A 118,933-nucleotide genomic window follows, 5' to 3' on the forward strand; every position below is an offset into this window, starting at 1 on the left:
ATATTATAGTAAATATAATTAATGAAGTAGTTAAAAAAATGAGAAAATAAATGTAAGATAAAATAAAAAAAATTGAAAACAAATAAGTTTTGTTTTGTACTTCTGTAGTAAATGATGTCAATTTATTTAGTAAAGATAATAAATGAAATGGTTAGAATTTATTAAAATATAATGAAAATCTATTTAAAAAAATCACTTAAAAATAGGTAAATATTATTTTGTACTGCTATCTATGTTTCTAAACAATTCTGATTTATACTGCTATATATATTTCCAAACAATTTTCATTTGTACTTAAATTTTGATAATATAGATGTGCATAAATATGAGAAAAACAATTAGTCTTTTGCACTAAGAAGTTACCAAGTTTTCCAATAAATTTATCATTCCTTTTCTTTTAAATAGCTAATAATATATGGAAAAATAAGATACAATTATGATATTGTTTAAATTGGAATATTCAAATCGAATATTAATTAAAGAATATGAAAGATACTAAAGGAATATTGAGATTGTGTTAGTAGGTATGATATCACTTTGATTGATTTCATACCTAAAAAATGGGAATTGCATTTCGAGTATCCTTGATTGTAGGTATAAGAAAATCGGTTGAACATAGCATTCAAAATGTTTTAGCTATATTTTGTTAAGATTATTAATATAATATTTGTGATTAATGGCAAACCATGTTTTAGTATGTAATTTATTCTGGAAATATTAAACAGAAAACATGTTTCATATTCCACATTTGTAATCTATACAAACTGACATGACATTTGATTGTATGAATACATATAAAAATTATATATATGATCAACAGTTCCATGTTAGTATTTATGTTAGTATATCTATTGTTGTTAGTACCTAAACTGTATAATATTTTTTTTTCAAATTCAACGTAATTTTTACTCGAGTACAATGATTTAATTCAATTTGTGATGAATTAGATGTCTAGTTTTCTGATAAGTTATAGTTTAGGTTTACATATGTTGTTTCTTTGGTAAAATAAATCAGTTGACCAGACAATCAGTTGGTTAAAGTTGTCAAAGATGGTTTAATCGTAATATATGGTTAAATAATTAAATACAATTGAAATGGTTTATTTTAAGTATTAATCATGGTTTAGGTCAGTGACATTAGAATGTAAATATTGAAGAAAAATCAGGGTTAAAATTTATTTGTACTACTGTTTTAATATATTAGATTTAATAGATTAGATGTTCCTGTCATTCTTTGTCCACAAATAATAAATTGATAAATGGATAAATAGATATGAGTCAATGTAAGTGGGTGGGCTAACCCAGTTTACACCTTTAACCGATCCGAATCTCCACACCATCTTTCCTACGTGATCCCAACAGTCCATGTGTATCTATAATACATTTTTCCTGTGCGACCCAAGAGTACACGTGCTCCAGATATTAGCTCAGCCACGTCCTTTATTCCTTCAGTATTTTAAAATTACTAGAGATTTTTTCCGCGCTTCGCGCGGATTGTGTCGTATAAGTTTATTTTATTTATAATATTATTTGTCGGTTTTTTTCTTTTACATTAACTTCTTGTTTTTCCAATGTTAGTTTTTTTTAATTTAAATTTATATGTTTATAATTTTTCATTTTTCTTGTTGTAGATGGAGAATTATATTTTTTATTGATGGTTTTTTGTATGTGATATAAACATTTTGAAATTTTAAAATAATGTTATATATAGTACGATTAACACATTAAAGAAGAGAAACATATTCATGCACATTTTACACAGGTTTTATATGCATAATTTTAAACATTATATATGTATATATTATAAGTTTGAAACATGTAAATGCCTTCTAAAGCTAAATACTTGTTCTGAGTTTACATAACTTATCGAAAGTTTTAGAGAAAATGACACAAAGAACATCAAACAAAGTTTTCCTCCCCAAACTAGCACTCAGAATCAGAAATCACAAAAATAGGTTTCACTAAAGGGGTAATTTACCCTTATGCCCTCTTCTTTAAGTAATTAAAAAGAAAAATTTGAAATCAATTGTCGCCGTCCTCGTTTCATCGCTTCTTCTTCTCCTCATCGCTGTCTTTCGTCGTCGTCGTCTCTCCCTCGTCGTCATCGTCGTCGTCTCTCCGTCGTCGTCATCGCCTCTCCGTTGATCCGTCGTCGTCTTCGCCTCTTCGTTGATCCGTCGTCGTCGTCATCGTCGTCGTCTCTCCGTCGTCGTCATCGCCTCTCCGTTGATCCGTCGTCGTCTTCACCTCTCCGTTGATCCGTCGTCGTCTCTCCGTTTATTTGTCGTCGTCGTCGTTTCTCAATTGATCTGTCGTTTCTACGTCTATTCATCTCATTCTCTCTCTCGTGTGTCTGATTTGATTAAGGTTTGAATCATTTCATTTTGTTTTACATTATCTAGTTTTTGTTATATATTATTCATTTGTTGATGAATTGAAGTTGATTTTGTAGAACAATGGAAGTTTTGTGCATCTGTGGACAATGGATCTCAAAAGAATATCTCCAGTGGGAGTTTCTTGTTGATTTGAAGAGGAATGCATCAATCATTTCCATAGAAGAAGATCTACTGTATGAAGATTTGATGAAGATTGTCTCTGAAGATTTTAGTGTTAAAGAGGAAGAAATCAGTTTGAGTTATGGTATTTCATTGGATATGAAATGTATTATTGAAAGTTTCCCCCCACTCTCGATAGGTAATACTCGTCAGCTCAGAACTTTCATTTCCAAGACTAGAGCATTTGATGGAACCTGTCGTTTGTGTGTTAAGGTTTGTATGATTTTTTTTTTCCTTAGACTTTTCAGGATATGCTTCCTAATCAAGTATTATGCCTTACAGAACTACTCGATTTTTGCAGGTTAGTACTGATCCAGCTAGCTGTAACACTCAAGCTTCTGATACATTTGCTTCTCTTGTTCCATTGAATGCCAATCCAATGATTCTTTCTACTGTGCAGAGAGAAAAACAGGTACATTGTCCCTAATTCCCTTTTTCTGTTTGTGTTTGCATGATATGCTTCATAATCAAGTATTATGCCTTACAGAACTACTTGATTTTTGCAGAGTCTTCTATATGAAGGTGTTTCTACAGTTCCTCTGAATGCTCTTCCGGATTTTAGTCCTGTCCATATTGGACTTTTGCGGGTTAGTACTGATCCAGCTAGCTGTAACACTCAAGCTTCTGATACATTTGCTTCTTCTGTTCCATTGAATGCCAATCCAATGATTCTTTCTACTGTGCAGAGAGAAAAACAGGTACATTGTCCCTAATTCCCTTTTTCTGTTTGTGTTTGCATGATATGCTTCATAATCAAGTATTATGCCTTACAGAACTACTCGACTTTTGCAGAGTCTTCTATATGAAGGTGTTTCTACAGTTCCTCTGAATGCTCTTCCGAATTTTAGCCCTGTCCATATTGGACTTTCACCAACCACGAGAGGAGCTGGCGATATTAAGGTGAATAGCTATTTTAAGACAAAGAGAGAGTTGATGTTGAGGATGAAGAAATGGGCTTTAGAGTGGAAGTTTGAGTACAAGACTGTCTCTTCTAACAAGTCAAGAGTGCTTTTGAGTTGTGTTGATGAAAATTGCACGTGGAGGATGCGTGCTATCAAGCTACCTCTTTCAGATTTTTTCGTTGTTAAAAAGTATGTTCATGAGCATACATGCGATACAACACACAGGAAAGCCAACCACGGACAAGCATCTGCAAAGTTGTTGGGTTCTTTGATTTGCAGCAATTATGGAGAAAAAAAGGAAGGTGTCAAACCGAAACAGATCATTGAACAGGTCAGGATGCTGCATGGTGTTCACATCAATTACAAACAAGCTTGGAGAGTGAGAGAAGAAGCTCAGATTTTGGTTAGAGGGACTCCTGAAGACAGCTATTACAATTTGTCTAGGTGGTTGTATAAAATCACAGAAACAAACCCTGGTTCCTTGACTTATCAACATGTGGATGCTGCAGGAAAGTTCAAGTATGCATTTGTGGCTTTTGGTACTTCGATAAGGGGATTCTCATTGATGAGGAGAGTTATTGCAGTAGATGGTACATTTCTGAAGGGAAAATTCAATGGGACTTTATTGGCAGCTTGTGCTCAAGATGAGAATTATCATCTATATCCTCTCGCCTTTGCAGTGGTTGACGCAGAAAATGGCGCCTCTTGGAAATGGTTCTTTAGAGGTTTGAGCCAGAAGATCCCGGACGCTTCGGATCTTGTTTTTGTATCAGACAGGGCTAACTCCATTTCTTCAGCGTTGGAGGATGTATATCCCTTATCTCACCATGGAATTTGCAGGATCCATCTGCTCCGCAACATCACTCCTACATATGCGAAGACTGGGTTGCTACCTCTGGTGGAAAGCGCTGCTGATGCCTATACGTGTCACGAGTTCTGGTTAATCTTCAAGGACATAAAGGATAAATGTCCTGAATTGGCTAAGTATCTGGAAGATTCTGATTTTAGGAAGTGGGCACGAAGCTATGCGCCTGCGAACAAGTATAATATCATGACTACCAACATTGCAGAGTCTCTCAATTCTATGTTGAGGATGCCTCATGAGTTGCCCATTATCTCTCTCCTTGAAACTATCAGATTGACGATGACCACTTGGTTTTTTGAGCGACGCGAAGCGGCTGCGAAACATAAGCACCTGGTTACTCCAAAAGTTGTGCAGAAATTGGTATCTAGGTTAGGGCCGCAATGTTGTTGAATGTGTATCAAGTTGATCGAAGCGAGTTTGAGGTGAAGAATGAAACAATGAAGTTTGTTGTTGACTTGGAGAAGCGGCATTGCACATGTAATGTTTTCGACATTGACAAGATCCCCTGCATCCATGCCATCGCTGCTGCTAAGCATATCAAGAGAGATGAAAACCTTTTTGTTGATGCTTCTCACTTGACAGAAACGTGGGCTAAAGCTTATGCTGAAAGCATACATCCTGGTGGAGAGTTGTCAACGTCCACCTATCCAGAGAATATTGATGAACTGTCTTGCTCACCTCCAGCTACCAAAAAGAAAAGTGGACGCCCTCCTACAAAGAGAAAGAGATCCGTTGGCGAGTTTGGGTTCCTGGATCTAAATCTCAGTCCCACAAGTGCAGCAGATGTGGCACAGGAGGGCACAACAAGAGCACATGCGAGAGGCCTATAGGATGAAGTTCTACATTTTTATTGATTATTATTTGGATGTTGGCTATTTGATGGTTACATGATATGCACCAGACCATATACATTTTTTCTTTTGGAACCCTATCCCGAATAAGTATGATTTCTTCCAAATTTTGTAATATACAACATTATCTTTTGATCTCATTTCAATTCTTAGTTTAAACTTCTTTGCTAGAAAAAAACACAGTAATATTCAACTATTCTGGAATCCCATCCAGAAATCCCGAGTTCCTTTCCAAGGTTTATAATACAACATTTTCTGTTAAGAATATTTATGTGGAAAAGTGTAACAGATGATTCTCCTCGGTCTAGCGGCTAAAACACTTAACTGTCGAAATTGTAATGCTTGACTCGACCCGTGTTCGATGCCCATACTAATCAGAGTTTTTAAAAAAAATTTAAGTTGAATAAAAATAAAAGAAATATATTACTTTACTTACAACATGTAATGACTGAAATCAACTTGGCCTAGTGGCTACTACACCTTAATTCCCTCTTTCCTCCTGGTCATCTCCAGGTTCGAATCCTAGTAGATGTGTATATATATATATTTTTTCCTCCAAAATTTGCAAATCACATTATCAAATTTTCCAAATATGTAGATATTAATCCTTAGTTTTGATTTCATTTCATTTTTTTCTAGTTTAAGAAAGAAGCACACTAATATTCATGTATATTATTCATGCATACTCTGGAATCCCATCCTGAACTATCAAAGATCTTTCCAATGTATTATACTATAAATTATATGGCTAAATTCAATTATGTGGAAGCAACTAAACAGATGATTCTCCTCAGCCTAGCGGCTAAACCACCAAACCTATGATACCGAAACATTTGTTCGACCCGGGTTCGACTCTCCTACGAGTAATGGTTGATTTTTTTTTTTTTGTTCAAGCATATATCTCAGGAATCGAAGAGTCTCTTCCAAACGACATCGAGTTGCTTGAAGATATTATCAAAGCTGATGGAAAATTTGATTTTTGTAATATACAACCTAGGTTTTAATGCATTACTCTCCAAAACTCCAAATCACAATTTGAAATTTCCTTATTTTTTGTACTATACAATCTTATCTTTTGATCTCATTTCAATTTTAGTTCAAATTTCTTTGCTAGAAAGAAACACAGTAATATTCAACTATTCTGGAATCCCATCCTGAAACTCAGAGTTTCTTTCCAAAGTTTATAATATAACGTTTGCGGTAAATTCATCTATGTGGACACTTATATCAGATGATTCACCTCAGCCTAGCGGCTACACCACCTATCTTTCCAAATCTGAAACACTTGTCCCGACTTAGTTTCGATACCCCTTGGAATCAGATTTTTTTAAAAACTTATAGTTGAATATAGATAAAAGAAATATATTCTGTTACTTACTTCACCTAACGATTGAAACACACTTGGTCTAGTGGTATACCTTATTCCGCCTTTCCTCCCAGACATTTCAGGACATTTCAGGTTCGAATCCTGGGAGATGTGTATATTTTTATTTTTTTTTCTCCAAATTTTGCTAATCACAATTTGTACGGTTAAATATGTTTATGTGGAAAAATCTACCAGATGATTCTACTCGGCCTAGCGGCTAAACCACCTATCTTTCGAAACTTATACACTTGTCTCGACCTGGGTTCGAATCCCCTTGGAATCAGATTTTTTTTTAACGGTTCCTTTCTAAAACAGACATCATTTATCTCAGTAACCGTTCAATAATCGAAAGGTTGCTTTCTAAACCATTTTATAGTAATCGAAGGGTTACTTTTCGTTCTATATATACAAGGGAAGATATCAGATCTCTCTTTTACTGACTTTCATTTCTTCTGTGTTTTTTCTTTTCTCATTCATCAAGTTTCAATGGAAGGGTCAAAGAAGATGATGAAGCGTCCCATAAAGGAGGTTTACGGATCTGATGCTTCCGATGGTTTCAACAAAGGAAAGGCGGAAACTGTGGAACGTTACAGGGCTCTTCTTCGTTTGTCCAATGAACACAGGCTATCTGAAATTGAATGGCATCAGGCAGCCAAAGCAAATTCCATTGCTTCCCAGATCGAGTTGCTTGAAGAGATTATTAAGGCTAAAGAAAAATTTGACTTCACTGCTGAGTTGGAAAAACTCAAAGAAGAACTCATGGAAGCGGATGGAATGCTTGCTGATGTGAAGGTCAAAGTTCCTGATTGGTGTAAGCTTGAGGAAAAGTGGCTGTTGGATGAGTAATCTCATGTTATGATCTTCTCTTTTTTTATGTTTTAAAGCTTATGTTTTAAGAAACCACATTATAATTTGTTTTAAGAAACCACATTATGATTTATTTTAAGAAACCACATTATGAGTAATCTCATGTTATCATCTTCTTTTGTGTTGTGTTTCAGTCAAAACAAAACAAAAACACTGATTAAAATGTAGAGGATTAGTGGTCTTATATCTGGCTAATCTCGGTTTCATATTCGTTTCTGGAAAGCCATCCTGAATTTGACATAAAATGCGGTTAAATTCATTTATGTGGACACATATATCAGATGATTCACCTAAGCCTAGCACACTTTTATTCATCTTTCGAGAGTTCACGAGTTCAATCCAAATCGGATCACATTCTTTTTCATTTTTTTTGTAAACATTAAAGGAATTTGTTTTTTGAAAGCTATCCTGAATACCTAAAATGATATCCAGATTATATAAATCTATCGTCGGTGATTAAATAAATTCACATTTACACTGTTATCGAATGTCCACCATAGCCTAGTGGCAAGCCCTTCTACTCTTAGTGTACCCTTATCACACAATAAGCCGTGTTCGATCCCCGTTGTGTATACTCACATTTTTTCTGTTTTTAATTAAATATTCAAAAGTTAACGAGTTCAATTAACATCGGATCACATTCTTTTTCATTTTTTTTGTAAACTTTAAAGGAATTTGCTAGGCTATGGTGCATTTTGCTTTCTCACTCTTTTTCTGGAAACCCATCCTAAAAGTACCATAAGCATTTGACAATTCATCAAGACATCCTAAAAAATTTTCAATAACAATCTAAATGAAAAAAACGTTAGGGATAATTCATTACAAACTTAAACTTAAACGTTAGGGATAATTAACGTCAAAGTAGAAAAACAGAGTAAAAAACAGAACAAATATGACATTTTCACTTCCTTTGACCTTCCTGGAAATCTTTATCCATAAACTGGTCGAAGATCTCACAACATAGCTTGCTTCGTAAGTCCATCGCAGTTTCATCATTTATATTAGCCATGCTCTTCAATCCCAGTGACCTGCATTCCAGCATCTTCACAACAAAAATACCACAGTTGTATGGAAATTTTGTCTTTGGAAGCCCTTCTACAAACTTAACTTGAAATGGACTGATATCTTCGAAATTAACCTCTTCACCAAGAAGTTCCATCTTTATGGCACTAATCAACACTGTCATAAATACCCAAAATTATACAATAAATTAATCACCAACAGACAACAAAATGAATATGTAAAAATGCATCACAAGCACAAGCAGCAAGAGACAAACTTTTATTTTCTAAATTAGCTAAAATTCTTTTTTCAGGATACGCATACTTTCACAATCCTATCCATAATCAATGTAACAATATAAATAAAACTGATTTTTCTACACTGAATGATAAAATTAATAAATCACAAAGAGTTTTTACCTGCCAGTTCTTGGATTTGATTAAGAGCACGTTTGATATTTGCTTTTGGAAGACCACAATGGAAGAGTGTGATTGTGTTATCAATCAATTGTATCTCCACACCAATATAGTGATAGCTCAACTTATCTTCAATGACACCATATATAACATCAACATCTTCCAGCCATACCTTCTTTGGATGTATTAAACCTTTCACAAGTTCGCCTACACAGCCCTCCAATAACGTTTGTTTGTTCTTATGTGGCTTCCTGACAGATTCATAAGCGTACCCAACCACTTCTAAGAATCTGACTGGTACAAAGCATACTGCTGGAAGATTGTTGTTGCGGAACCAAGCACCTTGCTCAACCCTCTTACAATTTAGCATTTCAAATGCAACATTTATGTGCTGCCAATGTAACAATATAGTTAGAAACTTCATATAGAACTGCTATAACATGGACATCTAACATAGCTCAACTCAACCTCTTCCTAAACATATGACACAATCAAATATCCACAAAACATTATTACCACTCAATAAGAATCGAAACAGAGTTTGTAAATACAAAACTCAATCATATCCTTTTCCTAATCACATTGCATCATCCAGAACCACATTAATTATTAACATTAAATAAATAGAAGACAGAAGAGAGTGTTGATTACCTCTTTGTTGAGATTCTTTTCTGCATCGTCCATTTTTTGAAAGAACTCTTTTTCAATTTCTCTTCCATTGATATAAAACGGTCTGTAGTTGATAAAATTAACTAGTATCAATCGAAACTTTTACAAAATAAATTAGGAATATTTATCCAAGGACAAAAAGTTGCTTACACACGATATATGCCCCGTATGTAGAAACCCGTTAAAAAAAAAAAAAAAAAAAAAGAGAGAATGGTCGAGTGTCTTTGTGGTGGTCGAATCGTGGGCGGTAAAGATCGATCGGGAATTTCGAAGAACGAGGTGGTCGAAGAAGTGATCATGGGTGAACTATGAGTCGAATAAGTTGCTCGACCATAGTTAGAAGATGTTTTAGATTGATCAGACGGACGTTTTGGAAGCATAACAATTTTGGAAGCACGGCGGTTTAGAAGCTCGACGTTTTTGAAGACCGACGTTTCTACATCACGAAGTTTTCTCGGAAAATCTTCATATCAGTAAAATATTATTCTGGAGACATCATAAGTTGGAAGCAGGACGGGAATTAAGCACGACGGGAAGCAAGCACGACGGGATCGAAGCACGATGGGAAAACCCGAAGTTGGGCGAAAACCCTAATTTCGGTATTATGGAATTCTTCGAGGAAGCCGGAGGCTCGGGAAATATTTTTACAGGATATCAGAATTCATCTGGAGTCTATTAAAAATATTTAGAGCATCAGAACGGGAGCGAAAAAATATTCGGGATTGATCACGGGTCAGAAATTTGCCGGAAGGGTAAAAAATCGCGTAAACCGACCGAGAAGCCCGAGGTGGCTCGTTGCATGGATCCAGAACGTGGTGTCAAGCATCTAACAATCTGAGTGTCTCCAGAAGCTCGAGGTTTCGCCGTGCATGGAAGCTGTACATGCAGCCTGACATGTAGAAGCACGAGGTGGATCGACCAAGCACGAGGTGTCTCCGCGCATGCAACCGAAGCATGCTGATCGACATGTGTGTACTGGTGTGGCTTCTTGCATGCACTCCAGGCATGCATCCTGACATGTGGGAGGAGTGGTGGCGTCCTGCATGTGTCCTGGACATGCAGCCTGACATGTGGAGCACGAGGTGCCACCACGCATGCGTCCGGAGCCATGCGAAGCGACACACGGGCTGCCACCAACCTGAAGCTGATTGGCTGGTGTCTCCTATAAATACCCCACGACCCCAGCTCATTTCTTCACATCCAGACCTGTCCAAACCAAGTTAAAAACGTGAGAGAGAAGTAGAAAAAGAAAGGAAGTGATTCCGAGCTATTTCGAGAATTTTAGAGAGTTTTCGAGGTCAGTTCTCTACTGATTTCGAGTCAGCGCCTAGGGACGGTTCTGTCCAACTGAATTCGTCCAGGCCACTCAGTTCCTTTTATGATCAAGTGGAGATGCTGTCCGGAGTTAGTTCAGTTCTACGGGTTCAGATCAGTCGAAGTTCTGCTCGATACTCCGCCGGGAAGTCCGAAGAACTGTCCAGAAGCTAAAGGAGGTTCTGTCCGAGTCCAGATCAGTCTGTCGAGGCTTGTCAGTTTCTTCATGGTGAAGCCGAGGTTCTGTCCAAGTCAAGATCAGTTCAGTCCAGTCCAGTCAAGTCGTCCCTTGGGTTTTGGCTAAGTCCTCTCCGATCAACCAGCTACTACTCGCCTAGAACACTGTGAGTTGGTTTTGTGTGAATTCCATTTGGAATTTAGGGTAGATCGAGTAGCATATAGATTGGAATGATCAGTCTATTGAATGGTAGAGTCCTTAGGGTTATTTATTTATGGAACTGGACTCAGTTTAGCAAGGGCTAAGCTGAGATGAATGGAATTAAGACTGAGTTGATAACCTGACTAGGACTAGGGCTAGGATGCATCATGTTTTCTATTCTTGCGTGTTGATATGATTGAGTGCAGGTTCCCGTTATCTTTAAAGATAGTGTCGTAGCAGGAGGCCGAACTATCTGGGTAACGGTTTGATTGAGTAGATTGATTGAGTAGATTTAATTAAATGCTTGCTCGTTTAATTAATCTTGTTGATTGAGGTTAGTCATCTCTTGGTAAGGGAGTGACTAACTGGTTGAGTTGTTTAGTTTTGGGTTGGAGTCTTGTCCCTTAGGTCTTTCCTAGGGATAATTGTGTCGAGTGTGTGTTATGCCGACAGCAGGTGCGAAACCCGCCCATGCTAGGCATGTTTTGGGGTGGACTAGTGTTTCCTCGCCCTCGTATTCAGCGGGTTCAAGGAAGCCCCTTATTCGCTGGATCGGGAAGACTCAGATAGACGGGGTCATGGCCTATGGCTGAGTGATTACACGACGGTGTAATGTGGCAGTGACCCGAAGGACTGTGGGCTGTCGCGCGGTGACCCGAAGGACTGTGGGCCGCGGTCGGTTGAAAGTTCCTTCTTTTGGCCTTTGTGGTAGGGAGATAGGATATTGCCGATAGAGAGGAGGAACACGAAGTCACCAGGGCCCAGGTTAGAGTGTTGTGTTAGTGTGTCGTAGAGGGTTATGGAACCCTCGAGTTAATGTAGCACCGATATACGGGGTTACGAGTAAGATCGAGTCATTGGTAGTTACTATCTTGTTATTATTGGTGTTGTTGTGGTTGTTGATTGCTTTGTTTGCAGGTTCTGACATTAAGTCCTAAGTCTGGTTTAGGTACCGGATTAGGCTTGGTGTGTATTTTGTTAGTGTAGGCCTGACGTTGGCCTGTATGTGTTTGAGGGATGGCTTGTGAAGGGTGGTGGATATTAAAGCTATGCGGTATCATTGGTTGGCCGATCATGTTCTTGTTTGATTGTTGGTCGACCGGCTCATGATACTTGTATAGTCTAAGTGTCTAACACTACATGAGTACTGAACTCAAGCGTATATATGGTTAACTAGGGATTGGTTGTTGACTTGTTTAAATGCAGGTTCCCGTTACTTGAAGTTAGATTATGGCAGGAGGCCAAGTCTAACTTAGTAACGGTTTGCTTAGCCTTAGCTTATATTGCATGCTAGGGCTAGATTGATTGTTATTTTGGGTTGTCTGGGTTAGAGTCTAGGTTGCGGGTAGAGGCCGCCAGCTCACTGAGTAATACTAGATTACTCATCCAACTCCGTTGTCCTTTTTCCAGGTCGCTTTAGGTAAGGATGATTGGATAGCATGGTGCTGGACGTTAGGACCGCCGGTGTAGATTTTCATGCCTTTTGTAAACGGTATTGTGAATTGTGTTATGTTGACTCGATTTGGCATTAGGCCGGGCCCAGTCTTGAATTATTCAATGTATGAATATTTCTTAAATCAATAAAAGTAATTGTTTTATATGCGCTTCATGAGTACTCTGATATTTGACTAGTCCGGTCTAACACAACGTTAGGTCGTGGTACGGGTTGAAAAGCTTTAGGCCTCGATCTAACGGAAAACGCTAACTCTAGGTACGGGTTGCCAAGCCTTGTGCCTTGACGCAGCGGGACGTTTTAGTGGAAGAACTGGTCGAGGTCGTGGAGTAAATTTTGTGACTCTGGCCGGATCGTCCCTAACCCGTCACGTAGCGCTTCCGGACCATGGTGTTGGGTTGGACGGTCAGTCATGTTCTTGTTTGATTGTTGGCTGGCCGGTTGGCCTTTCATCTCCAACCCTTGGTGTGGGTCGTCCATCGGTCATGTTCTTGTTTGATTGTTGGCCGGTGGGTTGACCTATGCCTAGGACGGTTCGGGGGTGTTACACCGTAGATCCATCCAGTGTGCAAGCCTTGAAAACCGAGGAAATTCAGGTGTCACAAATGGATCAATTGGAAGGATTATCTCAGGTGTTACAGGCATAGGAGGGTTTCTAGGTCGTATTGGCCTCTTCTCTTCTCGCTGTAGAAAAGGAAGCAAATCTACTGGCTGAGCATTTGCTTTCTTCTTCTTCTTACAAGCGACAGCCTTCGCCTTCCCCTTTTTGAATGACAAAAATTCAGATACATTTATATCTTAATTCCTAGTATGATGTATAAATATTTTATACCTTTTTTATCACCATCTCCTTCACTTGGATTCACACTCTGCGTCTGCTCTTCTTCTATCTGAAAAACAATACCGAGATATTAAACAAATGACATTATTTTTCAATTCAAGTTATCCAAGGCATTTGTTTTACCTTTTCTGTCATCTTCCAAACACCATCTACCCATTTTCTTGGTTTTCGCATCTCAGAATGGTTGAAGTGAATTTGTTCAGTAGAATTGTTCAAAGAGACAAAACACGTGCCATCAAACAAAATGACTTTAACTTTTCCAGCGCACCAGGCACCATTGTCGAACACCTCTACGCACTACAAGAAAAAAGGGTTTTGATAGCAGTAGAGTATAGCGTTTTTTTACCTTTCTGATATGGTTGACATACCTCTTAACTTTAGATAGCGTTTGTATATTTTGAAACGCTACGATAGAGTGGTATATTTAAAAACGCTATGATAGCATATTTTTAATAGCACATAATTAAAAACGCTATGTTTACCTTTTTAAATCCCTAAACGAGTTTTTAAACCCTATATTCTATATACAAATCTTAAATTCTAATACACTAATAGTCTTTATAATGTTTTATAACTTAAACTCCAAATCTTAAATATAAAATTATAAACTTAAACATTTTCAAATTAAAACCAAACCCTATATACACTAAATCCAAACTCTATATTATACATAATCTTTAAATCTAAAATCGTAAACTTCATATCTAATAGTTTAAAATATACAATCCTAAAAATATACACGTTAAAACCAATATACATTTATTATATTCACAGAATTTCAACTCAAACCTTAAACTCTTAAACCCTAAACAAACCCAATACACTTAAAACCTTAAAACCTTAAAATTCAAATTCTATTTGTTTTAACATAAACACAAAACTAACAAATCAGTTTTTTTCTTTAATTATATAACCACAAAATTCAAATCCGCAAGTTTATATTTGAAATGTTAAATATGTTATCTATTTTTTTAAGTTCAGACAGTTTATAAAACAACTATAGATAAAATAAAGGTTGTGTTGTTTTTCTTGGGCCATTGATTAGTTATGATCTAAAGGCCAAAACTCATTATCTTGGTGCTCCTTTCTTATTGGTTGATTCTTTGAAATCTCGGATCACTATTTTTGGCCATTGGATTACATAAATCAGTGGCTAAGAATGAATGAATTCTTTCTCATCTATCTTACTCTGTACGCATTTCTCTCTATCTCACTTCATCTAAAACAAAATACATCTTTCTTTTCTCTCTTTGCGTTCATCCATGGCGTAAGGTCCACCATCTCTCCCATTCGCCACCGTCTTCTCTCACCACCACCAGTCACCTGCAAATCACGTGACTTCACCGAACCGGGGCGTCCAAGACCAGCCAAGCTCTGTCAAGAGAATCCTCAGAGATTTCGCCACCACCGGATAGTCCCGCGGGCTCAAATCATCGGAAATCGAAAGGACGTCGGTTCCCGAAACCCTAACCTCTGTATCTCGCTTTGCAGAGTCGCCGCTCAAAGTCCGAGGAAGAACACGCCTTCCACAGCTCCGGTCCATGAGAAGAATCAACGCCGTCGGAGACAAAGCCTAGAACCCCATCGTCCTCGAACGGAGGCAACTACTATCGACCGACGAGACACCAAGACGCTGGATCTTTCGTAGGGAACCATCGCTCAAGGCCCACCCGACGCACGGAGACTGTTAGTTTTCACCGAATCTTGTCTGCTCCGTCAGGTTGACCGGATTCCGAGAAGGAGGGGGGGCATCTACGTAGTGGTGGTCATTGGGTTTGCGGCTACGAGGTAATGGAGAAGAGATAAGAGGTTGTGGTCATGGGGCTGGTGGCGAGGAGGCGACGGAGAAGCTGGTGAGGAGGCAGGCCCAAGAAGATTAGGTCTTGTATTAGGTCTAATTAAGATTAGGTTTAATTTTTACAAAATTTTGTTTAGTGTAAACCGATTATTATTTTATATCAAATGTAATTTTTATTGTTTAATAAAAACAAATTTTTATTTTTTATTTTGAGATAATTAACGGAAAATAAATAAATTTAAAATTAATGATTTTAAAATAAATAACTATCTAAATAAATTAATTTTATTTTGAACAATAACAAAAAGAAAACGCTATTTAAAATTTTTTAATTGCACATAAAAAAACGTTATAGTTTATCACAATAACATAGTAATGCCAAAAAGCGCTATCTAAAGTGACTGACCTATTATGACAGGCGATGATACAACGCTTGTAAAACCGCTATAAAATTTTTAGATAGCGTTTTTCGGCCGCTAACAAAAGCCATTTTTCTTGTAGTGACGTCATCCATTAGCTCATAACTTTTCTTCGCTCCAGGTATCTCAGGTGGTGGTTGAGGACGTATTCTGTCAATTGATACACGTGTCTCAACACTCCTTTTCCTCTTCTTTTCGTCCAGAGACGGTGCGGAGTACTCAACTTTCACCATCTCAACCCCATCAACCAAATATATTGCCAACACATTTTCTGGATACCATTTATGACAAGTATTGTCATCTTGTGATGAAATCTCCACATTTGCTCCGATCTCAAAGGTATTTTGAACTCTGCTTTCTACATCCTGTGATGGTTTAGATTCAAGGATATCCAGTCATTTTGATAGGTGCTTTATATTTATTAAAGGTTTTAAAATAAAAGTAATACCTTATTTTGCTCGTGAGTCTCCTGAATGTTTGGTGAAATGTTCTCATTCATAAGCTCGTGAGTCTCCTGAATTCAGGAATGGTTTCATGAACACGTACAAGGGCTTCCAAAAATTACTTGAAAAGTCCATTTTTTAAAGAATGTACCTGTTGCGTCTGAATTGGAGTAAGGACTGGAGTCTCAATATTCTGTTGAGCTATTGGAGAACCAGGTGTCTCTTTCGTGTTCTCATTCATAGGCTCTCGTGTATCCTGAAGTCAGGAATGTGATTATGAACACGTACAAGAACTTCCAAAAATTAATTGAAGTACAACCAAATTCATAATTTTATAAATACCAACAGTTTTCAAAATTATACTTGCCTCATTGTTAAGTTGTTCATCTGCTTGATCTGTATTGGCTTCACCTTGTCTGGAAGCCGTCTCATGAAATGGAGTTGTGTCAGTCTGTGCAAGTAGAACAAAAATTAGGAAGGCAATCCTAAATATGTATAACATCTTCCAAAATTACTTGATAACTCAAAAAAAAAACTGAATCAAGAACTAGATAAACATTAATTTTAATTTCCGAAAAAAAAGTTACCTCATTGTTTGGAGTTTCATATGAAGTAACTCTTTGTAGTTTCTCTAGTTTTGTCACACGTTCTTTAATCTGTTTCCTGTCTTTTTCAATCAAACACAAACGATCGTTCATGATCCTTAAATTATCTCTCACCATCTCGCTGATTCTGTTGATCTTTGATTCCAAAGACTCCTCCTGATACGAAGAAGAAGCTTGACTCATCCCTCCATTCCCAAACAGTAAAGATGCTCTTCTTATTTGTTCATTAGCACCGTATAGGTCTACTGACATGTTTCGCCAATCTCTAATTTTAAACTTATAACCTCTCTTGGATAAATCGGCCATGTCATCCAGATCTTTATTAGCTTCGTCTTCCATGCAAACATCAGCTTCTGGATCATTAGTAATAGGAGGTAGGATGCATATGACCTTAAGCTGAAACCAAAAAAATAATTAGCTTTTAAATGGAGAATCATAAGGCAAAACAGAAACAAGAAAAAAATAATGTAAAAACTAACATGATCTTTGATTTCAATTAGGAGAACATCTATCAGCTGTGGAGAAGTTATTTGAAGGTACTTCTCACACAAAAAAATTGGGGTAGACGGTTGAACGCTCAGAATAGGAACCACTTGACTAAATGCATACTGTAGCAAAGGTACTGACTCAAGTATCCATATAAGAAATGCCATAGGGAATCCTTGCAAATCATAATTGTTTTTGTCGGGCTTTTGTCAACAGCTCTCTGAAGTGATTTTAACAGCAAATTATAAGTTGTTCTCCCCCATGGGTATGTCATCAAGACATCCATATCCTGCGCTATTTTCACATAATCCAAAGTAAAAGTTGTGCCACCGTCGAGAAGGCTCTTCTGTAGTAGTATGCTCTCAATCAGGAGGAGCATTGCAAGGCAGAATCTCTCATCAAAAGCATCTTCTCTTGTGTTTCTGAGCTGCTTCTCCACATCCTTTACTGTACGAGTACGCCCTTTTAGGAAGTCCCACTTAAATCTCTCGGTTTCCTCTCGTGGTTCTCTTGCTTCACCACTACATTTCAAACCAGTCACCATGTGGAATTCTCTTATAGAGAACCTCATTGTCTGAGCACCAAAATGGAACCAGGATTCGTGTCTCTTCACTGTCTTGATGCTTTTGGTGAGAACTGCGTGCACTATCTTAGCTGATAATTTCAAAGACCTCTCTCCAAGCTTGATCACCGGTCCCAAAAACGTCCCTCTTATTCTGTTGAACTCATCATTTCCTAGAATTTCCTTAACAGTTTTGATATAAGCAACCATCGAGTGTTGGTTTATCGATATCGTCTTCTCTGGCTCTGATCCAATCGGATATCTCAGCTCAGGCAGTGCTAGTCTTAATGGTAATGGATCTCCCATCTTGTTTCAGGAAGGGTTTCCTGAAACAATACAAATCCTTCCTGAAGTCTATTCACATGCTTTCACATGATCTAGAATTCTACCAATCATATTAGGTTAAAACGAGCAAGTCAATACACAAGCAAAAACCAGGAGACCAATCTCTCAGAAAGAAAACACACATAAGGTTGAATCTGCAGGAAGAGTTTCCTGAAACAATACAAATCCTTCCTAAAGTCTATACACATGCTTTCACATGAACTAGAATTCTACCAATCATATTAGGTTTAAACGAGCAAGTCAATACACAAGCAAAAACCAGGAGACCAATCTCTCAGAAAGAAAACACACATAAGGTTGAATCTGCAACATACCTTAAAGAGATAGAGCTCTAGAAATGGTTTTTCTCGGAGAATAGAGAGAGCTCGCGTAAAAGATCGAGAGAGAGAGAGTTCTGGAGATGGGTTTTCGTCGGAGATCGAGAGATATGGAGAAAACACACATAAGGTTGAATCTGCAGGAATGGTTTCCTGAAACAATACAAATCCTTCCTGAAGTCTATACACATGCTTTCACATGAACTAGAATTCTACCAATCATATTAGGTTAAAACGAGCAAGTCTATACACAAGCAAAAACCAGGAGACCAATCTCTCAGAAAGAAAACACACATAAGGTTGAATCTGCAACATACCTTAAAGAGATAGAGCTCTAGAAATGGTTTTTCTCGGAGAATAGAGGGAGCTCGCGTAAAAGATCGAGAGAGAGAGAGAGTTCTGGAGATGGGTTTTCGTCGGAGATCGAGAGATATGGAGATGAGAGAGAGATTCGAGAGGCGGAGACGAGTGAGATTCGAGAAGTTAGAAACGGCGAGAGTGTTGAGACGGCAAGAGTTTTGTCTTTTTCCAATAGAAATGTATTGGTTTTGGAAACCTATCCTATATTAATTGGTTTAAGTATGCTTATGTAATATTCTTTAACAGATGATTCACTTCAGACCAGCGGTTAAACCGAGGCATTTCATAACACAAAAGTCTCTCTATCCCCGGGTTCGATAAGTGGTGGATTCAAAATCAATTTTAATTTTTTTTTGTGTTATAGTTTAGAGTTAAATACAATTAAATGTAATCCATTAACAGATGATTCTTCTTTGCCTAGTGGCTAAAATCCCACACTATCCAAATACGCAAACTCTCTCCCTCTGGGTTCGATCCTTTTTTTTTTGTCTGTAAACATCACAATTTTAAGCTTACAATTTTTTCTGGAAACCCATCCAGAAACATTATTTAACCTTCCAAGATATATGACCCAAAAAAAATACTTGATATCCTTCCAATCTTTCTTATGTAACCAGACGCCAACAACATAACAAAATAAACAGTCATAACTAAAACCGAGTCTTAATTAAAACAAAAAATGTTTTGATGCATCATTCTCATTTCCCAAAGCTCTCATCCACAAATTGGTTGAAGATCTCACAAGACAAGGTTCTCCTTAGCTTCAATGCATTGTCATCATTAATCTTTGTCATGTCTCCTATCTTCAATGACTGGCACTCCAGAATCTTGACAAGAAATATCCCACAGTTGAAAGGATGTTTTGTCTTGGGTAAACCTTGTGCCTGCTCAACCTCAAATGGAATCATCTTCACTTTATCTACCTCATCACCAGAAGATTCCACCAGCAGATCAGAAATCAACACTGTCATATTTAAAAATCAATATCAAGATAGAATCAGTTGAATATTTCAAACCAAGAAACAGTTGAATACATCAAATACAAATTGTTTATATATACCTGCCAACTTTTTCACTTGAGGAATATCAATGCTGTTGCTTTCCTTTTGAAAACAATCATATACTGTGATTCTTTTCTTCTTCAAATGAATTTCCATCCCAATCCAGACATTGCTTTTTTTTCCAAGAGTAATCCCATACACAACATCAACATCTTCTCCCCATGTCTTCTCTGGATATACCTTCCCTCTTACAATATCTTTAAATAAATCGTTGAAAATCTTTTTACCTTTGACCTTTTCTTTCTTGTAAGCCAAATCATGAGAGAGAGAGCAATGCAAGAACTCCATAGGTAGGAAGCACGCCTTTGGAATCTTGTAGTTGTGGAACCAAGCAGCATTCTCATTTCTTCTGCAATTTAGCATTGCAAAGGCTCCATCAATGTGCTGCAAAAAAAAATGCAAACATTATCTATTTTGTTACTATCTAATTCCTGAAACTAAACAAATCCTTCCTGAATTTTTTTTTTAAAAAAAGCTCAAGGCAAGAACATATGTAAAGAAATTACCTCTTTCTTAAGGTCCTTTTTTGCATTTTCCATGCTTTGAAAGAAAGATTTCCTTATCTTATTATCATTGATTGATAGGGACCTGTAGTCGATTGAAGATTCAAAGGAATTACTAAACCTTTTATACATAAATATAAGAATATATAGACAAGGACAGAAACATGCTTACGTTTCATGCATGCCGGGCTTTAATGTCATCCAATTTTGAAGCCTTGAAAGCTTATGTTCCGCAGGAGTTGAAAACGGATCAACTGCAGGTATAATCTCATGTATTACAGTTAAAGCCGGATTTCTTTCAGACTTGAATGGAGTTTTTGTGTCTCTAGATCGTTTAGGCACCCTCTCGCTCCTTCTTAGGAAAACATTATCCATTCCTGAATTTTGTGATGAGGCAGCAGCTTTCCTTTTCTTATCAGGCTTCACCTTTAATCAAACAATAGACACCAAGCAAAATATTATCAAATTTGTTGCAATCGGAATTTCTGGAAACCATTCCTGAAACTAAAATGTATGTATATCAAACAATTCACGTGAAGTATAATTCAAGTTATGATTTACCTTATCTGCCATCTTCCAGACTCCATCTTTCCATTCTCTATGAATTCGCAAATCTGAATGTTTGAATAGAATAGTTTCCATAGAAGTATAGAGACACACCGAGTATGTGTTATCACCAAGTACCATGCTAATTTGTCCGCTGCTCCAGCCATTGTTGTAAAAGACTTCTACCTTATCCATCATCTCAAAGGATTTTGGTCACTAGTTGGTGTTGCAGGACGTATTTTGTCAGCCGTGATAGTATCCTGAAGTTTCTGAAGTCTATGTTGGTCTGCGAAGAGTGTCGTGTACTCAACTGTCAGCTCCTCTAGTCCTTCACACAGTTTAAGATCAACAACCTTTCCTGGATACCATATTTCGTCATCAGTAGACAAAATCTCAACCTCTGCGCCTATTTGAAAGTGAGCTAGAAGCCTGCTTACTTCAACCTATGAAAAATGAAGATTCAGTAACATCAGCGGTTTCAAATTGTTAGAATAATAATTAAAGATCAAATATACTCGATGCATACCTCGTTTGTGTCTGAAAAATCTATAGCACTTGTCTGAAGATGCTCTGTTTTCTGAGTAATAGGCGGTATCTTCGAAACATGCTCAGTAGTAGGTTCAGTAGTAGGCTCTGTGGAAACTAGCTCAGTAGTAGGTTCTGTAGTATCCTTGAGATTTTCTTCTGCTTGATTATGCTCTGATGGTGTCTCATCGGATTGCTCTCCCTCACTTGTCTGAAGGTGTTGTGTTTGCTGAGTAAGAGGCTGTGTAAGAGGCTGTGTAAGAGGTTGTGTCTTCGAAACATCTGTGGAAACTAGCTCAGTTATATGTTTTGTAGTATCCTTGAGATTTTCTTCTGCTTGATTCTTTCTGCTTGATTGTGTCTCCTCTCCCTCACTTGGAGAAAAATATTGGGTCGCAGTTTCTGTCTCACTCTATAAGACAAAAGTAAATGGTAAGAGTTAGTTGAATAGAAAAATATTACATAAACATTTTAAATATTTCTTCTTACCAAAGCATTCTTATTTTCTTCAATAACTAGTGCAATTAGTGAAGACAATGGAGAGGAAGGTGTGTGATGCACAGCATGTGTATCCTCCTGTAATAACAATAAAATAAAAGAGGTAGTTATGAAGAAGTTTCTACAATTTAAAATTCAAGTTGTACTTATGAAAGACATTTCTATGCTTACCTTTTTATTGTTTGCTGAAATGATCTCAGTCAATGGTTGTGTAGCCTCATACGTTCCCTCTGTTACCGTCTGCAAAAAAAACAAAAAAAGTCAGGAAGGGGATCAAAAACACGTACAAAAGCTTCCAAACATTACTTGAAATCTCCAAGATTTTTTGAGCATTTACCTGCTGTTTCTGAATTGGAGTAAAAACTTGAGCCTCAATACTCTTTGGAGATATTGGAGAAGAAGGTGTCTCATTCATTTCCAGTGTTTCTTTTTGCAAAACTTGAGTCTGAGCAGCAGGTGACTCAATCACAATCTGCAAAAAATATCAGGAAAGGCCATCATGAATACATTCAATTATAATTTCTAGAGTAAATATTACCTCATCATTTGTTTTTCCTTCTTCTTGATTAGTTTTGGGTGGCGTCTCATCAGTAGAGGTTTGTGTTTCCCTCTGCCAAAAATTAGAAAGGTCTATATATGTAAATCACCCAAAACTAATTGTAAACTCCAACTGTCATTGAGCATATACCTCTTTTGTCAGATTAGGAGTGAAAATTTGACTATCAAGGGCAGGCGTGTCATCCGATGGCTCTCTCTCAATCTGTAAAAATTATCACGAAGGCAATCAAGAGTACGTTCTAAAGCTTCCAAACATTAACTTAAAAATCCAAGATTTTTTTTTGACCATGTACCTGCTGAGTCTGACTTGGAGTATAAACGGGAGTTTCAATACTATTTGGAGCTATTGGAGAAGAAGGTGTCTCATTCATTTCCACTGTTTCTTTCTGCGAAACTTGACTCTGAGCAGCAGGTGACTCCCTTGTTAATTTCTCTCTCACAATCTGCAAAAAAATATCAGGAAAGACCATCATGAATACATTCAACTATAATTTTTAGAATAAATATTACCTCATCATCTGGTTTTCCATCTTGATTAGGATTGGATGGCCTCTCAGCAGGTGACTCACTTGTTTCTTTCTGTCAAAAATCAGAAAAGCCTTTATATGTAAAAAAAATTACCCAAAACTAATTTGTAAACTCCAATTGTGAAAACAATATCATTGAGCATATACCTCTTTTGTCAGATTAGGAGAGAATACTTGAGTATCAAGGGCAGGAGTGTCATCATCTGATTCATTCATTGTCTCCTGCAAAAATCAAGAATGCATTCAAGAATATGTACAAAAGTTTCCAAATATTACTTCAAAACTCAACAATATTTATTGGTTACATACCTCATGTGTCAAATTAGGCTGTTGAGACATTGGAGATAAAGGCGTCTCACTCGATGGTTGCGTGTAATCCTGCAAAAATCAGGAAGGCATTCAGGATTTTGTACAAGAATTTCCAAATATTTTCTTAAAAATTTTTGAGCATATACCTCATTTTGTTGAGACTTTGGAGATGCAGCTGATTCAATCATTGTCTCCTGCAAAAATCAGGAATGCATTCAAGAAGTACAAAAGCTTCCAAATATTACTTCAAAACTCAACAATATTTATTTGTTACATACCTCATGTGTCAAATTAGGCTGTTGAGACATTGGAGATAAAGGCGTCTCACTCGATGGTTGCGTGTGAGACATTGGAGATAAAGGTGTCCCACTGGATCGCTGTTTGTCAAATATTAGGAAGGCATTCAAGAATATGTACAAGATCTTCCAAAAAATACTTGAAAATGCAAATGTAAAAGAATATGTTTTGAGAATTTACCTGTTGTGTCACGTTAGTGGGAAAAACATTGTTGTTTCCTTCCAACTCTGACACACGGGCTCTAAGATGCATGTTTTCTTCTTCCAGTAATGACATTCGATCCTTCATTCTCTTCAGATTCTCCTCCATTACCTAAATGATCCTGTTCACTTTTTCATTTACTGAATCCTTATCAATCGGAGTAGAAGCTTGGCCAGTCTCCTTATTTGCCATCATTTGAATAAGAGCATCCAATGTTTCAAATGTGTCTACACACCTATTTTCCCAGTCATCGGCTGTAAGCTTGTACCCTTTCTTTGTTACATCTTTCAGTGTTTCCAGCTCGTCACTATATTTGTCTTTAATGGAGATATCATCTTCTGGATCATGAGGAATAGAAGGTAGTATGCAATGGACCTTCAGCTGAGAGTATTTTAAAAAAGACTAATGAGAAACATATTAAAAAGAAGAAGCCAAATAAACTGAGAAACATATACTTGGAAAAGCTTACCTTTGTATCAGCTTCAACCTGTAAAACCCTATCAAGTGATGGATTCTCTACCTCAGTGTATTTTTCACACAAGTAAGTCGGCCCAGGAACCTCAACTGTTGGTACACACTACTGAACTTATTCCTTAGCAAAGGAATCGACTCTAGTATCCAAAGAAGGAATACTAGAGGATAACCTTGCAACTCAAATTTGGATTTATTCTCCAAATGATTCGCGACAGCGTTTTGAATTGACTTCAGGAGCACAATGTAAGCCTCTTTCCCCCATGGATATGTCATATCCTGTGCATTTTTCGCATATTCCAAAGGAAAACTCCCTCCTTTGCTCTTCCGCAATAATATGCTCTCTACCAGGATGAGCATTGCGAGGCATACTCTCTCCTCAGAAGCATCTTCTCTTGTGTTTCTGAGCTGTTCCACCACGTCACTTAACTTATGACTACGCCCCTTTAGCAATTCCCAATTAAATCTATCGGTTTCCCTTCGTGATCCTTCTAATGCACCACTACATTTCAAGCCTGTCATCATATGAAATTCTCTTATAGAGAACCTCATTGGCTGCGCACCGAAATGGAACCAGGCTTCATTCTCCTTGACAGAAACGATGCTTCTAGTGAGAATGGCGTAGACCATCTTTGCTGATAACTTCAATCCTCTCTCACTGAGCTTCATTATAGGTCCCAGAAATGATCCTCGGACTCTTATCATCTCATCTGGTTTTAGGATGCTGTCAACAATGGAGATATACTCTGAGCCAGAATATTGGTTGATTGCTGACTTTTGCTTTGGCTGTGAACCAATAGGATACTTCAGCTCTGGCAGTGCTAGTTTTAGAGGTACTGAATCTCCCATCTTGTTTCTATCCTGCGTAAACAAGGAAAAAAAATTTTCAAACTTTTCTGGAAGGCTTTCCTGAAATAACACAACAAATGCTTCCTGAAATTATTACAAACACTAGACAGTTTCACAAGCAACAAAAGACTCATAAGCAAATTCAAGATCCTATCAAAAACAAATGCTTCCTGAAATTATTATAAACACTAGACAGTTTCACAAGCAACAAAAGACTCATAAGCAAATTCAAGACCCTATCAAAAATATCAACATTCCTAATCAAAACAAGACTCCAAGCAAAAAAGTTTCAAAATGTGTTACCATACGAGTTTCAATATTCAACATTCAATAGATGCAGCAACAAATGCTTTCTGGAAATCTTCTAAAAACATTCAATAGATGCAGCAAGAGACAACAAACTTTTATTTTATAAATTTGTACAAACACACAGAAGGTTGAATCTGCAACATACCTCAAAGAGATGAATTATGCTCCAACAACTTTGTGTTCCCACAATTCAAAAGTCTTTCATTTGCTTCGCTGGTTAATAAGAAAGAGTAACAAACAAATCAAAATCAAAACGCAAACTTCACAAATTTTAATACCAAAACCCTAATTTTAAAAAGTTACATAGTGATTTGTGTCCGATTTTGAGAGTAGAGAGTGTGACGCTGATGATTAGATAGCCGGAGAAGATGATTAGCGAGCCGGAGAAGATGATTAGTGAGCCGAATAAGATGACTAGCGAGCCGGAGAAGATGAATAGCGAGCCGGAGAAGATGATTCCCGAGCCGGAGACGATGATTCGCGAGCCGGAGACGATGATTCGCGAGCCGGAGAAGATGATTCCCGAGCCGGAGACGATGATTCCCGAGCCGGAGACGATGATTCGCGAGCCGGAGATGACAGTGCCGGTGAGGGTTTGAAGATTCCCGAGCCGGAGACGACACGGTTCGAAGAGTCGCGAGTGAAGGAAATGAATTTTGTTTGTTTTTTTTTATTCTTATAACACAAGGGTAGTAGTGACATTTTGCCATTTAATGAATGTCATTTTTGTGACTCTCATTTCCTGGTGTCATTTTTGTGACATAAACTTGAAAGGTGTTCTTTTGGACAATTGCCCAAAGTTTTATCTCTTTTTAAATTCAAATCACAGAAAAAATATATCAAAAAGTCAGTATAGATGAGTTTTTTGGGCTTTTAAATCAACACTGAAAAATTACATGAATCAGATAACAATAGTTTTATAAACAACTGGATAAAATTTGACCGAGCCAAAGATTTTCACACAATATGTTCTTTCTTCTTCAAATTGCGAAGAGCCTAAAGGCACAAGAAAAAATATCATAATTTTTGTTTTCACTTATATAACATTTTTTCTCCTTTACACACGGCGTTTATTACACTGCTATAAGCAATGGAGAACTCTATTCATATAAGATTCACATCTATGCATTTTGACAAAGAAGAATTTTAACCATCTTTAGTTTCGGAATGGACCAACTTCAGTCATATACACTATATTTTCTCTATGATTCAAATCTTACAATTTTAATATATGTGCAGATTTCCATGTGAAAAAGCACGCACGCCATCTATCATTCAACCTATTACTTTTTCCAAAGTAAACACTATAATCCTCGTTTGGTTAGCTCCACAAACTAATCTCTTTGGATCAGTTTACTAAAAAATATGGATACTAATGTCAGAAAAGAATATAAACACTATCAACAACAAATATTGGCACAAGACTATTTGGTTCAAGGAACATATTCCACGTAATCCGTTTATATCATGGCTGGCTTTGCGGAGAAGACTGCCAACCAAGGATCGCTTGAGGCGTTGGGGGTTAAATGTCTCAGGAACGTGCGTCCTTTGTAATCTGGAAATAGAGACTCACCATCATCTCTTCTTTGAGTGCTCTTTCTCTCGCTTGATATGGGAGCCTTTTGCTGCTGAAGTTTGGATTTCTCCTCCGGCTGATCTACACTCTGTTGCAGCCTGGATCAATCAACCTCGCGTCAACGCAGATGCGCATGCTACTCCAGTCATCAAGCTCTACTTTCAGTCAGCCATCCACCTGTTGTGGAAAGAGTGTAATGCTCGTGTGTTCACAGCTGTCTCTTCACCTTCATCAATCATCCTTGCCTCTCTCGACCGTATGATGCGTGACCATCTCCTCTCTTACCCGGCAAGTTCTTCTTTCTCCTCTTCTCTACTTCTTTTTATCTTTCTCGTATAAGACCTCCTTAAGGCTTTTTTTTACTTTGAGTTGTTGTTGGTTGTTTTTGTTTCGTTGCTATAATAAGTTGTATAAAAACAACAGTGTAACCTTTCAGAAAATGATAATCTTAACATCTTACCAAAAAAAAAACAACAAATATTGACTTATTTATGTAAATATATATTTTATTTTAAATCATTATAGTGGACGAAGAAAGCACCATAATTTGTACAACAAATTTTCTTAGATTCACTTCATCATACTCACCATTTTAATTACATAATTTTACATGAGCTTCTTCACCCTCCCCGGTTATTTTCTCTTTGTTTATAACTACAATATAAAGTTATAAACTATATATATTATAAATTAATAATTTATTTACCCTTGAAATCTAACGATTAAAAATAGAACATAATTCAATATAGATATATGATTCTATTAATAAATTAGCAGTTACAAATTTGAAATTTCTAGAAAAATCAAAAGTCGTGTGTTAGTTAATTATTTTCTAAATGACATCTATTTCTAATTCTTTTTGGATGAGAATATTTTGGCTGAGGTGGATAGTCCCAAAAGCCTTGAATTTAGTCCATTTTATATAGTAGGATTATTCTCATATTGTACCAACACTTTACGAGCCAACTGCTGATTATTCTCTCTGGCCTTTTAGAGCATCAAACGGTGCCTCTTAAAGTTGGCCCTTCCAAAAAAAAATAATTTTAAATCATGCGGATCCCACCATTATTTAAAACATGTCTCTTCTACGTTTCAAGAGGTGAGTTTGTGAGGGTTTTGCCACTTTTCGCGGACTCCACTGACACGTGGCGATCCGCGATTGGTCTATTTATAATTTTTTTTTTTTAAATTGGACAGAAAAAAAAAAAATTAGAACCCACGCTCCCTCCCCTTGCGTTAATGCTGTGCTCTTAGACTTGGTGGCCTCTGCGCTTATAGTGGTATAAACTGGTGGATGGTACTCCTCATATGTACAATGTTATTTTCTGTCAAATTTCGTATAATCTCTCTATCTATTATCATTACGTTATAATCAAATTGTTATTTTCATTACGTAAATTTAAATTAATAATAATAAATTGATTTTTGCCATTTGATATTATAAAAACTCTTTTATAGTACTGTTTAAGAGATTAAAATAGTTGGAGTGAAGTTGTTCAAAAAAAAAAAGGTTTGGAGTGAAGAAGTCTTCAGCAGCACAATTAATAAGAGCTTCAAAAAATTCATTTATATTATATCCCATCTCTACACTTTTAACAGAACAACACCACTTTCACTAGATATCTTTATTCAAGTAAACAATACAAAAGTTTAACAGAGATGCGGTGATTAGCACAACAACAAAAATAATTACGAAAAAATACTACAAGCAAGTGGCTAAATATGAAGAGAATTGGTGTTAAACATATAGCTTATAAGAACAAAAGATTGCGTACCTATTATTATAAACGTATAGTTTCAGTATTATCAGTCTTCTTCTTCTTCTTCACTTCCTTCATCATCACTCTCCTCTTCTGCATCCTCCATCTCAACATCACCTTCATCTCCAAGAATCCACTGTTCAAGCTCATCTTCCTCTGCTTCCATGTGTTGTTGTATATCAGCAGAGTCCCAGTCGTCTTCCCCATCAATTCCAAGCTCTTCTCCGCGGCAAGAGACCTTCAAATGCGGTCGTCTCCTCGCCAAAGCATCTACAATATCTCTGTTCACACTCCCAGTGATCCCTAACCATTTGAGCCTCGGGAAGAACGGTTTCTTCAGCCATTTGAACGAGAGCTGAGTTATGCCGCCACAGTCGTAAAGATCCAACAAACCCAAGCTGCTCCCAGGACACTCGTCTTCGTACACCCGTGTAGACGCAAGAGCCATGACCGAGGGATCGCCTATGAGTCTGCATTCTCTCAGCTGGAGCTTCGTGATCGGAGCTCCGGATTTCGCTAGAGCGAAAACGGCAGCATCTGTCAGGTTAGGAAGATTGGACACGTCGAGCTCGCGGAGCGCTAGTTTCGAGGGTCCATCAAACAGAGTAGTCATGAATTTGTCAGTTAAGTTTCTGCAGCCTCTGACGGATAGCGACACTAGAGAATCCCAAACTCCTTCTCTAAGGTAAGAAAGCCCCGTGTCACTCACATCAGTGCCATCAAGAAGCAAAACCTTCAGTTTCCGTAGATGCGAGATGGCTTGCAAGGCTTCATCCCTTATGTTTCTGCACCCTCTCAAATCAAGATTCTCCAGCTTCAGATTCCACACCAGCTTCTGAACCGCGTGATCCGTCAGAAGATGGCACCTCCTCAGGCTAACGTGGCTGAGCGAGAGAGCGGTCGCTAAGACGTCGTGGAAAACAAGATCGGTCAGTTTAGGTCCGTGGTATACGCTGAACTTGGAGAGGCTAGCGCAAGAGTGGAGGATGGTCTTGAAACCAGCGTCCGTCACCCGACAGAACCCGCCGAGACAAATGCTCTCCATCCCCAAGCATTTGCCAGCAAGAAACAGCATCCCTTGGTCGCTAACTCGACGGAAGTAAGCAGAGTGAAACTCCTGGCTGCGGATCAGAGAGAGGCGCTTCAGCTTGCCGTTCCGGTTGATCTCCTGGAGCCCGAAGTCCGTGAGGTCTGACAGTTGCCTCGGATCCTCGAGAGGCGCGTCTCTCAGGTCCAGATCAATCAACGACGTGAGAGAATTAGATATTGCCTTAACCACAGCATCGGTGATACAATCAACAGAGAGGCGCAGCTGCTGGACGTTTCGGAGCGCGCGGACGCTGTCTTGCCCAGTTGATGTGAGTAGCTGAGTCATCATCCTTGAGGAGATGTGTCCAAGCTCAAGATGGGTGAGTTTATCAGAGGCCAATCCGAAAATGCGGCCGTCATCAGGACGCAAGTATAATGAGAGGTCAAACATGAGTGCTAAGACCTGCCAAGACAACATATATGGTATGGCCCCATGATTCCATTACACAACGCTAGAGATATAATTAACTTCAAGAAACATTCTTTATAAGTGGTTGTGACGGATGTGAGAAGAAACAGATTAACAGAAAGGATAAACAATAAAGAAAGACACGTGGTTCACCAATAGGCTACTTCCACGGAGCAAAGAGAGAGAAAGACATTATTACAAACCTCTAAATGAGAGCAACCGTTCAGCAAATCTTCTAGAGCACCACGAGTAACGGTTCGACCAACTTTCTCTGCTACAGAGCCCAAACAGAGGAGCCTAGCAAGCAAGGATGACCAATTCGTCAGAAGAATGGGAAGATTTTTGATAAAGAAGATGCATCAATAAACAACACACACACACAGACCTTAGATCCTTGCATTTCCTTCCGATCTCAGAGATGAGATCTCCACTGAAATCGCGGCAGTTGTGAAGAGAGATCTCCCTAAGGGAAGGACGTGCCAGCACGTCAATGGCTGAGTTCCCAAGGCGTCCACAGTCAAGCTTAAGGCTAGAGAGTTGCTGATTCGGAAACAACAACGGTCTAACCGTTTCCATTGACAGTGAAACATTCTATAAAAATAAAATTCTAAAAGTCAATTTAACATAATCTTTACTCATACGATGAAAAGCAATCATAAAGGAGGGAGAGGGGGACTCACGAAGAGGTGGAAGTTGGGAGTGAAAGTGAGGACACGAGAGACGCAGCTTTTGAGCGTTTTGCAAGTGGAGGCCAACGAGCAGAGAGAGGCCACGTCGAGCTTCGTCATGATTGTCTCCAGGAGAGCCGCTGGTAACATATCGAGGCTTCTCTCTTCATCGAAACCGTCAACATCGAGGACGGCGGTGGTAGCCATCAACGGCGTCTCTCTTCTCTTCTTGGCGGAAACAGTGGAGATCTCTCTCTCTCTCTCTCTCTGGAGTTTTTGTGTTCGATCTGATCCCAAAACCGGATCCACTTAACAAGGAAATCAAACATATTGATTCCACCCGGAACGGCAGCGTTTTATGAGAAGAGAACGAACCTTCCTAAAACTCTTCCAATCCATGTGGGCATGGCGGTCTAATTCCACCCGTAAAAGGCCGGGTCGGGTCCGATCGGATCGTTTACTTTTTAGTTGTCTATAAACTGCTTTAACTTTGCATCTTGTAGCTGTGGAAACTCTTTGGTACTATTCTTATACTATTCCCTGAACACACATTGGATTTCTCGTCAGTTTGCTTTATCTTTTTATCTTACGACCATTTTCATGTTAGGCTTTGCTAAATGATGCTCAAATGTCTGCTTATTGCTAATATTTATGAAAACAGTTACCGTCTCAGCGTGATGAAAATCATCCGCGAGAAATATTATTCCTATGATTTTAGGGTTTAAGAAATATTATTCCTTTGTATTGGTTTACCCATGGATTTTCAATTATATAAAATTATTAGGGGTGGCCCGTAGGCCGGGCGGAAAGTTTACATTAAAATTATTTTATATTAAAATATATTTAATTTTATAAAACATTTGAAAAATACTTTAAACTGAATATAATAAATATATTTTTCTAATTAAATATTATATATTATTTTGTTAACATTTGAACTTTTTAATTTATAATCATAACGTGTTTGGATTTTTATTTGTTATCAACTATATTTTCATAATTCATTTCAGTTATCATCACTGGAGCTCCCACTTTTAGATATTGTATAAACTACATATTTTTTAGTGGAGAGTTAATTAGTTTGTTTATTGATATTTAGCCTAATTTCTTATTTGTCCGGTCAAGAAAGAGTGCCAAAGTATCGTTGCTACCGAGCTGGATCAGTATCAAAAGGGTGTGTCATATATGCAAAGAGAGGTGGTGGTCAAGCTTGGATGCCACCGTGAATCCTCAGTGAATATGGAGAATCTGCAACGCTTGTTAAGGTTTCAACAGTCAGATGAGCCGGTTTTAGTTACAGTTTGTGAGCTAGTGGAAAGTGATAAATCTAATCATTTGTAAACCGCAGGAGTTAGGTAAACTAACGGTGTTTATTTATTCAAATATTCTCTTAGTGTTACAATACAAACGAATCTTTGTTTTGTCCTTTACGTCTCATGAGGAAATGCCTATGCTAGTGTACATCATGGTGAAGTATGCAGCGATTGCATGTGGAGACGCTGAAGTATTTATAAAGATTGCGCAGTGACTTACAAAGAGAAGATATGGGATCATGTTGCTGGAGTTGTGATTGTAGAAGAAGCTGGTGGTGTAGAGAGTGATACAGGCGTGAGAAAGTTATATTTCACAAAAGGAGCTTATTTGGAAAGTGGAACGTCTTGACGGAGAAATCATAGCATATCTTTAAAATACAATATTTATCAAAAATCTTAAAGTACATTAATTTTATTCCGAAAGAATGATTGTGGAAATCGTAGGAAATGGTTAAATTGCCATGGAAATTGTGATTAATAATTAAAAAAATTAGTTTGCTTTCTGGTTGCTTATTTCTCAGCATATGATTCATGTGAATTGTCTTCTTTAAGTGGGAGATTCATAATAATGTTTAAACATCTTGTAGTTATTTACAACCAGATCATATAGTCTCTTAGTATAAAATTCTAAACTAATACTGACCAAGAGTTAATTAAAGAAAATCAGTTTATCTCATGTTTGTTAAAAATCACATAAGCAAGCACTTTCTTGATTCAGTTTTACTATGCTTCTTTTGGAAAAAACAAAAAACAAAAAAAACAAAGCCTCTTCAATCGTTGGTAAGTATAGTTGCGAATTTTAATTTCCAAGTGAAGATATGAATTTTTCAATACGAAGATGAGGTGAACTTTTTAACCATATTTTCTTGATGGGTACGAAAATGTTTTAAACAGCCAAATTCAAAACACCGACACAAAAGACATGAACTGGAACATATTGATGCTACAAATTTTTGGAATTAAATAAAAAAAAGAATTAGAGTAACTGTGAAAATATAAAACAATATCATGGACTCCCAGGCTCTAAAGTTCAACCATGGTGTGCCTTCTTTGCAGAGTGTCCAACCTGGGGAGTGAACTCAGTACATATGGATTCAGCTCCGACAGTGGTATTGACTCAATCTTCTTAACACCTCCATGTTGACGAACCGTAGTCAGTCCGGCATCAGCCTGAGTAAAGTAAAGCGTAAGGTGAGTGAAAAGTTTCAAATTGACAAAACTACTCTATCTCTTAATTAGCCAAACAACATATATGAGAGTAGTTGGACAGACCTTTAAAGCGGATGGTAGTATTAATACCCTCAGTTTTATGTGCATCTTCATTGTATGTCGTTTGAATTTTGTCTAGTCAGTAATCGGTACATCAAGCCTCTACAATCAAACAAAATACCAACAAACTAAGCATATTTTAGAAGGCTAAGCCATTCATCTATTAGTGAAAATTTGATTTAAATATTGATTGCAGAGTATAAACCCAATAGTACCTTCAAGGGAGCAAAATGGTCTAGCTCCAGAAGCAGAGCCAGCAGTTGCACTATCTTGCGACATAGCAGCACTCCTCGTCCAACGAACAAAGCTGCAAGAAAATTTGCAAAAATAAAGCTTTCATATTTACATGCAAAAGAGAAACTTAATTCTCTCTACTGAACTCTTATCAAACGGATAATAACATCAAATACACCTAGAAACTCTAACGTATTCCCAAAAAAAAACAATCAGGGAACACGATTTCATTTCTCTCTCGACTCATTCAACCACAAGAGTAAGAACATAATCTGAAAGCATATCAAACCCCAATTATTGAAAATCCCTTCTATGCAAACCATTACCTCCTGTGACGTCCGTACAGATTGTGAGTGGCTAGAACCTGGAAGTGTCGCAGAAAAAACATGAGAGGCAATGGTAGATATGTATTTGAATTTTGACAGTCAAAAGCTTTGGTTGCTCCTTGTTACATCACACAGACTTAGGTCAGAGAGCCTGCCTTCCTTCAGGATGTTTCTGAAAGTATGAGCCGATGAAAATTGATTGAGGCATGGATGAAAACAGACTGCAACCCACTTGAACATAACGCGTAATCAGTTTAGTTCGTAAGGATGCATGTTATTAAAGCGAAATCAAGACCAAGAGTTGTTACCTTCTCATCGACCAGTACCACATCAACGGCCGCAACTCTCCACCTTTCTTAAAGTTTCGAGCTTCCCAGAAACAAAGAAGCCTCGTGATAACACTCTAACTGCAGCGGCCAGCCTTTAGCTCAGAGAAGTGGGGCCGTCGAGTTGCCATTGTCGTGGATAAGATAAAACAATTAAGGGTTTTCTGATTTAGAAGGTAAAGATTGTCCAAGAGCGATGATGAAAATGTTGTTAATAAGCAATGAATCAGACGTAGTGGGGATTGATGATTGAATGCCATAACTACAACCGTTTTGCAAAAGGAACTTTGTGGGGGGGGAGGTGAAGGGAAACGCAGAATCGAGAAGGGGAAGGGAATCAAATCAAATATAAGACACGTATGAATACCAGACTAATAGCCCTGAAAACTACAAATAAGAGCCCAAATAGCATCCAGTCTGCGTGAAAACGAAGTACATTTGTTGATAGACACAAAATTTGTCACATCAAGTGTACTTACCTAATTTCTAACTTTTTAATGGTTTTTTAGCTAATTGACTCAAATTATTATCTTTCACCATTTTTAATAAATTTAATACTCATCATTTGCTTGACAATAAGTTTTTTCAGCCAGAAACACAAAAACGAGTTCTTCTGTCAAAACCACAAAAACAAGTTTTCATGCCAAAAACTGGAAAACGAGTTTTCTCGCCAAAAATAAGTTTCTGCCAAAACCGGTAAAAACTATTTTCCCGCCAAAGTCGTCTGGAAGACTTCCTGGAAGTCGTCTAGCGCATTATATTTTAGACGACTACCAGGTAAGTCGTCCAAGACATCTTCCAGATCTGAAAAACCTGCATATCCAAATCCAGATCTGAAAAACCTGCATATCCAAAAACGTTTAAATGGCTTAAAAACAGATAAAATAAGTGGAAGATTAGATAAATCTACTTTTATAGAACACACAAAAATACATATCTAAAATTGATAGATCTACCTTTAAATGAGTGGAAGATGAGAACCATGTGATGAAAAACCTGCAAAAACAAGATAAATTAGTGAGAAAGACATGAGACAAAAACTCTAAATTGATATAAAGCTTAGTGTTTAGAGAGAGGTTGAAGAGTTTTAGAATGATGAACATTACATTTTTGTTGCAGCCATTTCAGAGAAGAAGAGAGAATGTGTAAATTTTTCTTTATATAGGGAGACAAAAAATCCAATTAGGTTAAATATTTTTGATTCAGACGACTTCCTAGACGACTTACTTGTAAGTCACCCAGGAGACTTTAATATTTTTAGCGGGAAACTAAAATATTTTTATCGGGAAACTAAAATAAAAGACTTCTCAGACGACTTACAAGTAAGTCGTCTGGTTTAAATTATTTAAGCGGAAAAATAATTTTTAAAAAAAATTTAGGCGGAAATATTTGGACGACTTACATGTAAGTCGTCTGGTTTAAATTATTCACCAGACGACTTACAAGTTAGTCGTCTAGACCCTAGACATAACCCCTAAACTTAATTAACTAATTAAACACTTCATAAAATCAAATTAAACTTCAAAAATATTTACTATACACAAAAATAAACACTTATGGTAAAAATTTAATTTTTCAAAAAAACATTCAAGCTTTCCAAAATCTAATCTTAAGAATACATACAATACTACAACATATGTTGTCAAACCATAAAACCAAAGAATATCATGATTACCTACTTTCACTCATCTATACTGAAAACTATTCAATTTTATTATATTTTAATTTACCTTACTTAAAAATGTTTATAATTACATGATTTTAATTTTTTATTTGTCAAAATATTTTTTTAAAAATTTATAAATTATTTTTAAGATCAACTACACTAAGTCGTCTTGACTACTTCCAACATCTCAGACGACTCAGACGATTTACTGAAGCTATATTCGTAGAAATGACTTATGTTTTTTTGTTTGGTCACAAGGAGCTGGCTGTAATTTCACAAGGCTTTTAGATTAGTTTTACATTTGATTCAAGTTTGAATATACTTTTGCAATCAAAGTCAAGTTTTGAGTTATATTTTGTAAATCCCCTTAAATATTTTTATTATTTTAAATATTTTCGAACACGTTTGAATTAAAAACCCAGATCTAATCAAAAACATTTTTGGTTCTTTAAACAACATATGAACTGATTGAGTTCACAACATATCTGATCCATAATTAGAAAACACGTGACTGATATAAAAAAATTCTAGGACCAAAATATCTAATACCCAAAGTATTCGATCCAAACCCAATCCGAGATCAGAATGTCCCCCAATCCAGTTTATCAGTCACTTATGTTAAAAAAAATCCTCCTTACAGTTTACACTTTACACAAGTTTGTTTTTACTTTTGATGTACTATATGATAGGGACTTCTTAGGACCTTCATATTTGTCTGTTCTTTGTCGGCATTTCTAAGATTTTTCTGCAGTTTCCGAGAAACCTTTATATGCTAACATACATTCCTCAAGCCGCACTACTCGCTGCTCACGACTATTTATTGTGGTTTGTTCTTATATTAAGGTTGGATAAATATTTTTTATTTCTGAAGTCAACCTTCATCTTCATTTACTAAAGAAATTTACGTACATTTACTGAAACATGCATAGTAAATAAACTAAATCCAATTTTGTAGCAAGGTGTTTGACAGTTGAGACTTTGATGAAGAACTTTTCAAGTTATCTATTCTTCCATTTTTCTTTCTGCTTTTCTTTTGTTTTAGATACTTAGCAAAATTTCTTGACCATATAGCTATAAGTTCTCCAGAAGATGAAATATTTAAAGCAATCCCAAATTCATCGCATTTCTTTTTCCTTTTGTCTTCATATGACTTGTTCAAAACTTGAAATATTCTGGATAACCAAACCGGAATAGAATAACCAACAAACAAATAGGTCTATGGAAAACTCCAATACTTATGTCTTGTAATCCCTTATATACTAAATCGCAAGTCGCGTAGCCAATCAGAAATTGCCACGAGAAAATTTTTAACAAAAATAAAAACAAAAAAATGCAAGCTATAGGAATTTTGTTTTCTCATATCCTATTTTTATGCAATTTCAAGTCTCCACGTTTTAGTTAACTTCTTTTTCATAGTTTTCATCCTTTTGCCAAAAAAAAAAAAAAATCCGTCCCCACGTTTTAGTTAACTTCTTCGTTGTCAAACCGTTTCTCCTCTGTATAATATGCAATTGTACTGTTTTATCTATCACCAGAAATCAACTTCATCATATTTGTCTCAAAACTAAGGATCTCGGGAATTGGCCAGTGTACAATAGTTGGTGGTGCGAAGAGTTCATATAATAATTGTTTAGCAAATGAATAAGCGATAAAGTTATGTCTCAGCTCCAGTAAAAAAAAAGGTTTGTCTCAGCATTCAATTATCTTTCTTCGAAGTTCTGTCTCAGCTTTCAGTAAAAAAAAAAGGTTATGTCTCAACATTTAATTATCTACCTTCGAGCAGTTTTAAATTTCTTTTTGTTTTTTCGTAGAAAATTCTGTTTTTTTTTACTAAACTTGAAAAAGAAAGCCTATAGAACATATCATGTTCAAGTAAAGTCGTTTGTAGAGGAAATTTATTACCAAAATCTTTATTTGGCGAGTTTCTTCCTTAAACCTTTGGTTCGACTGAAACATAAATCTCATATTAAAACCGAAGAAGACTGAAATAAGATTTCAGACTTACAAATAGATAAAATATTATGTGTTGTTGGAACATGTCATACTATATAAACATAAAAATGCTTCCAAAAATATATCCATATATCTATTTCAAAATAATATCAGAAATGTTGTTTTCCATTTTTAACAATTTTTTCTGAATGTAACCACTCTGTAATCCATATTTATAAAATATATATAATTGAAATAATAATTTATTTGTGAAAGTTGTAGAATTAGAATTTTGTTATCAAATAATTTTAAATACATTTACCTTGACCCGGAGTAATATTAATTATTTATTTTCATTATAATTAATTTCTAAAATGAATTTCACAATCCCTAATTTTTAATACTGCAACAACTTAAATCCCTATTTTTTCTTATCCCTAATTTCATGGCTCTATTTCAAAATGTTACATCTTTTATATAATTTTCAATTAACTATTTTTATTCTATCCCTGCCTTTCTTTTCTCTTATTGTTAGAAGTTTCATCTCTTCATCATTTTTTGGGTTTGAGTAAAGAAACAAAAAATTGATGTAGCTTTATGATTACTTTTATTTAAGTTGTATGATTATATTTGTATGATTCAGCTTGAAGTTGTTTTAATGGATCCTGCAAAGGAAGGAATAGGGACAAGAGGCTGCACAAATAGATACCATACCCTGGAAAGAATAAAGTAAATACTTTTATCTAAGTTAACCATGGAAAGTTGCAATACTATTGAGTTTTTTTTGGGTGAATATTTGGTTTATCATGGATATATGGCAAAAGAAAAGCTAGCAAATCCTGCTATTAAAGAACGTGAGATGGCATATCAGCGGTTCTGTGTGGACGAGATTAAAGTGATATTCTAATAAATATAAGTACTTAGCTTATTATCATTATAAATTTTTATAATTTCCTAGATACATTTTACACAGTTTATGACTTTATGCAAATATAAATTAACATCATCTCTTGAAACCTAGGAATAGTGGAAGAAAATTTAAGTGGTGTTGGTACATTTTATCCCAAAAATGTAATTTTAGTAGGTGTTAAACTTAATATCATATAAAATTAAGGATTTTTCCTCGTACGTAGTACGGGGCCAGAACACTAGTTAATACTTTAAAACGTAATATCATTTTATATTACCTTAAAATAATACTCCCTCCGTTTTTTTATATAATTCGTTTTAGAAGAATTTTTATGTTCCAAATTATATGACGTTTTCGGTTTTCTATGTAAAATTTATTAACACTTAATGTTATATGACCAATGATAATATACTTTCTATTTTATTATTGGTTGATTTGTGGTTAGGTAAATAATTAATGATGTTTTTGTTTAGAAAATATAAAAAATTAATGATTTCTTAATCTATGTGCACAATTCTAAAACGACTTATATTAAAAAACGAAGGGAGTATGTAATTCACAAAGTTATATTATCAAAGAAAAAAAGGGTTTAATTATCTTTAATGCGCTTATGTCATACTCTCTCTGTATTACTTTAAGTGATGTTTAAGGTTTTTGCACAAATATTAAAAAAATACAAAATCTTATGTAATTTATCTTGATCATATATAATAACATTAAATACAACTAATTCAACCAATAAAAAAAATTTAGTATTTTGTAATTGACAAGTTTCAAATGACATTAAATTTTATCTAGAATTATGAAAACATCTTTTATTATGAAAAAAAATAAAAATTGTTAAATGTCACTTAGTATTGGTTTATGTTAATTAGCACTTAGAAGAAGAAGAAAAATAGAGTTCAAGGTTCTGTCCCACAGAGGAAAAAGACTTCCCGTCTTTTAGAGGAGACTTCGAAAGTCAAGCCTCAGATTAAACTAAATGGTGGAAGTCCCACGATCAAAATACACTGATTCTTTTGGGGCACCAAAGCTTCTGGTCCAAAACCTCAAGACCCTTTCTACGATAAAAGCGCGTGGGCTCCATTCACTTTGATCAAGACCTCTCTCTTTCTCAGTCAACATCACAAACGTCTAAAAGTATGGACATTAAGAAGAAACTACTAACACATTAGAAAATTGCACACATGACTTTCAAAATTTAATATGTTAAATCCTGCCTCCACATCTTCCTCTTGACTTGGTCTGCTCCAATAAAACATAGCCCCATGGCCCTCATCAGACAAAGAATCTCTCTCATCACATAAGGTCTTAGTGTTATATATAAATAAGCATTGCACCATTAGTGATATCATCACCAACAACCTTTTCACTTACAAAGCTTTTAAAGCAACAAAAACTTCGGTAAGCGTCTTTAGAGACAGTGAGAGCTATGTCAAAAGAGATTGAGCTTCCAGGTTTCAGATTCCACCCGACCGAGGAGGAGCTTACTGATTACTACCTCAAGAACATGGTTTGCGGGAAATTCTCCAAAGTCGAAGTCATTGGTTTCCTCAACATCTATCGCCATGATCCATGGGACTTACCACGTATGTACCAGTATACTTTTTTTTTTTTTTTTTTTTTTTTGTACCAGTATACTTACTTTCTTCATTCATATAAAAATCTTATTTATTAATAAAAATCTGAATTGTGATCACAGGTTTATCGAAAATCGGTGAGAGGGAATGGTATTTCTTTGTTCCAAGGGAAAGGAAGCATGGGAACGGAGGGAGACCAAGCAGGACAACTGAGAAAGGATATTGGAAAGCAACTGGTTCCGACCGTAAGATCATAAGCTTGTCTGAGCCAAAACGTGTGATTGGGCTCAAGAAGACCCTTGTGTTCTACAGAGGTAGAGCACCAGGTGGAAGCAAGACTGATTGGGTCATGAACGAGTACCGTATGCCTGACAATTGCACCTTACCAAAGGTACCTTAAAAAAAAACGAAAGCTCTGTTATCAAGAAACAACTCTTTTTCTCATCTTGTGTTCTTGTTTGGTCGCAGGACGTTGTGCTGTGTAAGATATACAGAAAAGCCACTTCCCTTAAAGTGTTGGAGCAAAGAGCAGAGATGGAATCTAAGATGACTCAGACATGCCCAAACTCTCCTCTCTCGTCTTCCGAGACCATTTCTTACGTTGGAAAAGAAGAAAACTTGATGAAGACTTCGTTCCCTTTTCCTCAAGCATCAGCCATGCAAGAAGCAAACAACAACTTCATGCTTCAAGGACATGAAGAGAAGCAAAGAGAAACAGAGATGAAGGAGTCTTCTTCATCGCTGAAGCTACCATGTGGAGTCTTGCCATTACCAGAGCTGCAATTACCTAAACAAGGATTAGAATGGGGACAAGACCAGTTCTTGAGTATAAGCCCATGGCTCCAGAATCTTACCCCAATTGTTAACCTACTAAATTTTTAGGATATGTAAAAAAAAAAAAAAAATCTCCCAACAGAACTAACTATTCTTCAGTGATACCTACCCTCCTTCACCTGAGCAAAAAAAAAAAAAAAAAGACCTTGTAAGATGCTTGGCTTCAGCTTAAGAATTATCAATAAAATTTGTATTTACTCAGCAGATCTATGTATCTTTTGTAAGTTTGTAACATAAGAAAATCTGATGTAATAAATATTCAAACTTTGAATCATGGACTTCTCATGGATGAGATAATTTCTTTCGAACATACCAAGATATTCCATGAAGTTTCCGAGAAGAAAACTAAGGGTAAAACTCATTGAGTCTTTACATATGTCGAATCAATCGTTGTTGCTCTTGTCCTGATCTGCAACAGATCTTGCTTTGTGGGCTTTCACACTGACAAGTGTGGGTCAGCCCATTGAACGCAAGGAGAAACTAAAAAAAATTGAAGGCCGTGATAGTAAGTATATTATCAAAATTTAAAAAAAAATTTCAGGGATGTAGATTCGAAGTCACTATTTTTGAACTATGCACACTTTGACTACCATTACGCTGTAGACAACTAATTGTCAAACTACAGCCGTTAAAACATATATATTATTTTGGGCCGGAAGCTGGAGCTTCCAATACTTGCTATCAGGGCCGGTACTGTGTGGGATCTTGGAAGTGATAAGCCCATCATTGACCATAGACCCATTAGTTTCATCTCCTCAGTGCGTGTGACTCATAAATTACTATTCCCTGACTCCGAGAGACAGGGGAACGTAAACTTGACCGTTAAATGCGTTCTCTCTTTTTTTTTAAGTGTATTGTCTTTGTTTTTGGCCACTAGAATTGAGGATGATTAAGGTTTGATGATATCTCCCTTTTAGAGAATGAGATTCCTCAAGTTATGGTAATCCATCTCCCTCTTGTTGGAAAAAGTGCCAATTTCGACCCCCAACAATTTCAGTCAGTGCCAAATACCACCTCAACTCAATTATAATTTAAAAAACTATCCGAACTTCTTAAAACTTGCATAAATCTACATTGACTCTAATAGAAGTTAGTCAACCGTTAACAAGAAAAAACGACGTCGTTTTGATATACGAGGAAAAATGTCAATTTCGACCCCAACACTCTCAGTCGTGCCAAATAGAACCCGAACAAATGTTCAGTGCCAAAAAACGACCTCAACTCAATTATAATTTAAGAAAAATTACCCAAACTTTTTTAAATGTGCATAAATCTACATTGACTCTAAGTCTCTAACAGAAGTTAGTCAACCGTTAACAAGATAAGACGGCGTCGTTTTGATATATATATATTTTTAAAAAATATGTTCATTTCGGGACTCAAACCCGTGCCGGGATATCCTTTTATACTAAAGTAATTATTTGAAATATTATTACAAATTGAAATTCCCCATTATGTAAACTATTATTCTTCTTCATCTTATCAAATTTAAAACTTTTGTGTTTGCTTATATATATTTTAGTTATTTTTTAATATGTCTAATATTTTGTACAAGATATCTTAGTGAAAGAAAGGTAAAATTAAAACTTTTGAACATTTTTGAACAAAATATCAAAATATATAATATTAACTTTGAAAAATAAAAAAAAATCCACTTAAGTTTAAAAATTAAAAATAATTTATATAAGAAAATTTTATAAATAAATTCAAAGTTTTAAGTATATTTAAGATCGTATAATAATAAATATTTTATTATTTATATTTTAGTAAGATATAAGTTTATTACAGATATGATAAATAAAAAACATGTTAATGTATTTATATAAATCAGAAAAAATTGTCACCAAAATTTTAAATTGGATAAAATGAAGAATAGTAGTAGTTTATATAATTTCAAATTTGTAATAATATTTCAAAACTTACTTTTATCTAGTTGTTAGTGTGCCCCATTAAAAGGGTATCACAAGACGGTTTGAGTTCTAGAATGAACATATTTTTTAAAAGATATATATCAAAACGACGTCATCTTATCTTGTTAACGGTTGACTAACTTTTGTTATAGTCAATGTAGATTTATGCACGTTTTAAGAAGTTCATGTAGTTTTTCTTAAATTATAATTAAGTTGATGACGGTTTTGGCACTGACCATTTGTTCAGGTCCTATTTGGCACGACTGAGAGTATTGGGGTCGACTTAAATTATATATCAAAACGACATCGTTTTATCTTGTTAACGATTGACTAACTTTTGTTAGAGTCAATGTACATTGAATCACGTTTTAAGAAGTTTGAGTAGTTTTTTTGAATTATAATTGAGTTGATGTTGTATTTAGCACTGATCAATTGTTCGGTCGTATTTGACACGACATAAATTGTTGGGGTCGAAATCAGCACTTCCCCCCCCCCCCCCCCCCTCTTGTTAGAATGTTAAATGGTGGGTGAACAAGAAACATAATATGGAATTCCTACCTTTTCTGGATTTTTTTTATGGTTATTGGAGATAGCTTATTTCCCTCAACAAGGTCTATTAAATAAAGAACTCTGCTGATTTTAAAAATTAAAAAATCACTAAGAAAATAGAAGCCGGTCAAAAACTCTTAGAGAAAAAGGAAAACGGCACATCGCCTATCATCTAGGGAGGAAGAGATTCATGCATTCGCATATCTGTCTAGACACATCGCCTATCGTCTAGGCAACCTTCCATCAAGGCCAAAAAGACCTAGTTATCTCTCATAAACGCTATGGCAACTTATCTCTCTTGTAATGAACTATAATTACCTTGACCCCATATGCAGCTTTTATCCGGGTTTATGCAGCTAAAATCAGCATGTACTATCTCTATATTTTATTAATATTTATAAATATTTGAATAATATTTGTTAAAATTATATCTAAAATCATATTTAAATTCTAGAGAACATATTTCGTATACACCAAATAGTACGATAAAAAGATATGAAAGTCAAATATATAAAATTTAGCATTTATATACGGTAGAATCAACCATTTTCATATTTTATAGAATAAAATATCAAAGTCCCAATATTATTAATTATAGAATTTTCACTGTTAAGTGCAATAAATTTCGAAATGTAAATGATTATGTTCGACTTTCTCTTTAGAAATCATTCTATGGAAATAAATCTTTTATGTTTTTATATTTTTTCTTGAAATGTAATTAAACAAAACTAATTCAAAATATGGTCACTGCAAGAAGGAAAAATGTTTCAACATTTGTATATCCTCATCTCAGAGTTTACACAGGACAAAAGTATAGATCAGCAAAATCAAGAATCTTGCTTACGGTGATGTCTTTTTGCTTCAAGAAGAGTTGCTTCTTTCAAAGTATCAGCAGAATCAGTGATCATATTTAATTTGGATAGTGCCACAGACTGCAAGTAGAAGGCGGTTGGCCAATCAGGGAATACTTCTTGCGCAATCATCCCATCGTGAAGTGCTCGATCTGGTTGATTGCAGAATAAATAGCATAGACTACGCCTCGCATAAACACTTGGATACGCCGTTCTCCTAGAATCAATGAACTTCGGACAGAAAACATACAGTTATAGAAACAGTACATTTAATAAATGCAAGGTAAGATGCAATAGGGTTGAACATACTAATTACCTGAGAATAACAGTTAATGGCGGTTTCAAAGTCTTGCTCTAGGAAGGCTTGATCACCATGTTTTCGAACCTCTTGAATATCTTTTGCCTCTTCCATCCATTCTTCGAAAGAGAACTTAGCACATAAACAAACCCATACAATAGAATAGTAAGCCCTTTCATGCCAAATTGGCAGCAGAATCATTCATTACTTGGTGTGTTTGGTTAGGTTACCTCAACCACCTCCTTGTCATCTTCATATTCTGCTATCACCAAGATTTTATGAATAGCTGTGAGGTCCATTCTCAAACAGGCCTTTCCTAGTGGCGAAAGTTTATTCGAAGATAACTCTCTATGATGTGCCATTTCAAGCATTGCGTAAGATGGAGCCTGCAAGCAAGAATATCGGTTTTAACATAAATGCAAAAAAGAATATCGAGGATGAAACTACTGTCACAATAATAGATTACATCTGTTTTAGTTTGCAAGGTTTCAAGTGTTCTAACAATGTGTTTTGTGTTGCGACTCTCTCTATCCTCGTATTGCAGACATTTAAAGGCGAGTTTGAAAACTATGGTAGCTTCGTCTGCAGAGAACTTTCCCTTCAAGTTTGGATCAATCAACTCAGCAACATTTTTCCCATGTATCATATCATGAGCCTAGAAGCACAAAATTGACAATGAAAGATAGTCCAAGGATTACACTCACAAAGTAAAGACAAAATGTTTTATCTCCACATATCAGCCTACTTGTAAGTAAGAAAAACTTGAACACAATAACTTACATGGCTTGGAGGAATTGGCTTTCCACTTAGCAAATCCACAAGGATGGTACCAAATCTAAACATCACACTTTCAGGGTTCACACTTCCTACAACCACAATATATTATCACATTCTAATAATAATAAATAATGATAACAATAATATGAATAGATGATTGAAAATCGATTACCGGTTGTTTTTCGATCATTGTTGGTCTCCTTCATTAACCCAAAACAGGAAAGACATGCATCCCCATTCTTCAATATCCATGAAGCAAAAATATTAAAAAGGTGGTCCAGCATCTCTAGACCACAAGCAGGCATAGCTAGGAAAATGTTTTTGAGAAGAATCTATTATGTATACCTCATCAAACAGAATTGAGTAAGCACTTAAATTATTGTAGGATGCAAAGCCTGCACTACTACAACAATCCAATGCTTCAGCTATAGAATATGCTACTTTCAATCGCACTTCCCATTCCATGGTATGATTTTTCCCTGTGAATAACAATGGAACAAAGTTCAAAACGTGAGATGCTAACAAGTTCTGATTCAATCGATTGTACAAACATAATACAATGATACATGTTAGGTTTGGATCTTTCTAGTCACAACATTTGTTTGTCTTCAAAACCATCTAAATGACAATAATGTTAACTAAACCACCAATATATAATGTATACGAGTAAAAGAACATACGACGGAACAAATGCTTAGCAAGAGTATCATTTGGCATGAACTCGGCAACGAGAAGCCTTTCATTTTCTTCGCAGCAATATCCAATCAAATTAACGAGTCTCTTGTGCTTTATCCCCCCAACTCTATGTGCCTTCTCCTGAAAGACAAACAATAATCAAGCCCATCGAAGAAGCAATCATTAACCGTCTCTAAATCGATAAAAAAAAAAATTTCAAACAAATAAAGGATACCACAAATGTCTTAGGATCAGTCCAAGCCATATTATTAAATTTTTTAACAGCGATCAAGCCATGATTCTGCAAACGGCCCTTGTAGACAATATTGGACGATTCTCCTCCGCTCTCTGAAACAACATTTTTCAAACTAAAATTTTCGGTGGCCACGTTGAGATCGGAGAAGGAGAACTTTGTCAATGGTGGATCTCCTTCTCCGTGGTTTTGGTGGGCTCGCTGTTGAGGAACTTCCCCGGACGACAATGAGTGGCAACACCCCATGATTTTTCAGCGGGCAAAAGAAAAGCTTCAAAAGTATTTCTTTTGCTTATTGATTCATAGCAAAAAACTGATTTCTTATTTGTTTAGTTGTGATCCTTTGACTCTGAGGCTTGGTGTCTCTTTGATACCAATACAATTGTCTGATTTTATAGCATTAATAACATTGACCATCATATTCGTGCCAAAATAAATGACTTTCTATCTTTATTGTCTCCCTCAAGACCTTTATTTATTTCTTTTCTAGGGCTCAGTATACAGATAGCACTTTATAGAGAGGAAAATCAGCAAAATTGTAAGATATCATTTTTTTTTTTGTAAATACGCGATAAATTTATGGTAAATGTTTTAGAAAAAAATAGATTACATAAAATAAAATATTGTAATCTCACATGAACTTTTTTAAGTGCACGAAAACCTCGCCCATTTTTGGGTAAGAAACTTGAATTTCTTTTGTATAAATTAAAATAAAAACTTCTACAATGTGGCTATATCATACCCTTTATTTTCTTACCATTTTCTTTTCTAATTGTCATTAATGTATTTATGGGTCAACTCTGACCTACTTTGGCCGGAAATAATCAGATAGTTTCCATGTCTGAACTTTTTATTGTGGTGACAAGTAATATTAATTTATTATACATAGCCAAAATTTGCCTAGTCCAAATTCTTGTTTTGTTAAAAATACAATCGGTTTACTTTTTTGGGATTGATAAATTTAATTTTTCATAATAATTTGACTCCAAAGTATTCAACGTTTTACATTTAAGATTTAACATCGAGTAATTATGATAATTAAATCACACTGCTATTTTTTAACGCATGAAACCTTTTCATTAAAAATTTTCATGCATGGAACAATACGTTGTTCATGCATACATCCAGAAAATAAAGCAGATCCAACCCAGTATGACTAATGTAAGAGATCACGTGTCCCAGATATTCACAAGTAATGGAGAAACCGTTAAGTTAGGATACTAATTCAACGAACGTACAATTGAGCTCTCACACCAAATCTGCTCAATTCAGGCAGATTGTAGAACAAGAGGAAGAAGGAATTTACAAAGCAGTGCTGTAAATTGCATATCCCTCCTAAGTTGAAAACTTTATGGTGGAAGAATGCGCATACTGGCTTATCAATTGCAGATGCGCTGGTTAAGAGAGGATGAACGGTATGGAAAAATGTCAATTATGTGGAGAAGTATCTGAAACATTTAATAGCATCATGTTTCATTGTCAAGTATCCAATTTACTTTGGAAATTGACACCATTGAAGACTCCACCAAGGCAACAACTTCAATCACAAACTTTGTGTCACAATCTTTTTGTATTGCTAGTAAGCTATTATGCTGTAAAGCCGATAAAGAGTATATTCTTAAGACCAAAATACTCTTAAACAACTTCGATCACAAACTTTAATTGAGAGTCAATAGAGACCATGTTGATTTGTAAGTCACTGGTAAGCGTTTTCCACCCGCTTGTTGTAAAGCTTCTTGAAACCTTAGGGTGAAGGATTCTAGTGTTTGGCAGTGTCGTTCTTCGAAGCGCCATGATAGCAAATATTGAGTTTTAATTGAGAAATTAAATTTTGATGAAATCTTACACCATCTGATGTAGTAATTAACCGTAGTAACCGATAATGGGTTGTGGATTAGATTTTTTAGTCTAAAAATTCTCAAACAAATCAACTGGTGTTGAGCTTGTTGAGAAAGATATATATAGCCTAAAGCAAGAGTAAAAGAGCATTATACCCCCCCCCCCCCCCCCCACCCCCCCCCCCCCAAAAAAAAAAAAAGAGTTAAAGAGCAAATGATTATTTGATTTAATAATAAATAAAAGAGCCCTCGCAAGCTATGGGATAGTTCTTATGTTATGTATATCTAAAATAATCATAATGTAAAAGGAAACCTCACTATCTTGTGTTTATCACGTAAAGGGAAAATACAAACTACTAAAAAGAAATAAGAAAACCAAAGCCAAACTAAAATTGGAACATTGACCACGCTGCATCAGGTTTGTAGAAGAAGCTTTGTTTTTTCATAAGATTAGAGAGGTTGAGAGTTTTAGGGAGACGAGATAAGCTTTATGAACTCATGTTTTTATTTCTTTAATCTAATTATGATTCATCCTTGAATTGTGTTTATGCTTTTATATGTATGAGTAGATTCATTGTTAGGTTGTAGGGTTTCAATGGAATTGAAAAGAATAAATTTAAGACTGTTTAATTAGAGAATTTTTTTATTAGGGTTCATCACATGCATTTCTTTTAATTTTTGGCCTTGATTGATCATGTTGTTCATGATCTTTGATTAATTAAATGCCACGAGGGTGATTTGATTTCTTGACTGGATTTAGTTTTGTAAATTGTTGATTGAATAACACAAGATTTCAAATGCTTTTAAATTTTACGTAACTCTCATGTTCATAACACATGATTTGAAATGGTACTTAGAAATCATTACTTGAATAACGGAAAATTTTAATAAAAATCCAAAATCTCCTAAAAGTTCAAGTCCAACACACCCCCTAAATAATTTCTCCCCCAGTTAAAGAGTAAAAATAATCAAAAAAAAAAAAGAATTTGACATCGACCAAGAATAATCAAATTTTCTATGCATTTTAAGCTCAAAGAATATTGTCTCCCTAAAGTGTTTCTTTGTGTAAACAATATTAATAAAGTTTATTTTGATTCCAACGATGTTCTAATGAAGTTTAGTTTTGGTTAAACTTTGAACCGGGTACGGTTGACTGGAAGGAATCAAGCCGAAAAAAACTAGTCTTTTTGTTGCACGATTCGGTTCGGTTAAGTGATTATCCTCGATATTAATCCTATGCTGCATCAAAGCCTCTTTGGAATCTCTTAAAGATGAACACATCACAACGAAAATCTATAGGGTAACGTAAATGTAGCCATTCCAAGCTCCCAAACCAGCTCTTACAGAGAGGTATTCGTTGCAACAACTCAAATAAAAATCTGAAAGATAAAACGACGAAGACCCAAAATATATTAAAAAAGGTTTTGGGGGGGGAGATGATGGATGAAGAGAAAGAAGATGACCACCAATACCGTATCGATGCGGCTTTTCTATCCACAAGTTTCAGGTATCCTATCATAAAGTATAAAATTATAAGTATTCCAAAAATATCATCATTACTGAAACATAATATTCAAAGATGATGAATCATCAGTACACGAACCTGCTGCTGCTACTGGCCAATACTTCCCAAGAGCCGTTCTACAGCAGCGTTAACGTTTCCATTGGTTGCAAGCAAAGCCCTTATGTTCTCTGCTCTGTCATAGAATCCCATTTCTTGTAGCTGCTGCAATTGAGTCGCAAAACGTTCCTCAGGAGGAACTGGAATCAAAAAAGAAACTTGTTTCAGTGGAACCATCTCGTAAAATGCACAAGAATAAGAAGAGGGTATAAAAATCTAACCACTGGGTTGGTTTGTGCCACTAAGGCCACCAGCACCAAGACTGCCAAACAGATTCATCAATAAATCCATCCCTCCGTTATTTCCTGCTCCTATAAACATTGCGATCGTAATGATTTACTCAATAAGTTACATGTGAATTATATATATATATAAGGAAGCAAAGAGTACAAAAAGGCGACTATAAGAAAAGCAACTAAAACCTTTAATGTAATTCAGATACATATAATAATTTTACGAGTGTTGAAAAAAATAATAATAATTTTACGAGTACCTGCGGCGGCAGCACCAGTTTGCCCTGGTTCCCTACAGAGAAGATGGATTAGATTAGGAACATGAATAGGGATTGATGGAAATGAATAGAAAAGGAGAGATATCAACACCCTGCTAGCTTAACAATTAAAATGCTTCACAGCCCTTAATAAAAGTTATCTACGATCCGATACAAGAGTTGCTGCGTTACTCATCATGATTGAATCCATATATTGCTTAAGATGAAGATCATTCACCACCAATATAATTATTCGTTTAGCTAGTTATACCATTGTCTAAACACAACATAGCACAAAAATACAAGTAAGATATATAAAGGATATCCACACTTACTGGCTGGTCGTATTTCTATTCTGGGAGGAAAGTAATTGCTGTAGAGACATCATTTGCTAAAGAACAAAAAGATACAATCCATGGCATTAGGTTAAAGAAACTTCGCATTTGGTTATAGCTTAGAGATACAGAGAGATGTTTCTTTGGAGAGAGACCACATGTTCAAAATTCACATGCATAACGAAAACATTGGAGGCCCAACTGACCTGCATCATCTCCGGGGAGCTAAATTGACGGAGGAGATCTGGGTTCTGCATCATTTCCCTCAATTGAGGATGCGAATCAAGCATACTTCGGAGCTGTGGGTTGAGATTGATAAGCTGGAACCAAGGGGAAGGAAACATTGAAGACATGTTCACAATACCAACATCGTCTTAAGCATAGGTTAGCCTAGGTGTTACCTGGTTCACGTATTGTGGATTGGAAAGCATGCTTTGCATCATCTGGGACATGGCTGGATTTTGCAACATCTGGTTCAACTGAGAAGCATCTGGAATGGCACCAAGAGGTGAATCCGCTCCATGCATACCAAGGCCCCCAAGTCCACCAAGTCCTCCTAAACCACCTAGACCACCAAGTCCAGGGCTTCTCGCATCCCCACCAGAATTTGGCCTTCCTGGGGCATTTGTCTGGCCTGTACAGTATCCCACAATATGTTCAAAGTGTTTAGATACAGCCCAAGAAACTTACTCATAACAACAAATAGTGAGAACTATACGAACTAACTCAGCTGTTTATTATACACAATATTGCTCATGAACCACTGTGGTAAACATAAACGTCCATTTCTTATAACCAAGTCACTCTTACTGTTATCAAAAGACGAGTAATCACACGGGGCAATGAGAATGCAGTTTCTTACCAGCCGTAGCACCCCAAGGATTAGGAAGTGGGTTTGCATTCGGAATACCATTTCCTGTCCCCGTTTCAGCATTAGTAGAACCATCGCTACCTTGTGTAGTAGTAGTAGTAGTAGTAACCCCCTGGTTCCCAAGGAGAGCAGCAAAAGGATTAGAAGCCGCATTGCTCCCAGCGTTCCCGGACATAGTAGTAGCATTCATGAGCGGCTCCTGAACATTCTCATACATACGCCTCAGATGGTTAAACCCCTCAGGCATAGACTCAATATTACTCATTGCCCTATCGGTATTCCGCATCATCTCACGCATCAGCTCCGGGTTCCTCGCAGCTTCCAAAGTCTGCCTGAGGATGCTCGGGTCGTTAAGCACGTGGCCAAGCTCAGGGTTGCGGTCAACAAGGTCACGCATCTGAGGGTTGCTCATGATAATACTCCTCATGAACTCGGGGTTGTTCATAAGATTCTGGATGGCTGGGGAGTTCATCATGTCTCTAACCATGTTAGGGTTTTGAGCTAGCTGCTGCTGAGCCTGCTCAAGATCCGGTGGTGCTCCGAATAAGCTCCCACCGCCCAAAGGGTTGAATCCAAGCCCAGGGAACAAAGATTCTCCAAGATTCGACGTATTATCTTGAGTAACAGTAGCAGAAGGAGGCGGTGGTGGTGGTGCTGAAGATGGCGCAAAGCCACGGACCATATGAACCGTGTGATCACCCTGCAAACCTATACACATACGATTTCAAATCAATTTAATCCACAGAGCAATCCAAATCTACAAAACGACGACGAATCAGGAAGAAGAAGATGAAAGAGAGGCCCCACCGTAGCTGAGAAGAGTCTGATCGTCCTTGAGGATGCGACCTTTGTAAATCAACCGCTGCTGATTCGCTGGGACGTCGCTGTTCTGCGCCACCAGCTCTTTGAAGGCTTCCACCGTCGAATCGAGGCTCGTGCTCACGCTGAATTTGGATCCGTTCGAGCATCTGACGTTGACGGCCACCAGAGCTCCTCCTTCTCCTTCGCCAACATCACCAGCAGTCAGCGGCTTATTCGAATCTCCTTCTCCACCCATTCTTAGCTTTTGGATCCTCCGCGAAATCGATCGAGAGGCCTAAACCCTAGGATTAAAAAAAAAGGGATTCAACGAAGACGAGGAGATGAGAAAGTTGTTAAAGTTGGCTTATGGTAGATTTCTTGAGGAAAGGGATATGTTTTTTTTCTTTTCTAAAGGTCGAATAACAAATGAGAGAGACGAGAGAATTGTAGACAATGACTTATTGTCGCTCTGAACGGTTCATGGTACTTCGATTCCGATTTCGGTTCCAGTTTTGGTTTAGTTTTATAAAAATTTTATGTTAATGATATATATTTAAATTTATAACATTTATGAATTTTAATTTATATAATCAGATATCGGATTTACTAAAGCATAAAAAATAACTTTAGTATTCTTGTTTTTAATAGAATGATTTCCTATTTTATTTAACTACTAAAATTATAAAAAAAAAATTGTGATACTTTTAAAATATAAGCTAAAATAATATTATTAATAAATAATATTTTTATAAAAATATTTTTACAGAAATAATTATATTTCAATTTGACAAAACTGTAAAAGTCAAAACAATTTTGATTTAAAGCAAAATAACAAATTATTTAAATTAAAGTTTAATTGTTATATCATGTCGATAAATCATTTATATATATCATCAGTTGCATTATATATTTATACATAACTATACTATAAAATCAAATATTACAATATTTTTAGTTAATCAGTATTTCTAGTTTATTTGGTTTAATCAATTTATATATGAACTCTACTTATATACTATATTTCCAAAAATTAATATACAGTTTAAGTTTGATTTTGATTGGTTCGGTTTTATTAAATTGAACATTTTTAAATTCTAATGAGAACCGAAAGACTTGGGCTTCAGAACTGGTGTGTCGGATATGTTCAATTGGTCGGGTCGAGTCGGATGGTTCTTGAGTAATTTTGCAATGAAGGTTTGTTGTGATCCTCAACCATAGATTTAAGGGCCATGATACATTTTTAATCAGTTACAATCTAATAATGTCTTTTCATACCTTTGGTAGTGTACAACGGTACGTTTTGTTTTTGTCTTTTGGTTTTGAGCAATTATACAAATACACAACAAACACAACACATTTACTACTTACAACATATGCTTTGTCTTGTCTTTTGGTTACATGTAGTATTACACGCGCAAATGGTTTTTGTAATCATCTTTTAACCCAATACAAAACCAGAGAGAGAGGAAAAAAAAGAATCTCGCGAGTTCAAAACAACACTAGTGAGCTCGAGCCACGGTTTGCCTCGGTTGAAAAGAAGTCAGATGTTCTCTGCGGTAATGGCTTTGTTGGTGACCTACACTTGGGGAATCTCTAGCGGTCCTTCGTTCCAACGGTTTCTCATTGGCAGCTACTACGAGTTCGAGCGATTCCACCACTTCTTTCATCGATGGACGGTTCTTTTGTTCCGGTTCAAGGCATTTCAGAGCCAGTTGAGCCACTCGGAAAGCAGATTTGAAAGGGTACTTTCCTTCTAGACGAGGGTCCATTATTCTCCTCAGCTTTCTTCTTTCAGACAGATGAGGCTTGATCCAGTCAGTTAGATTCTGTTGTCCCGTAGGACGGAGAGGATCAACCGCACGTAAACCAGTCAAGATCTCAGCTAAAACGACACCAAACCCGTAGTTATCGCTCTTTACATACAAATGACCTGGTCCATAACCAACCAACATGTTCAAAGTTTGTCCACCAAAACCAAAAAAAAAAATATATCAATTAGAAACTGGTACCTGTAGCAACATACTCTGGAGCTGCATAACCTTGTGTACCCATTACTCGTGTTGTGATGTGAGATTGACTCGCCGAAGGACCTAACTTGGCCAATCCAAAATCTGACAGCTTGGCGTTATATGACTGCAACATGATCAAACACGTTGAACTCACTCCACACTTTTATTATCAAAATCCATATTTCTTTACTTACAGCATCAAGTAGAATGTTTGAAGCTTTGAAGTCTCTATAGATTACTTGCTTCTCTGAAGCGTGTAGAAACGCTAAGCCTTTAGCTGCTCCTATTGCGATCTTAAGCCTTATCTCCCATGAGAGCGGCTGAACAACAGAACCCTCTGGAAGAAACAGAAGCAGATGATAAAGCAATTACAGATCATGTTAAAATATGAGTAAGAAAAAAAAAAAGATGGGTTATTACTTCTGAAGAGATGATTCTCTAAGCTTCCTTTCTGCATATACTCATACACTAGAAGCAAGTCGTCGCCTTCCAAGCAATACCCCAACAGCTTCACGAGGTTCGGATGAGAAATCCTCCCAAGAAAATTCACCTCACACTACACAGAAACAAAGACACAATCTATTGTATGAGTGACCGCTGGGACGAAACTAATATTACATGTTATGTCGTGGTTACCTCCTCGTATTTAAAAAAAATAAAAAAATCTATCAAGTAAACAAACAAAACTACTTATTGCATATCATTGTTACAATTGAACTCTACTCACTTGCCATTCCTCAAATCCTTGGAAGCTTTCAGAGTTGAGTTTCTTGACGGCAATCACGGTACCAGTGCTGCTGTGACTCCCGGGGCCTTTCTCTTCAAGCCAGCCTTTGAAGACTTTCCCAAACCCTCCCTCTCCGAGAACATTCTCAGACTTGAAGTTCCTCGTTGAAGCTCTAAGCTCTGCGAGGCTGAATATCCTCAAGTTCGGATTGGGAAGTATCTGACCTTCAGGGTAAGCATCTTCTCCACTTGCAGCAGAGAACCCACTAAAGTTAGATATGGTACTTCTTGATGTTCCCGTAGTCGTTGACTTAAACGGACCTGTTGCAATTATTTAGAACCATTCCAAAACAGAGTCAAGCCCAAATTCAACAACAACAAGAGAACGCAATTTTGGTAATAAAAGGAGGCAAAAATCTGTAAAACCCATATGAGAAAACAAGAAAAGAAGAGTTTAAATCAAATTAACAAAATGTTCCATCGTTTGACAAAAGGTTCCATACAAGGGATGTAAGACAGGAGTAACTCCAAAGATAGGCAGAGAAAGTGAGAGGACGAACCTGAACTGATATTACCAGTAGAGGCAGGTGTTGTTGTTGTTGTTGTTGTTGTTGTTGAAGGAGATCTAGATGGAGAAGAAGACCAGCAAAGCCCCATACCGACAAACAAAATTAAAAGCCAAACACACTTTTCAACCTATTTTTCAAGTTTATGTATATACAATCATACACTTTACAGAAAGTCAATGAGAAGGAAAAAAATGGCGTGTGAATGTAAAACAGAGTGCTTTACAAGAAAAGACAGAGCAAGCAAGGATAGGAATTGGGCAAGACCGTTTGAAATTGGGTGTGAATGACTTGACAAAAAAAAGAATTAAAAGATAACTTTTCTTTTTTCTCTTCTAACTTCTCTGACTAAATTATTTAACGGCAAATCTCCAAAATAACACATTTCTAAGTTTATGTAACAAAATAGTCCTCGGAAACTAAATTGACCAAAATAGCATTTTGTTTTTTGAAAAATTTAATTTTTTTTTATTTTTCAAAATTTAAAATCTTATCCCAAAACTCCACTCCCCAACTCTAAACCCTAAACCCTAAATCCTAAACCCTAAACCTTAAATCCTAAACCCCATCCCTTAACTCTAAACCCTAAACCCTAAATCCCACCTTTAAACTTTAAACCCTAAACCTTAAATCCTAAACTCTAAACTCTAAACCCTAACCCTCAACCCTAAATTCTAAATTCTAAACCCCACCCCTTAACTCTAAACCTTAATGTTTAAATTAATTTACTATTGGAATATAAGTGTATATTTATCTCTTTTGATAAAACATTAAAAGTTATTTTGGTCATTTTTATTTTTAGAAGCTATATTTACTAGGAAAACTTTTTTAGTGCTAGTCATTTTCTCATTATTTATTGTACGGAGCAGAAGAGAAGCACAAACAAATGGTTACGGTGCTACCATGCCATTGAGAGAGAGGGAAGAGAAGACTGAGTCTTAAGAATTGTTGTGGTGCAAGTTTTTGAGGAAGAAAGCGGTGAGAGAATGTTTAGTTTAAGGTCAAGTCAACTCAAAAGACAAAATAAATGTCTCCATGGCCACTTTTAGGTAGAAATCAATCAATTCCCCCACCAAATTACCCTAACGCGTTTCCTTCATTTCAAACTTTATTTACTTTTCACCAATGTCACCATCTGTTTGAATTAGAGCATCTTCGACCCACGTTTATATTTGCCTCTATATTCTATAATAAAAAAAAATCTACTCCAATCCACTTCTATTTCTTCCTCTATAATAGAGATTGCTATTTTTTTTTCTATATTTAAGGGAAAAAATAGCATTCCTCTATAATAGAGATGTACTTTTTTATTTACAAAATAGTCTTTTAACTTTTGTGATTATAACAAAAATACATGTTTATGAAGAAATACATTTTTTACATATAAATGTACAAATTTTTGTTTACATACTAATTTTTAATTTTTATAATTATAAATAAAATAAATAAAAAGATATCTAATTATTTTATATTTACATACTAATTATTTTATTTTAAAGTCAGATTTTTTATTTAATGAATGATATCTAAAATTTTATATTGATAATTAAAACTATTAATTAAAATTTAATTATTAAAATTTTAACATAATTTTACATATTGATAACATATTAAAATTAAACTTAAATATTGAAACAACTTAATACTTAAATATTAATCAATACAACATGTTGAAACAACTTAATACTCCGGTAAATTACTTCCGGATCCACAAAAATTGTTAAAATATTGTCCAAACGACGTGGGTGGAGGAGGAGTTTGCTGATTTTGTTGCTAGTGACTGCGCTTTTGTAAAATATGTGTTTTCTTGACTTGGAAATGTTCACGGACATTTGGATCTTCTATGGAATTTACGTCACAAAATAATTTTTTTTTCCTTCATCTGTTTTAAAGCAAAATTTTATCTTTCAATCTCCAACTGATGTTTGTCTTTGTTCACTTTACTTTTTTAGGTTCTCTAAGAATTGTTTATTTCCTTCTTCTAGTGTATTGGAAGAGAAGCTCCACCACCAGAAGTCCAAATACTAGATGATGAAGATAATCGGTTCCAAGAGTTTCTAAGTTGATTCAGAAAAATCAAAGATAAAGAAGCTCATTTCTCACTTCAGAATGCATTAATTGACCATTTATGAAAAAAATATAGTAATAAGATGTTTAGATAATGTCTATTTTGTTTTATTATTATTTTCTAAGGTCATTTGTAATAAAATGTTTAATTTAAATAATATTACAATTTTATGGAAAAAAAATTAAAAGTTATAATAAATGGGTTAATTTGCAACATTTATAAGTTAAATGTGTTATTTATAAAATAAAAAAAAATCTTTTAAGAATATTCCTTTATAGAGAAAAAAATAGAGAAATACATTGGAGAGAAACCCACCTCTATTATAGAGGAAAAAATAGAGGAATACATTGGAGATGGTCTAGTTACAAGCTCGACCATTTTGCTAAGTTAGAACTCAAAATAGGAAAATGATTGTAAACATCATAAAATATATACTAGGCTACTACTATATATATTAGTTCAAAAATCATATAGATTACTGCTATATATTTGGTTTTGGAGTTTTATTGTTATATTCTTTCATGTATTTGAAGATTGAAAATGATGGTTCAAGCTTGAATTTGTAATTTCTATAATTTTAAATAGTTTTTATGTTTTTCATATTTTTATATTTCTTAATTTGTTTTTTTCTTAACTTGTTTTTTTCTTAAAATCTTATAAGAATATCACGTATTTATAGAATTGTGATCAAGAATTAATAATCATGTTCATAAAACTTAGGTGATGATTGTTTGTTTGGTTTCTAGATTTTAGATTTTGGTTTTTGGTTTTTAGTTTTTGGTTTTTGGATTTTAGATTTTGGTTTTTGGTTTTTGATTTTGCAGTAGATTTTAGTTTTTGAAAAACATGAATGGTAATTTTAGATTTTGGTTTTTAGTTTCTGGATTTTGCTTATAAAATAATAAAATAAAAATATTATCAATAGTAAAATATTTACTATGGAAATAAAAAAATATAATATCATTACCAAAATATAAATAAGCTTATTTGAAAAAACAGCAAATAACACAAAATTTAATTCTATGTTTAAACATAAGTTATATATACTTTATTTTATAATTAAAATAATAATTTTAAATCATATTTTTATTTTTTAACTATCTTTTTAAAACATAAGTAAAATGATAGATAAAAAACAACGTAGTCCAAAAGCTAAGAAAATAGAGATTTTGGTTTTTGTGTATAATTAGGTAGTTATTTGAAAAACTAGTTTCCCTAACTTTTAGGGAATCACTTTTAACAAAATCTTGATTGGCAATTAAAGTGGTTTTTCAAAAACAAAAGCCAAAAACCATTTTAGAAACTACAAACAATCAACCTCTTAATTTGATCTTTTATAATATGTGCAATATAGTCATGTTGAATATTCAGAATTAATACTATTACAATGTGTGAAGACAACAATGTTGAAAACGGCTATGTATAATAATAAATACATAAGAAAGTTAATAAAGAGACATGATTTTTCAAAATATTTTAAGATGATTAAAAAAAATTATAAGAATGTTTGCTCTGAGACCGCCGCTTCGTGTTTTTCGCTTGCATCTCAGGTGTTTGGTTTTTACCGGCGTCGTGAGAAAAACTCCTTTCGTTTATTTTTTTGTTTGTCTGATGCTTTATTTGTGGTTAGATAGTGGGTTAGATTGTTTTTTTGGTCGTTAGGTGTTAGCGGAAGTGATGTTGTGATGGACGCACGTAGGATCGAAAGTGTTGGTTTTCGTTCTGTGTGTCTGATCTGTGAAAGATCGGATATGTTTCGGGGTTCCCATGCCTCTTTCTTATCTTCTCGTCTTATTCTCTAATGGTACGGTTGTTGAGTTTCTAAATATCGAAATATCTTTTATCTGAATTATTTCAAATTATTTGAATCACCCAAAAACTTGAAATCTAAATTTTTATCCGAGATATTTAAATTTATCTGAATTATCCTTGATCAGAAAAAAAACTGAAATTTTTGATATTATTTAAATTATTCAAAATTATCAGAAAAATTAAAACCTAACTAAAATCAAATTGGAACAAAAAATTTATCAGATATAAACTGATTTCTAACATTGTTATATTGGCAGAAACATAATCAACAACACTGTAGGCTGAAGTACAAGTATTGAATGACCAAAGGACAGTACCACCAATAATGGATACGATATTGTCATCGATTCCAAAAAGATGGTGTTTTACAGATGACTCGTGAAAAGAAGGTGTTAGTTTTTCAGGACAAGGCTGACTCAATATTTTGGAAGGTTTTGATGAATTGTTGGGGGTGAGGAATGTTAGGGCTAGTCTCACGCTACTTCATGCGGAGATGGAAACGCTACTCTGGACAATGAAATGCATGAGGAATTTACGTCAATTCAGGTTACGTTTGCAACAGATTGTTCTCAATTGGTGAAGATGATTTCAGAATCAGATGAATGACCAGATTTTGAAAATTATTTAGAAGATATCAAGATCCTGAAAGAGAACTTCACCCGATCAGAGATTATCTATATACCAAGGATGCAAAATTCAAAGGCGGATAGTAGCAACCGTCTTTTGCTCTTCACATGGATCCTAGTATATGAATCTGCATTGTTAATGACAAAAAAAAAACATTGTTAAATGATCAAAATCAGAAACAACCAAAATGAATCAAATTTTACAAAAAAAAATTGAATGTGCAAAGCCTAATTGAAAACTCAAAAACCCAAAAAACCAAAAAACACGATCTGTGTCCGACCAGGTATCTGAAAAGCTCACACATGAGAGATTCATACTTAAGCCGAAAATGTAAATAAAGTAAATATTGGGGTCAAATGTTTATATTTAAACTTTTTGGTGCCCCATATATAATTTGTTGTTTATTAAGAACCAAGATACGACGTCGTGTTCTCGCAATCACATCGTTAGGTTTTACCTTGTACCTCTCGCTCCTAAACCCTTTCTTCCGTCGCTTGTCTCCGCCACGACCTAGAGAGAGAGAGAGAGAGAGAGAGAGAGAGCTCAACAATGGCGTCAATCCTCTCGAAGAAGCAGAAGAAGAAAGAAAACTACACCTTGAAAGAGCTCAAGTCACTAGGCTCTGACCTACTCTCATCCCGAGCTCACATCAACAACCTCCCTCTCCTCCTCTCCTTCATCTCGCCGGAGTCTCCGCCTCAGTTCGTGGTGGAATCCCTCCTCTCCCTCCAGTCCTTCTTCACTCCTCTTCTCCCTCAGCTTCCCTCGTCCTCTTCTTCTTCGCCTGCTTCTTCAACGAAACGCCCTCGTTCCGATGAAGAAGACGACGACGATTCGGCAAAGACGGAGACGGATGAAGTCGATGGTGACCCTGAAGTCATCTTCAGAGCTTGGCTGAGATCGAAGTTCGACGAGTTCGTCAAGGTTCTGCTCGATGTTCTCGTCTCTCAACAGTCAGAAGATGCTCTAAGGGTAAACTCTCTTCTTCTAGTATTGCTGTGAAACGTCGTCGTTTCATGTGTCCTTAACGTTTATTTTTTAGGATATTGTTTTGGGCACGTTAATGGAGTTTGTAAAGCTTCTGAATGCTGGAAGATTCCACTCTTCAATCTACCATAGGATACTTAATGCTATTGTAAGTTTCCTTTCAAACATAAATGTGAAAAGTCTCTTCTTTTCTCACTTTTAGTATTGTTCTTTGTAGATTCATTCTGCGGTTGATGTTGATATGTTCTTGGATATACTTAACTCAAAGTACTTCAAGTACATCGATGTCCGGTATGTTGTTGATAACCCACCCTTTGGTTAACATGTCTCCTTTCTTCTGGTTTGCTCATTTGGGAATTGACTCTGAATATGGTTTTATGCTACAGCTATTTTACATACATCAGCATGGAAAAGTTTGTGAAAACTCTGGAAGCCTCAGCTGTTTCTGGTGCGCTTATTTCTTCTTCCCTTCCTGACAAAACAGTGATGGAAAATAGTGAGACTGAGAATGAATTGAAAGACAGGTTAGTATCAGTTTCTTCCAGACTGTTTTAATGTAACTTTTTATGCTCTTTTTCTGTTGTTGATGATCTTGGAATAATTTTTATTTTTGTAGCCTGGAACTCTCTATTCGCAAGATCTATCAAGTTTTATCTCGAACTCCACCACCTCACAAACAAGCTGAAAAGTCTGACCTTGAGATGTGGAGTGGTTCAGGTGACTATTTCCCCTTTAACTATTTGTTTCAATTAGATTTGCTAATAAGGATTATGGGTATTATCAGATGAAAGTAGTAGTAAGAAACCGAAAGGTAAAAAGAAAAAGAGCAAGGATCAAGACAGCAATGTGAGTTTTCATTCATTTGCAAGTTTTGCTAAAACATACTGAATCCTTTTGGCTTCTTAATATTGTTCTGTCAAAACTGTAGCTACTTTCTCCCACTACAATTGCCAAGAGGATGAAGCTCAAGTTCACTAAAGCATGGATCTCTTTTCTCAGACTGCCTCTTCCCCTTGACGTTTACAAGGAGGTTAGCTTCTTTACTCTCACAACTAACCTTTTTCTGGAATAAACTTACTAATATGCTATCTTTTGACGATCAGGTTCTTGCTAGTATTCACCAGACTGTCATTCCCCATCTGTCTAATCCTGCAATGTTATGGTTGGGCTTATATACCAAAGCTTTTGCTGTTCTGTATATTGTTTCCTTTTGATAATCGCTTATATATATGTTTCATAATACAGCGACTTCCTAACAAAATCATATGATATCGGAGGAGTTGTCAGTGTGATGGCTCTAAGCAGCCTCTTCATCCTCATGACCGAGCATGGTCTAGAATATCCCAACTTTTACGAAAAGCTCTACGCGTTGCTGGTTCCTTCGGTCTTTGTGGCCAAGCACCGAGCAAGATTTCTTCAGGTATTGCTGGATTTGAGTTTACTGATTTATAATCCGTTATCCTTCTCTCTAATATCTGAAACGCTTTCTGCAGCTTCTTGACGCTTGCCTTAGGTCATCACTGCTTCCAGCATATCTGGCAGCTTCATTCGCAAAGAAACTTAGCAGATTGTCACTCTCTGTTCCTCCCTCGGGATCGCTTGTCATAACGGCTTTGATCTACAACCTGTTGCGTAGACATCCTACAATCAACCATCTCGTTCATCAGGTATGAAAGTATTGCAAAAAAAAAAGAAAGCATGTTACAAGATGGGAAAGTGACTTACTTCTAATATGATTGTCCCTCACGACTAAACAAAAGAACTTATAGAAAGCATGGATTTACAAATGTGGTCGCTCTTGTTGCAGGAACCCGTTGACAACGCCAGTGAAGCCAATTCAGAGGCTGAGGAAGACAATGAGAGCAGCAGACCAAAGACTAACAAAAAGCTTGGTATGGACTATTTCAACAACCAGGAAACTGATCTCAAGAAAACTGGTGCCATGAGTAAGTATTTGACACTCCCTGTTTTTTATATGTATTTTTCACCCCTATGTAGAATTTGTAATGGTGGCACTCTAGCATAACGAGATATATTAGCTTTGATTAAAATGCTATGTTCTCTAGATTCACCTCACAAAATGAAAGTTCTGATTGCGAGGTTGTGTTTTGCTTCCTGTGAGGCCATTTCCTTAGAGAAGTGACGGTTTTTTTTCATTATTTGTTAACAGGAAGTTCCCTTTGGGAGATTGACACATTGCGCCACCATTACTGCCCACCTGTTTCAAGGTATATATTTTACTCAATAAACGATACCATACACACAAAAAAAAAAGTTAAAAGTTTGATGATATCTCTCTTTTCTTTTCCTGTTTAGGTTTGTTTCATCGCTGGAAACTGATCTGACAATCAGAGCGAAAACCACTGAAATGAAAATAGAAGATTTCAGCTCTGGTTCATATGCCACCATCTTCGGGGATGAGGTAATTAGAGCCATCACTTAAAGACTTTTGGTCTCCATGTATAGACAAACTAACTGTGGGGAGATGTTTATAAAAATTGGCAGATTCGAAGAAGGGTGAAACAAGTTCCATTAGCCTTCTACAAAGCAGTTCCAACATCTCTGTTTGAGGATTCTGATTTTCCAGGGTGGACATTTACCATTCCTCAAGAGGAGGGCAAATGCTGATATCAGAAGAGTAGCCCCAGCTCATGAAGTAAAAACACTGCCGGTATTGGAAGTTTTGTGATACACAAGTTTTGTTGTTCCGATATAGTTTTTGGTTTTTTGATACTGAGTGTGTCGTTAGGCGTTGCATCCACACTATAGCACCACACATTCGCGTTGAAATTATTTATTTTTCACCAAAAAAACAGAGAAAAATTCTGTTTGCTCCTTAATAAGGTTGACGCTGTGAAACCTGGATGGTCGATGCTAAACCTATAATAAGAAAAATAAAAATATTTGTAAATTAAATTATAAACCTATAATAAGATTATACATTTACTAATCATTCAATGCATAAACTCAACTCCAAAACTACTCGGAAGTTGTAAGACAAAAGTGGTATCTTTTCTAGTTCGGTCTAGAGGTTTGTGGTTAAACATTGTTTCCCTGGTCAGGTGTGAATGGAAAATGTCGATATTTAGTTCTGAGCTTCACTCCAATGATCATGATTTTTATTACTCTTGAGTTAGTTGAATTGAATTTCAACAAGTTTTGTTGCTGTTGGTCATTAACCATAAACAGAATTAAGTTCTCATGGGAGGGCACAAAACATATGTTATCCAAGAAGCATTAATCATGTATGCATGATCCTTGTCCCCCCCTTCCCAAAGTCGCACTCTAATGGTTAAGTAGCTGTTAAGAAAAGAAAGCTTAAAAGATTCAGAAAAACAAACAAGAAGAAATACTGTAGAGGATCATTTAAGAGCTTTCTCAGTGTCTTTAACCATTCATCATTGTGTCTCCTGGTGATCATGTCTTGGTCCTCTTGGAGCTTGGTTTCTTCAAATATTGGACAGAGTAGGTTGCCAACAGAGAATCATCTAAAGTCGGCATAAAAGTGGACAAGTTTTCCGGTCCGGTTCAGTTCGGTTCAGAGAGATTCAAATGGTTAAGCCGTTAATTTCAATGTCAGATACTGTATCTGAATCTGATCTCACACTCCACTTTAAAATAATCAGCTAAAAAAAAAAAAACAGAACACATAAGGTTAGGTGGCCACGTTTGTTCATCTCTTATATCTCAGCTTACGTTTGATCTCACCGACCTACCTGTGTTTCATCAATGGCGACTCTCTGCTTCCAATCTCCCTCCAAACCCATCTCCTACTTCCACCCCAAATCCAAACCCTCTCCGCCCCTTTCCACCAAAGTCTCCCTCTTTCGATGCAGAGCCTCCGTACAAACCATCGTCGCTGTCGAACCGGAGCCCGTCTTCACCTCCGTCAAGACTTTCGCCCCCGCCACCGTCGCTAACTTAGGACCCGGCTTCGACTTCCTAGGCTGCGCCGTCGACGGCCTCGGCGACCACGTGACTCTCCGCGTCGACCCCTCCGTCCGCGCCGGCGAGGTTTTGATCTCCGAGATCACCGGAACCACGACCAAGCTCAGCACGAACCCTCTCCGGAACTGCGCCGGCATCGCCGCCATCGCGACGATGAAGATGCTGGGGATCAGATCGGTCGGGCTGTCGCTGGATTTGCACAAGGGCCTCCCTTTAGGCAGCGGTTTGGGCTCGAGCGCCGCGAGCGCCGCGGCGGCGGCGGTGGCGGTTAACGAGATCTTCGGCCGGAAGCTAGGGAAGGGAGAGTTGGTTCTAGCCGGGTTGGAGTCGGAAGCGAAAGTCTCCGGTTATCACGCCGACAACATCGCGCCGGCGATCATGGGCGGTTTCGTCCTGATTAGGAGCTACGAGCCGCTTGATCTGAAGCCGTTGAGGTTCCCGGAGGATAAAGAGCTTTTCTTTGTCCTGGTGAGCCCCGAGTTCGAGGCTCCGACCAAGAAGATGAGAGCCGCGTTGCCTACCGAGATTCCCATGGTTCACCACGTCTGGAACAGTAGCCAGGCGGCGGCTTTGGTCGCGGCGGTGCTGGAAGGGGACGCGGCGATGCTCGGGAAGGCTTTGTCGTCGGATAAAGTCGTGGAGCCGACGAGGGCTCCGTTGATTCCCGGGATGGAGGCTGTGAAGAAGGCGGCTTTGGAAGCGGGGGCGTTTGGATGTACGATCAGTGGGGCTGGACCGACGGCTGTGGCCGTGGTTGATGCGGCGGAGAAAGGGGAGGAGATCGGTGAGAGGATGGTGGAGGCGTTTATGAGAGGTGGGAACTTGAAAGCTGTTGCTTGTGTGAAGAAGCTTGATAAGATTGGTGCTAGGCTTGTCAGTAGCATCTCCAGGTGATTTGAGACTAATGTTTTTGAAAAATTTCATGGGATTTGGAATAGTTCTTCTTCCTATGTAAGTTACAGATGATAATAAAGATGCCAACTTTAGACTTTGTATCCCACAAAGATTCATGGGACAATGTTCTCTGACATTGTGGGCTTGATGGGAGTTTTGATTGGATGTTCAGTGGTGTAGGGGTATGTGATTTCAAATAATACTGTTGTAGCTCTCATGTGTTTCGACTGAATTGATGTATGAGAATAGTTAAGACCTGTTTGCAAAGCATACCGAGCTTGCCGGGTGTAAGTGACATTGTCACAATCAGGCCTTGTGTTGATAAAAGATCACTCTCCTAATCAAATTCCCTAATCAAGAAGATACAAGAGAGAGCTGGAAGACCTGAAGCATGTTAATAAACACTGTTTGCAACTCTGATAATTTGATCAGTGAAGCATAATAAGCACACATCCACTCAAAGAGGGAATCAGGCAAGATGAAGATAGTATTATGTATTACATGAACACAAGAGCACACAATAAGAAAGAACAGTCAAATGCTTTTACATTTTATGATAAACTTCCAAAGTTCTTAAAAATACAAATTTCTATGATTCTGTTATTCAAAAAGTCCCTTTACATTTTTGTTGAACTTTTGTTATACCAAGTTGATGGTGGTACCTCACTATTTTTGTATAATCTTCTGTCCTATTGAAGCTATAAAATTTAGAGATGAAAGGTCTTTGCTGGCTAATCTCTTTGTCTCAGACTTACTCTGCTTGGCCGTCACTTAGCAATCATCTTTGAGTCTTTATCTCTTCAAATGCGTTTGTTCAACCGTTGGATTTGGATTGTAAGGAAAGTGCTAATGAATGATGTTTTTGCTGTAAACGGAAACTATAATCAACAACTGATTGAGGTAAAACTCAAAAAAAGAAAGTGTATGATTTATCTTTATGATGATACTAGGCACGACCTTGTCTGAACAGAAGAGAAGATTGATTATTCTTCTTTGATTGCTCAAAAGCTTCACTGTGGAACCATATCCAGGACCAGAACTGCACGAAACAATTATAATTTGGGTGTACTGTTTTACTTTCGAAAAAGAAATCTATATTATAATAGATAAGTTTTTGCTAACTTCTCAGCGCGCCACGTCAGCGTTTTGTGAACTCCACTTTTAAAAAGTGTAAAAAAATGTCAAGTCCATGGCTCGAACCCGGGTTATTGAGATATAAACACCAACGTTTATACCACTAAGCTAAATGATACTTTGTACATTGATGGTCGAACCTAATATATATTTATGAAGGTAGGAAGCTCTTGCCTCTTCGGCTTCTTCTGAGGGTCAGGCCTACGAGTGCGTTATGAGTTTCATTTTTAAATGAGATTCATCACGTTATATGAAAAAAGATCAAGTTTACAATAATTATAGTTTTCTCATATTGTAAATTGTTGTCGTTTAACATGAGTTTGAGTTCTTTTCATCACCGTCTCAAACAAGTCTGAGTTACAGAGTTGCGCCATGTGTCTGTTCGTAATCTATTTTTTTACCGGTGAACTCTTCATGTCCACATCTTAAATTGCTTAATCATAAATGTTCCTGATTTGTAACCCCTATATAACTCCTATATATATGATTCTCATCTTTGATGAACTCAATCTGCATTTCCACAAAACTCATTGATTCTTCTTAGATTTAACCAACTTCTAAAAAATGTTTCTCTCTGCCTCTCCAATTCGTCAAACCGGCGTCCCGGCGTCCCGGCGTCCGTCACTCAACCTTCGAATCTCTCCGTCTTGGTCGTAGTAGTCAGAGCATAGCCTCTGGCTTCCTCGCTTCTGGGATTCCCTGAACTTCAAGAAAGACAAGGAGTTTGTGGGAATCACGGTTCTCTTCTTTGATGAAAAGGTAAGTTAATCTTCGATCTATAACACTTATTTAACATAATTGTTTTAATTTATTTCCTGATTCTTTGTTGAATAATATTATTTGCAAATTTTGTGATTCATGGGTTTACTCCGTCGGACGTGCTAATCATTACATGCCATCTTTGAAAGCTGGTTCCATTGTGAAAGTCGATTGTTTTGAGGTTTCTAGGTGCTCAAGCATGTACAAGATAACTGATCATCCATTCCTCATTCGTTTCATCTCACTAACCATTATTGATGAAGTCATCACAGGTGCTCCTGAGATCAATCTTCAGTGAAGATTAGACTGTTCGACAATCTCCAAGTGATTGCGAACACAAACCTAGAACTCCCAGATATATTATCATATTGCATATGGGTTTATATTATGTTTTGATATCATAACTGATATTTAAACTCATAGATGTGGTTGGACAAATCCGTTCTGTCCAGGGCTCTGGCCTTACCAAAGAAACAACTCGAGTCGTTATCCGTCTCCTCATTGATCCGTAAGAAACAATCAACATATAATTTCCTTTATATTACTGTCTATATTGTGCTAACATCAATAATCAAAAATATTTCATACCCAAGATTTGTGGTCGTCTATTTATCTCTCTTACTTATCAATCTAATTTTACACAAATCTTTATTTTACTGATTAAAAGAAACCACAATAACCCAAACAATCAAAACACCAAAAACTAGAATCCCAAAAAAGACGAAGCATTAATGATCACCTCTTTTTTTGTCTAATCTTACAAATAAACTTCAAAACAAATATACCAAACCAATCAACTCAACTAAAACTCAACGACACATATATTGAGCCAACTAAACAAATATAAACTACACGGCCAAATATTTAACAATTTACAAACTTACTTTCACAGATGCTTACGAAAAAGACGAAGACGACAACTAAGATCAGTGAAATTACCTAAACAAAAAAGTAGAGTAAGTTACAAACTCTGATAAATACAACTAACAATGATTTTTGTTTACATATTACCCATCAAATAAAAGAGAAACAAACACAGTCACACCAGGAGATACAAGAGACAATCCCAAAAGATACAAATGCGGCAACAACATCTCCACCTGCTCACTCCTCTTGTCTTATAAAAATAGCTTACATGCTCAATGTCAACATGCCAACGCTATTGTCTTCTTATGAAAAATACATATATTCGTTTAAAACCCATTAAGACCCAAATACTAATTGTCACTCATTTTATAGTTATTTCTACAAGTCTTCATATATTTGTTTTAAAACTTTGGTAAAAATAACAAGTTTAAAAGTAAAAAAACATATAACCAACATAATAAGAATAAAAAAATTATTACTTAATACACACAACTAAACTGGAGAAAAAATATTCAGAAACAAAATTTACTCTCAACAAACTTAATATAATTTATGTAATCTCAAGAGTACAAGTAACAAATTAAAAAGACAAACAAACAATAAGTCTCAGTGACACAGCAAACAACAACACGAACTATATCAATCACATTACTAACACAGTTTAGTCCTTCATGAGTGGAGAACAGTGCATACACAGTACATCATCACAACTCTAACCCTATAACAATAAAAAACTTAAAAAACAATGATCAACCCAAAACGCAAAATTTACAGCTACAATAACCCTAACAAATATTGAAATGAAACGAGAAATATGTGTACAGCTCGGTGCAAGCGCGGAGGCAATGTCCCTGGTTGTTTATAGAAAACAACAAAACATTAGTCCGAAACTAAAATGGCACCACGTGCGGAGACAATTCTAGGCTGCGATCTTTATAATCACTGACCGAAAATGACATGGCTCACGTCTTTGTCCTTGTAAGAAAAATGATGATACATTTCACATAACTCTTAGCTGCCAGCGAAATGTAAAAACAAAAGTGAAATCTTGATGAACTAATGTGAAAAGTCAACTTAATATTCTTTTAAAATCAATTAGCTGTCAACAGTTTATTCTGTTAATAAAAGCCATAAATAAACTCTTAACTATTTAGTATTTACTAACATCTAATAGGAGTAATTTTTTTTTCTGGTAGTTAACCATTATAAGCACATCCCAACACTTACAAGGTACTACTACTATAACGTTTAGGGTGTACGTTCGGGTACCCATTCGGGTTCGGTTCGGGTTTATTCGGATTTCGGATTTTCGGGGTTAAAAATTTCAGTCTTATTTGGATATTTCTAAATTTCGGTTCGGGTTCGGTTTGGATCTTTGCAGGTTCGGGTTCGGATAACCCATTTAAATAATTTTTAAAATTTTAAAATTCAATATATAGTTTAAATTTCTCAAAATCTGTAAATAAAATATTATATTACATATAAATTTGAATAACATATGTCAGAGTACCTAAACTTAACATATAAATTGGTTTGGTTTGAATATTTTGATAGAGAATCAGTAGATATTTTAACTATTTTTGGTGTTTTGAATATATATTTTGGCTATTTTAGAAATTTACTTTTGGCTATTTGTATATATTTTCAAGTATTTTATACAACTTAAAAGTATCTTATATATTTTGGATGTTTTTAATATACATTAAATCTAAATATAATTAATATATGTAGATATATAAATTTATTTCGGATACATTCGGGTACACGAAATATTTCGGTTCGGGTCGAGTTCGGTTTCGGTTCTCTGGATACCAGAATTTTGAACCCGTTCGAATATTTAATCAATTTCGGTTCGGGTTCGGTACTACTTTTTCGGATTGGATTCGGTTCGGTACTACTTTTTCGGATTGGATTCGGTTCGGTTATTCGGATTTGAGTTTTTTGCCCGGTCCTAATAACGTTTGGTTTACAATCATTCTATTTTAAAAATAAGTTATCCTAATTAAATGATTACAAAATTAACCATTTGCAACTATCATGATTAAATTAATAATTAAAGTGGGAAACGAATGAAGAAGGTGAGACGAAACCGCGTCTAGGTGATGAGAACTAAGATTTTTCTCTCCTTCATCATAACAAATCCACAAAGAATTAATCTTCTACGCTCTGTTTGATGATTCAACGCATCCTATTACCCAACCACAAACAGCTACACATATATAAATATATATATTTAAAGAAAGAAACCTTTTTCTGTTATCATTTTGACTTTAATCAGATTTCTTAATCCTGATCCATTTCCTCGTCTCCTAGCTGTTCTTCTGCTATTCTGGTACAAGATCCTCTGTTTTTTCTCTTCATGTTTCTTTTATTACAGAATCCTCATTCATTGTTTTTTTTTTTCCTAAATGGTCGATGAACATTTTTAAGATGCGACTTTTCAGGAGCTCTTGTCTTCTTTATTTTCTTGATTAAATTACAAAAACTTATGATTTCTGATTCTTGATCTCATGAGGGTTTGTCTGATTTCATTATTAATTCAATAATTTTCTTTAAAAAAATTGTTTCTCTGGTTTGATTTGAGATTCTTGTCTAATTCTTTCAGTGATCGTTGGATGATGAGAAGAAGAAAGTGAACGTTGTGAATAGAAAAGTTTCAACCATTGTTTCATGGGCAATTCATGCCGTGGTTCTTTCAAGGACAAAACCTACGAGGGCAATAATAACAACCTGCCCGAGGAGAATTCCATCACCATCACCCACGTTTCCTCCGTTCATTCCCCGACCACAGAACAAGACTTCCCTAAAGAAGACAACAACAACAACAAGAGTCCTGTTCTTGTGCTTCCCGTGAAAGAACCTTTTATGCGACGTAACATGGACAACCAAGCTTACTATGTTCTCGGTCACAAAACTCCTAACATCCGTGATCTTTACACCTTGAGCCGTAAGTTAGGACAAGGACAGTTCGGGACCACGTATCTCTGCACCGAGGTCGCGACGGGTGTTGACTATGCTTGCAAGTCTATATCCAAGAGGAAGTTGATATCTAAGGAAGATGTTGAGGATGTTAGGAGGGAGATTCAGATAATGCACCATTTGGCTGGTCACAAGAACATTGTTACGATAAAAGGAGCTTATGAGGACCCTTTGTATGTTCACATTGTGATGGAGGTTTGTGCCGGTGGTGAGTTGTTTGATAGGATTATTCAGAGAGGTCATTACACCGAGAGGAAAGCTGCTGAGTTGACCAAGATCGTTGTCGGTGTTGTTGAGGCGTGTCATTCGCTTGGTGTCATGCATAGAGACTTGAAGCCTGAGAACTTCTTGCTGGTTAATAAGGATGATGATTTCTCTCTTAAGGCCATTGATTTTGGTCTCTCCGTTTTCTTCAAACCAGGTAATTTGTTATACTCCCTCCGTTTCACTAAGACTGTAGTTTCTGAGTTTTCACACTTAAAAAAAAAATTAATTTCTGGTAAAAAACTGTAAAATTGCATTGAAAATACAAAATTACGATCTTTGTGAAACAAATAAAAAATTGATAACTAAGATCTTAGTGGAACGGAGGGAGTATATAATCTAGTGTCAAAGCTTACTTAGGAAAACTTTATAGCTTAATTTGGTTGTAATGAATTCGATAGTATGTTTTATATTAGATGAAGAATCGTGGTCTCTGCTTATAGTATGTGGTTAAATCTGTGAGCTTCTCTTTGTTCTGAATCTTAAGTAATCTGTTACTCTAAAATTTCAGGCCAAATATTTAAGGATGTTGTTGGAAGTCCATACTATGTTGCTCCTGAGGTTCTTCTTAAACATTATGGTCCTGAAGCTGATGTGTGGACTGCTGGTGTTATACTCTATATTCTACTAAGTGGTGTCCCTCCTTTTTGGGCAGGTATGCGTCAAATGTGTGCTCTTAATGCCATAGGCGACGTTTCCTAATGTTTGGTTTGGTGTTTCTTTTTCTTTTTTTTGGAATCAGAAACACAACAAGGAATATTTGATGCTGTCTTGAAAGGAGATATAGACTTTGAGTCAGATCCATGGCCTGTGATATCTGACAGCGCTAAAGATCTGATCAGGAAGATGTTATGCTCTAATCCCTCTGAACGCTTGACAGCTCATGAAGTCATGCGTACGTAATCATTTTATCTTCCAATAGTGGTTGCATGCTTTGGCAAACACATAACCTAAGTAAGACTATATATCTTTTTGTTTAGGTCATCCATGGATCTGTGAGAACGGAGTTGCACCAGACAGAGCTCTTGATCCGGCTGTTCTGTCTCGTCTCAAACAGTTTTCTGCAATGAATAAATTAAAGAAGATGGCTTTAAAGGTCAGTTTTGTATTTTGGAACTTCAACGTCCGTTGTCATGTGAGATGAACTCATAGTATTTATCATGGTTAATCAGGTGATAGCTGAGAGCCTCTCAGAAGAAGAGATTGCAGGTTTAAGAGCAATGTTTGAGGCAATGGATACTGATAACAGCGGTGCAATCACTTTTGATGAACTCAAAGCTGGACTGAGAAGATATGGCTCTACTTTGAAAGACACTGAGATCCAAGATCTTATGGAAGCGGTAAAAATGCATGGGAATATATATACATATATTATTTTATTTCTCTATATAGACAGACAGTGACCATAGTTATGTTGTTGTGTCTTAGGCTGATGTGGATAACAGTGGTACAATAGATTACAGTGAATTCATTGCAGCGACGATTCATCTGAATAAGCTAGACAGAGAGGAGCACCTTGTCTCTGCGTTCCAGTACTTTGATAAAGATGGAAGTGGTTATATCACCATTGATGAGCTGCAACAATCTTGCGTGGAACATGGGATGACCGACGTTTTTCTTGAAGATGTAATCAAAGAAGTTGATCAAGACAATGTAAAGCTTTTCCTCTCTTGACATGTTTTGTTTTATCTCTTCATGATGATATATTTTAAGGCTTTTTCTTGTTACAGGATGGACGGATTGACTATGGAGAATTTGTTGCAATGATGCAAAAGGGAAATGCTGGTATCGGGAGACGAACAATGAGAAATAGCCTGAACATCAGCATGAGAGATGCATAGGCACATAGACACTACACACGTCTTTGAACCATTTGTTTGGTGAGGCTGCAAATGTTTCCACGGAATCAATATTTGCGATCTTTAATCACAGAGAAGGCTGAAGATAAAACCGGATTCATAGGTGCAGTAAGGCAGCTAAAAGTGGATTGACAAAAAGTGGTTTGTTCTGTTTCATCAGTTAGCTGTGAGGACTATCTCTATTCTCTCTCTCTCTCTCTCTGTCTTTTGTTTTGTTTGTTTGTAACAACTGTTCAAGTTTGGTGACCTTATTTCATCTCATACATTATTGAAAAGCTCTGCTCCTTTTTGGTTCTTGAGAGATCAATCATCTTCCATTAAAGTATAAGTTGCGTTATATGAGCTTTGTTTAAGCTAGTCGGTTTCTGCCGATTTCTTAGCCAGAACAGCCTCATGCATCTCAGTAGTCAGTATCTGTGTCTGCATCTGAATCTTCGGCATCTACTGGTACGTCGACAGTCGGCGTTCGCGGCTGTAGCCTGTAACTTCTTCAGTTGATTCTGTGTTTGTTGCAGAAGTTATGGTTCGCGTTCTCTCCTCCAGCCGGAGTGTCTAGAGATTGCATAGGTCGTGGTGGCAAAGGATTACTCATGTTCATTTCTGCTCATTATTGCGTTGTTCTGGTTATCCTCTTCTTTCAAACACCAAACTGTTAGGATAAAATAAAGTAAGTTTCTTTATGACACTACATAAATAAGAAGTAAAGCAAAAAGAAGAGATCAAAATTAGTGTTTTATTGATCTTAAGAGCAGAAGTACAACATAAACATATTGGTGTATACACCCTAATTATAACTGTCTGAGTTTAAGTTCAAAGTAAATAGTAGTTGATTCCTTCTTTTAGGGTTTGGAAAAGTCCTCTTTTATCTAGAAATTTTTCTTTTTGTTCAGAGGCAAGACGAAAACGATCCAAAAGCCAGAAGTCGGTAGCTAGAGATAAAAGGCCGGTATCTTGCTTTAAACAGAAGGTTTGCTTCCAGAATCAAAGATCACCAACATACCCAAGATATTATTTGTGAAGTGCATATGTGATCACCATATTCAATTTCAACAAAAAATGACATGGCTTTGAAAAACTACGACATAGCACTAACCTAATTGTTACATTTACAATTTTTCTTATTAAATTTAATTTATTTTTGGTAACGTTTTTCAATATGGTAATGACTATTAAATCATATATCATCATTATTGTAAGTTTTATATATAAATCACTAGGGTCGGTCCGTCCTACGGACGGGATATACTTTTACTTGTGATCTAGGTTATTATTTTTTATAAAATTTTGTGGTTTGTGTTTTAGATTTGTATTTGCAAGAGAAGTGTATGATACACTACAAAAAAGTCATTCTACATCACATAAATAGTATCATAAAAACAAATGATATCAATTTGAGACACTTATAAATAAATGATACAAAATATTTTTTAAAGTATATTTGAATTTTGAGAAATTTTAAGTATATTTGAATTTTAAAACTTTTAAAATAATTTAAACGGATTATCCGAAAAACAAATCGAAGTAAATCCGAACCGAAATTTATAAATATCCGAATAGAGTTGAAAATTTTAACTCTGAAACACGAATATACCCGAACCGGACCCGAGACCCGAACCGAAATCGAACGAATACCCAAACGCTCAAACTTATTTATATATACATTTTATGGTAGTTATTTGTGAGTTTCTAAAAGTCCCATGCAAGTTACATTTAGAATATTGGTATAGTTGCTCTGTTTTAAAAAATAAAATATTGGTATAAATAATGGGATAAATTTTATTTGTATTCTACAAACGTTTCATGTGTACGTTTGTAACTTATCCTCGCACTCGGGTGGCTTAGACCGGATAATGATGTCTTCTAGCTTTTAAATTTCTTTATTGTTTCTCGCTACAGTTGAAGGTTAACACAAAAGCTATAGTTGAGGTAAACTGAAGCAATTGTCTCATTTGCTTTCTTGATTTCCATCTAGATTCATTCTTACTGTTTTTTTGTGTGTGTTATTGTTTCTTTGGACAAAAAACTCTATAAAAAAAACTAAGGCAAAGCAATGCCTAAGTTATTTTGACAATATCTTCGATCAGATGAATATAAATTTCTTCATATGTTTATAGTAATAGCCTGTTTATAGATTGTACATATCATTGATGTGACACCTTCTTGACATTATGTTAGATATAAGATACCAATATATGTTTTGATATTTGGGAAAAATGTTAAACAAATCCTCAGCTTTTTCATTTGGACCATTATAATCCCCAGCTTTCGAAAAGACCTGAAAAACAATAAATTTTTCTTTTGACTTTAAAAACCCAGCTAACTTTTCTTTGAATGGATCAAATTAGACCCGATGTTAATTAGACTAACGGAACATGTTAACCCTGTTAATTTGCACAGTTAGCCAGTACGACAACGTTTTATCTTAAACTTCAAAATAAGATCTGAAACCCTAATATCATTTTCCCCCAAATCGATTTGGGGATTTTCTTGACACACCAACCCTAAAAATTACGATTACAACTCAAAATCCTCCAATCTCACACGATTGACTTCCCTTAGCACGAAGATGAGTTCGGATTCGACAGCTGAGAGTTCAACCGTGAACACATACGGTATTCGTGGGTTTCCGGCGAGCTGTGTTTGCGGGACTAAGACAACAATCTACACGTCTGAGACTAACAAGAATCCGGGGAGATCTTTCTTCAGATGTCTTACGAGAAGAAAGGTAGCTTCTTATCTTCTTGATTATATTGTTGTCGTTTATTCAAATTGAATATAAAGCAATATGCCTAAAATCTTATGGTTTTTGCATAGAATCACTTGTTTAAATGGGTTGAGGAGGCTGTTTATGAAGAGGTTCAAGATGCCTTACCAAAGATTGTACTGCTTGAAGCTGAGCTTAACAAAGAAAAATCTGATATTGAAGATTTGAAAGGCGTGGTCACTGAGTTGATGGAAGAAGTTGTAAGAGCCAAAACAGAGGTGAAGAGGTGTAAGGTGATGATGACGATCTTGTTTGTGATCATGTGCGTGATCATCATTGTCCTACTAGTTAGTTTGATGTAGAATTAAGTTAGTTATTTGCTTAATGTTTGGTCTTGACTATGTTTGGGGCTTAATTCAGTGACTATTATGTTGGTTTCATTGACTATGTTGTTGTTTGAAGTAATGAACTAAGTTGTTGTTGTTGGTTGAGATACAAACCAATCTTAAATAAAGCTTGATGAAACATAGCATAAGTTAAGTGTCAAAGCACTACAAAATAGATCCGAAAATACTGATACACAAGACAGAAACCTGAAAGCTGAGTGTTAAAGCACTAAAACTGAAACATGAGTGTCAAAACACTAAAACTTCAAAACACTAAATCCGAAAATACTATCTTCTGCTTCTGCCCCTTCCAACTTCGAAATCACGAAAACCATCGACCCCATACCGACGCATCTGAGTTTGGTGGTGCATGTGTGGCTTGTTCCCATCTCCCTGACTCTTGTGGCTGTGTTGATTCCCCTCGTGGCTGTGTTGACACTTGTGGCTGGGTTGGTTGTGATGATGAAGCATGAGACTGTCCCTGGCTTGGTTGTGACGATGATGCATTAGACTGACAATGAAAAAAAAAATCAAGTGAGCATAAGAAGATCAGAAACAAACCAAAAACATCTTGAAACTTGCCTGATTTTTCCTAGGGCGACCTCGTGGTTTCTTGGGCTGACTTTCAACAAAGTCATTCTTACATGTCTTCTTGTTATGATGCTCTTGCTTGCAATTAGAACATGTAATAACTCGATCAGCACGAGTTAGTTTCGTGCTATCAGTTGTAGAGACTTTCGGGCCCTTCTCTGTCTCACCCTTGCTCTTGAACCTATCATGGTTCTTTGGTCTTCCCGGGTTTCCTTTTCTCCAAGGTGGTGGGAGGACACCTAATCTACCAGTCTCAGGCCATAGCTTCTTCCCTTGAACAGGCCTTACCCCCATACTATAGGTTTGACGCCACATAGCTATGGTATAACAAGGAGATACAAAGTCAGAAAGTTTTTTACCATCTTTAAGGATCACATAGGCGGCATGAATGCAAGGAATTCCAGTCATTTGCCACTGGATACACCCACAACTTAGCTCATCCATATCCACAGCATAAGCCACACCACCATAATCAACCTCTGTGACTGGACCAACTGCTGGAAAGCTCATACAATCCTTAGACTTTGACTCCACTTTAGCCATCTGAAGATGCGTCCTTTTTGTGAACTTTGTCTTAGCATTTTTAGCCATTACAGCCCTTCTGAAGTTTCGAACCATACACTGTCTCCTTATATCCTCTAACATCTCCAATAATGGCTTCCTTCTTGCTTCACGGATGGTTCTGTTGAAGGACTCACTTAGGTTATTGAGATTATCGTTGCACAAGGTCCCTAATTTGAAATATGCTCTGGACCAAGTTTCTGGTTTGGTGACTTGAAGAGTAGCATAGGCGCCTGGATTGTACTCTTTCAGCCTCTCACTCCACATTTTATAATCTCCAATTGTATAACTCCTTGCTATTCGCCAGAAGAGTCTTTGTAGCTGCATGTCATGGCTGCTCTTCTTCCAATTATCGAAAATGTGTCTACAACACTGTCTATGCTCAACCTCTGGAAGAATGGTGTGGACTGCTTTCACTAAACCCTGCCAATTACAAGCATGAGACAGTTAAAAACACTAAGATACAGTAATGCTTTAAGCACTAAAAGCTTTAAAAAATCAAGATCAAACGTTTACCTTTTGTTTGTCAGACAATATAGCATAGCCTTTGCCATCCTTTAAGCCCAAGTCATTTGCGAGGTGTCTCACAAACCAGTCCCAATTCGTGTCATTCTCCACTTCTACTACTGCCCATGCAATCGGAACAATCCGATTGTCTCCATCACGTCCTACAGCAGCCAAGAGATGACCCTTTATGTCCCACTTTAGAAATGCTCCATCTAAACCCATTATCGGTCTACAAGAAGTCTTCCAAGTCTCCTTCTGCGCATGAAAGCAAACATATAGCCGGAAAAACCTCTGTTTACTTCCTACTGTCGGTCCAGGGATGGTTTCGATATCCATTGTAGTGCCAGGGTTGGTTCGAAAAATCTCAGCTTGATAATCCCATATCTTGTTGAAGTGTTCTTCGTGGCTTGCTTTTCTTTCTTTCATAACCTTTGTCTTCGCATTCCCACAAGCTTCCACACTCACAAACATCCTATACTCTCTCTGGATCTCAGAAGCAATTTCATGCTTGGTGATTTTGGGATTCAACCTCAGCCTCTCAGCGAACAGCATTGCTATAGTAGAACACTTCAAAAACTTTGAGTGTCCTGTTATCTCACACTTGTGCTCATTCACATAACATTTGATCATCAGCTTCTGTTTGCTCTTCTCATAAGAACAATACACCCTCCAGGGACACGAGCCATCTTCACACTTCGCACCTAACTTCAAAGCAGTGGACCGGTAAAGCTTGATGTTGCGTCGGGTTTTTAATGTATACCTGAGAAGGGTATGCTTGAATTCTTCAGCAGTGGAGAAAGTGTTTCCCAGCCCAAGCATTGCCTCTGGATCCACATCTTCTCTGTAGGCTAAACTGGGAATCGATTGTTCTTCATTTTCATCATCTGATGATAGAGGATCCGGAACTTCTTTTTCATGCTCCCAATACCATTCGTCCCCACTATCTTCATCATTCTCACAATCATCATTCCTCGCTACTTCTCCGAAGAAGACAGTCAAATCGCGACCAGTTTCTTCCTCGATACCACCATGACCGTTTGCTTCATCAGGGACTTCTTCGTTGTTTGGGACTTCTTCGTTGTCTGGGGCTTCATCAGCTTCGTCGTCACCGACAACACCACAGTCATCCTCGCTGATTTCTCCTTCTTCTTCCCTGTCGAGTACATCTGTTTTGCTTTTTTTCTTCTTACGTACATCAGCTTCGTCGCCGACTCCACCTTTTCTTTTCACTACAGAACTGGCACCACCGAGTTTCCCTTGTCGAGACTTCTTGTTCTTTTCATTACCCATCTTCTCTCTTCTTCTTTCTGGCGAAATCGTGAAATTAGGGTTCTTAATTGAGAAAACCCCCAAATCGATTTTGAGAGATAATGAGGAAGATGTGTTTTTTTAATTGAAGAGAAGACGACGTCGTTTTGTTTAACGACGAAAATTAACTGCGTTTAGACGCTTTGTTAGTGAACTTAACGCCGGGTTTAAATTGATCCAATCGACAAAAAGTTTGAGGTTTTTATGGTCAGTTAGGAACCTGAGGATTATAATGGTCCAAACGAAAAAGCTGAGGATTTATTTAACATTTTTCCCTTTGATATTTGGTATACGAATAAAATATTAGGATTTATATACAAGTTTGGTTTAAGTACACTATTTTAGAGCTGCTGTATAAAGTCTCTTCAATAGATCTATGATCTATCTAAAGGATTTGTCGTGTAATATGTTTCATATAATGCAGCAAAAATTAAATATAAACATTAAAGTATAACAGAGCATCAGGATGATCTTTTCATTGACTTAAAAACCACAAGAATTTCACATACGCAGTTAAAACAAATGTTGTGAAGATTGGAAAACTCAATCAGCATACATATGGAGAGAATCTCAAGAGGGAAGTTGAAACGGAAGCACAACTAATCGTAGGAGAAGAAGAAGAGTGAGTGAGACCGAAAAAGATTTGGAAGCTGAGGCGTTAAGAGTTAGAAGAACCCTCTGATCTAGGTCCGTGTTCTCACATGAGTTGGTTGGTCAAGATGCCCTCCATACCCTTCACTGGACACCTGAATATAAGCGGGCGAGTTTCCCCTGAACACGGACTCAAGTAGCCCTTCATACCATCACTGCAAGTAGTCCCAAGAACATCAGGAAACAGTTCGGGGAAATCTTAAAAGTTGCAAGTGTAAAATCAAACTAACCAGCTGACTTCACATTCATCAACCGTTAGGTTAAAAAAGATAAGAAAGTTATTTTTCATTTGATTTATGAACCTTAGCTCAGGTCCGATGTTCACCTTACCTTCTTCTATCTCCTAGCCACTCAATTGCCGACAATGCTTGTCAAGAGAGAAGATGACTTTGGCAAGAGTGCGACGTTGCTATGAAAAGAATGACTCACATACTGCCGGTTCTACATTTTTTTTCATCCTGCATAACGAAAGTAAAACACTTGAAAGACAATCATTTAAGAAAACATAACCTGGTCTGAAGATAATCACTAAAACATTGGAGTGGAGGATTGGCACCTTTAATTTCTTACATTTTTTTTGGCATTTTAATTTCATAAACAGTTGCTATTAACTCTCCATGACTGAAGAACCAACAGTACCACATGAATGGCAGCAAACAACAAACGTAAGCTCTTATGATCATAAGTTCAAGCAATTTGAGAGAGAAGTCTGAATATATATGAGACTAAATTGTCTCCCAAAGAGTAAAAATAAAATTTCAATATAAAATTCTGAAAACTCTGAGATTGAACACTGTTTTCAAACCACGAAGATCATGCTCCTCCTAGACGACAGCTTTAGTTTTAAACTAAGATGATCAAACACATATAAGAAAAGAAACTTAATCGACAAACGGATTCATAATTATATCTCTAATAGGCTCGTTAAAGATTTGGAAACAAAAGTTTGTCTGTTATGAGTATATATAAACGTCTGCGCTAGTTTTAAACTAAGATGATCATAAAGTTTAAGAACAGAATCACCTTAGCAGGAGCATGTCCACACCGTCAGCTCTCCACCCGCGCTCGCTTCCCAAAATCAGAGACCTTGACGGTTGAAGAACAGAGGCAAGCCTGCAAATCAGAGAGAATGATTGACGGATTAGCCATTAATACTGGATTAGCTAACCTCAAATAATTCAAATCAATTTTGTGAATTAGATAGAGCTGAGAGATATGAAGAGAGTATGAGTTCAAGCAGAGCAATACTCACATCTATTTATACTGTTTAGAGACCACCTTTCGCAAACCATTGAAGATGGATCGTGGAGGGGACAATCAATTCGATTTACCATGCAGCCATTAATAGAACCGTTTCAGATCGAACAAAGAAACCCGAAAGTCCCTCATCACGTTTTTTTTTATCCGTAAGCTTCTTCGCAAAACAGAACGCAAGGGGCCAAGATAAAGCCCAAGACACAAAATAAAGTCCAAGACGAAACTTGTTTAAATGAAACGACGCGGAGCGGAGCGTGGACACGTGGCATGCGTACAGGAGACGAGTTTCCAGGCTGGAGGTAAACACTCCTTTATATAATTAGAATATATTTTTGGCAAGACTATTAAAATACATCAATAACTAATAACCCATGTGTCACTATTAAATTGATATATCTCACATTAATAAACATAAGCTAAATATTAAATATATTTACGAATATAATTTTTACACGAACTTATATATAATATTATATATATAAACTGTATTGTTACTTTACTACCATAACGATAAAAATATTACGAAATGCTACGGCATGATGGATAATAAAAAAAATTTTACGAAATGAAAAAGGGGATAATCTTTTATAAGAAGATTTCTAAACAAATTTATATTTTCATTTTTTTGTGAAGCTACGTTATATATACATATATAGTAAAGTTTATATATTTTTATAATTATTTATGGCTTTTGAGAAAATTTAGAAAAAAATAATTAAATTTCTTTGTATAAAAATTTCGATGGTTATATTTTATAAATATTTTTTGTGTTTCTGAAAAAACGATAATTAAATTAAAAAGTTAACTAAAATCTTATTATAAAAAAGGAGTAATAATAAAATATATTAAAGTTAATATTAAAAGTAAAAATTATTATTATCTTTTAGAAGTTTAATAATGCACTGTGATCCATTATATATATATGTATTAAAAGTTTATATATTTTCCTTTTTATTTATGTTGTTTTAGGAAAATTTTGAAAAAATAATGAAAATTCATTATATATAAAAATTTATATGTTTATGTTTTATAAATATTTTTTATTTATTTATGTGTTTTTCAAAAAGTAAAGTTAAATTAAAAATTTAATTAAAATCTTATTATGAAAAAAGGAAATACATTATTAATATCAATCATATATAATATTTTTAGTTCATTAAGGGTATCTATGTAATCAATCATCGTGAGAATTAAGTGAGCGCGATACATAGGAACCTAAATAATATGATAGATTTCCTTTTTATTTATTTATGTGTTTTTCAAAAAGGAAAATTAAATTAAAAAGTTAACTAAAATCTTATTATGAAAAAACGAAATACATTAGTAATATCAATCATATATAATATTTTTAGTTAATTAAGGGTATCTATGTAATTAACTATCGTGAGAATTAACGTGAGCGTGACACATAGAAAACTGACTTCTCAAATAACATTATAAAGATGTCATGGTTGGTGTTGCCTATGCTTGGTATAAATTTATCGCCAATAATTCCTTTTCCGATAAGAAAATAAACTAAAATAGAATTAATTTTCAATTCCTTTTCCCATAAGAAAATAAACTAAAATAGAATTTATTTTCTCATAGTATTTTTATAAGAGCTATATAATTAACGAACTTAGATATTTAAAAAAAAAAAGAAAGGTATGTCATTTAATATGACAATTGATAACGGGTCAGGTGGCAGTAACAAGAAATCTAGTGAGAAGAAATATGCGGTGTGACAACTACTGCCCGAAGTGTGGGGAGGTAGAGGAATCTGTAACTCATGCTATATTTGAATGCCCTCCTGCTCTACAAGCATGGTCTTTATCGACGACTCCAACAAGTCCAGGCATATTTCCAGCGTCAAGTGTCTATACAAACATGAACTATCTATTCTGGAGGAAAAAGAATATCATAGCATTAGACCAAGACAGGGATCCTTATCCCTGGATAATATGGTATATATGGAAGGCTCGAAATGATAAGCTCTTCAGGGGAATAGACAGAGATCCTTTGGAGCTAGTCTGATATGCAGAAAGCGAATGCCAAGCCTGGTTTAGTGCAAACGAGTTGATACCACCGGTAGTGCAAGACAACAACAATGAGGAAAACCAAGTCTCAAGCTTGGGGAATATTTGCCTCCTGGATGGATCATGGACAGCTTCCGATAGCTTCAGTGGATGCGGATGGGCTTGGATGGATAGCGGGGAGAACATACAACTGATGGGTACACGGAACTTCACTCGATGTGAATCAGCATTGCATTATGAGATAGAAGCACTGCGCTGGGCGATGGAGAACATGCTTCAACACTCGCCATGTCAGAGCTTTGGAACGGACTGTAAGGAGTTGATTGCTATGATAAATGAACCCCAAAAATGGCCAAGATTTGCGACAGAATTGGAGAAGATAGAGACACTGCAGATTTGCTTTCCGGACTTCAAAATCATACATGTTCCACGAGTGCGCAATTAGTTTTCGGACTTTTTAGCTAAGACTGCTAGGACATTTCGGAGAGAGTTACTTTTTATTGGTTGTTATATTCCGGTCTGGTTACCCAGACCACCTCAAGCTTGAGTAATAGAATGGCCGTTAAACGTCAAAAAAAAAAAAAAAAAAAAAAGATATTTAAAAAAAAAAGAAAACAGAAGACCTAATGGCTCAGACGCTGAAGCAGCTTCCGTGGGAACTGGAGGAAAATATACTCTCTCGTCTTCCACCTCGATCTCTCGTTCGACTCAGAGCTGTATGTCAAAGATGGAACGCTCTTTTCAACGACAAGAGTTTCATCAACGACCACTTCTCTCGTTCTCGTCCAGGATTCCTCTTCCTCGGCAGTCCCAAAAACTATTCGATAGACATCATCAATCCCAACAGCATCGATCCTACAATACAGTTGTCTGAGCTACCCTTCTCTGCTATGCCTTACCAAGATTTGCATTACCGTTGCACAACCATCAAGGCTTGCGATGAGCTCTTGCTTTTTAACAATATGTATTTGAACGGTCTTTCAGCTCTCTGGAATCCGTGGTTGAGTCAAGAAGGACTGTACAAATTTTCACTGTTGCGGCTTAGGATACGAGATTATTGGTAGAACCAATAAAGTTTACAAGATTTTGGGTTACTTTGATCCTGACCCTGAGGAAGAGTACACGAGAGTTGCTATCTACGAGTGTGCGTCTCACGTGTTTAAACATATAGACTTACCTGAAAATAAGTGGTTCATGTCTGAAGGTGTAGGAGAAAATGTGTCCTTGAATGGAAATATCTATTGGTTTTCTCACGATGCCTGGACTGATGAGTACTTCATCCGAAGCTTTGATTTCTCTGTTGGTACTTTCAAACCTTTTTGTCTCCTTCCGATCATCATCGCGATGAACTTCTTCTCCAGGTTTTTAGGGAAGATCGTTTTTCGTTGTTAAAGCAAAATTACGAAACAAGGAAGATTGAGATTTGGGTAACGAATACGATAGATAAAGAGGAAGTGGTGTGGACAAAAATGATGAATTTGCCCACAACTAACTTTCCGAGGCTGTTTGAACAGTTTTATGGCAAGAGTTACTTCATCTATGATAAGACTCTGTTTGTGTGTTGTTGCGAAAATTCAACTTCTGTGCCTTGCATCTACATTGTCAGGGAAGATCTGCGCAAGCAGATTCATATAGATTCTGGGATTTTCCAGTGTTGTCACTGTGTTTACACTCCCAGTTTGTTCCCGGTTCCTTAATTCAAAGATACTATGGAGTGTTTTTTTAGGAACCAATGGATTTGTTGGAATTTCAAGTTGTTTTGAGTTGATAAATAGTTGAATAGAATTATAGCTTAATTTATACAGTTGAATATAGACTAAAACTACATAGATTAAGCTATATTTGAATATGTATCTTCTCCACGAGGCCAACGTGACGTGGAGAAGGAAAGGGTGCGGGGTAACACTCGTTTCATTCTCTCTCTCTTGAAAACATAATGCTATTAACTCAAAGCGAGACACCCATTGATAAAGAGGATGGGTGATGATAAATCTCAGATTCAAAAAAAAAAAAAAAGGATAAGCTGGACCAAGAGAACATAAAATTCTTGAGGCTGAAAAGCAAAAATCAGATTTAAGAGGGCGGAGACTCCTTGTTAAGTTAATCATATTATTCATTGACAAATAGAATTAAAACTAGTGATTCTTGTGTAGTGGAATTTGTAACCGATGTCTCAAGTGTTCATATTTGAATAGCATTCTCTTACTGCGTCCTCTCCAACTTCACCAGTTATTTTCCAGCTTCACTTGTCAAACTCCCATATCACTCCTCCATCCTCTGCAACACCCCCACAAACACACATGTTAAGAATCTTATTAGTAACCTGATGATAAATAAACTCAAATGTTACATAATGCATGCCTTAATCATGAATTACCCATTTATCACAAATTATGCCTTTAATCACCCACAATCACATCCTAAAATACAAAGCAAGTATACTAATACTCAAACAATGTTCATTTTCTCCAGAAGTAAAACAAGATTCAAGAAAATGAACCATCAAGCAATAAGGGATTGAATGGAAAAAAGGAAGGGAACCTTTGACTTTGTTGTTGATCCAAGCCTAGATAAGCATACCAGCACCAATCCCACCGAGGACAAAGCTTCCATAGAAGGCAAGAGCCTTAGGCCAAGGCTTCCTTGGGAGGAAGTAAGCTTCGTACTTCTCCTCAAGTCCCCTCGGCATCTGTTTTCTTGCTCTAGTCACTCGAGAGCTTGGCTTCTTCGTCTGATTCTGATTCTCATTCCCCCATTCTTCTCCTTTCCATGGATCATTCGCCTCTTCACTTCCCATCTGCATTTAGAGACTTAACCGGTCAGATCTTAGGGTTTAAGAAGGACGGAGGTTCGACGAGAACTGATGGTTGAGAAACGATGGGAGTTTTAAGTCAGATTTATAATCCGAATCGTTGGTTTAAAACGAAGAAGATTGAAGGACAAAGTTGATTTTCATATCATAGATCAAACGAAAACCAATGGAGAAATTCCAAAAAAAACTTTTTATCACAATTACAAGATATTTTATTAAAAGATAGTATTTTTTTTAGGTTTATGATTTAGAATTTAGGATTTAAGATTTATGATTTAGAGTTCAGAGTTTACAGTTAAGTGGTAGGGTTTTGGGGGTATGATTTCAAATTTTAAAAATTAAAAATATATTAAAATTTTAAAAATAAAAAAGTCTATTTTGGTTATTTTATTTTTTGAGGTCTATTTTGTGACAAAAAATTTAAAAAATGTATATTTTAGAGAATTGGCCAAAATTATGTGTATCAATTAGTCACTAGATTTTTATTCTCATTTTTTTATTTTTGCAGAATATTTTTCAGTTTAGTTGTTTTGGTATAAAAACAAGGGAAAATTTTATATTTACCACTTTCTTGGTACCACTTTTCATCTTTACCACCACTAAATGTATATTTTCAAAAATATTTTCTTCATTAAGTGTCAAAAGACTCTTATACCATTGTTATCTATATATATGATAAATCAGTATTTAAATAAAATAAAAAATAAAAAATTAGAAAAAATAGTTTTTTTATGTTTTCGAATTATACTTTTTCAAATTCGAACTTTTTTATAATTTTTTTTTGAATTTTCTTTTGTCGATTATTTTTTCAAAACTTTTTTTTATGTTTGAAACTATTTTAAATTTTTTATATATTTTTAAAGTGTTTATTTATATATTTATTAGAATCTTAAATTTCACATTTCAAAAACCCTATTACACCTCTCAACTCTAAACCCTAAGTCTAGATTAATTAACCCTATGGGTATAAGTGTCTTTTACCATTCATTAAAAATGAGAGTAAAAGTGACTAGTGTAAACATAAAAAATAGTACTATGAATGTAGTATTTGTGGCAATTTCCCTAAAAAGTAAAAACAACAATGATTTTTTTGGATCGAATTTTAACATTTGAATTTAAATATCCATAAGCTATTTTTTATAAATACATATATACATAATAATTTAATATATACTTTTTTTGAAAAATATTTATTAATTAAACATATATGTTGTTAAAAAAGAAAAAGTAAACATGTATGACTATGCTAAGAGCATGATTATCGGTGATTTGAGTTTTGGGTTTTTTAATTTTTTTTTTCTTTTTGTCTGATTAAAAAAAAACGAACGAATAGCGGGTCGTTACGTGTCATTGGGATCCACGAACAGTACAAGAACCCAAGTAAAATCGACTATTGTTTGGTGACTTCTGTCACCGGTTTTTGTGTGTTTTATGGGTCCCCCCTCTAAGAAACTCCTAAAATCCCATCCCCCCGATAAACATGGTCTAAGCTAAATAAAATGCTGTCACCCATCACTCTATTGCATTAGAGATTATCCAGTACATATGTATGACTATGTTAAGACCAGGTTAAGCTAAACTAAACAAATAATAAATCTGATACAAGTCCAAGGTTTCATTTATCACAGTTTGAAAAGATGTAACAACTTTGATATACAGAAAATTTAATTATTAGATTTTGCGCCCCGCTCTAAGATCATGTAATTGTTTCTATTTATAATATTTTTATTTTATACGATTTGTTTTATTTATAGTGTGTAATAGTTATATTTATATGGTTTTGGATTGTCTTTATTGAGATTAAAAGTTAACAGTATAGAATAACATTTTAATTTAGCATATATTTAAATTGAGAAGTTTGAAAGCACGTGATTGCAAATTATTTTGGCAAAGTCCAGTTATAAATTTAAAACTAAAATGATGAAAAAAAAATTTTGATTTTTTTTTTTGTTTTTAATGCAATGTACAATATTTATAATGTATAGACTTTTTGTTAATTATGGACTTAACGAATTCATTTAAGTTTTCAAAATCCTAAGTATGAATTTTTGCTATGGTATCAAGCAGCTAGCATGAATTTTGTTAGTGATTTACAAAAGGCATTCATAATCTTTGACGCCTTTTCACTAACAATTCCTTTTGCTATGGTATCAAGCAGCTAGCATGAATTTTGTTACCACATCAAACTTAATTATAAACTCCACAATCTTTCTTGATCATTCTCACTAATGTGAAAATAAAATATTACCTCCGTTTCCGAAAGTAAGATTTTCTAGAGATTTCACGCTTATTAAGCATATAATAAATGTTTACAGTTTAATTTATTATTTATTTTTCTATACATTTTCTAATTACTTTCCACCAATTAAATCTAATCAATTTAAATATCTGTAATTAATGTTTCTCAAAAGTATACAAAAATATTTTAGAAATATAGAAAATCTATCTTTCTGAAAGAAGAAAATCTAGAAAATTTTACTTTCAGGAACGGATGGAGTATATTTTGCAATCAACTAATTATTTTATCGATAAGAGGAAACAAAATGGTTTTAAAATCTTCTTCTGTAGTTCTAAATGATGTCATGTTGAGTGAAGAAGATGATGAATAAAGAATAATGCATTAAAAACAGCTTTACAAGTCTAGCAAACTACTTCTTCTAAAACCAACACTATCCAAGACCCAATCATCTCTTCCACAATCATCCTTGTTGTGCATCTTCCTCCGTCAATCTAACCCTAGCTCGACATGTTGGGCATGTATCAGCTCTGAGGAACCAAGTGTCCACACACTTCCTATGGAACACGTGTCCGCAACCGGGAAGTCTCCGACACCATCGTCCCTTTCTGAATCCATCAAGGCAAACAACGCATTCGCTTCCGTCTGGTCTGGCTGGTTTGGAAGTTTTGAATTGGGGAAGCTTCTGCACGAGTGTGGAAGATAATCCACCAGAGGGTTCATCTTGGGGATCATCTTGGGGATCAAGGAAACTAACGTTGGAAATTGATCTTATAATGCTTAATTCTGAGAAAGAACAAATATGGTGAAGAGAAGATGATGAGAGCATGCATCAAAAATACACAGGAATTACATGAACAAGAAATAAAAAAAGGAGAAGGAAATTCAAAGGTTTGTGTGTAAGACAACAAGTCACTGGGTCAGAAATTATTAACCTCTGATCATATGGGTTGTGTGGTATGTAATAGTACATTAGGGTTGGTAGTATATATAAATATGTAAGCATATCGTATGGAAAAGGATAATAGAGTGAAAATTAATCAGAAAGTGTAGGAGGAAGATAATCCACCTGAGGGTTCATCTTGGGGATTAGGGAGACTACGTACTGTTGAATATTGATCCTATGCTTAATCCTGAGAAAAGAAAGAGACAAATATGGTGAAGAGAAGAAGATGAGCCTATGAAAAATACATAGGAAAACATGAAGAAGAAGAAGGTCACGTGCAAGGTCAGAAATGACTAAACCCAAAGCATATATGGTATCAGTATGTCATAAGTAGATTAGGGTTGATTGTATGGAATAAGGATTAATAAAAAAGTGTAGGAGGAAGATAATCCACCTGAGGGTTCATCTTGGTGATTAGGGAGACTACTGTCGAATATTTCTCCTATGCTTAATCCTGGGAAAAGAAAGAGACAAATATGGTGAAGAGATGAAGATGAGCCCATGACAAATACGTAGGAAACATGAAGAAGAAGAAGGTCACGTGCAAGGTCAGAAATGATATTAAACCCAAAGCATGTATATGGGACGTTATGTAATAAGTAGATTAGGGTTGATTGTATGGAATAAGGATTAATCAGAAAATTTAGGAGGAAGATAATCCACCTGAGGGTTCGTATATATAGGGGATTACGTCGGTGAAGGAAGAGGAAAAGGAGGAGGCTAAGGGGAAGAAGAAGACCGGCAGTGACGATTACGATAAGTGTCATTGTAAACCATTTACGAATAGAAGGGCAGACTTTTCATAAGATACAAGAGATAATATATACGCACATAAGGCGTGAGAAAACCCTAAGGTGACCAAAACAAACTGTAGCAACAATTAACAAATAAGAAAACATACAATAAATATATTGTAAAAAAATATTTTGAACTGATTCCAGAATATATAAACAAAAAAATAAAATAAATAACATTTATCCTTTTGCTGTAAAAAATAAAATAAGGAAAAACCCTAATAACTACTTGTTGACCTAAGTCTAGTGGGGTAGAAGTTACAGTTGGAGATAATCTGGACTGGCTGTGGAAGATACATGGCAGCAACTCCGGCGTCACTGCTCCCAGAAGCTTTCACAATGAAACCTATTGTTCAAGCGCCATGGTGAGTTTTTTTTAATCGAACTTCCAGGGCATGATCTCTGTATTAGGGTTTAGCTTTTGTGTTCTAAATGTTCTATAACCGCTTTCACTATATATATCCAATATTCGAACCTACGTCTTCCCATCGTTGTAATATCTCTTGATGATTCACCGTGCATAATGCTTCTTCTTCTACTAGTTGTCGATGCAGTGCTAAGGCTAGAGAAAATCATGGATCAAAGAACCAGTGCACTAAAGGATTGTGGGATCTAAATATTCCCTCAGAGCTCTTGGAGGAGATACTATCCCGCCTCGGACTAAAAGACAACATAAAAGCTTCCGCTGTCTGCAAGGCATGGTGTGAAGCAGCTGCTTCCGTCAGAAAGTTCAACCCACTTCCTTGGCCTTTCTATGGATCAGAAGAGGGAGACTACGGTGATTGGTTTTTGTTTTAGTTTTTGGTTTTTATTTTTTTTCAAAAACCATTTTTTTTCTTCAATCAAGTTTTAGTTTTTAGTTTTTATTTTTGTAAAAATCATTTAATTTGCAAATAACGCTTTTTAACAAATAATTTCCCTAAAATTTAAGAAAAATAATTTTTCAAAGTTTTAACTAATTTATGAACTTACCCAATAAGTGGCGCTTTTTACCCAGCCAAATGCGTAGCTTTCTCAGCCGCTCCTACATCAACTAGTTGCTTGGTGGTCCCCTTCAGCCAATTAGTTTACAAAGATTCTTTTGTGATCGCTACTTGGTGACCTGGTGAGACCGTATGGACCATCTATAAACAAAAAAAAAACACGGAGAAGAGAATATATCATTTCATAATAATACTAGTAAAACGATAAAAATAAATTAAATATAAATTAAACTTCGCTTCGCCAGTGTGAACACCTTTATACTAGTTAGAGCACTTTCAATGATGTTCTCGGTGGCTCGGAATCGTAGGTAAACTTTTTAGAATTTTTTATTATTTTTTTTGTCCGTATTTTTTTTTTAAAAAAATTAAAACGGAACCAATCGCGGATCGCCACGTGTCGTGGGACCTGTGAATAGTGTAAGGATTCACTAACAATCAGTCTTTAATTAAGGATTTTTAGTACCCAATCCTTAACAAAATGTGAGCTCTACCAAATATCTTAATATTATTTTGCTAAAGATTCTCACTACAAGAAAACAGCAAGGATTCTGAGGGAAAAAATCGTCGGAATTTCGTCGGAATATCGTTATTCCGACGACATACTGACGAAACAAGTCGTCGGAAATAATTCTTCGGAATTTCTTCTTTCCTCGGAAATTCCTCGGAAATTCCTCGGAATTTTCCGACGGAATTCTGAGGAAATAAACTTCCGAGGAAATTCCGAGGATCACTAGTTTGTCGGAAAAGTCCTCGGAATATACCGAGGGAGAACTTCGTCGGGATACTTCCTCGGACGTTCATCGATCGATGCGTTTTTAGGCATATATACATCGATCGATAGGAATATACCGAGGGATCTGTCCCTCGGAATATTCCGAGGGAAATGTCCTTCGGTATATACCGAGGAACCGTTCCCTCGGTATATTCCGAGGAAAGGTTTCCCTCGGTATATTCCGAACTTTTTTTTATAAACAGATCGATCGATGGATTTATGTCCAAAAACGCATCGATCGATCGAGTAAAAAATATAATTAATTTCCTCGGAATGTAAAAAATATTAATTTTTTTAAAAAAATAAAATTTCTGAAATTTAAATTCGAAAATATGAAATTAAAATTAAAAATGAAATCATATTAATTAATATTCAAAGTTTCACAAATAAAAATAAAACATTCCGAGTTTTTGGAAAAAAAAAAAACTACGGGTCTGGCACGTCCGGGAAGACCTCGTTCGGGTACATCCTCTGCATCATCTCCATCATTTGCTGGTTCAGCCTCCTCTGTGCCTCATAGCCCGCCTGTTGAGCCGCCATCTGGGTCTCCAACAAAGATATATGATCATCTTTGTCCTTCAACTGAGCCGTAAGCACTTCTGGATCAACAAAGGGCGGTGGTGCAGAAGAAGGAGGAACCGACTGGGTGCGACGACCCAAACCGACCAAACGTCCATTCTTCTTTGGAACCGACTGAATAGAAAATAGCCAAATTTACAAATTTAAACCAAGAAATAAATGAATTGAACTTTTAAAAAAAAAGAACTTACAGATTCAACGATTTCGTTGATTCGAAACCGGGACAAGTTGGTCGAAGCCGTCGAAGCGTCATCCTCGGTTTGAAGCTGAGACACTTCGTCTACCACCTGAGTTTGGACCAGGTCGACCACGTCCCTCACAAGACCGTCATCAATCTGGCAGGTCTTCTTGTTGGTATACGCCCTCCTCATTAGGGCGAGATCATCAACCGGCTCGCCATCATTTTCTTCCGCCTTGAAAAAAACATAAATTAAAGAAACATTAGAAATTAGAAGAAATGCACAATAAATTAAAATTCTGAAACTCAAATAATTGAAGAAAAAACGGTTGAACTTACCATGCGATCTCCCAGAGTGGCAATAGATTGAGCACCCAAGTTATGCTTGTAGATGCCCTTCCCTTTACGGTCGCTCCTGCAGTTGGTGGAGTTGGTGGAAGAAGTTTCTTTCGTCTCTTCTTTATCCCAATGCGCACACAACTCCTTCCAGACCGTGTCGTTCATCGACTTTGGGACCTTTTAATAATAAAAAAAAAGAAAATAGTTTAATAAATTAAAAAATAGTTTAATAAATTAAAAAATTGTTTAATAAATTAAATCAAACCTTATTGATTTCCCACTTCTTCTTCCACTCGTGGATCTGCTTCCCATAGTTGTCCATTACTTTATGGACGAAGTGGTGATAGATAAAGAGCGTCTCATCGGAATTCCAGTTGAACTCTTGCTGAAAAAAAAAACACAATTAGTAGAAAAATTATATTAAAGATTAAAAATATAAGTAAGAAATTAGAATACTTACCGCAAACTGACGAAACCACAGAACCTGCTTCTCGGTAGGGAAGTGAGTGAAAGTCGGATGTCCACTGTCGAGGGCCGAGTACATCATACGGTTGATACATGCGCTGATCCCGTTCCCGGATCGGTTGAACCTAATAAAAAGAATAAACGGTTAATAATGAATCCAAATTTAAAGAAAAAAATGTTTAATTACCATGTTTGACCCCGTCCATGTGGATACGGAGTGAGATACGGAAGATGGTCACGACCGGGCTGTTGAACCAACTCCGCAACACGCGTCACTCCCGGAGGACCCGGAGGAACAGGAGCGGATGCAGCAGCGTGAGCGAGAGGAGCAGGAGCGGGTGCAGCAGAGGGAGATGTATGGTTGGAGCTGTGGGGCGCAGGGGAATCCTGAAAATGGCTGGAATCCCGAGACTGGCTCCCCGTACCACCACAACTACGACGCTGTCGAGGCCGAGTCTGATCATCATGAGACCTGTAAATTAAAAAAATATATTTAATAAATAGAGAAATATATAAATTAATTTTGTTTTAAAAAAAAATCCCAAATAATATAGTGACAAAAAAAATTTATATATATTAAAAATATTTAATAAATATATAAAAATAGTTCTAATAAACAAAAAATAGTTTTAATAAATAAAAATAGTTTAATAATTAAAAAAATAGTTTTAATAATATATATATATTAAAAATATTTTTAAATCACAAATAATAGTTTTTAATCACAAAAAAAGTTGTATAGATATTTAAAATGTTTTGTAAAATCCAAAAAAATCAAATTTTGTATACCAAAATTTTTTTGTAAAATCCAAAAAATCGAATTTATATAGAAAAATCGATTTGTAAAATACAAAAATCGATTTTATATACAAAAATCGATTTTTATAAATACAAAAAAATAAAAAAAATTATAAAAAAATTCTACATCAATTCAACAAAACAAATTATTCAACCAAATCATAATTCTAAACCTATTATACTACCAAATCACAATCCTAACCAATCATCCTAACCAAAATCTATCAGAACTACACAAAAACCTAACAAATAGAACCTAAGAGAGTGGGATAGGGTCCTTACATGATTTGTGTAAGAGAAGGAGGAGATCGCCGGAGATATCGTCGGATTTCAGGGGGAAATCGCCGGAGAGGAGAGAGGAGTCGCGCAGAGGAAGAAGAGAGAAATGGGGAAGAAGAAGCGGCTCGTGGTTATAAAACCTAGGGTCCGACGGATAATATCCGTCGGAATTCCGTTGGAATTCTAATTTCAATTTTCGCGAAATATTTGCCCGGTAAAATGAAAATATTCCGAGGAAATACCGAGGAACTAGTGTTTGGGGTTTCAAAACATCAATTTTTTTGCCGTATTTAATTTCTTATACAATTGTAATGCATACCATTGAGGATTCTTTGTATAGATGAGCATAAACCATGAAATAACAAATTTCAAAACTAATTGAAAGTATTCCCTTTACCGTTCATTAAAAGGTATAAGTGTTTCTCTTATGTTGTGGGATTTCGTTCATACAATCGGAAAAGTGTTAATTATACGGTAAGGAACAAATATTTGACTTCATAATGAACGTAAGACACTTAATAAGGGTTATATAGGTGTTATTCAAACCGCAAAACGTTGTTTTCGGTTTAAAAACCATATTTCCTCGGAATTTCCTCGGATTATTCCGAGGGAACTCCGAGGAAACCCTCTTCTTCCTCGGAATTTCCTCGGAATATTCCGAGAAAATTCTGAGGAACTAGTGTTTGGGGTTTCTATACGTCAATTTTTTTTATAAACGGATCGATCGATGTATATATATCCAAAAACGCATCGATCGATCACTAAGATGGACCGGACCGTAAGAATGTGATCGATCGATGAGATTATCCCATCGATCGATCGAGAATCTCAAGTGTTCCTCGGAATGTCCTCGGAAAATCTTGTAAGTTTTTTTATAAACGGATCGATCGATGGATATATGTCCAAAAACGCATCGATCGATCACTAAGATGCACCGGACCGTAAGAATGTGATCGATCGATGAAATTATCCCGTCGATCGATCGAGAATCTCAAGTGTTCCTCGGAATATCCTCGGAAAATCTTGTAAGTTTTTTTATAAACGGATCGATCGATGGATATATGTCCAAAAACGCATCGATCGATCACTAAGATGCACCGGACCGTAAGAATGTGATCGATCGATGAGATTATCCCATCGATCGATCGAGAATCTCAAATGTTCCTCGGAATATCCTCGGAAAATCTTGTAAGTCTGATACGACCCACTATAACAACATGAAGAATGTAGCCGTTCCGGCTACACAACCAGCATGTCCTGAGACGATGACAATATTGGGAATCAAAGCAGACATTGAAGGGCTATTCCAGAACATGGGTCTAGGCCAACTATGCAACCTCAAGGAACCAACTTATCCGGAGTTGGTACGCCAGTTCATAGCATCCGCATACGTCAGCCGTCCCGATGATAGCCACCAGGAAGGTTTTCTGGCATTCGTAGTGCAGAAAGTATACTATGAGGTATCTTTCACAGACCTCTGCGGACTATTTGGATTGAGTGCGGGGGAGAGGACATCTGGTCTTTATTGGACTTCAGAGCTGTTGAACTTCTGGGAAACGATTGGCACATGGGTTTATAGATCTTCTCAGGCAAAGGAGTCACTTATCCGGAGCCCAGTACTGAGATATGCGACACGCCTCATTGGCTCATTGCTATACGGGACAACCACAGCCGCATCAGTCACGCAATGGGAGTTGTGCCTCCTGTACCAAGGTGTGAGGCATTTGCTACCGGCATTTGGAAACTCTACATTCCCACCTGCTACTGCCTTCAACATGGGAGCGGTGCTGGCCGCAAACTTAGCAGGATACAAGGGGAAAGTAACCAAATTCAAGAGCAATGCATGTGTATTTGGTGCAGTGATTACTCGGATCCTTAGACATGTGGGTGTAGACTGCCAGAACCAGCAGGTAGCACTGGACAGATCAAACAACATTGCTTGGAACTACCTGGATGTCATTTCTCTAGTAAGTAAGGAGTTCATAGCTGGTCCCCACTCGAGGATCGATTGGGATGGTCCTTACGTCTACGTATTCCAGGACCGAGCGAAGAAAACACTCTACTGCCACCTGCCTCAGATCGGCCTGACTGCTCTACTTTCAGAGGCTGCAGTTGAGTTCCTACCCCCTGCTACCGCACTAGTAGACAAGCCATCCTTCTTCACGCCAAAATATCAGACCAAAGGCAAGGCAGTGGTTGATGAAGAAGGAGAAGATGAGGCTGCACAAGCCATTCCAAATGATTCACAACCCCCATCAGCTACTCCCATCAGACTCCAGCCAGTACAAGCTGCAAGAGCTTCCACCGAACGCCACTTCGCGCCAGCAACAACATTGGAGAGATCAGAGCATAAAGACAAACAACGACATGCTACACAAGATCTGTACTGCCATTTCACGTATCAGGCCGTGTCGTTGCCAAAAGGATGATGTAGTTCATCGGGACCAACTCTCCATCCAGCTCTGGTTCGGGTTCGAGTGGTACACACAGGGTAAGAAAGAGGTCCAAGAGACCCAACGATGCAGGAACATCTGGAGCAGGAGACGAGGAGTAGGAGCTATCACCGGCCAGTATTGCCATTTGATTTCCGACCGCGCTATTTTATTTTCTTTTTTATTCTAACGTTTTATGGTCTTATTTTCTGTTAATTTTGAACTTAGTTTTTTTTCTTAATTATGAGTTCGTATTTCTTTTACATGGTTTCTTCGTTTTATTTGGTTGTGTTTTGAGTAGTTTTTAATTCGTATTCAGCTTTGCCTTGCTAGATAAACCAAATAACTAATATCCGAGGAAAGAGGTTATATCAAGTGTTCCTCAGAATTTCCTCGGTATTTCTTAAAAAAAAAAAAAATCAATGGTAGTCTGTTTCCGAGTCATCATCACCAGATGAATCTGAATTTGGATCTTGGTGAAACTCTCCAATCACTGGTTCATCTCTACGTGAACGACGGCTTCCTCTCCAAAGTCGGTTAAATCGACTACAAGGCAAACTCCAGCTAAATCTTCTGCTGCACTTAAGTTGCCGGATGTGCTTGGTTGTAGTGGGTCTTCCAGCTCAGAACTTCCCTGAACTTGGCCTCTCGGGTTGAGTCTTGTAACAGTAACCCATGGATCATCTCTGTTCCTCACCCGGGGGTAATTGATATAACAAACCTGTAACATTTAAAAAAATTATAAATTAATACACATGATGATGAATCATTCTGAATAATTAACATTTAAATACCTGATCGGCCTGAGAAGCAAGAATGAAAGGATCATAATATTGCAGCTTTCGCCTCGAATTTACTGATGTAACACCAAATGCATCTGTTCTCACCCTCGATCTGGAGTGTTGTCGTGCCAATCACAATAGAAAACAGTACAGCGCAATCCAACCATGCCCAAATACTTGATTTCCAAAATCTCATGTATGTGTCCGTAGTATACATCATCTCCTGATGCAGAACAAACGCCAGCATCATAAGTCGTACTCGAACGTTTCCTCTTCTGAGTTGTGAATGCATATCCTCGAGTACAAAATCTCGGATATGACTTCACAACAAAGTTTGGTCCAACGACCATCTCACGTATCCAATCGTCAAATGTTTCACCTCTGGCCAAACCAGCAGACACCTATTAATAGCACATATATATGTTATATCAATAAATGTGAATTAGTATAAATATGTGATAAAATATATTTTAATTTGTTTAAAGCACTCACATAAGTAAACATCCATCCAGTAAATTCTCTCTGCTTCATTTCTTCTAGTTCGTCCTCTGTGGCGTATCTTTACTCGAACCGCTTTTCTGCCATGAAAATCCTGTATATGATGACAATAATGTAATTAATTAAGATTTAAATTTCAACTTGTTAAAATAAAAATTTGTAAGCTCATTTATTTACCTCTCATATTGAAGAACGTCTTCGCAGTTGGTGAGCAAATATGTTTGCAAATGACTGCGCTCCTGCTCAGTAAGTCGACGGTCCTTTGGTTTTCCGCTAAGTCGTCCAACGTCTGTGAAAATATCTGGAACCGTAACATGATATGTTGCCCGTTCGCCTCTATCATCATGCCGAGCAGGTCTTCTGTTTTTGGTCTGAACTTCTGCTGGAAAGTAGTACTCGACAAAGTTTGAAGTTTCTTCATTGATCATCTTTGCGACTATAGAACCTCCCACCCTACTTAAATTTTTCACCATCTTTTTCAAATGGAACATATACCGCTCATACAGATACATCCATCTATACTGCACAGGACCACCAAGTTCCAATTCTCTTGCCAGGTGAATAACAAGATGCTCCATAACATCAAAAAATGAGGGAGGAAATATCTTCTCAAGGTTGCACTGAATCACGGCTATGTTAGTCTTCAAATTTTCAATACCTTCAAGAGTCACTGATCTCGTGCATAAATCGCGGAAGAAACCACTTATCCCTGCAATTGCTTCATGAATATTTCGTGGTAATAGTTCCTTGAAGGCGAACGGAAGGACGCGCTGCATCATTACATGGCAATCGTGGCTTTTCAAGCTAGTAAACCTTCCTTCCTTTCTGTCGATACAGTTACGCAAATTTGATGCGTAACCGTCTGGAAATTCCACATCGTTTGAAATCCAATCAAAGAACGCATCTTTTCCCTCTGCATCAAGTCGGTATATGGGAAAAGGAGCCCTACCATTCTCATCAACATGAAGTTCTGAACGAGCACATATATCGACTAAATCCAGTCTTGACTTCAAATTATCCTTTGTTTTACCTTGAACATTAAGGATCGTGTTCATGAGATTGTCAAAAAAGTTCTTCTCAATATGCATGACATCTAAATTATGCCTTAGCAGATGATCCTCCCAGTATGGCAGATCCCAGAAAATACTTTTTTTTGTGCCAGTTATGTAGTTCTCCAACAGCATCTACCGAAAAACGCTCATGTCCACCGACGTCTGGCGTCCTTTCTGCACCAAAATCTCTTAGTTGTATCTTCAAATCTTTCCCACAAATTTCCGGAGGTGGACTGTCAAACACCCTCTTAGTTGTATGTCTGATCTCACCATCTGTTGAGTGCTCCGCATGCCATCTCATTGGTTGTGCTGTGCGTTCAGACAGATACAACCTCTGCAACATTTCCGTCAAAGGTAAATACCACATCCTTTTATATGGCACTGGAACTCTTCCACTCATATCTTTATAACGAGGCTTTCCACAAAATTTGCATGTAACCCGCTGTTCATCCGCCCTCCAATAAATCATACAGTTGTCGCTGCATACATCTATTACCTGATACGATAAACCAAGACCAGCTACGAGTTTCTGAACCTCGTAGTATGAACCAGGAGCTACATTATCCTCGGGTAGAATACCTTTTACAAAATCAGCAATCGCATCCACACAGTCTTCAGCCAAATTATAATCTGTTTTAATGCCCATCAATCTTGTAGCAGATGATAAAGCTGAATGACCATCTCTGCAACCTTCGTACAATGGTTGCTTTCCAGCATCCAACATATCATAAAATCTTCTAGCTTCTGCATTGGGTAAATCTTCCCCTCTAAAATGATCATTTATCATCTGCTCAGTACCTACACCATAATCTACATCTGTTCTAATTGGTTCTTCTAATCTAACCGCTGGCTGAGGTTCGCTAGTACTACCATGTTCATAATCAGTTTCCACATGATGATACCAAATTTTGTAACTTCATGTAAACCCACTCAAATATAGATGAGTCCAAACATCCCACTCTTTAATAACCTTTCTATTTTTACAATTAGAGCAAGGACATCTTAATATACCTGTTTTTTCTTCCGGTTGTCGATGAACTAACCCCATGAATTCGGTTATACCTCGTTGGTATTCTTCCGTAAGCAATCTCGTGTTCGGATCCAAATGAGGTCGATCGATCCAAGAACGAAAATAATTTGAAGAAGACATATTTTTTATGAATCAAATTCGTGTGTAAATAGAGTAAGAGGGAGGATGAAGATATGGAGTGAATGAAGAGGAAGAGGAGTGCTTGTATTTATAGTTTAAATCCTGCCGACAGACCGAGGAAATTCCGACGGAATTCCGACGGAAAAGGCTAGTTCGTCGGAATTTCCTTGGAATTTTGTAAAATCCCCCAACAGCTCTCCAACGGCTATAATATTTCCTCGGAATTCATCGGTGTTTTCCGAGGAACCCATTTTCCCTCGGAATTTCCTCGGAATATTCCGACGGATAGATATTTCCTCGGAATTCCGTCGGTATATTCCGAGGAAATTCCGAGGAAACCCAATTTTGTGCTTCCTCGGAATTTCCTCGGGATATTCTGAGGATTTCATTTTCCGTCGGAATGTCCGTCAGAATACCGCTGTTTTCTTGTAGTGTCTAGTCTAAAATCCTCCATTGGGGGTGCTCTTATAATAACTAATAAGTGTTGGTTTATAAGGCCATGTTTATTGGAGTTCTTAGGTGGGTTCTTAGAGTAATATAAAAACCATCTATTAACTTTTAGCTAAGAAAAACTAAGAACCGACTCTTAAATAAGAGTTTTAAGAAACAGTTATTAATATTGTTTAACTTATTATAGGTGAAAATATATATAATTGTGTTTATATCTCTATAACATTATTTGAGAATTCAGTTTCTTATATGTCACGCTCACGTTAATTTTCACGATGGTTTATTACATTGTTAACATTCATGAATTTATATTCTTTTGTAATTGACATTATCAAAAATTTATTATTTATTATTAATATTTTTTTCTTATGTACAAAAGGAAAATATCTATATTTTTAAAAAATATTTATAAACTATTTTTATTTTTGTTTTTAATATATATGTATGTACATATATATAATCATGTCAATATCATAAATAAATTAAGTATCAAAAAGGAAATTTCTATAACAATATTTGAGAAGTCAGTTTCTTATGTGTCGTGCTCACATTAATTTTCACGATGGTTTATTATATGTTAACCTTAATGAATTTATATTATTATGTAATTTTCATTATCAAAATTTATATTTTTGTTTTTATTAATATTTGTTACACTACAAGAAAACTGCGCGACACCGATGGACAAATCCGTCATAATCTCGTCGGAAAAATCGCATACCGATGGAATCCCGACGAAATATGTTCGTCGGTATCGTCTCGTCGGTATACAGATATTCGTCAGAAATTCGTCGATTTTTTTCTAAAATTTCTAACGACACATATCCGTCGGAATTTCGATCACTAAGATGGTCCAATGCGTAACAAAGTGATCGATCGATCAGGGAATCCCATCGATCGATGCGGATACCCAATCGATGGATCGACCAAAATCTCAGAAGCCTTTTTATAAACGCATCGATCGATAGATATTTGTACAAAAATGCATCGATCGATCACTAAGATGGCCCAAAGCGTAACAAAGTGATCGATCGATCGGGTTATCCAATCGATCGATGCGGATACCCAATCGATGCACCGAACAAAATCTCGGGAGCCTCTGTATAAACGCATCGATCGATCCGTAGTTGTACAAAAACGCATCGATCGATTGGATATCTAGAAAATACCGACGGATCCTATCCGTCGGAAATATGTAGAAATTCCGACGGCTAACTGTTTCCGTCGGTATTACTTTTTTAATTTTAAAAAAAACAATTTTTATAATTCTTAATTTAATTTCAGGAAAAAATCGATAATTTAGAATTTAAAAACACTATAGATAAATAAATTCAACATTATTATTATACATTAAAGTTATAAAAAGTAATAAAAAGTTCTTGAAAATTAAAAAAAATAACTAAAAGTCTTCACCGAAACGGGTCCTAAACCTCTGCAACAAGGTCTGGGTGAGAACATTGTTTTGCTCCATAGTCGTTCGGTTTTGCTGCAGCTCAACCCGGATTTCAGCATTGTCCTTCTTCAGGAACTCAATCTCCGTATCCTTGGTCTTAATCTGCTCCATAAGCTCATCAACGAGTGGATAGTGAGCTGAAGAAGAAGAAGAAGCCCCTCCGGTCGGACGAGCCAATCCAACATAACGGCCCTTTTTCCTTGGAACAGCCTGAATGAGAAATTACAAATACATATTACACACATAAGCGCGCACACACACATATCACACATACATAGCAAAAATAAATTAGAATGTACCTCGAGAACAAGGTTGTTGAGTTGCTCTACGGTTAAGGAGTTGGAAGATGCAGAATCACCTTCTTCACACATAGAAGCTTGAGTCGCGAGGAGATTCTCTTTTCGATTTTCCACGACCTGGATTACACCCTTAATAAGTCCATCCTGAATCTCGCCAGTCTTCTTGTTGGTATAGGCGTTCTTCACCAGGGTAAAATCATCTACGGGAACTCCACCGTTTTCCTTCATCTAAAAACAATATATTTAGTATCACATATTTAAAAATGAATAAGAAAATCAGATTAGAAACTTACTAGCTGAAGTGCTTGGGTCTGTAAACTTGTTGCCCCTAAGTTGTGGACAAATATCCCTTTCCCGCCACGCACGCTACACCGATTTTGCGAGTTGATTGTCGACAAAGACTTTGTCTCATCTTTCGTCCAATGACCACACAAATCCCGCCAAACGTCTGGGTTGATGTGCTTCGGGACCTCGCCAACATCGAATTTTTGCTTCCACTCATTGATCCGCTTGGTGTAGTACGAAGCTGCTTTGCGGCGGAAAACAATTTTCACTTGTTCTGTAATCCCTGATTCCCAACTCTTGCTGCAAAATAAATACAAAATTTTTTTTAGAAAGTTACAATTGTAGAAATTTTTTTATAATATTAAAAATTGAGAATGTATACAGCAAATTGCCGAAACCAAAGTTCTTGATCTTCTTCAGGCATGTCATAGAAAGTTGGATAACCACGCTTTAGCATCGTGTACTCCATCTTAAGAAGGCTGTTGGTGATACCATTGCCAGACAAATCAAACCTACAAAATAAAACCAAACACAATTAAATTTAAAAGATGAATATAAAATGAAAGAACCTTTTAAAACAAATACTTACCAAGTGGTATTTGGGACAATAAGATAATTTGTATCAAGGCGCTGAAGCGATTCTCGGCCAGGTTGCCTAACTAACTCCGCAACAGTCATCGTAGTAGGCAATCCTCCTCCTCTTGAACTTTGAGAAGGGCCAGAATCTACCGAAGGGGGGGGGGGGGAGCGGGCTGCTGGAGGGGTGGGGGCTGCTGGAGGAGTGGTAGCTGCAACTGGGCTACTAGCGGGTGACGTACTCTGAGTACTCTGAGTGACTGAAGAAGTACCCCGGCGAGAACGATGTCTAAGTATAAGAGGAGGTGGTTCATCCCTAGAAAAAAAAACATTAGTAAGCTTTTTTATTATTTAAAAACGTTTTATAATTAAAAAAATTTTATAATAATTAAAATGTGTTTTTTAATCAATTTAACGAATTTTTAAAATGAAAAAAAAAAATTTATAACTAAAACGTTTTATAATTAAAATATTTTAATAATAATCAAAATGTGTTTTTAATTAGTTTAACGAATTTTTATAATGAAAAAAATATTTTTAATAACTAAAACGATTTTTATAAATAAAAACGATTTTTATATAATTAAAAACATTTTATTAAAAAAAAAATTTATACAAATTACAGAAATCCAAAATCTATAACTTCAATCACACAAATCCTAAATCAAAACTTCAATCCCGGCCCTAAACTAACTTCCATATCCCTAATCAATCTCAAAATCACATAAACCCTAAAACAAACATTATAACCTTTGAAATCTCATGAACAAAGTTAAAGGAATTGAAAATCTTACATGACTGGGTAAAAGAGGAGGTCGAATTTGGGGGATTTCGCCGGAAATCGCGAGGGAGGAGGAGGGAATCGCCGGAAATCGCGAGGGAGGAGGAGGGGTTGGGCGGAGAGAGAGAAAAAAGGGGAAGAAATGAGGAAAAAGAAGAGATTTTCTCTTATGTATCCATATAACAGACCAACGGATTACCGACGGGTTTTTTCCGTCGGTATTTTATCTACCCGTCGGAAATCCGTCGGTTTTTTAATTTTGGCGGTTTGCTAAAATTTTGCGCTGTACAGCTCGACCCGGGTAATTTTCTAAATATCGAGGTTACACAGGGTTTCGAAATTATTTATATTTGTTATACGCCTTTCTAAAACCGATATATTATGTTATATAATCATAAAACATTCTCAAAAAATGTTCTAAATTAATTTGAGTATTACAACTTCTCAAAACTGGCACAAGCTAACTTAAAAGTGTATGATGTTGTTCGAACGGTTTTGATTGATTGATTATATACGGTTTTGATTGAATGATTATATATATATGTCATGTTCAAAGTTATAAAACTGTGAGAATACAATGGTTAGATTTGTTGTATGATGTTATATATGATATTTAATCCATTTGTAAAAAAAAACATACCTGTAAAAAACCAAAACTCTAAATTGATAATGTCCGTCGGTATTCCGTCGGTATTTACCGACGCATTACCGACGAACCCTTAGAATTTGAGTGTTTCGTCGGAAATGCGTCGGTATTCCGTCGGAATTTACCGACGCATTTCTGACGACCCCTCAAATTCTAGGGGTTCGTCGGCAATGCGTCGGTATTCCGTCGGAATTTCGATCACTAAGATGGTCCTATGCGTAACAAAGTGATCGATCGATCAGGGAATCACATCGATCGATGCGGATACCCAATCGATGGATCGACCAAAATCTCGAAAGCCTTTTTATAAACGCATCGATCGATAGATATTTGTACAACAACGCATCGATCGATCACTAAGATGGCCCAATGCGTAACAAAGTGATCGATCGATCGGGATATCCAATCGATCGTTGCGGATACCCAATCGATGCATCAAACAAAATCTCGGGAGCCTCTGTATAAATGCATCGATCGATCCGTAGTTGTACAAAAATGCATCGATCGATTGGATATCTAGAAAATACCGACGGATCCTATCCGCCGGAAATATGTAGAAATTCCGACGGCTAACTGTTTACCGACGGAATACCGACGGACTTTATCAATTTAGAATTTCAGTTTTTTACAGGTATGTTTTTTGTTTTACAAATCTAACCATTGTATTCTCATAGTTTTAAAACTTTGAACATGACATATATAATCATTCAATCAAAAATGTTTATAATCAATCAATCAAAACCGTTCGATTTTTAAATCAACAAATCTAATTTATTTTTTTTAATTTAAAAATATACAACGTTTCAAACCCATAATTTGTTTTAAGAAGAAATCTACAATGTTTAAAAGTAATTTGCAAATACATTCATAAAAGAGTATCTACTCTGCATCTGAGGAATTATCTGATGATGAACATGATGAATCTGAATCGTCTTCGTCAAACTCTCCAATCTCGCCGTCCTCTTCGGTTAAGTGTTGTTGTAGTGGATCAAATACTCCTTGTACTCGGCTTCTGGGATTTATTGACATGACAACGATCCAAGGATCGTTCCTTTGCCTAATCCGAGGATAACGAATATAGCAAACCTGAAAAATTATAAATTATATAAGTAGAAGTAATTATATATGATTACTTTAGATGGAAAATATATTTCAACATACATACCTGGTCAGCTTGTGAAGCAAGAATGAATGGATCATAATAATCCAGTCGTCGTCGCGAATGTACAGATGTAACACCGAATGCGTCAGTGCTTACTCCGCGACCAACAACGTTGTCGTACCACTCACAGTAGAAGACAATACATCTCATGCCAATCATTCCCGGGTACTGAATTTCCAAAATCTCACGTACGTTACCGTAGTACACATCGTCTCCGGATGACGAAAAAACCCCACAATCAACTGTTCTCCTTGCAGTATTTTCCTTAAGAACTCTGAATGCATATCCTCGAGTGCAATATCTCGGATATGACTTCGCAACAAACTTTGGACCACAAACTATCTCACGTAACCAATCTTTAGATGGGTGCCCAATAGCTAAACAATGGCTTACCTATAAAAACAAAAAAAATGTTTTCGTTCATTAAAGATAATAAGTAAAATGGTTAGCTACTAATAATTACTTATTAGACACTTACATAATCAGAAAGCCATGTTGCAAAGTTGTTTTGCTTGAGTTGTTCGAGTTGTTCTTCGGTCGCATCTGGATACTTTAAGCGCACCTGTGCCAAGTAAATACTGTAAAAAAACACAAAATGTTAGATATGTGTCAAAAATATTGTAAATAATTCATAGTTTTAAATCTATGTACCTCTCATATTCAAGAACGTCTTCGCAGTTTGTAAGCAAATATGTGTGCAAATGAGCATGCTCAGCCACAGTAAGTATCCGATTCGTTGACTTTCCACTATGTCGTCCAATTTGTGTAAACATGTTGGCACATAAACATAATAAGTTGCCCTTTCACCTCTATCATCATGCCGTCCAGGTTTTCAACTTTTTGTTCGAACTTCTGATGGAAAGTAGTATTCAGCAAAGTTTGAAGTTTCTTCATTGATGCACTGAGCCAGTATTGATCCCTCCACCTTGCTTAAATTCTTGACCTTCTTCTTCAGATGAAACATAAACCGTTCGTACAAATACATCCACCTGTACTGCACGGGACCACCGAGTGCCGCTTCTCTCGCTAGATGAATAGCAAGATGCTCCATAACATCAAAAATGATGGAGGAAATATCTTCTCGAGGTTGCAAAGGATCACCGGTATTTTAACTTCCAAATTGCGAATACCATCTGATGTGAGTGATCTCGAGCATAAATCACGGAAGAAAGCACTTATCCCTACATACACGAAGAAAACAAATTCCATAAGCATATATATATATAAGCATTAAAAAATAATATGACAATTAATTTAACTATGTTAAATTTTAAAGTACCTGCGATTGCTTCATGGACATTTCGTGGCAATAGTGCGGAAAACGCAAAAGGAAGGAGGCGCTGCATCAATACATGACAATCATGGCACTTCAAGCCAGTAAACTTCCCTTCACTTTTGTCAACACAATTACGCAAACTTGATGCATAACCGTCTGGAAATTTAACACTGTGTGTTATCCATTCAAAAAACTCTTCTTTTGCAGTTGCATCTAGTCGATATATGGGAATGGGACCTTTACCGTGCTCATCAACATGAAGTTCGGGATGAGCACAAATATCAACCAAATCCAGTCTTGACTTCAAGTTATCTTTCGTCTTACCTTGGACATCAAGGATGGTGTTCATCAAATTGTCAAAAAAGTTCTTCTCAATATGCATGACATCTGAACAGTGCCGCAACAAATGAGTCTCCCAATAGGGCAAATCCCAGAAGATACTCTTCTTATGCCAATTATAATTTTCCCCTACACCATAAATCGGTTCATGTCCGTTTCCACCCAAGTCCAGCGTTCTATCTGCACCAAAATCTTTAAATTGTTCCTTCAACTTTTTGTCACTTACTTCTTCAGGTGGACTGTCAAACACTCTCTTGTTCTTTGTAAACAATGTCTTACTCTTACGATATGGATGATCGTGTGGTAGAAATCTCCTGTGACAGTCAAACCAACACGTTTTCCGACCATTTTTTAGTTGGAAAGCATCTGTGTTTTCTTGGCAATAAGGACATGATAGCCTCCCATGCGTGGTCCAGCCAGATAACATACCATATGCTGGAAAATCACTTATTGTCCACATAAGTACTGCTCGCATCTGAAAATTTTCTTTCCGCGAAACATTGTATGTATGAACACCATGCTCCGATAATAATTGCAGCTCATATATCAATGGCTGAAGAAACACATCCAGTGATCTCTTAGGATGATCTGGCCCGGGAACGAGAATTGAGAGGAACAAAAACTCCTGTCGCATACACAAATGTGGTGGTAAGTTGTAAGGTGTCAAGATTACCAGCCACAATGAATATTGTCTTCTATGCTTTCCAAATGGGCTGAAACCATCTGTGCATAATGCAAGATACACATTTCTTTCCTCAGATGTAAATTCTGGATATGTTGATTGAAAATGCTTCCACGCCTCTGCATCGAAAGGATGTGTTATCTCACCATTTGTTAAGTGCTCTGCATGCCATCTCATTGGTTCTGCTGTTCGTTCTGACTGATATAACCTCTTTAATCTTTCAGTCAATGGCAAATACCACATTCGTTTGTATGGCACCGGAACTCTTCCACTTGTATCCTGATAACGAGGTTTCTGACAGAATTTACAATTCTCCCTGTTCTCATCTGCTCTCCAGTAAATCATGCAGTTATCGATGCATACATCTATCACCTGATATGGTAAGCCAAGACCAGCGACCAATTTTTGTACCTCATAATATGAGCCAGGTGCAAGATAATCTTCAGGTAGAACATCTCTAACAAAATCTGCAATCGCATCCACACATTCTTCAGCCAAATTATAGTCAGTCTTTAGCGCCATCAATCGACTTGCGGATGATAAAGGTGAATGTCCATCTTTACATCCTTGATACAATGGCTGCTTAGCTGCATCTAACATTTCAAAAAATCTCTTGGCTTCTAGATTGGGTTGTTCTCGTTCTCCTGCCTCTTCACACGGGAAATTTTCTAAATTGGGTTGTTCTTGTCTATCTCCTCCCTCTTCACCCGACGGTAAATTTTCTCTATATGCATCATATACCATCTGAACAGTCCCTATCCCAAAATCTACATCCGTGGTAGGTTCATCTAACCTATCGGCAGTTTGAGGTTCGCTACTACTACCATACTCAAATCTTTCTCCATGAAGATACCAAATCTTATAACCATGTGTAAATCCTTTCAGATATAAATGACTCCATACTTCCATTTTTTTGACACGGATATTATTCTTACAAGTAGAACATGGACATAATAAATACTTACTTGTTCTTGCTTCCGGTTGACTTTGAACCACCGCCATGAATTCTTGAATACCACGTGCGTATTCCTCCGTAAGTAAATTTGTATTTGGATCCATATGAGGTTGATCTAGCCAAGAACGAAAATTATAAGGAGTACCCATGATTTATATTGTTTTGTTATGATTTGAATGAATGAAGGAGAGGTCGTATTTATAATGAATCTGGAAAACTTCCCGACGGAAAATATTCGTCGGTATTCCGTCGGGAATGACAACGGCTAGATTACCATCCAAAACCTACATAATTCATCGGTATTTCGTCGGGGAGTGCAACAGCTGTTAAATTCATCGGTATTCCATCGGAAAGTGCAACGGCTGTCCAATCCGTCGGTATTCCGTTGGAATATACCGACGGAATTCTGACCGAATACCTAAATAGTCGGTATTGCGTCGGTATTTTGTCGGTTTGTGTCAATTTCTTGCAACGGTCATATTTTTGTCAGAATTTTATCGGTTTTCTGTCGGGATCGTATGACCAAATACCGACGAATGTATTCTGTCAGGATTTTCCGACGAATTTCCGACGAATTTGCCGAAATAGATTTCCGACAAATTTTCGTCGGAATTCCGTCGGAAAATACTGACCGATTTTTTCGGTCGGTTTTTCCGTCGGGATTGTCTGTGTTTTCTTGTAGTGTTATGTAAAAAAGGAAAATAAATATATTTTTAAAAAATATTTATAAACTATTTTTATTTTCGTTTTTAATATATATGTATGTACATATATATAATCACACATTCTTCAGCCAAATTATAGTCAGTCTTTAGCGCCATCAATCGACTTGCGGATGATAAAGGTGAATGCCCATCTTTACATCCTTGATACAATGGCTGCTTAGCTGCATCTAACATTTCAAAAAATCTCTTGGCTTCTAGATTGGGTTGTTCTCGTTCTCCTGCCTCTTCACACGGGAAATTTTCTAAATTGGGTTGTTCTTGTCTATCTCCTTCCTCTTCACCCGACGGTAAATTTTCTCCATATGCATCATATACCATCTGAACAGTCCCTATCCCAAAATCTACATCCGTGGTAGGTTCATCTAACCTATCGGCAGTTTGAGGTTCGCTACTACTACCATACTCAAATCTTTCTCCATGAAGATACCAAATCTTATAACCACGTGTAAATCCTTTCAGATATAAATGACTCCATACTTCCATTTTTTTTACACGGATATTATTCTTACAAGTAGAACATGGACATAATAAATACTTACATGTTCTTGCTTCCGGTTGACTTTGAACCACCGCCATGAATTCTTGAATACCACGTGCGTATTCCTCCATAAGTAAATTTGTATTTGGATCCATATGAGGTTCATCTAGCCAAGAACGATAATTATAAGAAGTACCCATGATTTATATTGTTTTGTTGTGATTTGAATGAATGAAGGAGAGGTCGTATTTATAATGAATCTGGAAAACTTCCCGACGGAAAATATTCGTCGGTATTCCGTCGGGAATGACAACGGATAGATTACCATCCAAAACCTACATAATTCGTCGGTATTTCGTTGGGGAGTGCAACAGCTGTTAAATTCGTCGGTATTCCGTCGGGAAGTGCAACGGCTGTCCAATCCGTCGGTATTAAGTTGGAATATACCGCCGGAATTCTGACCGAATACCTAAATAGTCGGTATTGCGTCGGTATTTTGTCGGTTTGTGTTAATTTTTTGCAACGGTCATATTTTTGTCAGAATTTTGTCGGTTTTCTGTCGGGATCGTATGACCAAATACCGACGAATGTATTCTGTCAGGATTTTCCGACGAAGTTCCGACGAATTTGCCGAAATAGATTTCCGACAAATTTTCGTCGGAATTCCGTCGAAAAATACTGACCGATTTTTTTCGGTCGGTTTTTCCGTCGGGATTGTCCGTGTTTTCTTGTAGTGTTATGTAAAAAAGGAAAATAAATATATTTTTAAAAAATATTTATAAACTATTTTTATTTTCGTTTTTAATATATATGTATGTACATATATATAATCACACATTCTTCAGCCAAATTATAGTCAGTCTTTAGCGCCATCAATCGACTTGCGGATGATAAAGGTGAATGCCCATCTTTACATCCTTGATACAATGGCTACTTAGCTGCATCTAACATTTCAAAAAATCTCTTGGCTTCTAGATTGGGTTGTTCTCGTTCTCCTGCCTCTTCACACGGGAAATTTTCTAAATTGGGTTGTTCTTGTCTATCTCCTTCCTCTTCACCCGACGGTAAATTTTCTCCATATGCATCATATACCATCTGAACAGTCCCTATCCCAAAATCTACATCCGTGGTAGGTTCATCTAACCTATCGGCAGTTTGAGGTTCGCTACTACTACCATACTCAAATCTTTCTCCATGAAGATACCAAATCTTATAACCACGTGTAAATCCTTTCAGATATAAATGACTCCATACTTCCATTTTTTTGACACGGATATTATTCTTACAAGTAGAACATGGACATAATAAATACTTACATGTTCTTGCTTCCGGTTGACTTTGAACCACCGCCATGAATTCTTGAATACCACGTGCGTATTCCTCCGTAAGTAAATTTGTATTTGGATCCATATGAGGTTCATCTAGCCAAGAACGAAAATTATAAGAAGTACCCATGATTTATATTGTTTTGTTGTGATTTGAATGAATGAAGGAGAGGTCGTATTTATAATGAATCTGGAAAACTTCCCGACGGAAAATATTCGTCGGTATTCCGTCGGGAATGACAACGGATAGATTACCATCCAAAACCTACATAATTCGTCGGTATTTCGTTGGGGAGTGCAACAGCTGTTAAATTCGTCGGTATTCCGTCGGGAAGTGCAACGGCTGTCCAATCCGTCGGTATTCCGTTGGAATATACCGACGGAATTCTGACCGAATACCTAAATAGTCGGTATTGCGTCGGTATTTTGTCGGTTTGTGTTAATTTTTTGCAACGGTCATATTTTTATCAGAATTTTGTCGGTTTTCTGTCGGGATCGTATGACCAAATACCGACGAATGTATTCTGTCAGGATTTTCCGACGAAGTTCCGACGAATTTGCCGAAATAGATTTCCGACAAATTTTCGTCGGAATTCCGTCGAAAAATACTGACCGATTTTTTTCGGTCGGTTTTTCCGTCGGGATTGTCCGTATTTTCTTGTAGTGTTATGTAAAAAAGGAAAATAAATATATTTTTAAAAAATATTTATATACTATTTTTATTTTCGTTTTTAATATATATGTATGTACATATATATATAATCATGTCAATATCATAAATAAATTTAGTATCAAAAATGAAATATCTTAAAAGTAAATATACATAGCAATTCGTTATATTTAAAACAAGTAATTTGACAATAAAAATTTTTCTTTTATATAAGTCTCAATTTCATAAACAATTTACTAATTTCCATTACTAATATATCTATTTATATTTTTCTTTTTTTTGTAATATTTTATTTTATAAAATCATATCTATATCATAAATGAATTTAGTATCAGAAATAATATCTTACAACAAAAATATAGTGATTTTGATATTTAAGACATGTGATTTAAAAAAGTAATTTCCTTTTATATAAATCTCACTTTCATACAAATTTCTTGATAATTTTGGTTTAATAACGTTTTTCTACGATTGTTAATAATGTTAGTTAAATATTTTTCATTTTAAATATAATAACTCTTTTTCATAAAAAAGTCAATTTAGTTACCAAATCAGTATTTACTGTTAATGCACTAAAGGAAATTATATTTTCTTAATTATTAATTTTCTAAAATAATATTCACTTTTTGGATAATTATTCAATCTCTTATTTAAAACAAATTCTATCACAATTTCATACAATTTTTTTTCCCATAATTACAGATTCTCAAACCTAATACTATGTGAATGTTTCAATATCTATAAAAATAAAAAAGTAATTATCTCAAATTCATTTCCATTAGAATATTGTTTTCCTATGAATGTGGCATTTGATAAAATTAATTAGGTTACTATTACGTTCTAAAACTCTAATGATCAACGTGTTCTTAAAAGATTTCAAATTTGATTCACTTATACAACTTCTGATCAACACTTAAACTTTTTCTCATAAATTTAAGCCAAAACAAAATATATCAATTTAAAAAATACATATTTACAAATTTTTTAGAAACTAAATTAAATTATGTATAATCTGATTTAGTATAATTAAAATTCAATTGAAAGTATATACAACTCAACATACCAAAAATAACTTAACAGAATCCAAATTATTATACCCAAAAATCATATATTTAATTAAGATAACGTAATAACAATATAGTTTAAAACAGTGTTATATTTGTCTTTTTAATATACAAACTACAAAATAATTTAAACTTATCAATAATTAAAAATAAAAAGTTAATCAATTATAATGATTTTATTATTTCGTAAATGTTTGTATCCGTGCATGAGCACGGAAATCACCTAGTTTATGGTAAATCTTATTGAAAACCCTAAAGAATTTTTGACCAAAATAGTCCATAAATAAAAATATGCCAAAGTAAGTTTTATTAAAAAACAAAAGAGTTGTCAAAAAAAAAAAAAAAAAAAAGAAATTAAAGTACCATTAATGATATGCGTCTAATATAAATAAGTATATGACGACAAAAAAAAATATAAATAAGTATATTTTTATTTTTAATATTGTCAGAAGGTTAATTATCAAGTTGTATCCATTAACACAGAAGAAATTGGGCCGCGATTAGGTTAAGCCTCTGAGCCCAAAAGCTAAAAAGGGAAAGAAAAAAACCCGTTCAAATTGAAACCCTCGATTTCGCTTAAGCTTTGTTCCAATTTTTGATTCGGTGGAGGAAGGAGGAGGACGAAAAGAGTGTTTTCCAGCCACTGCGAAAATTCATCAACCTTGTCGTCGTCTCTCTCCCTATCTACTTCCCTTTCTTCCGCGAGGTATGTTCTCGATTTGTATTCCGAATTCCCAATTTTTTAATTATTTGTAATGAATCCGAGATTCGCGAATAGAGGTTTTGTAAAATCGTATTCTTTTGTTAGAAATCTGAAATTGACTGCGTAAATAGACAAATTTTCATTTCAATTTCGTTGTTTGTTAGTATCCCCTCGTCGAAATTTTGAGTCTTTATTGGCATATGTTTACTACTGTTAAACTGAAATTTGAACATTGGTTTCTAATGGGTTGGTTTAGAGATGTGAGAAGTCAAGAAGGCAAAGGTGCAACCTTTTTGCGTTTTCCTGAAACGCCTTCATAAAGGGAAAAATGGGTTCTTGCTTTGTTACTTATGCCTTCACTTGTCTCTTTGCTTTTGAGTTTTCCTCTTTGTTGACGCTTGGACATTGCTATATTTCTTGTTTATATAAAACACTGATGCTGCTGAAACGCTTCTCCATCTCTATTTCAATCTAGAATAGTTATCCAAAACCTAAGTGAGAACCAGACTTTTCCTGTAGATTTGTTGAATTTACCTCCCCTACTAAGGCCAATGATCAATAAACCTTTAAGATGTTTTCCCGGGCTCCCACTTGTTTGTACTTCTCTAGTGTGTACCAGATTTACCTTTTTCTGATTTGGGGGTATATCTAAATTATTAGCTTCAATGCGGCTGTGTTCATTTCTTTTGTTTCTATGCAATTCGTATTTCATTAAATCCTTGTATTCGTGAATTGGTATAGGTATGCTGCTATAATAGAATCGGCATTGGAGAATATAACAGAAATGGAGAGTGAGAGAGTTGAACAGGGCACAGACAAGGAAATTGAGACCGAAGGGCAAACTCAGGATACTGTTGTGGGAACCAATAAGGAAGTTGAGACTAAAGGGCAAACTCAGGATAACGTTGTGGAAATCAATAAGGAAACTGAGACTGAAGAGCAAACTCAGGATAACATTGTGGAAACCATTAAGGGAATGGAGACTGAAGAACAAAGTCAGGTTACTGCTATGGAAACCGAGAATAAGAATCCAGGAGAGACAGTCGGAGAGGAAGATCCAGTAAGCGAACCTAAGGATCCTTCTTCTCCCATGATCATTGAAGAAGGTATTTCTCATGTTTCTATCCTTGAAAAGGAGGACGACGGTGATGATGATGTACCAAAGACTGATGATGAGAAGAATACCCAATTAGAGACTAGCCCGCATCTAAGTCCTCCTTCAGCGGCTATAGATCCTGAAGGAGGGTTAAGCAAGGCTACTGTGGAAGACAATGTTGAACGGAACATTGGGTCCAGCGAAGTAAGTTCGGGTGTCTTGAAAAATGACAAAGATTCTGTCATGGTTGACAAAGATACTCCAGTAGTCCTTGAAGAAACGGCCACAGTACCTTATAGCAAACTCTCGGAGGATAAAGGATCGCCACATCATCATGCTAATACTGTGATGGATCAGGACAAAGCTACAGAAGAGCAGGACATGGCATCCTCAGGAGAGCTGAACGAGATTACGGTCACTCCTGATACCAAACTCTTGGAGGACAAAGGATCACCCCTTCAGCATGCTGATACTGTGATGGAGCAGGACAAACCTGCAGAAGAGCATGACATGGCATCCTCAGGAGACTTTAACGAGATTACGGTCACTCCTGATACCAAACTCTCGGAGGACAATGGATCACCCCTTCATCATGCTACTGTAATGGAGCAGGAGAAACCTGCGGTAGAAGTAGAACATAACATGGCATCCTCAGGAGACCAAAACGAGGTTACAGTCACTCCTGATACAAAAATCTCGGAGGGAAAAGAATCGCCGCATCGTCATGCCAATTCTGTGATGGAGCAGGATAATCCTGCGGAAGAACATAACATGGCATCCTCAGAAGATCACAACGAGGTTACAGTCACTCCTGATACCAAACTCTCGGAGGAAAAAGGATCACCCCTTCATCATGCTGATACTTTAATGGAGCAGGACAAAGCTGCAGAAGAACATGACATGATATCCTCAGGCGATCATAACGAGTCTCCAGTAACTGCTGACACCAAAGATGTTGAGGAGAACAATGAGAGGCTAGACAAGGGCGAGGCTAACAATATGAACTTGGCTGACCATGTAAGTGAGCCAGTGGATCATGATGAAGGAACCACAACGGAGAATGAAAAAGAGTCAGATGTGCCTGTTTCTGAGACCGAGTCAAATCTGGAGAATAAGCCATCCGAGCCTCACATAGAAACCTCAGTAAACGTGGAAAAAGAGCCAGACATGTCTGCCACTGAAAATTTGACAGAAAATGACCAAAACTCTGATGTGTTGGCTGCTGGAGTTTCGGGAGACAGTGACAAAGGGTTATCTCTCTTGCCCGCTACCCAGACTTCACCTAACCATAAAGAAGGAGTTGCTACACTTGAGGCTGAACGTATGGAAGACATGGAAGTCGACGTCCCTGATTCTATTTTGGTTACTGATGCTAGTATTGATCCTCCAAATAACAACGAAGTCAGTGTCGAGGCTCCTACTAATGCTGAAAATAAAGACTATTCTATAGTATTAGTACCCGAGGGGAGTGATGCTGATAATGAGAGTGCGTCAGTGAGACGTGAACCTGGTCCTCCTTATGTTGCATCTTCTGATACGAAGTCTGAAGTGGGGGCAAGTGGGGGTTTGAATAAGGGGGTCCATAAAATAGGTCCGCCACCACCTGGTTTGGATAGGCCCATGAGCCCAAAACGCTCTTTTCTGTTGGATGATACGTCGGAGGGCTATGAATCTGGAACGGAGGAGGATCAAGCTGCTTTTATGAAAGAACTGGGTCACTTCTTTAGAGAGAGAAACATGGACTTCAAACCTCCAAAATTTTATGGAGAGGGACTAAACTGCCTTAAGTAAGCTTGCTCCCCCACCTTATTGTGTTTTAACAATTTCAGTGGAAGCTGATATTCATTCATTTTCCTTGGCGCAAGGTTGTGGAGAGCTGTAATTAGATTGGGGGGTTATGACAAGGTACGCCCCCACTGTCAATGCGCCTGATGAACGATATAGCATCTTCGTTGACGAGAAAATTTGGCCTTTGCATTTCGTTCATGATTAAAATTATACTTTATTTTGAATAGGTTACTGGATGCAAACTATGGCGGCAAGTAGGAGAGTCTTTCAGGCCCCCAAAGTAAGAAGATTTTTGTCTTTCACCATTGGCCTTGTTCTTTTCTTATTAGTTGATTTTGATTTTATCTGCATGTTACCAAGAGTTTGTTCAAATTAGTTGCTCATTTGCTTGTCCAGGACATGTACAACAGTGTCATGGACTTTCCGAGGTTTCTACGAAAAGGTGCGAGATTATATTTCCACCCTCTTTGCTGATCTCCATTCTCTGTTTTTTTTCCCAAATAACGTGGCTTGTGTGTACACTGGCATGGGGCTCTATGCTTCAGCTCCCTCTTTGAGACAATTTAAATGATTGAACAAAGAGCAAGTGTGAATCCTTTGGAGATATATTTCCTTAATATCCATTAACATCTTGTAACCTTATTTATGTTATATCGTTTCTTATTTATTTTTCAGGCTCTTCTTGAATATGAGCGGCATAAAGTTTTCGTGGGTGAAGTACAGATACCCCTTGCTATTGAACCAGAACCAATGAATATTGATAATCAGGTAAGTTTCTTGAACATTATATCATGCGTCTGTAGTTTTTTGTTTGATCTTCTTCTTATGATTAATGTTTTCTGTGTTTATAACTTAAACCTGCGGTCATGCAGGCTTCTGGATCTGGTAGAGCGAGGAGAGACGCTGCAGCACGTGCTATGCAAGGTTGGCATTCACAGCGTCTTAATGGGAACGGTGAAGTTAATGATGACCCTGCA

The 118,933-nt window shown here is 36.4% G+C and overlaps 13 protein-coding genes, 2 long non-coding RNA genes and 2 pseudogenes across 18 annotated transcripts in view; 8 read left to right on the plus strand and 9 right to left on the minus strand.

Annotated features, from left to right (window-relative positions):
- The first annotated feature begins 2,455 nt into the window (after nt 1-2,455).
- LOC111205747 lies at nt 2,456-5,151 on the plus strand. The gene is made up of 4 exons (XM_048767628.1): nt 2,456-2,639; nt 3,077-3,141; nt 3,347-4,611; nt 4,695-5,151. The coding sequence occupies exons 1-4, from the start codon at nt 2,456-2,458 to the stop codon at nt 5,149-5,151; spliced, it is 1,971 nt and encodes a 656-aa protein (XP_048623585.1).
- A 14,228-nt stretch (nt 5,152-19,379) lies between these two features.
- On the minus strand, nt 19,380-24,403 carry LOC111205157 (fibrous sheath CABYR-binding protein-like). 2 transcript variants are annotated; one of them, XM_048768584.1, is made up of 11 exons: nt 23,819-24,403; nt 23,620-23,718; nt 23,488-23,535; nt 23,342-23,410; nt 23,180-23,254; nt 23,016-23,084; nt 22,285-22,419; nt 22,119-22,187; nt 21,939-22,025; nt 21,451-21,861; nt 20,576-21,367 (listed from the first exon to the last, which is right to left on the minus strand). In XM_048768584.1, exons 1-11 carry the CDS (start codon nt 23,945-23,947, stop codon nt 21,119-21,121), a joined length of 1,440 nt encoding a protein of 479 aa, XP_048624541.1. In that variant the 5' UTR covers nt 23,948-24,403; the 3' UTR covers nt 20,576-21,118. The 2 variants fall into 2 exon arrangements, with proteins under 2 accessions (XP_048624542.1, XP_048624541.1); XM_048768585.1 differs by lacking the exons at nt 21,451-21,861; nt 21,939-22,025; nt 22,119-22,187; ... (5 more) ...; nt 23,620-23,718; nt 23,819-24,403 and adding exons at nt 19,380-19,778; nt 19,875-20,259; nt 20,382-20,463 and having other exon boundaries at nt 20,551-20,804; nt 20,940-21,436.
- LOC125592452 lies at nt 23,951-25,707 on the minus strand. The gene is made up of 4 exons (XM_048767629.1): nt 25,614-25,707; nt 24,399-25,171; nt 24,309-24,336; nt 23,951-24,220 (listed from the first exon to the last, which is right to left on the minus strand). The coding sequence occupies exons 2-4, from the start codon at nt 25,157-25,159 to the stop codon at nt 23,951-23,953; spliced, it is 1,059 nt and encodes a 352-aa protein (XP_048623586.1). The 5' UTR covers nt 25,160-25,171; nt 25,614-25,707.
- Nucleotides 25,708-28,654: 2,947 nt separating this feature from the next.
- Nucleotides 28,655-31,668, minus strand: LOC106347053 (F-box/LRR-repeat protein 10). The gene is made up of 4 exons (XM_013786545.3): nt 30,983-31,668; nt 30,688-30,893; nt 30,506-30,599; nt 28,655-30,296 (listed from the first exon to the last, which is right to left on the minus strand). The coding sequence occupies exons 1-4, from the start codon at nt 31,175-31,177 to the stop codon at nt 28,851-28,853; spliced, it is 1,941 nt and encodes a 646-aa protein (XP_013641999.1). The 5' UTR covers nt 31,178-31,668; the 3' UTR covers nt 28,655-28,850.
- An 8,459-nt stretch (nt 31,669-40,127) lies between these two features.
- On the plus strand, nt 40,128-41,634 carry LOC106347054 (NAC domain-containing protein 6). Its single transcript, XM_013786546.3, has 3 exons — nt 40,128-40,535; nt 40,649-40,917; nt 40,995-41,634. Exons 1-3 carry the CDS (start codon nt 40,379-40,381, stop codon nt 41,406-41,408), a joined length of 840 nt encoding a protein of 279 aa, XP_013642000.2. The 5' UTR covers nt 40,128-40,378; the 3' UTR covers nt 41,409-41,634.
- Nucleotides 41,635-44,209: 2,575 nt separating this feature from the next.
- LOC106351494 (probable inactive receptor-like kinase BSK12) lies at nt 44,210-47,851 on the minus strand. Its single transcript, XM_013791289.3, has 9 exons — nt 46,656-47,851; nt 46,426-46,561; nt 46,091-46,224; nt 45,918-45,984; nt 45,749-45,834; nt 45,435-45,623; nt 45,199-45,354; nt 44,987-45,100; nt 44,210-44,901 (listed from the first exon to the last, which is right to left on the minus strand). The coding sequence occupies exons 1-9, from the start codon at nt 46,917-46,919 to the stop codon at nt 44,647-44,649; spliced, it is 1,401 nt and encodes a 466-aa protein (XP_013646743.1). The 5' UTR covers nt 46,920-47,851; the 3' UTR covers nt 44,210-44,646.
- A 1,932-nt stretch (nt 47,852-49,783) lies between these two features.
- LOC106347055 (ubiquitin domain-containing protein DSK2b) lies at nt 49,784-53,120 on the minus strand. 2 transcript variants are annotated; one of them, XM_013786548.3, is made up of 10 exons: nt 52,636-53,120; nt 51,820-52,536; nt 51,359-51,591; nt 51,164-51,277; nt 50,958-51,013; nt 50,626-50,657; nt 50,354-50,443; nt 50,115-50,272; nt 49,984-50,023; nt 49,784-49,890 (listed from the first exon to the last, which is right to left on the minus strand). In XM_013786548.3, the coding sequence occupies exons 1-8, from the start codon at nt 52,883-52,885 to the stop codon at nt 50,124-50,126; spliced, it is 1,641 nt and encodes a 546-aa protein (XP_013642002.2). In that variant the 5' UTR covers nt 52,886-53,120; the 3' UTR covers nt 49,784-49,890; nt 49,984-50,023; nt 50,115-50,123. The 2 variants fall into 2 exon arrangements, with proteins under 2 accessions (XP_013642002.2, XP_013642001.2); XM_013786547.3 differs by having other exon boundaries at nt 49,784-50,023.
- An 845-nt stretch (nt 53,121-53,965) lies between these two features.
- Nucleotides 53,966-56,290, minus strand: LOC106347056 (probable serine/threonine-protein kinase PIX13). Its single transcript, XM_048768873.1, has 6 exons — nt 55,925-56,290; nt 55,366-55,685; nt 55,059-55,194; nt 54,833-54,975; nt 54,639-54,762; nt 53,966-54,559 (listed from the first exon to the last, which is right to left on the minus strand). The coding sequence occupies exons 1-6, from the start codon at nt 56,019-56,021 to the stop codon at nt 54,129-54,131; spliced, it is 1,251 nt and encodes a 416-aa protein (XP_048624830.1). The 5' UTR covers nt 56,022-56,290; the 3' UTR covers nt 53,966-54,128.
- Nucleotides 56,291-60,868: 4,578 nt separating this feature from the next.
- Nucleotides 60,869-64,264, plus strand: LOC106400804 (protein NUCLEOLAR COMPLEX ASSOCIATED 4). The gene is made up of 14 exons (XM_013841202.3): nt 60,869-61,409; nt 61,480-61,572; nt 61,642-61,715; nt 61,811-61,948; nt 62,041-62,141; nt 62,209-62,270; nt 62,353-62,454; nt 62,528-62,586; nt 62,670-62,844; nt 62,918-63,091; nt 63,232-63,370; nt 63,595-63,652; nt 63,741-63,846; nt 63,930-64,264. The coding sequence occupies exons 1-14, from the start codon at nt 60,987-60,989 to the stop codon at nt 64,050-64,052; spliced, it is 1,827 nt and encodes a 608-aa protein (XP_013696656.1). The 5' UTR covers nt 60,869-60,986; the 3' UTR covers nt 64,053-64,264.
- A 720-nt stretch (nt 64,265-64,984) lies between these two features.
- On the plus strand, nt 64,985-66,536 carry LOC106400805 (homoserine kinase-like). The gene has a single exon (XM_013841203.3). The coding sequence runs from the start codon at nt 65,154-65,156 to the stop codon at nt 66,264-66,266; it is 1,113 nt and encodes a 370-aa protein (XP_013696657.1). The 5' UTR covers nt 64,985-65,153; the 3' UTR covers nt 66,267-66,536.
- A 4,570-nt stretch (nt 66,537-71,106) lies between these two features.
- Nucleotides 71,107-74,422, plus strand: LOC106400806 (calcium-dependent protein kinase 6-like). 2 transcript variants are annotated; one of them, XM_013841205.3, is made up of 8 exons: nt 71,107-71,358; nt 71,632-72,426; nt 72,781-72,924; nt 73,012-73,164; nt 73,250-73,365; nt 73,442-73,609; nt 73,698-73,922; nt 74,000-74,422. In XM_013841205.3, the coding sequence occupies exons 2-8, from the start codon at nt 71,697-71,699 to the stop codon at nt 74,108-74,110; spliced, it is 1,647 nt and encodes a 548-aa protein (XP_013696659.1). In that variant the 5' UTR covers nt 71,107-71,358; nt 71,632-71,696; the 3' UTR covers nt 74,111-74,422.
- Nucleotides 74,423-76,694: 2,272 nt separating this feature from the next.
- On the plus strand, nt 76,695-77,194 carry LOC106398754 (uncharacterized protein At1g43920, Chloroplastic-like). Its single transcript, XM_013839262.3, has 2 exons — nt 76,695-76,853; nt 76,943-77,194. Exons 1-2 carry the CDS (start codon nt 76,695-76,697, stop codon nt 77,192-77,194), a joined length of 411 nt encoding a protein of 136 aa, XP_013694716.2.
- A 3,440-nt stretch (nt 77,195-80,634) lies between these two features.
- Nucleotides 80,635-82,305, minus strand: LOC106400807. Its single transcript, XR_001280373.3, has 3 exons — nt 82,089-82,305; nt 81,167-81,949; nt 80,635-80,991 (listed from the first exon to the last, which is right to left on the minus strand). It is a non-coding gene; the product is annotated as an uncharacterized LOC106400807 (long non-coding RNA).
- A 2,429-nt stretch (nt 82,306-84,734) lies between these two features.
- LOC106400808 lies at nt 84,735-85,931 on the plus strand (annotated as a pseudogene).
- Nucleotides 85,932-86,132: 201 nt separating this feature from the next.
- On the minus strand, nt 86,133-87,108 carry LOC106400809 (annotated as a pseudogene).
- A 2,356-nt stretch (nt 87,109-89,464) lies between these two features.
- LOC106400810 lies at nt 89,465-92,509 on the minus strand. The gene is made up of 2 exons (XR_007328113.1): nt 90,497-92,509; nt 89,465-90,289 (listed from the first exon to the last, which is right to left on the minus strand). It is a non-coding gene; the product is annotated as an uncharacterized LOC106400810 (long non-coding RNA).
- Nucleotides 92,510-114,907: 22,398 nt separating this feature from the next.
- Nucleotides 114,908-118,933, plus strand: part of LOC106400922 (AT-rich interactive domain-containing protein 3) — a 5,267-nt gene continuing 1,241 nt past the window's right edge. Inside the window, exons 1-7 of the mRNA XM_013841326.3 lie at nt 114,908-115,075; nt 115,814-117,955; nt 118,034-118,073; nt 118,184-118,236; nt 118,353-118,398; nt 118,632-118,724; nt 118,829-118,933. The exon at nt 118,829-118,933 is cut by the window's right edge and continues 6 nt beyond it. Of these exons, the coding sequence (XP_013696780.1) occupies nt 115,857-117,955; nt 118,034-118,073; nt 118,184-118,236; nt 118,353-118,398; nt 118,632-118,724; nt 118,829-118,933 (2,436 nt within the window). The 5' untranslated portion in view covers nt 114,908-115,075; nt 115,814-115,856. The remainder of the gene's footprint in view (nt 115,076-115,813; nt 117,956-118,033; nt 118,074-118,183; nt 118,237-118,352; nt 118,399-118,631; nt 118,725-118,828) is intronic.

The sequence above is a fragment of the Brassica napus genome, chromosome C9, assembly GCF_020379485.1.
Source record: "Brassica napus cultivar Da-Ae chromosome C9, Da-Ae, whole genome shotgun sequence".
Lineage (NCBI taxonomy): Eukaryota > Viridiplantae > Streptophyta > Magnoliopsida > Brassicales > Brassicaceae > Brassica > Brassica napus.

What these genes read in the sequence shown, in the direction of transcription:
- LOC111205747 (XM_048767628.1), top strand. Translation starts at nt 2,456, where the DNA reads ATGGAAGTTTTGTGCATCTGTGGACAATGGATCTCAAAAGAATATCTC. An exon ending in TCCATATTGGACTTTTGCGG is followed by an intron (nt 3,142 to 3,346) that starts GTTAGTACTGAT and finishes CGACTTTTGCAG; the next exon opens with AGTCTTCTATATGAAGGTGT. An exon ending in AGATTGACGATGACCACTTG is followed by an intron (nt 4,612 to 4,694) that starts GTTTTTTGAGCG and finishes TATCTAGGTTAG; the next exon opens with GGCCGCAATGTTGTTGAATG.
- LOC111205157 (XM_048768584.1), bottom strand. Translation starts at nt 23,947, where the DNA reads ATGGAGGAGAATCTGAAGAGAATGAAGGATCGAATGTCATTACTGGAA. An exon ending in CCACTAACGTGACACAACAG is followed by an intron (nt 23,719 to 23,818) that starts GTAAATTCTCAA and finishes TTTGACAAACAG; the next exon opens with CGATCCAGTGGGACACCTTT. An exon ending in CTCCAATTCAGAAACAGCAG is followed by an intron (nt 22,188 to 22,284) that starts GTAAATGCTCAA and finishes TTTTTTTTGCAG; the next exon opens with ACGGTAACAGAGGGAACGTA.
- LOC125592452 (XM_048767629.1), bottom strand. Translation starts at nt 25,159, where the DNA reads ATGGGAGATTCAGTACCTCTAAAACTAGCACTGCCAGAGCTGAAGTAT. An exon ending in AGTGTGTACCAACAGTTGAG is followed by an intron (nt 24,337 to 24,398) that starts GTTCCTGGGCCG and finishes ATCACTTGATAG; the next exon opens with GGTTTTACAGGTTGAAGCTG. An exon ending in AGGTTGAAGCTGATACAAAG is followed by an intron (nt 24,221 to 24,308) that starts GTAAGCTTTTCC and finishes AAATACTCTCAG; the next exon opens with CTGAAGGTCCATTGCATACT.
- LOC106347053 (XM_013786545.3), bottom strand. Translation starts at nt 31,177, where the DNA reads ATGGCTACCACCGCCGTCCTCGATGTTGACGGTTTCGATGAAGAGAGA. An exon ending in CTCCCAACTTCCACCTCTTC is followed by an intron (nt 30,894 to 30,982) that starts GTGAGTCCCCCT and finishes TTATTTTTATAG; the next exon opens with AATGTTTCACTGTCAATGGA. An exon ending in AGGAAATGCAAGGATCTAAG is followed by an intron (nt 30,600 to 30,687) that starts GTCTGTGTGTGT and finishes CTTGCTTGCTAG; the next exon opens with GCTCCTCTGTTTGGGCTCTG.
- LOC106347054 (XM_013786546.3), top strand. Translation starts at nt 40,379, where the DNA reads ATGTCAAAAGAGATTGAGCTTCCAGGTTTCAGATTCCACCCGACCGAG. An exon ending in TGATCCATGGGACTTACCAC is followed by an intron (nt 40,536 to 40,648) that starts GTATGTACCAGT and finishes TTGTGATCACAG; the next exon opens with GTTTATCGAAAATCGGTGAG. An exon ending in ACAATTGCACCTTACCAAAG is followed by an intron (nt 40,918 to 40,994) that starts GTACCTTAAAAA and finishes GTTTGGTCGCAG; the next exon opens with GACGTTGTGCTGTGTAAGAT.
- LOC106351494 (XM_013791289.3), bottom strand. Translation starts at nt 46,919, where the DNA reads ATGGGGTGTTGCCACTCATTGTCGTCCGGGGAAGTTCCTCAACAGCGA. An exon ending in CTGATCCTAAGACATTTGTG is followed by an intron (nt 46,562 to 46,655) that starts GTATCCTTTATT and finishes TTTGTCTTTCAG; the next exon opens with GAGAAGGCACATAGAGTTGG. An exon ending in ACTCAATTCTGTTTGATGAG is followed by an intron (nt 45,985 to 46,090) that starts GTATACATAATA and finishes TGGATATTGAAG; the next exon opens with AATGGGGATGCATGTCTTTC.
- LOC106347055 (XM_013786548.3), bottom strand. Translation starts at nt 52,885, where the DNA reads ATGGGTGGAGAAGGAGATTCGAATAAGCCGCTGACTGCTGGTGATGTT. An exon ending in TCAGACTCTTCTCAGCTACG is followed by an intron (nt 52,537 to 52,635) that starts GTGGGGCCTCTC and finishes GTATGTGTATAG; the next exon opens with GTTTGCAGGGTGATCACACG. An exon ending in TGGCACAAACCAACCCAGTG is followed by an intron (nt 50,273 to 50,353) that starts GTTAGATTTTTA and finishes TTTTGATTCCAG; the next exon opens with TTCCTCCTGAGGAACGTTTT.
- LOC106347056 (XM_048768873.1), bottom strand. Translation starts at nt 56,021, where the DNA reads ATGGGGCTTTGCTGGTCTTCTTCTCCATCTAGATCTCCTTCAACAACA. An exon ending in TACTGGTAATATCAGTTCAG is followed by an intron (nt 55,686 to 55,924) that starts GTTCGTCCTCTC and finishes TAATTGCAACAG; the next exon opens with GTCCGTTTAAGTCAACGACT. An exon ending in AGAGAATCATCTCTTCAGAA is followed by an intron (nt 54,976 to 55,058) that starts GTAATAACCCAT and finishes TGTTTCTTCCAG; the next exon opens with AGGGTTCTGTTGTTCAGCCG.
- LOC106400804 (XM_013841202.3), top strand. Translation starts at nt 60,987, where the DNA reads ATGGCGTCAATCCTCTCGAAGAAGCAGAAGAAGAAAGAAAACTACACC. An exon ending in GCAAGGATCAAGACAGCAAT is followed by an intron (nt 62,271 to 62,352) that starts GTGAGTTTTCAT and finishes TCAAAACTGTAG; the next exon opens with CTACTTTCTCCCACTACAAT. An exon ending in ACCGAGCAAGATTTCTTCAG is followed by an intron (nt 62,845 to 62,917) that starts GTATTGCTGGAT and finishes CGCTTTCTGCAG; the next exon opens with CTTCTTGACGCTTGCCTTAG.
- LOC106400805 (XM_013841203.3), top strand. Translation starts at nt 65,154, where the DNA reads ATGGCGACTCTCTGCTTCCAATCTCCCTCCAAACCCATCTCCTACTTC.
- LOC106400806 (XM_013841205.3), top strand. Translation starts at nt 71,697, where the DNA reads ATGGGCAATTCATGCCGTGGTTCTTTCAAGGACAAAACCTACGAGGGC. An exon ending in GACAGCTCATGAAGTCATGC is followed by an intron (nt 73,165 to 73,249) that starts GTACGTAATCAT and finishes CTTTTTGTTTAG; the next exon opens with GTCATCCATGGATCTGTGAG. An exon ending in TCCAAGATCTTATGGAAGCG is followed by an intron (nt 73,610 to 73,697) that starts GTAAAAATGCAT and finishes GTTGTGTCTTAG; the next exon opens with GCTGATGTGGATAACAGTGG.
- LOC106398754 (XM_013839262.3), top strand. Translation starts at nt 76,695, where the DNA reads ATGAGTTCGGATTCGACAGCTGAGAGTTCAACCGTGAACACATACGGT. An exon ending in GATGTCTTACGAGAAGAAAG is followed by an intron (nt 76,854 to 76,942) that starts GTAGCTTCTTAT and finishes GTTTTTGCATAG; the next exon opens with AATCACTTGTTTAAATGGGT.